Consider the following 130,291-nt stretch of genomic DNA (forward strand, 5'->3'; position numbering starts at 1 on the left):
ATGATGGGAATTAAGTGGCTAAATACCTTTGAGGTCCTGGATTTTTAATTAAATCTTAGGGCTAGGGGGTGGATTTTTCCTTTCTTGCTATCTTTGTTGTTTTAAAGTCACCCTTGGATGAGAAAATATGATGAACTGAATGCTGTTTTCATAGGGTGAGGTTATTTTCTTACAAAGTAAACACAGTGAACAAAAAGGAAATGCCAACCTTAGAAGAGACTGCGTATCAGCTGGGGATGCCTGTCAAACATCTCTGATAAGGTGGTCTCTATTGAAAAGTAGGTGCCTTGCTTTGCTCACTGATGACAGGTCTTGGGGGATTTGGGAACCAGCGCTCCCTTGAAGACCAAAGCAATGTAAGATGTGCTTATGTGACAGACTGCTGCCGTGTCGCTGATCCTTAACCAAGAGATTTGCACTGGAGCAGGCAGGTGCAGTTATTCTCTTCCCTGCGGTGTTTGTGCTATTTTAAAAAAATGATCACTGTGTAATGGGGAGGGGGAGGAGGTGGGGTGGAGAATCATTCTTAGGGCACAGACTAGAGTGAAGGACTTCACATTCTTAAGCACAAGGCAAGAGCTGGGCTCTTTTTTTTTTTTTTTTTTTTTTTTTCTTTTTTCATAGTGTTGTGTTTCTTGCAGGATGCTAGTTTCAACCTATAGATTGTACCAATATCTGTAGTGTAAAGCGTTAACTTGGAAAGAAGGCAATATGAGGCTGATTTTTTTCTTAGCTGAGGACGGAGGGATCCCTGTTCTCAGCACTTCTGGGGTGATAACCAAGCCAGCAGGATTTTACGGAGTTTGGATGCAGAATATTCTCAGAGCAGAAAATACAGGCCCCTTTTTGGTTGCATGTTACTATTTAAATAAACAAGACAATTTAAGCCTTTCACAGACTTTTTTTTCCAGCCAGTTAAGACTAATGAAGTGCAGAAGTGTCTTGCTAAAGATACCCCATAGTGAGGGAAAGGCTTATTAAGTGACAAGGTGGCTTTTGTTGACCTATCTATCAAATACCTACAGCATTAATTTTCTTGTTTGCTGTGTGACCATGTCTTTAGGGCTGGTGAGGGACAGTTTTGTATTTCCTAGTCTCTAATATTGCTGGGTACTTTGAGTACTCTTCATTTTTTCAGTTCTAGCTGTCCTCAGCCTTTTGTTCTTTAAGTAATTGTCTTCTACTTGGTATATGTAGTCTTCAATTAGTCCAATCTGCAATTATAAAGAAGTGGTGTCAGAAGCATGTCCCTTCCCCTCTATAAACATTTTAAAAACTTTTGCAAGTAGTTTATTTCAAAACTAATTGTCATTAGAAAGACAAATACATGAAGGCACTTCTCATACACTTGGCGGGAGTAGTGGTACCTGATTTAATAATTTTTTTTGTCTCTTTCTATTTGGATTCAATTACCTTACTGCTGTGGAATAGATTCTTTCATTGAAAACTGTACACTGAAAACAGGAATTTATCACAACTCTGTCTTTAAATGGCATTGAAAAACAGCCACTTTAAAAGGAAGGGATGATGAGGAAATTAATCTCAGGCAAGTTTTTCTTGATAAGAAAAGAGAACAGAGGCTTCTGGCATTTATATGCCAAAAATCAACACATGGAGAAAAATGAGTATTTCACATTGCTGTGGCAAGAACCATTTTTCTATTAAATCAAAATGAAGTTCTGAATAAATATGTTTTCCCATGAATATAATACACTAGTGAATACAGTAAAAGAATAGATGATCTCCGTGTCCCCCCAAAATAAAAACATAATTATTCTAATAAAGAGTACGTTCAGGTAGACACATCTTCCTTGCAAGGGTGATTTCAAAACAACCAAAAATATGGATTAATAGTACTGTGTAAAGTATTCTGTAAATACCAGGCATTCATAATTCTATGTCTGTCTCTCCTCACACCTTCCCTTTATTCATAACCTTTGTCAGCTTTTGCGATATGCAGCGATTCTGTGAGGTGAAGGTGAGAATCATCTCCCTTCACACTGAGTTATACTCAAGACCCAGACCCTATATAATGCAAGCATCTAAAGAATCAATCTTCCAATTGCATTTTAAGCTGAATTTTTTTTTTTTTTTTTTTTAAAAAAAAAGTCTGAATCTATCATCCTGACATGCATTCAGTGGAGCGTTGCCTCTTTAGGCACAACACAGAACAGCTGACTGTGAATTAATCTGAGTGGGTCTTCCTATTGTATTTATTCATATATTGAGCTGTTACTAAAGTGCTCCCCAGCCCTGAACTTGAAGCTGTGCGTGTGCTCTGGCCGTGGCTTGTGTTGGTGAGGGGTGTGCGTGTGTGAGAGAGCAAAGGAGGAAAGCAGAAAAGTTTATGGGCAGTTACATCTGCCTCCCTGGGGTGCTGAGGGCACAGGGAACACATTTGGGAGAGGGGCTCTGCCTCCTCCTCCTCCCCAGGGGTGACATTTTCAGCAGATTGGCTTCACGTAGCGCTGTGCATGATGCCATGGAAAAGAGTTTTCTACCGTGCTGGTGAACCTTGATGGACACTTGCTCGTGGGCTTAAGCTCCTTTTTGGCCAAGAGATCCATTGCGACAGGAGCACGGGGCGGCTGGGGCTGTCTGAAGACAGCCTCACGGGCTGGCTCTGCTCCGGCGTGCTCACCATATAAACATGCGGAGGATTAGAGACAGGAGTCGTCATGCTAGACTCATTTTTAAGAAGCTGAAATAAAAGCTTAGGAAATCATTGATCTGGCCAAAAGCACATGGGAAGTCTCAGAAAGACTAATCACTTAGTGCTGAGCTCCAGTCCAGGGGCTTAGTCATATTAAAAACAGCCACCAAACCCTCAAGACTCTTCTGCAACAGAGCAAATTAAAATGTCTACATAACTTTTTTTTCTGCAGTTAAAAGTAATCTTTTCTATTTTGGGGGTAGTGCTTGTGTTTGTGTGGGCACAAAGGGTGGTAAGAGGAAGGGAACGGGTCTCAGGTGATGGGTAGGGTGTGGGGTGAGGGAAAAGGGGGCACGAGAAAAGCAAAAATTTTTACAGCAGCTCCTTTAGGACCATCCAGCAGTGCCCACACAGCTGGTGATACCACCAGAAAGCCCTGGTGGAATGACGTTCCTACCTTGAACCATGGCTTGGCTGCTGATGTGTGCTTTTCATATTCATAGAACACCTGTCAGCTCCAGCCCCCAAAATAAGTTCTAATATGGTGTATCAGGGGTGGAAATAATAGTTGCTTACATAATTGCAATGTTACTGACACAGTTGATGAGCTGATGATGTTATTTGCACAGCAGTGATGGCATTCAAACCCTTGCTGACTTACAATTACACTGTATGCTCTGAGCACTAGCATGATTTAAATTACCATACAAACACAATGAAAATACAGTCTCTTGACAAGATAAAGGAGCGGGGGGGGGGAAGGGAATGGCTTTAAAAAATCTCTTTTCAGTGGCTGCAGTGTTCAGTAGTGCTTATTCATGGCTTTTTAGCTTGCACATTTCATTTTAAGAAAGTAAATTGGAAGCATTATGTTCTGCCTTTTTGCCTTGATTTAAAACCTCCCTGTGCCCGCGATTCTGCTGTCTGACGGCAGTGAAGCCACCTTTGGGGCTCTCATTGGGAAATGCAGATTTTTTAAATCAATAGCCTCACTTTTTCTCTGTTTTTTTTTTTTGGTTTGAGTTTTTTGTTTATTTCCACACCCCCCCCCCAACCCCCCCCCCCCCCCCCCCCCCCCCCCCTCCGTGTTTAAATAAGAATCCACGTGGATAGGAATAGGTGGAAGGACATAGTTTGCAGCCAGTCCAAATGTGATCAGTGTTAGAGCAACAGCTGTTGTAGGAAAATGGATTTTGGAAAAGACTTGTGACTTGTTTGCAAGCAGAGCGATAGCTGGCTACAGGCTGATGCTGAGCCTGGATCCCAGGGTTTTATAGCTGAACCCTGCAGCTACTGTGTAGGCTAAAGCAGCCCTGGAGCCCAAGTGACGAGCTCTGCGGGACGTGGCTCACCGCAGAGCATTCACTGCTGGTGTTGCCAGTGATCACACGAGGCTCATTTTGGGCCCGATCCCAACCCTCACAGAGATGAAGAACGTTGGGTCAGACCTTTGCCCTATTTGTACTTGGACTGTGTTTCCCCACCTCTGGCCCCCTGATGCGGGGGGTGTCCGTGTGTGCCGCGGTCTGTGCGCGGGAGCTGCTCAGCGGCATCGCATCCCGTCTGCAGGGGCTGTGCTCAGCGCTCGGCAGCTGAACTTGCTGCTTGACATCCTTAGAGTGCAGTCCTTTAAATACTCTCCTGAACATATGAAACCACGCTACTCCCACCTACCCAGCTATACAGTGTCTTCATGGTCTTTTTCTCAAGTGCCTGGTGACCTGAAAACTTATGAAGATAAATTGGGCTTCAACCTATTTTTAATCCTCCACTGCTATGACATTTTACATTCAAGATATCCTGAGCATTTTCCCCTCCCAGTTACTCCCAGTGGTGCAGTGGCAGCGCTTTTATTTTGGATCAATGTCTAGTGCCTTGGTCCAGCTCAATGCTCCTCGGTGCACAACTGCCCATTTATTCAAGTTCCTTCACTTTCTTCCTCATTAGCTCCTGATTCCAGGCTGCTCCTGACCCTATTTCTTTCACTGGATTTTCCTCCCTCTCTTTAGTCTGGTCCCTGTGATCAGCTGCAGAGAGCAGGAAAAAAAAGGGAATGGACAGAAGGAACATCAAATGGAAAGAGGGAAGAAATAGAAACAAAAGACCCTTTAAGGCAAATTACATGCTTAATCCACAGCACATCCATGTGGTACCTATAGGTGCTTTGGGATCAAGCTAAGCAGAGAAGTGTAGGGGTCTGGGGATAGAAATTTGAAAATGAACTAGGTACTCAGTAGATTTTATTTTGTGCTCTTTGTGTTAATAATGCGTTTATTTTACATTGCCCCAAAATTCTCCTTTGTGCTTCAAATTCTTGCACTGATAATATATTGTGGAATGTATCAATGGTAGAAATTGTTGATTTTGGGAGAGAGAACAAAAGCAAGGGAATTAACACCGAGAAAACATCTGGGCTTCTGCAGGAGTACAGATATATAGTGTTAGCGTTTCAGCTGTCTGCCTTCAGTTTTATACCCAGGAGTTCAGGAATGTACCTGGGGAATCAAAGCAATGGGCTAATGCTGGGTCTGCTTTGCCTAGTGCTTAGGGGAATTATGTCAGGACAGAGAGGCCTCTAGGCTGGTGGCTGAATAAAAACGAGAAACAGGGCAAGAAAAGCAAACTTGCTTGGCCCACCTGAAAGAAATGACACAATTTTTTAAGCCAGAGGAGTGAATGGGAAGGACAAAACCTCCATGTGTGCCTTCGGACCAAGAAACTGCTGGCCTCGATGGCACAACCTTTTCTGAATTCTTGAGACATCAGCACAGAGCTGCAGAACCGACAGGCCATGTCTCAAAAGTATTTCTGTTCTTTTATTCTTGGGGAAAATCAGCTGAACGAGCGGGGTTGTGTCTGCCTTTTCTCGGTGCCGCACATCAAGGCATTTTTATTCTGACATGGAGTGAGAAGGTGAAAATCATAATTAGTGCGCCTGAAGTACCTGGATGGACTGTAAGTCAACTAGTCTGCTCCGAATCCCAGTTCTGACTTTGCTGGGAGAAGAAAATGATCTGTGGTTCGTGCAAATATTGAGGTGATCTGCTCATTTTTAACTGAAATGGTTTTCCATTGTTCTCTAAGGTTGGGCAGAATCTGTAAGTGCTTATGGTTTCAGCTCACTTATCTAATACAGTTTATGTCTGCAATGAAAACACAGAGGGTAGTAGGCAATGCAACAGGATTAGCTGGAGGGATGAACTACAGAAGGTCTAATCAGGTGAGGCAATATGTTTTCCCTTTGGACTAGGATTTGATTCAGACCTACAGCAGTTTTTGGAAATGACATTATATAGATCCACACAAAGATAAGGAACAATACAGGCCTTGTTTGGAGCATATAAAAATATTTCTAATCCTGCCCTTTTGCACATGTTGTCTAGTGATGGATAAAGGGGGGAGACTTGCTGCTGTGAGCATTCAGCCCTGCTCTCTGGATGCCATCCTGACTGATCCACTCGCGGTGTGAAGGGACATGTAAGCAGCACTTTCTGGCTGCAGCTGAATTACAATCACTGCAAGATTTCAGTGTAAGGGACCTCTGGAGGTCATCTACACCAACCTCTTCTTCAAAGCAGGGCTTCGTGGGAAGTTCACATCTCCTTTCCTGAAAAACTTACTGCATTTCTGGTAATGCCCTATCAATATTCTGAACTTGCCCGGATGCATCTGGTTTTGCCCTGAAATACTGCAATGCAAGTATATTTTTTGCTCTTCTTATGCCCTCACCAGGATAAGACATCCCACATATGGTTCCTAATTACATGATATGTGCCAGCTACGTTGAGGGAGCACTGCAATACCATCCATCATTCAGCATGGTTTTGTTCAAGTCCTGATGGGCCACAGGTGACATGAAACTTGTGAGCCTTTGCTGCAGGGAGGCCGTTCCAAGGAACAGATGTCTGTGTTCGATGGCTTACTGACTGTAAGACAAAGGAAGCTGCGTAGATTATCCAAAACCAGGGGAGCTATTCTCGTCACCACCTAACTTGAAAGCACACGTGTCTTTTAAGAGATTGCCATTAGTTTGAATGCAAATGCAAGATATCAGTGATAGTACCTGCTAAAGAGTTTAGAATGAAACGAGAAAGAGACAGGATCCCATCAGGACAGACTCTCATAGGAATATAACTTTATTTAGAAAAAAATTTAGATGGATGAGCAGCAAGCAGACCCTGTAGACTGTAAAATCATAAAAGTATGTCTTGCACGGATGCATGTATATGCATTCTCTATAATGCCTAAAGATCCAAACTTCCTAAATCCCAATACAAATCGGGGGAGTCACTCTCAAATAAGAAACAGGTCCTTTTGAAAATATATGCAGGAGCTATAAATAACATGTAATGGCAAAAAGGATCTTCTGGCACACAGAATCTATTTTTGTTACTTGGGAGCTATTAGTAATAGAAAGCAAATGAGCTGCCTTTAAACATGAAGTACCTCTCAACGTTTTCCTTTGTCTCCCAGAGCTACTTGCTAAAGCATTCTTTGGAGTGAATATAACCAAAGGAACAGTACTTGAAGGGTCTATGAGTAAGTAGGGATGGCTGTATAGAGTGCAGAAGAAAAGCTACTGGTATTTTAATAAAAATTACATCCCAATCTGTACCTTCCATTAGGTCCCTTAGAACAGACATCACTCAGTATCTGGAAAAAAAATTATGATTTTAGTTTGTGTGTTAAGTGAAGCACAAATGTGTTTTGGAAGCCAGTGGGTTTGCACAGTAGCACACGATCTGAACTGCCTCAGGCAGGCCAGAGTCACTTCCCTACATTTGTTTGGCAATGTAAAGCAACTGACTGCACAACTCTTGCCTTGGACCCGCTTCTAGAAATATTCATAGCTTCAGATGCCAATGCCAAAGATAAATATGCTGTCCCTTGTGCTCCATTTCTGTATTTTCATATGCCTTGTTTGTGTACGCTGCCTTTCTTTAAAGGAAGAAGTCTGACAGCCATCTCTGTTGTGTATTTTCATTGTGAAGGGATGAGTTCAGTGAAACGTGGAAAACCAGTGTTTGCCAGTACCTTCTTAGCACTCTAGAAAAGCTCCAATGTTAGAAGCAGATGGAGGAAAGAATGTTTGTTGATGAGGAACTGAATAAAACTAATATTGATGCTGGTAATGAATTATACTTATTAACTACTTTACAACTCGGATGATCCTTTTGTACTTTATAAAGTCTTCTGAAATCACTGTCCAGTGCAGTGTTTACTATGAGCAGTCTTGTTGACTCATGCTATTTTTCACAGCAGTAACAATACCTGGGAGCGAGTGTTTACGGGTCTGGAGACCTTCTCGGGTAGAGGGCAGCAGGTAAGCAGGCTGCTCATTTATAACTGACAGCATGATTAGCAAGGGCTGGGGAAATGTTTATCTAAATCCTTATGTGGGGATTATTAATGCCCGGAATTGCCTGTGATTTAACTGCCAGGCTTCTACAACCAGCTACATTATTCCAATGTTTAGGACATTTACTGCTCAGTTGCTAGATTTGCTGCTATTTAAAATTATTGCAGTGACTTATCACACCCTGTAGCTTGGTGGAATAGACCAAAGCCTTTCTCATCACAAAACACTCCTTCCCAATAGCACTAGCAGTGTTCTGTTGTAGCTGTGATGGCCTAAGCATTACGGGTATAGATTGTATCTGTTATTAGACGAACTGATTTAGCTGGAAAAAAACCATGCTTTTATGTATAGAAACTTTCCTTCTGGTGTGGAACAGCAAACTTGAAACTTCCCACACCTGCTTCAGACTTGAATAAAACCTTGTATGCCCAAAAGCTCACAGTTTCTTAGTAGTCAAGGCCTTTGTTTTTATTTTGCAAATACTGGTCTAGCTGTGATCCAGAGGTATAGCTGTTCGGTGTGTGGTCACTAAATAGCTCAGCTGTATATTCAATACCGATGGCTAGAGAGTGGTTAATGGGCAGAATGCAATTGCTTCTTCCAGTGTAGCTGAGTGCTGTGTAGGCATCTTGCTGGGGCATCTTTTCTTCTCTCATATGCAAGACACAGGACCAGAGAGTCACAAGGGCAGGAATTGATTTTAGGGACCAGTAGTATTGATAACTGCCGAAATCCCATTGTCACCTCTGTCTTATACAAAGAGCTCTGCGATGCTGTCACGCTTTTATTGTCCTTACAGTGGGGCTGAATTTATTAATGGGACTCGTTGATTGCCTATGTTTCTGTTCTGTCACTTCAGATTCAATGGGGCAGATCTCACTTTCTGCTAACATGCTCTCCTAACTTCCTCTGCCTGGTCTGAAAAATTAACTCAGTGTCAGGTTCGAAACCTCTGCCACAGTTACTTCTTGTCCCTCTTGAGGCTGTCACTGATTCTGAGTTAATCCTTTTCTGAACGTCTTAATATGTTTTCTCTAATCTTAGCATGAAGCCAACCTTTGGTCAACTCTAATAAAATTTTTTTGCATCTCTACCTGGTTGCTCTGCTTTTAGTTTCTGTCACTCTCAGTCTACTCGAATCAGTGCCACTAGCATTATTTTGCTTTTGCTTTTGCACTCTTCTGATTCTATTACACATTAGATGTTACACATCAGACTTCCATTCCTGTTCCAGAAAATGCACTTTTCCTATCCTTTCCCATCCTTTGCTTTCCCTTTTCACAATGGGTCCATGAGTTCACGGAACACAAGGCTGCATCACAGCCCCCAGAAGAGAACAAATCAGGGACCAGTTTCCTTCTATTCGTTCGGGAATTGCCAAGTTTGAGTCAAAAGAGCCCACCCAAATGCAACAACTTTTTGAAGCCTGCATGCTCTGAGAACAAGCACAGTTCCTGCTGGCTGTGGCATGGGCTTGAATGACTTTACAAGACGTTACAAAGTCATATACATCAAGTAACTGTCGTAGTAGCCAGCGCAATACTATTCAGCAACACGTCCACTTTCTATCAACATACTATGAATCTCCCTCCTTGCTCCTCTGGCTGACCGAAAGCCTAGCAAGTCTATGGCCCTTTTCCATGGCTTGATTTTCAATTAAGAGATAATGTCAGTGGAAGAGCACAGTTCATCAGATAGTGTTCCCCTGCTGTTGCAGAAGGCAGAGATGTAGTAAGCAAAGGTCAACTGCTGAAAATCTGTGTGCCTGGCTAAAAGATTATATAATAAGTTAGGCTAATTTTACTTCATTTCATATTCACATATATTAGTGCATCTTTTGTTATATACTTATCCTTATGTAAGTTACATCTGTTCTTTTATTCACTCATCCATGTTTGCTCTGCTTTCAGATTTATGAAACAGGCATTCCACTGAGCTCAGCAAATGATGGGCATAATAACTTATCTAAATTGCAAAGTATGTGATGCCCTTGAGGTAAACTCAGATGCGAAGGTTTTATGAAGTGTCTCACATGTGGAAGCATAGGAAAGTGTTTATTTGCCAACTCCCGTCTCTCCTTTGACTGTTCAAATGATGTTGAGGATCCTATGAAACTGCTATGAAAGCCTAGGGGCTAAATGGAGGAGAGAAGTAGAACTACATTATTATCTTCATAGGGGAAGCAGAGCCATACTGGCACATGCACTTATACGGCTCTCTTCTCTTTGGATATCAAAAGTTTTGGGTTGATATGCTCTAAAGGACCTATTTATTTAATGAAATGCCTCTCGCTGTAACAAGATTGTGAGGCTTTATTAATGAGTTTATTCTTATGAGATAGGAAAGTAATTGCTGTTTATTTCTTTATTTTTTCTCTTACAAGACTGCAGAGAAGCAAAGGCCCTATAGAGGAAAGGGGGAGCCTTCCTGCCATTTTATGTATCTGAGATACTCTAAACCCTTCTGCCTGTCTGTAGCTGCTAAGTCCTGCAGTGGCCATGCAGAGATCTGGTTCCTTGAGTTACTCAGGGTCAAGCTTTACCACTAGTCCCAGCATTCATGTTCACGTCAGATGTCACACCGTATATAACTATGTCAGTAAATCAGCTAGTCAATCATGGCCAGACCTGGCTATTATGGTAGTGTCCACATCTGCTTAAGACCCAGTGGCTGGACCGAGTCTTGTGGGACCAAGCTGAGTTATCAGATAAGTTCCCCTCAGTCTCTCTTGGAAGTTTCCTGTTCATTGCTGCTCAGCCTTGTGCACCAGAGGTCACTGCTTAAACCACTGGGCTAAATCAGTCTTTTAAAAATAATAAATTCAAATGTAATTTGAATTAAGAAGAGAATTTACACTTTAAAATCCAGTAAGCAAAAATACATTTCTACCTCTGTTCACTGGTGAAGAATTAAGCCTTTAAAAGAGAGGGTTTGATGCTCTTTCCCATAACGTTTCCTATTATCTACTTTAGGTGGGCTTCCCATTCATAAGGGAGACTTCAGAGAAGTCCATTTTCATGTCATGCTGACTGTGATATTTAAGTACCTTCGCGATTCAACCTATAACACAATTTAGACAGAGCCAGTTACACAAATAATAATTCCTAAACTCTAGTACAGTGCCTTGAATCCTCTGTAAGCCCAGCAGTCTGGCCATCAGCAAGTTCAGTTTGGGAATTTCTGACATCTATAAAAGGAAGGGAGGCAGTAAAAATTTTTTTAGGAATGCCCATGTTCCTGAAGTAGACTGGGACTCAGTTCCTCCGTTAATTGCTTGAAAGACCCAGGTGTGTGTCTGCCCACGTCACTGATACAAAGCTCATATTTTATCCAAGGGACTGCAAGGAAAAGTGGCAGTAAAATCCCGGAGAATAGTGTTTTTGGGAGACTGTCCTGGCTTGTTTTTTCTGCCTCCAAGGTATTCTTCAGGGATATATAAGTGAGTAAAGCCTCTGTAGGAGGATATTTCTTAACCTCCCGAAGCATTCTATGCTGTTTTAGGTCAGCTCTCCTTGGACCTGAAGAGTCCGTAGCCTGGGAATCTCAAGAAAGGCCTCGTCTGTGCAGTGATGTTATTTTCTTCAGCTACTTACGAGGTCATTTTTCATTTCTTTGTATTTAAAGTTTCCAAAACTAATTAGCCCATCTGATAAATTAGTTTGCTTAAAAACATAAATTTGTCAGTGAATTGGATGAGAAACACAGCACCCAAAACACTACACATATATTACTACTTTGTCAGCCATGTAAATTCAGAATTGCCCAGAATAATTTCAAATTAATTCAATAAGCCCTCCACTGTGACAAAAGCAAAAGTGTTTGAGTGTTAGGCTTTGTGCCCTTCTGTGTCAGATTTCAGCCTGAATGAATTTTTTATGGCTGAGTTTAGAATATAAAACTCTGAAAACAGTGGTTTGTAATGGCAATTCTGACAGACCCTTTAACCATTTGGAAAATAGGCACTGCTATAATTCTGCTGCATTAGAGAAAATTTTTGAGTGCTTTCATTAGGTGCAACAGCTGTTTCCATTGCAAAAGCCAAACTTCATTGGTGGTAGCATAGCTGTCAGCTTTCCAGAGTTTTGCGTTTATAGCTGATTGTATAAACTTCTTTATGTTCTTTTTCGCTCTCCAATATATGTAAATTAATTCAATAGCAAAAATACAAATAACTACCTTGTAACTAGATCTGTGTGAAGGTTCTTTGTAGGTTCCTACAATCAGCTTCACATGATGAGTGAACTAAGAAATACTGAACTTTTCAAACTCGTTCTAGCACAAGTGACATGCGGTAATCCTCATCACATCAATTTTTAATCATCAGATTTAATCCTCCTTCTTAGTAATGTGTTAGAGTTCTTTAACCTAGTGTAACATTCTTAATTAGAACTGATTTAAAAAAAAACCACTCCACAAACCAACAGAAAATCCAACCAAAAAAACCCCAATCTCCCTGAGTGTTTTTCTGTCTCCTCTATTTAAAGAGAATTTTTTCCCAAGAACGTGCTGAATATGTTGAAATTAAATTTTGGAAAAAAGTAAAGCATAAAAGAAATATTTGATGATGCTTTTCATTTCTTTTTTTTTCTGATATAATATAGAAAATTATTTTTGTATTATGAAACAAACCATAAGTTCCGTTTGTAACAAGAAGCCTCAAATCAAATAGTTACCTGAGTTGTCAAAAATGAAATGCAAAACTATGTTTAGAATGTAAACAAATTTTGAAGTACCAAATTTTAAAATGTCAGAGAGCAGATTTTCATGGATTCAATAAATTTTATTCCCTAATATTGAATTATGCACAGATTCATGTGGAGTAATATGGGACACCAGTCCATTTTTAAATGTTAACTTGGTTTCCATTAAGATTATACTGAAAGTAAAAGTATCCAGAGAAATATAAAGGATGTGCATACATACATATGAATACAGTGACAGAAAATACTTTGTTTTACTGAATTTACAAAGAAATATTAGCCACTGTCTGTTGAAATATGTGGGAATCTTTTTGGTACCACCAAAAAACTTTTAATAAACCTTTAATATTTAGATATGTGTGTGCTTGGTCTAACTTTCAGCCGTGATCCTTCCTCAGCAGCCTCTGAAAAGTGGTTGTTCAGAATTGTGAAAATTGGGCTCATTATTCAAGCATCTAACCGTCGATTAAAATCCTGACGTTTGGAAAAAATTTGGAAAACTCTCTTTGGTATTTAAGTCTATTGTATGAAAATGTGGAGGATAAGTTCTAGAGACATACAGCTAGTTGTAAATATATCATTGACTCTGCATTCATCTAGTTATCGATGTTTACTATATGTGGCAGGAGATTTGTATGTAATTGTATAAATATATATAATTCATATCATACGTAGAATTTGTGTTGCAAAAGATTTTCATATGATACGTAGGCAGGTGTGAGAGATTTAGAGACTATCCTGGTGCAATGTAAACGCGGTATGAATATTTATCGGTTGTTTTGCCTCACAAGCATTTGAGAGAGATGAAACCCAGTCTGTCTATAATTTTGGGCCTTTCAGTTTTGGTTAATTTCTGAAAACATTCTATACTTGGAAAATTTCATTAAGAGCCACTGATCTGACAGCTAACCAAGGCAATACTCAGACTTTCTCTCAGAGGAAATGCCTTTTGAAATTTTAATTCAAATCAATTTGAAATATGGACTCTGAAAATACCTTGACCCTCCACCCCTGTGACTTCTTTCAGACATCTCTGCCATATTTTCTTATCCTGGTTACACTGACTCAGTGCAGCCAGGGTTTGGGTTTTCAGTATATTCCCTGAGATCTGTCTGTAAACCCTAAATCCCAAAGAGCGACAATTTCGAGTCCTGCCAGTGTAGAAATTCAAGCACTCTGTTCTCCAGCCTGCCACCACAGATGCAACCCAGAGTGAGCGTGTGTCTGCCTGGGATCTGATGGAGCTGTAAGACATAGGGGAAGCCAATGCTTTGAACCATTAGTAGCATTTTCCCTTCCTGGTGATGCGTTGCTATCCTTTTCCTCAGAAGTGGCTGAATGTTGATGGTGTTGAATGCCCAGAGCTGTGATTTGCTCTGGTTTGAAAGACTTTGTAAAAATGTAAGATACTCCTATTATATCCCAGCCTGACCTATTATTCATTACATTGGGTCAGATTCAACTGTACAGAGAAACAATACAAGACACTCTGAATTTCACAAATCCTTTAAGAATTAAATTGACCGGTTGCTGTGCAGAGTCTCCAGAAAGGCATTTACATGTCTTTTACATCTCACATCACCAAAGCCTTATCTGAGCTCCACTAAGGGAGCTAATTTGTTGGACTGAATTTTATTCCCTAACAACACCCCTCCTTCCTCCCTAATTAGCACACTACCCCATATAATAAAGATGGAAGAGAAGTGTAATTACCAGCCAAAAATAAGCTATACAGGGTTGTGTTTTTTTTTAACTGGATAACCAAATGAGAATATTAACATGGGCAAAGATCAACCATAGGAGCTAAAGCAAATAATAAATGTGTATTTATGGCTGAGCAATACCTGAGTTCAAGGCGCCCAGTCAGGTTTCAAATGGCACCTACTTTCTTTTCTACCTTTTGAACAGATATGACTCAGGTGGACATGTACTCCCCAAGGAACAATATACTCTCCTGCCCTTTGCTGCAGGTTTTTACCTTCTGAATTTTATTCCACACACGTCCTTTATCACTACTTCTTCCGTCAAGGGTGTCCATGGCATCTGCCATTAGCGACTGCAGCTGTGGCACCAAGATAAAAATTATCAGTGTGGAATTCACACAGAAATAACTTCTCTAAATACACAGATTAAAACCTAATTAAAAAATCATTTGTACGCTGATGATTTTATTACTCATCTTTCACACAATGAGCACTGCCACCTCATCTTTGCTTCAGCCATTACACTGTATTATTGTGGATATAAAATACTTAACAATGGGAAAAAATCCTCCGGAAAATTTGTATTTAAGCCTATACGTTTTAATGCAGTAAATGTTTATACTTAGTAAAGGAAGACTTGGGCTGTAAAGAATAAAGGCTTCATATTTCATTCTTTAGCTGTCTGGGATATTCTGTGTCGTACATGAATGCTTTTTAGTATTTTCTCCCAAGGCTAATGTATCATAATTTAAGGAAGCATGTAAAACCTCACAAGAGGACAACACTAAAGCTGAGATGCTTTTACTGTAGCTGGCAGTATCTAGCTCATTTTCCCTGCTTTTACTATCCTTTTTCTTTGGCAAACCCTCCCTTCTCCCCATCATTCAGCATAACAGAGCATAAAAATAAGGCTGACAATTTCTAGTGTAAACTATAAAGAGAAGCTGTAGGAAAATACTTGCTAATCAGTCCTTAGTGTTAGAGGGAAGGCTAAAATTCAGGTTACTTGTAGTATTGCCGCACTCCAGTACCCTTCCAGGTTAGTCATAGCATTTCCTCACCCTGTACCCTTCCCAAGCACTTGAAAATATTTCAGTTGCTCTTAATATGGTAACAGAGAGACAAGAGTTGGATCCAGGGTGTCTTCCCATGAGCAGCTTTTAGCATCAGTGTTTAGAAATAAATTGGGAGAAACTTGTATTTAATACCCACGATATTGCTGTGCTCTATTAGGTTTATTCCAAAATGTTTAGTTGGTTAAAGTGAACGCAAACAATAGTTTTTGGTGTCTCTTGCAAATTTGTTACTCACTGCAAGTAACTGGACAGGACAAGGTAAGCATTCATAGAGAAATCGTCTCTTCTTTCTATACCTAGATGGGCAGCAGTGTGAGTACATAAGGTGATGAAACTTAAAACATCAGTGTTTAGGCTCACCTGCACAAGATATAAAAATCCTGCCTTGAGGTTCAAGGAGCAGATCTGTTTTTCCTCATGTTTATTTTTGCATTCAGGTATTTGAAGTTAAAATCCTTTATCTTTGTCCCAACACTGCATAAAGGATGCAGGAATCTTCTTTGGAATCTCTAAATAAATTTGCTATGATTGGTTCCAGCCTGCTTTCTCTGTGCTTGTGCAGCCATTAAATTGAAACTTGGCCCAAACATTTCATGAAGACTTATTTTTTTTTTACATCATATGTCAGTACTGATGAAAAACAAAACTGCAAATTTCTGCTTCTGACTTTAACGTGAAAAGAGTCAAGAACCTGTCAGAAATTTTCCGTCACAATACTTTTATGAGAGATAATCTCCTTCTATGAATCCAGAATAGACAGAGCCCAGAGATTAAGGGTATTAAGGGCAGAATAGGCAATGCACAGATCCTACGTCAAACCAGGCAGAGGAGGAACTGGTCAGGGGAAGGGGAGGATTTCTCCATTGCTTTTCTTGGAGTGATTCTGTCTGAAGGACTAGTCAAACAGCACCCGCTGGGACTGGGACTGGGACGGTGGTCTGTCACCCCTAAGGGGCCACCTGTGACAAAGCAAACAGGCTGGAGGTTTCACTGCTTTGCGTAAAAAGTTAAAACAAGAAACTATTCCAATTAAAATTGCACTGATACTGATACATGACAGTGAAAAGTGCCCAGCAGGTGCTCTGGTTTTAATTTTTATCAACCAAAGTTTTTCATCAGCTCTGTTGGCAGGTAAAATGTGCATGCTACAAGAGTGGGCAGTTGGCAAACCACAGTAATTCTCCCAAAGCTCATCTTTTTTGGAAAATCCCGTCCAAGGAAAAATGCTGCATTTTTAAAAATATCTTGTCCTCATTTGAATTTAAACCGAAATAGTTTTCTTCTTTTTAAACAAGATTACATCTTGATTTATGATGTACAAATACGGTGACATTAAAATCATAAACCTTGGAAAGATTTTCTTCAGGGTTTTTCTCCACTTATGTTAAACTGTTCAGGCTAACTGAAATCTTTATTTTCCTGGGGTCTATGAATAAATACTGATCTAAAAAAGCCTCAGTTAAGGTTCTCTGTGCCATAGATTAGAACTCTATTTATTTAGTCACAGGAAGACATTTACATAGAAGAGTTTATAACTGAAATGCCTTTGGGATCCTTGCTATATCAGTGCAAATTGCACTATTATAAATTCAGTGTGCTTTAAACTTTATACAACTTATACTGTACGTGATAATAAGCATTTGGCATCTTTAGCATTTTCTAACTCACTCAATTTAACTGCCTTGCTTGGTCATAAAGCCTTATCTTAGTTTTACCAATGTAAAGTCAGAATGACCTCAGAGGAATTACTTTAAATTTTTATTAGTACAAGTGAGATTAGAATTTGTCCAGCTCAGTTTTCTTCATGGAAAAAATCAGCTATCTCTTAAAAATGTTGCAGAAAAGTGAGAAGCACATGGAGTCAGTATGGGTGCTGTGATTCTGACCCCATGGACGTGGCGGGGCCCGCCTCTGTAGCATCCACTGAAAGCCACCGAATCATACCTGTACAGCCCAGTCCTGCAAATTTTTCATCCTGCCTGGACCCCAGTGAAATGAGGAGGAGGACAGGGATGCTCAGCAAGCGAGGATCTTTTCCTTGCTCCCTGGATGGTTTGGGTTTGCAGACCCAACGATGGGCTGCAAAGTTTTGTGCTTGATGTGTTTGCAATGTGGTAGGGAAACGGTCCCTACTGGCATAAGAGGAGCCTGTGCCATGTGGGCTGGTGCCACCAGGAAAGGTAAAGCCCATTAATCACTCCCTGGTGAAGTCACTCTGTAAGTTCTTACTTGCAGTCATGTGCCTTAACACTGTGGTGCCTGAAGTTTGCTAAAATATTCTAGCTACAAAGCATCTGAGCCTCCATTTACACGCACAGACTAAAGATATATATTACAGCAGAATGACAGGACAAAGGAAAATAAATGAATGCTGAATTAATACATTTTAATGCTCTGGACAGGGTAGCTGGTAGAGATTTTCTGCCTTTATTGTTTTAAAAAACATTTTTACCTTGGGGTCAGTAAACAAAGCATATGTGTTTCGTTGAAAGATTTACAGCCTGTCACTTAAATCTCCCAGCATAGATCCTTGTTTTGCCCAGTCGTACCCTTATGAGACTGAAGACCTTTGTCCTGGGTGGCCTAGAGCCTCCCCCAAAAGCTTTTCAGGGATATTAGGTTTATGATTACTACATGACAAGATACAGTCAACAGTGTAATAGCCTGTGCCTAACGTGTGATGTACTGAAAATATTGGACCCTGGAGAAAAATCTATCACTGAAGTATCTACCAATAACTCCAGACCCTTTAGTCAGCCTTGAAATGTGGGCCTGATGAAGTTTAATACTAGAAAACTTGCATCAAAAAGAGAATGTCTTTTAATAACACAGTTTCTTTGCAATGTCGTTTTCCCCTTATCTCGAGCCCAGACTTCAAAGTTTGGCAACCACCTCCTGCAGTTGCAGGCCACTGCTTGTCTTCCCTAAAGCAAGCTGCTGTGAAGCTTTCATTCTACAGAGCTTAGGAGCTTTGCAGGACTGCAAACAAATGTCAAGGGACTGGCTCTGGGAAAACCAAGAGCTTTTAGTGAACTGAAGTTGGATCATCAAAATTGGACTGCATTTAAATGCAGGGACTGTGGAGAGACTATTCTTTCTTTTTCTTTTTTTTTTTTTTTTTTTTTTTTTTGGCTAGAATGAAATGCTTAAAATTTTCATGTACGTGAGCTTCCTCCATTCCCCATCAGAAAACCTGACAGCCTCGTGGAAGAATAACCATACGGTACTTTCTGATTGCAGTTTATTGACATACTATCAAGCTATTAATGACTCCTGTCTTGCAACAGCCCTGCTAGCATCACTGCCCTTATTTTACAAAGGGAAAACAAAAGCACAGCAGGCAGACAGGTTTATTCAGGCTTTATTCAGAGATGAGGAGCAAGTTGTAGATGGAGCCAGGAAAGAAAATCTTTTCTCTCTTTTCCCCCCCTCTCCTCAGCTTTAACTAGATTTGGCCTGTTTTGCTGCAGGTGGCTTCTGATGTTAGATATCTTAAAGTAGCATGATCTGAATAATTGCAATCATTTTCCCAGACTGATCTGGGGAGGTTTGGGGGAAAAGAAGATGTTTTAAAAATATGCCTACAGATGAGTCATGCTGGTTCTATAAAAGTCATCCTTGCAGGTGATTAGCACCTCCTCTGACAAGGCACTGCAGTAGGATTTTAAAACTACTTCAGGTCCGCACATTCGAAAAATTACTTCCAGAGCAAATTGCAGTGCAGTGCTCTGCCCCAGCCCTTCCCTCCCTGGCTCCCTGCCTCTAAAGGCCAAAACAAGTATTAGAAATAAATACTTACCAGTTCGGCATCCTGCTGACTGATGTCTTGCAGGTAGGGAATGGTTGCTAGCTCAGCCATCGCTTGATTAATCACTTGGGACTGTTCCTCGACTCTCTGCAAACGGCCGAGTAGGCTGGCGTAATGCAACTTCTCTATCCCACGTGAACACGCGCAGTGATTGTCCTGTTTTCTCAGCAAAAGCGAGTAGGTTAGAAGAGAGTCACAGAAAACACACTTATCCTTTGAGTCCTATGCCTTGAGGCTTATCATATATATTTGTGCTGGTAATACTATAAGCAATATGGCATCCGGCACCTTTAAGATAATGCTGCTGACAATCTTTATAGAGGAAATAAAAAAGACTTTCTTGCCACAATCTCTCTAGTAGTACTAGATAAATAAATCTGTAGTCATAATATATGTGAAGGGGAGACAGCAGATAAACATAAATGCAGTTTTCTCATTTGGAAATGGCTTTTCCATAATCCTCTCTGTTAAGTATTACCTGACGTTTATGGATTGCTTTTAAAGTTTCAGTGAAGAGGTTGAGGAAACTGTGCAGTGTGTCAGCTTAAGGTTTGTTTGCAGACTAGGCAAATCCATAGTTTTCAAATATATAATCCTGAGGGACTAAAACCTGCAGAGGTGGTCTCTGATCCTCCAGGCAGCTAGGCACATGGTAAATTTTAAGCATGTGAATATAGGAACTCAGCCAAGTGCTTGCATAAAATCTCAGCACCTGCTGAAGTGTTTGATGGATGGCAGCCTTACCACCATATTTTCAAAAGTATTCTGATGCCAAAAATGCAAATAAGCACCCTAGTGAGATTTTCAGAAGCAATTTGGCCTAGATTCCTGACAAGATGTAGCCATTGCATATCTGAATGCTCAGCCCATCAGAGTGAAATTTCCATTCATCTAATCAGGGTTTTGAATGTATTTCAGTGTCTGAAATTCCAAGAATTGGCATCAATTTTCAAAACCACTTCCAGTATTTTTAGCAGACTTTTGTTCTGGCAGTTACATATGGTGGCGTGTTGATGCTGCCATTTACGTACACTTTCAGGTAGGTGATTTCAGGTCCAATTATATATTGAACAGGGTGAAGAGAAAGTTTTGAATGACATTGTTTTTTAAATAAATGGTGTCCCATTTTTAAAATTATCTTCTCTTGGCAAAGAATCTTTATCATTTAGTTTAATCTTGATCTTGGTTTCGCAGAAATTTTCACTAGGCAAGCACCTAGTGTTATCAAAATTGCTATCAACGTAGTTCTTGTATCAAGACCAAGAATTTAATAACAATGCTGTTCTTGCTTTCTATACATCTTGCAAGAATAATAACAGAAAAAAGCTTAGTTTTCTTTTAACTCTAGAAAAATATAAATACCCCTTTTAATATAATTGTAAAATAGTATGAAATAAAACATCATGCACTGGAGACCAATGGCAGGAATGAAGCTATAATCTAGGAGCTCCAGATATGAAAGCAAATGAAAAAGAAAGAGCTGAGCCAATGAACTGGTATTTCCATTAGCTGAAGGAGAGAATCAAGCACTGCACAGGGAAAAGGAGCTCTGGTCAGCAGTTCTCTGGAGTATTGCAGATAGCTCCAGTCAGCTGTGTTTGGAGAGGTTAATTTAAACCCAAGCATCATGGAGCAGAGAAGCCAGCATGGTAGGAGATACCTCTTTTGAGAGAAGTGCGGTTTGATTAGTCTATTAATGAAAATGCCAAAAGCTTTTTCTTCTTCTCAATAAACATAATGCAGGGCTAAATTCCAAAGAGAACAAACAACTGAAAAGGGAAGGAGAAAGAAAAGACAATGATAACAGAAGGACCATTGCATATAAATAGGTACAAATAAGACTGAGGTGGCAATTAAGCTTCTTATAATTCAGGCTGAAGGTCTGCAATCTGTTTTGCCTAGAGTAGAAAAGGCAGAAAGCCTAGCTGGTGAAGAAGCGCCGCTGTAGCTCCTTCCCCCGCTATCAAAACCCCAACACACACAAACTCAGCATACTAGTTCTAAGGTGGATTTTACTCAATTTATGAATAGGGTATTAGGTGTCACAAAGGTGTATAATGGCAGGTGATTTGACTTGAGAAGCCAGCAGAGCCCTTCCAGGCCTGTCTTCTCATGAACTTCTGTTGACCCACCTCTAAGAAGGGAGACCAGGACAAGCTTCTTACAAATTACTCTTATCACTTGAAGAGTCCTTTTCTGAGGACCTGACCTAGTATTAGTATGAGACATCATCAGGAAAAAACATTCTATGATCTCTGATATGTGAAACCGTAAGTGTGATGCAGTCTAGTTAGCATGCACTAAGGCAAGGAACAAAATGGAACCTCATCTCTACCTGATCTCCCATGTTCAAAAGCCAGATAGCTGTGTCCCCAAGTAGAGCTGTGTGCATTAAAATACGGAGAAACAATCGGTTAATGAAAGAGAAAGAGGGCTCTTATCAACATGAAGTATTGTCACAACACTTTAGATGCAACAAAAGGTTTTTTCCTGCTATTCTTGAAATCCGCCCAAAACCTTTTTGTGTAAGCACTAAGAAATGGGTATATTGAGTCATCAGCTAAGAAAGCAGGTAAAAATCCTCTCTCATTATCCTGTGTCTGTTGGGGGCTTCTTGAACAATTAAGAAAGTAAAGGCAAAAAGAAAACAATTTTTTCCCTGCTTGACTCTTCGGAAAAATATGAGACCATGCCATGTAGCTATGGGAAACAAATTGGGCATCTGTGCCAACATGCACTCTGTGGACATAGAAATGCTATTTAAGTTTATAGTAGGTTGGAAGTAAATAAATAAATAACCGACAGCAGGGGTTTTTTTGAAGGGATTAGAGGAGGTTGAACATTGTCGGAGGTGGTGTTTCAGTGACAATGAAAAATGCAGAAAGAGAAAGTAAATAACTGCTGCTGGCAGGAGAAAAAATTCCACGGGGAGCTGAACCACATGATGAGAATTACATGAACTAAAGCAGAATTCAAGGGGCTTCTAAGCTGCAGTAAAAAACATAATAAAGTGACCAAGCAATCAGATAAAGATGAAACCAGCTCAGGTTGGTACAGTGAAGGTTAAGTAAAGAGCAAACATAAATGGAGACTTCAGTGATAAAGGGTTGGCTCCTTTAATAGAGAAGAGATACATATTTGAGGAATCAGGTAGCAAAGGAACCAACAAATGCGGTGTATATGGAGTCACAGTGGCATCCCGGTCAGAAATGCAGTAACGTAATGAGACAATAAACTATTAAATTATGACGCTGTTACTTTCTGAATGGGCCTCACCCTTATTGTCTGGTATTCTAAGGAGGAAATTTTAAAGAAAAACGTAAAAACAAGCAATTGATGGACTTTTTCCTGACGACCTAATTCATAATGGGTAGCCTCATCTGAGGTGGGGGACCTTCCAAGATAGAGCCTTCCCCAGAAAACTTTTGCTGCACAAATGCCCTTTAAACTAAAAAAAAAAAAAAAAAAAAAAAAGAACTAGAGGGGTGTTTATCCCCAGAGGTATCTTTAAGACCTTACTCCTAGGAGAGAAATAAGGTCCTGATACCAGAGGATCAGACCTGTGGCATCCTTATTCCTCTGATCTTGGGATGAAAAAGCACTACAAAAAGCAGATCAGCCTGTTCTGGATGGAGCTTACCTGCCATTGCTAAATACCCAGCACTAACAACGAGAGCAAAGATAGGACAGGCTTTCATTGTAAAAAGGAGCTGGAGAGCATGTGAGAGGAGTGAATCATGTGTTCTCTCACATATTGAGAATTTTGGGATGATATCCCCACTTTTTGCTTTTCTCTATAGTCAGGAAAGGAGTCATCCCTTATGCCACTTCTATTTATAAATAAACTTTAATTGCTGTGATAAAGAAAAAGAAAAGAAAAGTGATTGGTCAACCTGGATTTAAAGCAGGATCTGTCATATCCAATACATGTGGCATGTTTAACTATCAGCTTTAAGAGCACCACTTTGCAAAAGTATGCAGTGCCCCCCAGTCGTTCTTTTCTATTGCAAAGTCTTTACCACAATTTTTCAGCTCAAAATCTGAATGAAGTTATGCTTTGTGAGCAGCTCTGTAGTGCATTGCAATAACAAGTGGAAAAAATCCATCATAATGTTTCTTTAATGCCCTTGGTATCCTCCAGAAAATGCGTATGCTGAAATCTGTGTGTAGTAAATGCTTTCTCTCTACTTAAAAAATAGACAACAAAACAGTGAGATCTGTAAATGTACACATCATGTTGTGAATCATATGGTAACTTTTGTTCACCTTTATAATATGAGCAGTCTAATAAACCCCTCTGGCCACTGTTTCTCCTGTTAAGTAGCATCATCTGCCATTGACATGGGAATACATCAGGAAAAAGGCAAATCTGATGTGTACAAAGCAGCAGAAATTACCCCAGTGAAATCACTTGATAGAATAAACACTTGACAGTGCTTGTAATCTGGATGGGAATATGAGTAGTTGAAGGTCTGAGTGATACATATTTTTAAAGCAAATAGAATAGCCTTTGTGTCATGGTATGTATTTCAGAGTAGATGAGATTTATGGCATTTCCCCACCAGCAGCAGATGATGCTGTGTGGGGACCAGACTGCGACATTCTTTCTCAAATGTTTCTTGTTTTACAATATCCAAATGTCCCCTTGATTTAAATTGGACTGGCTGTTCTTTATGAAGAAGTGGGGCCAACAGAAAATGTTCTGCTTTTTTAACCTTTAACTTCACGTCTTACCAACAGTGGTGTGTATAAATCATATAATTAACTCTAAGTTGTGTAGCTGCAAAACTGAGGTGTCAGAACTGACTTATATTAAGTGTTGCTATGCCTTAATAAGCTCTGCTTTAGCACCGAGATGTTTTTGTCAAAAAAAATCTGATTAGGATAAGCATTTTGAATTGTATGTTTGCATCTGCAAATGAAGAAGAGGGCAAAAAAGAACATTTGTTCTATTAAAAAACAAATATATTCTTTTATCTTCTTAAAGTAAATTATAAAGATAGAGTCTGTATCAGCAGTTTGTCTTGTAGAATTTTTTAATTTAGTTTGTGTGCGATGGAAATATGATGGAATCTTATTTCTAGCCTGAAGAAAATTTTGGAATACTTTCAAGGAAGCAAAAGTGGCCAAATCTCTGCCAGGCCCATAAAGAGATTTTAATCACCAGTAGCAAAGCAGTTCTGGCTCTGTGCCTATTTGTATTATCAGGTATAACTGGCTTCGCCATTTGCTCTTTGGGTCAGAGGTTCTGTCTTGCTTGGATCATTCAATGATATGAAAAGTGTAGGGAAAGTGAATATGTTTCTACCGATAAAGGACGTGGAATTGGCAGCTGTTTGTTCTAACTCTGTGATAATTTCTTCTATTTTGGGACTTTCCTCCTGTCCACGAAAGCTCCCATGCTGACTCCCTGGTGGCTGGTTATCAATCTATAGGACCATAGTTCAGACCTGTTCTCCCATTCTTGCTGCTGCTGGAGGTGGCAACGGGGTAGACCTTGCCTGAACCATGAGGATGCTGTGCTGACCTCCTTGAAAAAAAGGCAAGTTTGTTGCTGGCTTCAGTGGTGCTGGGATTTCACTCTGTATTTTTGGGAGCCCTCTTCTTTTTCAGCAAGAATATTTAAATGTATGAGGTGAGGTCTAGAGATGGTAGAAAATATTACTGTGTAGGAACAGTATGAATTCATACAGATAGTGGGGACTGGCTTGAGCAATCCTAACATACCACTCTGCTCTCATCTCTTACATGATGAGCCTGTTTACTTCTTCCTGTACCCTGGATACCAGATACCATGTACCTCTGCTTGAACTGTGTGGCTCTGTTCCTCCAAATTAATTTACAGACTAGGGTAGTTATGGAGAATCCAAAAGATACCCGATTTCAAAGTTTTTCTCTTCCTGATACTCTTTAGAGACTCAATAACTGCAGTAGAGGAATGTCACCTCTAAAAGCTGTATGTTATACCCAAAGAAAGAATTGCAATGTCATAAAAAAAGTTTAAAAATTGGTGTTTTACTGGGGCTTTTAGAAAGACCAGGGTTTTATTCTGCCTCCAGTAGCCAACCCACTGTCTGCTTATACTTCTAGCTTCTTAAATGCTCAGAGTGTAATGCACACAGCAATAACAGATATTTCACTTTCCCAAAGATGCCACTTCTATTAGCCTGCACATCAATAACTTGGGCTTTTGGTCATCCGAAGCCAATAGCACATGGCTTCAGGAAAGAACTGGAAAGAAGCAGCTGTGAGTTTCCTTGGGGATGTCTGCCCTCAGCTTGCTCCATCTGTTTCACACCAGTGCAGATGCTTTATGAGCGCCCATTTTGGCGAAGTGCTAAGCACCTTTACCTCCCACTAAGCATGTGAGTTCAAGCACTCACTGTTGTTTCAGCTGCTGTTTTCTGAGAGTAAAGGAGATATAGCTTCCCCAAATATCTAGCTAATGTTTCTTCCTTGCTAGGGGTTGCTAAGTAGCAGTTTTTGTCAACCTCCTATCTGGTATCAAAACCTAAGAATATAAATCCTGTGATTTGCTAAGACACCCCTGACGAGGAAATGGCTCTGATTCCTTCAACATACAGAAAACTAAAAAACTGCTATCTCTAGGGAAAAAGCGTTAACATTAGCATTTACAATCTGGGGAGGAGAGGCTTCTTCCACTTATTTTCAGGAGAATAATTTAAGAATTGCATTAAAACAGTCTAGTCTACATGCAAATTTGATTTTTGACCTTTTGTGCTAATCAAAAGCCACAGTGCTAAAAAGCTGTGTACATTATTGCAGAAAGTATGGAGCAGAATTAACTAATATACCTTCAATATGGTTGTAACAGATTTGAAGGTTATTTCACATACTTCACTACATGGGGATCGGGATCTAAATCACTAGAAATGCTTCAAGTAGCAATTATTAACTCTTGATGGAGATCCTGGTGATATGTGTCGTATACTATGGGTATTAAATATAGCGAGTAGTTTCGGTGGTTATGCAAAGACGGGATAGAACATAAGAGGCCATAAAGATTTGAGAAAATTGCATGCAAAGTGATTTTAAATGAACTGGGTACACTGTTAAGCGATTAGGTCTACTTTTTAAAAGTAACTAAACCCCATTTGAACTCTGCTCCTAACATTGAGCATTTCTGGACAAAGGAGGAGCATCTGCAGAATGAACTACCTACCAAAAAGCACACATCAATCACACACACCCAGGCTACTGCTGCCATACACACTAGGCACCAGAAAGTGCATTTTATACTCACGGTTAGTTTGGTGCTTCTTATAAAATCCATTACTGGCAGGATCTTTTTCCCAGTGTTGTTCCAGTATGTTTTTGTTTCTTCTTTCGTAAGAGGTCTGAAAGGTGCTTTCCGACCTAGGAAAGGACATCACAAATCCATATACTGTGTTTGTTCATATACATTTTCCATAGAAGATCTAGTAAGATGACAGGTAAACTGAAGGAGGAGAGAGAATGATGGGGAGAGCTGTCTGGACAGTCAGGGCTGCCAGCACAGAGAAATGGGTCCTGAGAAACCCCTTGACCCCCCTCATTTGCCAAGGATCATGGAGGTTAACCCTGAGCTATCCCTGCTGTTAGGCAAGTTGGTGTACCTGAAAAGATTGGCAGTCTTCTAGTTGACAGCCTTTCCAAGATTTTCCCAATACGTTTGTTTCTGAAACCCAGAGTCAGTGAGTACTTCTGGGGAGGCAGAGATGGCCACTCAGCCGTCTGTGGCAAGATGTGAAGTCCATGAGGTTCTGGAATAGATAAATTAAAATAATTTCCACTGTCACGTTTATTTTCAGTTATAAGAGAATTACCTTTTTGAGGAAAAAAATTGAAGTCTAAGGAGGAGTGAAATACAATCCAGAAAACTTGCCAAAACAAAGGTGGCTAAACCAATCCAGCCAGCTATGTCTGGGTTTTGAAATTACAGACTTTGCAACCTTTTGCATCAATACCTTAGATTTTTCTGATGCATAAGATAAACATGTTCTTTCCATTTATGCACTTTTTAATGCTGATCATTCAAAGCATTAATAACTCAACACTTCGGTAATGTAACATCCTGATCTTTTAGCTGCCAAAGAAGCTGTTTTGTTCCCTGAATTAGTGAGGTTTGATTTCCTACAGATTTGTGCTTTTACGATCACCACCACCATAATCCCAGGTTTCCTGCATGTTCTTTCTGATCCACCCAGCTGGCATGTGGCAGCCCGTGCTGTGGCTTGTCCAGAGTTTGTGACTGCTGCTGCCAAAATACTTGTGTATCCGCTGAGCTGGTCTGCCCTGATCATGGTGGGGACAGATGCTCAGAGCAATTGTATAAACCACCTTTGCTTAGGGAACCAGACCAGTTCTTTCTTTCCTCCCCTTCCCCTGCAAAAAATAAACCTAGATTGAATGTCAGTGTCACTTTTCACAAAGTAGTGCTCTGTTTTCAGTGAGCTCTGCTTTTAAGATGCCAGGCTCTGCGATCACAGTGACAAATGGAGAACCCCACTCAGAGCTCTCTGGACTTACCCCTCTATAAATCAAAGCGAGTGGACCTGATATTTCCCTTGCAGCATATTCTGCTTCTGAAGGATTCTCAATTTTTCAACAAATTGCATTGTATACTTGGATTTAAATGTGTATCTGCTTCTTTTCCTTGGCAATACGGAAACTTTGAAATGAGCTCAGTCCTTACAACTCCAGCAGAACTTAGATAAAAATGGACGGATGATTGTTACAGTATAGGAAGGTTATTGAAAATAACATGTTTGTGAGACAACTGGTATTTCACACCCACTGTCAAAATGAGGCTTAGCTCAAGTTTTTAATTTCACCTATGTGAGATACAGACCTGCAGGTTGAATGCTCAGTGGTACCACACCGACAATGAACTAAACTTGTTTCTTGTGAATTTTTTTTTTGGTGGGCAGTATGATTTTAGGTCAGATCTGAATAGATAAGTTGAGTAACAACTACTGCTTCAGTTGACTTCACCTAACACTGTTGTGAGTTATCTCAGCACCAAGTCTAGGAAAAGGAGCTGTCTCACAGGGTTTCCAGGACAGAAAGGAGAGAGGTTGGGAGAGGTCCTGCCTGTGTGAGGCCTCTCACACCACTGCATTCTCAAACCCCTGATACCCATATTGTTTTTTTTCTGGCTATCTACTTCATTTAATGCCTAGAAACTTCCATGATCCCAGAACCTGCACTCACAGAAACTTGTGTAAAATTGAAGCAATTCTTTTAACTGATAGATTTTTGTAAACAAACATATTTGAAGGCAGAACTGGTTCTATGTAATCTGTTTTATAATTGACCAAGGCACTATAGTACAGGGATCTTTTACCCTCCTTTTTTTTTTTTTTTTTTTTCCTTCTTACTTTTCCTTATTGGGGGGAGTAAGAAATAGACTGGTGACACTTTCAGAGTCATTCAGTGATTTATGAACACTAACTGAGTTTTGGTGCAACACTTGCACACTTTTGCTGCTTCTGTGCTCCTGAAAGTCTCACCCTTGCTGTAAATTGAGGGGGTTATGTGAAATATGAATGTATCTTATCCAAAATCAGATTTTGGGAGTTTTATTTTATTCTCCTTTTAATGCTGATACTTTTGCCCGAGGAAATTCTCAACAAAGTCACATCAGCAATTAAACGGTAGACAGGGGTTTTACAGCCTCCATGATAGATAAGTCCTTATTTTCCCTCTTTGAACAACCCCAAAGCTTATGTCAGAAATCCAGTATGTGGGTGGTCTGCAGCTTGCAAAACACAATCTAGTTTTATACTGGTTTCCTAAGCAAAACAAAAATGAACAGAACAAGTTGACTTTTGTTAAATATTTGCATAGTTTTGTGGTAAACACTTGGTTTCCTAATTTCTATTTGTGTTTTTGAAATAGATTTTCTCTTCCTCCTGAAGGACACAGTGGGTCTCCTTTTGGCAGCTTTATTTATCTGCAAGGTGCTGGAGCTCAGCGGTGGTGGGAGGACTAAGATATCATCTCTGACCGGGTGTAACTGGTGGGGAGAGGTCAGCACTTGGGCCTTTTGGACCACCCTGCTGGAAGCAGCAGGGAGGGGTGAGCTACACAGCTAGTTTGTGTGACGAAGATAGAGGCTTTCCAGAATTTGACTTGGGAAATTTAATTTTCCCTTTATGTTTCTCAATCACCAACTCAAAGCCAAGTGCTATCAGGGTCAGCTACGTTCCAAGTCACCAGGTTAATGATAGTAAGAAATGCCTTTTAACCCCTTGCCTCTCTTTTGCTGAAATGTTATGCTCATTCCTCTTGAAATAAGTCTGTGGTCACCAGAATTTAAGCATATGTATTGTGGTTTGAGCTCAGAGGTCAACTGAGCACCATACCACTCACTCAAACCAGGACAATCTGTTCACTCCAGGGATGCTATTTGAGTTCACTCTGCCAAATGGCAATAGGCTCTGCAAAGCCCTTGTCCACTCTGGATGCTACTTTTCTTCAACAGGTTAGAGAAAACCTGGCTATATATTCCCATCCTTGCAGCTGAGATGTTCTCAAAGGTGGTGGTCAGTCCATTAGTGCTTGTAGAAGGGAGGATATTTTTGGAAAGCGAAGGCTCTGCTGCAGGGATGACCATTGGTGACCTATGGAAATTCATGGAGATGGGAATGAACTTGGGTCTTGCCGTCACCACAATACACTGCAAATCCACCTTTGAACAAAAGATTAGTTACAATAATGAAATTCAACAATGGAAACATGGGGCTTCATGGATAAAAAACTCCTTTATAGGGATTTGCAGTGTAAAGTCTGTACTTTGCCTAAGTATGGATTTAATTACCCATATCATGTAAAATCATAGATCAAAGCTCAGAAGTTTATTTTCCACGCCAGAAGTGTAGAAGTGTCTGGAGCTCAAGCTCCAGACTCCTTCAAACTCTTTTTAAGTCAGCCACACACATACAAACAGTACTCATGCTCTTAAGCACTGTAAAATCTGGTGTTACCTGTATATATGTGTTCCACGTAATCAGGGTGCATTTTAGCAAACACGTCCTTTAGCTTGTTTCTTTTGTCAGCCCTGACTTCTGTCACAAATGGTGTGTACATAACTGAAAAAGATACTTCTCTAGTGATGGCTTCTTCAATCATAGCCTAAAAAAGGCAAAGAAATTATACATTTCATGTCAGTTAACAGCTAGCTAAAAAAAAAAAAAATTACTTTCTCAGATTATAGTTTCCCTTTAATAATTGCACAGTCATGCAAAGATAACATATTTTGGTCTTGAATATTAATTAGAGGGGAATTTAAATTATTTCCAGAAAACACTGTCTATCTATACTCAGAAAATCAATTTAATGGAGAAAGAACATTTGTAAACAGTTTTCAGTGCAGTGAGCCTAAATCTTCAATGAGGAGAAAAGCATTAGATAAATTATCTTTTAGATGAAAAGAAAAAGTGATTCCGTGTTCTCTGAAGGTCACATCTTTCATCTGAGGGTTTTATTCAGTCCTTGGGAGCTGGTTAAACAATACTAAGCATTCATATTACCCCTTGGGTTGGCATGAATCAGACACTGTGCCTATACGGAATATTAGTCTTAAAATATTACATTTAAACACCATTTGCATTAAGAGTAAAATTCACTCCTGTGCAGAGGGCAACACAAAGCTTATGAACCTTGTCATCCCTTGAAAATGACTCATATGATGCATTGTGCTGGTCTTATGCAGAGAGGTGGATTTCACACTTGGTGGACCCCAATGAACTGGTTGGTGCTGGAACTGCCAGGAGGAGCTACCAGCCTGGAAAGAGCCTTGCTTGGTACTCTTGTCGGTCAGGGAGGCAGGGAGGTTGAACTGCAGGTCCTCCTGGGTTGGGGTTTGGGTAAGACCATGCTCAGTATTGCTTCAGTTGCATTTGTTGCTAACAAAGATTTTGTCTCCTTGATGTGGGCAGTCCTTTCTGGAAACTGGGGGAACTGCAAGACTTCATTAATGTATCCTGGCAAAAAGTGTAAGCAGGGTTGGTAGCGACAATACTAACACAAAGTTAATAGAGATGGTCAGAAAAGCACGAGAGGAAAGGATATATATTTTTAACAGGGTGTATGAATCTCCCAGATCACCTTATACACTGAAGTGATTCACAGAAGGTATCATTATGGGAACAGCTTGGCATTTTATTAACATGTCCTCACTTCTGTTCTCCAGTCTATCCTCCACCTATGTAAAATTATTCAAGACATAGTGTGCCTCCATGAGTCATTTGTTTAGCTGACGACTGCTCCTACCAACCTAGAATGGAAGGCTGAGAGTGCCAATTAGTTAAGTATCTATGTCCTTTTCTTTAATGGCTTTAGACAACAGGTCCTCTGATATAGTCTTATGTCAGTTTATTTCCATCCTGTTTATTGGTATGGGGTGTGCAGAAATACCATAGAAATGCTATAATTGTTTTGAGCAGATATTGGGATAGGCTGCCATATGTGCACCCTGAGTGCTCTTACACTGGATATTCTGCCTGGATGTTGAGGGTATCACAGGGAATTTGTTTATGTTTTAGATTACTATATTTAGTCAGCCCATTATCCTGAGTTTACTGGAATGGAAGCAGTCTGGACTGGCCAGTATTTAGCCCTGGAAAATTAACAAGCTTCAAATGTGTGTAATAGTATCATGACCACCTGGGGCAGTAATAACTTTCCTCCCCAGTGAGGAGTTCCAGCTTTCCACAGGCCCAGCCATGTTATCCATGGTTAATGCCACTGATCTGGAGGTATCAGACCAGAAAATAGCAAGTGTATCCTCCTGCCAAGAGCTCGGGGGCCCATGAACGGATCTGTGCCTGTTCATCCCTGTGGGAATACTTACCAGTCTGCACTGATTTATAGGAAAGTGATTTTCAGGATTTCATATTTCTATGGACTTTAATTATCATGTCGTTCAGGGCCCTTAGAGGATCAGTAGCAAAACAATGGTACCAATCTAGCTTTCCAAAGTACATTTTTAAAAAAGAAAAGGCCTACATGTTCAAGTTTTACCGAATTTCATGTGTAAGTATAGGCACAGAATTAGGTTAGGCTTATTTTGTGTGAAATGTTGGGCATTCTGCTTATTTTCTTTAGTGTGACAGCCATTTCCTAATCTGGATTAATATGAGCACATGAATGTGTTTTTGGGTGTATCCATTTAGAATACATGGAGTGAGGCAGCAAGATGCAAATGTGAGTGGCTGGACCAGACAAACTCTGTATTCTGTCTGCAAAGTTCACTTTTGGCTTTATCGTCCTCAAAAACAGTTCAAAGTCATGCCTATAATATCCCTGCGTTGCCATGTACTCATGTCTACTCTGCACAGCATGCAAATAGTGACTAGCTCAGAGGGCAATAACGGTAAAATGTCAGCCAACGGGGAAAAGAATAGATCCGTAGTTTCTGGTCAGTACTGATACTGAAGGTATTATTATTACCCAAGAGCATTTTTTTTTTTTTTTTCCCCAAGCTACTGACCCTGGACATAGATGCTATTTGTTTTATTATCCTCTTGGATTTTTATGGGGTAAAGTCTTTAAGGATATAAAACTTCAGCCCATAAAAACTTTGGAGGAGAAAACTTTATACGATGAAATCCGTAAGGATTTCTCTGCTTAAGCCTTTATGCACTGGAGTCCATACCCATGGATGAATATCTGGCAACACGTCCAGGAAACAGGGATGTCTACAGAACATCATCTGTCATGCTGTACACCGTGCAGCTACTTAAGATATAGTCACACTGTGGAGAGGATTGCAAAGGCTCCAATGGACTTTCAGGAGAGTCCTTACAGAGAGTACAGGACAACTGTTCTTTTCCATTTGCATGTGTGTTGGTATCTTGGCATAGGAATGGTCCTTTCTGCAATGTCCTCTCAGATACATCAGGGATGATGTTGCCGTTCTGGCCTTGGAGTGGAAGGAGTGTCAGGCTCTTTCATGAGTATGGAGGTAGCTGGTAAACTGATAAAAATGATAAAGAAAGATGATTTTTTTTTTTTTTTTGTGTATCTTGCAAGTGAGCTTTGCAGCGATAGCTCATCACATGGTGCTACAATCCAGCCTTCAATTTCAGCAGTTAGAAGTAGTGAAGTCCTTGAGATGACCTTAAACTATAAGAAAGAGCTCCTCTAGCAATGTACAATAGCGTAAGGACTATGATTGACATGAGTCCACTGAGTTTGGTGGTTTACCTCAGCAGTGGACAAAATCTATTGCTTCAGCGAAGATCCAAGAACTCACTCAAGAAGAGGCTGCAGAGTAATCTGATGATAGGAAAGATTTCTTTTTGTAGTTACGGGACTGACTCATGCTCTGCTATGTCAGGAGGTTTATATCCCTGTTTTGGAAGTGTGGGGAATCAGAAAAAGTCTGCAGAGAAACCATCTGGAGACAGAGTGTCTCAAAGATTATTTATATTGTCAGCACTTCTATTAAAATACCAATTAATTCCCTCATGAAACACAAGCATTCACAAGGTTTGAGGGAGGTACATTGCTATCATGACAATTAAAAAGCCAAAAGACATTCCTAAACAACAAACTTTGTTTTGATCAAGTGTTTAAACATATATTTGACCCAACACCACACACTCCTCTTCTCTGAGCACCTTGGCTCTGCAATATCCTTGCATTCTACCATATCTAGCAATGTTACATTTCATGGACCTTTTAATAAAACTTAAACTTTAGTCTAAACAATCTTACACTGTCCCTTCAACACCCACTGAAATTCTTTTCAGAGCTCATAAAATGAATAGGAAGGTGCACAAGAAACAAAGCTTTCCCATGCCAACTTTTGATGGCAAATGATATAACTACTTCAATATTTTTATGAAGCTCTTGCCATTTTGGCTGCTTAGAGCAGCCATAGAAGAAGAAAAATGGCACTGTAGCAAAAAATTCTTCATAACAGTGACAGTAGCTTTCCCTGCTACAGTCTCTAACCTTAATCCTCTTTAACTACAGAAAGGTTTAATTTGGAAAATCCAATTATCTTGACATCTAGAATTAGCCAAAAATTTAGATATCTTTCTAGTGCCTTATCTTGCAGCTGCAGTGCACACTCAGCCACTGTCTCATTTACTGTACAGCAGGAATTGATGCTTTTATTGATGATTTTTATTAATGCAATGATATCAGTCAGGCTAAAGCCATTAGCCTCTTCTGTGAACTACTTCCACTCTTAGGCTGGTAGCTAGAATTATGGGTGCACTGTGGTGCAACCTATGTGCTTTTCTCTATATCTTTCCAACCATAAAGAAGTGTCTGGCATCCCTGCAACTAAGTCTGTTGCTGTTGTGATATGAATATCTTCTCACCAGCATGATCTTCTTACATCACTTTTATTTATTTCTTTTTTTTTCCTGAGGGAAAAATAAGTAGACAGAATGCCAGAGCATATCCTTTTCTCAATAAGTTTATGGTATGAATAAATCGTGTATTGTACAATAGATGAGAACTTTCTGCTTATCTGCCATGTAATGCCTCCCCATTAATGTAGGTCACATCAAATAACAGCTTGTTTAGGTTCTTAAGTTATTAACATTTTTAAGTCTCTGTGAGTTATTTTGTATGCAGTATATTTTGAAAGAGGATTTACAGAGTGCCACAGTGATAGATCTGTGTATTCTGCTGACTTCTGAAACACAGACGTTTTGCAGATGGGTTACTTTAGGCTTCAAGATCTGTTTGATACTCTAATATGGATCTCTTTATGTTTTGGGAGAAAAGAAAGCCATGCTTTATATCCTTCCAAAGAGATCACTATTCATTAAAGAATAGTGGAATACATGGAGTATGGAAAAGGCTAGAGGCTGCTCTTGAAATTCCCTGTCCGTGATGCCAGCAGGTGGGAAAGGACTGAGCACAAATGCGCAAATGCAATTCTAGTTCAGGAGAGCTCTTTGCCCACGAGCCCGTCCTCTGCTCTCACAAACTCCTGTGCATGGGGAGCACCGTGGGAGCTCTCCGCTGTTGTGTCCTTTGCTTCCAACTGAGGACCTTACCCTTTCGTCCCAGCACAGGGGTAAATGTGAAGGATTTCAGGGTTTCTTTGCTATGGTGGAGCAACTCTGAGACCGGTGAAACAGGGCGTACATTTGTTTCGCAAGGCTGATCCAGAGCACTGACCAGAGCCCTCCTTACTGCTCAGATTATGGTTTGTTGCCATTGGCATCTACTGTATGTGTTTGTATCAGGCGGGAGCTGTCACTCCAAGCATGCCTGCGAAGGTGGCTCCTGGCCTGGGCCACTTACCCCTGCCTCAGCTTGGGCCTCACGACACCCAGGGGATGCTGCAGTGTGAGCAGAACTGGTCCAGCATCCTGACCTGGGCTCCCTCGGGCAGTCGGCGTGACCGCGGTGCCGCGCCAGCCGGCTCTTGGCCGCCCAGCGACCTGCGGTGCCGACTTGCTTCCTCGGTGTGGTAGCAGAGGCAGACAGAAATCTGCAACAGGGGAGTGGGGTAGTGCACGCAGATGTCAAAGAACTGCCCCCGTGAATGGGCCAATTATCTTCTACAGGAAGGTATTGGACAAACCCACAGTTTTTAACTGGTTTTGAGAATATCTCCCCTTTCTTAAAGATAAGAGAGTTTTCCTGGTGAGACATACCCTAATTCCAATAAGGCAATTCACTGTGATTGCTCTGAGCAGCAGAACTGCCCTTCCAGCTCTGGGAGAAGCCTTTTGCCATCACAAGCCCTCTGCAGGTGTTGGGTCAGCCCGGTGCAGCTCCTGCTATGTCAGGAATGGGTCACAGTTTAAACAGCAGGGTTTTTTTTTGGTGGAAGCAGATTATAAACTGTGCTCAGCTGATCCGCTTTGGTACCCTGGGCTCAGAGAGACTTCTTAACTCAGATAGGCAGAGTTAAAGGTTGAGCACCGCTGAGTGCTTTAGGTGAATGTAGTCAGAACCCACTGGTCAGCACCTGGATGTTGCATCCACCTGGTGATACAAGCAAATGCTTGAGAGACAGGGAGTGACCCTGGCTAGGAAATACTCATGGGAGAAATGTGGGATACTTGCTGTAGGGGGTTTTCAGGGCTTTTAGCCCAAAAAGAAGGGGGAAAAAAAAAAAAATAGAAAGGAGACTAAAATGCAGAAACTAACTGAAGGAGATGCCAGTCCTTCCTAGCACCGAGCTCACCATCTTTTGGGAACTTGACTTAAATGTGAAGAGATGAATCAACCAGGCAGAGATGGTGACTGATGCGGTTAGCCTGTAAAATGGACAGCAGTGTTCAAAGGGGCAGCAAAAAATCATGCCTGAGTCATTGCAATAGCAAACCACTTTATGTGGCTGAATGGCTGCTAATTTAGTAGAAGACAAGTTGACTGTATATAGAGATGTGTCTGAAATGTGAGATTGTCTCTTTTTGTGTGATGTCCTCTGTAGTTCTTCCAGAGCAGATGTGCAGATGGAAAGCCACATAACCAGTAATGATCCTGGGAACAGCACAAACTCCTGCCTGTAGCTTCATCTCCCTGAAGAAAGGAGATGGTATACAAAGAAAGGGAAGGTGATAATGAATGTGTAACTTCTTAAGGACTTTTGCAACTCGAGGGAACAATAAGGGCCTGAGAACAGCACAAAATGGCTGGTTTTCTATGCTGATTTATCAGGTTTCTTTTGTAAATCTTAAAGCTTTGCTTTGAGACCCAGTAAAAGCCAGAATGAATTGAAAATTCTACTTGTGAAATATGCACATTACATTTGAGCTGCCCTGTAGGGTTTTTTTAATGGTCTGAAGCTTTGCTGGCCAGGTTGTTCCTGTTGAACATCTTTGAGACATGATTTATGGGCCTCTGTTAACAGTTAAAACCCTAATTGGGTCGGTATTTTGCTTCATATTGGGATTTCAACAGCTACCAACTAAAGCAAGGTATGTGTTGCCTGTTACATTCAGCTGGTATTAAATGAATCCATCTTGCCTGAAATTAGAGACAATTAATCCATTTGTTTTAATAATTGTGACATTTAAACTAATAATTTATCTTAGCATGTAAAAAAAAGTATGATTCAAGCAACAGTTATTCTACCATGAATGATCTGGTACCAGAAAAACAGAAGTAGGTAGAAGATATGTGGAGGTAGATATTATTAAAGAAGAAAGAATACAAGAAAAATGTTAAATTCCTTGGTTTTGTAGATGTAGAATTGTTTCTGGAATGGAAATATCAGCAATAACAACAGCAATAAAAAGCTCCCAAATCAGTATCAGCATGATAGAAACCCTCTGTTATGTTATTTTATTTGCTTTCTCAATCCAGTTTTAAATTACTCCATATTTTTACTAGTGTACCTGAGAGCAGAATGAAGCTGACTTTTTGCAGCTGACAGTTATGTCTTACAAATAGTGTGTTCCAAAGCCAGACTGGTCTGAAGCCCTAAAATGGCATACATAGGAAGAGGCCCATTTTTCTCTGAAAAAAATGTTAATAATTTTAATTTTAACAAGCTACTTCAGTCATGATGCAATAAGAATATAGAAAACTCACGAACTGGTCAGAAGCTGCAATGAGATCATCTGGATACCAGACCAGTGTCTTAAGAATGAACCGATCTTCCTGCTTATGGGCCAGAAGCTTTTTATTCTTCTAATGTGCAGGATGAGGAAAATCATCACATCCCATTTTTCCACCATAAAATGAAAAGCTCAGTGCCTCCGGGCAAGTGTTGTCCTTCAAAATGGCCATAGGTACAGAAGAGGGACGAATGACTATTAGTTTTTATGAAGGGGGATAAGAGAAATATTATCTCTTTTCTGACATGAGAAATTTAAAAATGAATTCTTAAAGCAGCAACAAGCTCCACAGACCTCTAAGACAATATAGACTTGCACATATTAGGAACTTACTTCTGCCTGCACACACAATAGTCATTGACCTCAATGGGATTTTCCCCCAGATTTGATTAAAGAAGGGACTTTTCTGCAGTGTAGTGTGGCACAGTGTGATCTGCTGAAACAGCCTCAAGAATTAATGAGAAATACATTTTCTCAGTGATGTGGTGGCCAGGCTGCCCAGAGAGGCTGCCTGTCAGCTCCTATCACTCATTCCATTAGGACGATTGCAAAATATCCCTGCTGTTGCCAGCTTGGAAACGTCATGCTGCATGGCAGGACACGGGTCAAGCATGAGCATGCAGGACTGCTGATGGGCCCCATCACCAGCTGACACTGCGGAAGAGGTTTGGGCTACCAAGAGCTTTTTCCTTTTAACTTTCTTGCCTTCGATCGTCACCTCACAAGGTGTGAGATAAAGCTGAGCTCTAAAGGAGTTGACAGCGTTCATCGCTGCACCGTAGGTGTTCAGCCACCTCGCTGGGCTGGGTTATCATTTGCTTTATTGTGTGATGTGTGTATTGCTCGGTGCTTGCAACAGCCCAGATTTTTGAAATGGAAGCACCTGATGTTCATAACAGCAACAAGAGAGCAAAACAAATGTCTGAATACCCAAACCTCCATGTCAGCCAATGCATGTGCTACTGGAAGCTTTCTCTGTGATGCTGAGTTTAGCTGAGAGAAATATTCTCAGAAACACAAGTTTGTGAGCTCCGTGTGCGGCAGTCATAGAGCCAGTATTTTCAGTGTGCTAAGAGCAGGTCTGTGATGGCTGCAATCTTGTCCAAAACACTGGGGTTGAACTGCAACTAAAGCTAAAAGCCCAGTTTACTCCAATGCAAATTAAAGGTCTCCATTTGAGCTGTAGCAAATACACATTGGCTACGTGTCAGTAAGGCTTTTGGTACAGACGGTTATGGAAGCATAGAAATATGAACCTACAAGCTTTGAAATGCCTTCCTGAGGTTCTGTTAGTTTCTGCAACATATGTCATATGCGTTGCTGGTGCAATGGCAGGTAGTGTTAAGACTTTGTCTAGATGGGATGGACTTTGGATATAAGTGCATAACAGAGGCTCGAGCCAAACCTTTAGCATAAACTAGGCCACATGGTTTTCACAATGGAATAATAAAAGCCATTAAATTTGTAGTGTGCTAATGAGTTAAGCCTGAGATGTTTATAAATTAGGCAACAAAGGCACTTTATACTAAGATATCTGTTCCAGATACTGGTGAAATCAGGCTGTGACTATCAAGATATTTGCAAAGTTCACGTTCGACAACGTTAGGCATTTTTGACATTGTAGTATGGGTGTTTTTATTTGTGGAATGAAACATCTAGGTTGTATTGCACAGTTTTTAGCCAGTGGAAATATTTACAAAGGTGTGAATAAAACTGGACAGTTTGGAGAGGGACTCTTTCTATGGGATGGAATATCTCAAGTCTATTGTTTATTTTGCTATTACCAGCTGAGAAATTGAATTGCTGACAATAAATGTTAGGTTGCTTACCTGACTATAGTAAGTTTAAACTTTGTCTTGCTGCTACCATTCTGAAGATATCTACCATAATACATTTAATAACTTTCACATTATTATTTATTGTTATGAACTCTATTTAACTTGCTTATTTTTAGTCTAACAGTCAATACACAAATCATCCGGTGCATATTCTGTAGTAGGTTAAGAAAAAAAGCCCATCCATTTGATTATATGTTAACTTGGAATGTGTATTTTCAATCCATGGAATAAAATATTTGAACAGAGAAAACAGCTCAACTTACCGAATAATATTATCCATTGCAAATTACTTTTTCACCTCTCATCAGCATTATACCTTTATCTCAGAGTGGAATGGAAGGCAGGTATTAATATTCAAAACCAACACAGGGCATTAGGTATTACATATCACTGTATAGAAGATCCAGAAATAGATGATTTACTTTAAAGGGGATAATCAAAGAAAGCTAATCAAAAAGCTAATCAAAAAGAATATTTAAAGTTGCCTTGATCATGATCCATAGGTACATATACAGGGAGATGATAAGTAGTACTAAAAGATCTTTAAGCTTTCAGATAATAATATAATGCATAATATAAATTGCTGGAAGTTTGGACTGGATGAGTAAAATCCCAGTTTGTAAGCTAGAGAACAAACGGGGGACAATCATGCCACAAATCACCTATTAGATGACTTATGGTAAATATTCTATTATTAAACTGTTTAAATGGAGATGGGGTAACTTTCTCAAAATCAGTCTTTGCTTTCCTCTTTTGGCATCAATGCAGGAAAGTAAGGGTGCAATTCTGTGGTGTTTTTATGCAGGAAGTCAGATAATTAATCAATATGAGCCCATCTGGCCTTAAAAATCTGACAGTACAAACCTTGCAGTGTGCCTAAGAGGAGGCACACCATCACATGGAACAGATTACTGCTGAAGAAGAATATGTAAAAGTTAATAATGAGGAGGGATGTGATTTGAGAATGTTTTAAGAAGAATTTTGAAGAAAGAGGGCTCCTGGCAGTTGATGTGAGGGACAGAAGTTCAAAGGAAAGTATAAAACCAAAATCAGAAGGAAACCAAAGGAGATACAAGATAAAGACTGCTCTGAGCATGAGGAATAGATCAGGAGAGGAAAACAGTGATTTAGAAGTAGGATAAATAATAAAGATCTTTGCAGATGTGAATTAAGGGCTTGAATTTTTTGCAGCTGACACCAGCTGAAGGATTTGAGTGGTCTGTACGATGTTTTTAAGCCATGAAAGAAGCAGAAGAGAGGCTGTGAGGAGGAAAAGCCTCTTCCAGCAGTTAAAAGAATCATGAAAAGAAGAAACAAAAGTAGTCAGTGACACACCAGAAGATTATATCATGACCCACTGATCAAAGCAGAGAGTGACGTATCTAATCTAAAAATCTCCCTTCACAGAAGTAAAAACCAAACCATCCAGTTCACCACCTATTCTCTTCCCCCTCTGAAAATTTTGCTCACGGTTGTGAGCCAACGTGAGCAAGTTCAGGGGCAGAGGAGTAGTTAGCAAGAAAAGCGTGCATCAATAGCTGTTGCTTTGGTTACAAAGGCACATGAGCATGTATAGTCGTGACAAGTTATTTTCAGCTTTACACCGTGAAATAGAGAGAATATTAATAAAAAAAGATTATGGTACCTCTGCTTGGTCTCTCTGTGGTGGAAAGTCCCAGTGCAGTGTCACATGCTACTTCATCTTGCATAATTGCTGCTGTGTGCTCTAATGACATTGAAGTCACCCTTGATGCTGAGTGCACAGAACTCATCAGCTCGGGAAGGAAAAGGTTGTTACTGGTGCTAGGGATATATCTTCATGAAGAGTGTTTCTTAAGTGATAGCTATTAACTTGAGTGGGAGCAGCACCGGGCACCCAGCTGCCTCTACTGCGTGTGTGTCAGCATATAGATACCGCTGAATCCTTAGCCTAGCCCACGCTAAGGCATATGCACAAAAGACACAAAATTGCAGAGCAGTCTCTGTCTCCCAGTGAAAATCAAGCATGGTGGGGGATCAAACAAATGGTTAGATCTCTACTGACATTTCAGAGCTTCTGCAGACAAAGATGACATCAAGTCAGGTTCAGGAGAAAGGCAGAGGAGGAGTGGGAATGGAAGACAAACAGCATGGTGGTGCCTCTTGGTACTGTGGGGGCCCATGTGTGAACTCTCCATCAGGAACAGAAATGAGCTGTGAGCTCTGGAGTGATGCAGAGATGAACGAGACCTACCACTGTCAAAATTCTCTAGCCCTTACTATCTAGAAGATGATGGTAATGGCTGGAAGTGATTCAGTAGCCCCATTTCTGCTCCAGTTCATTCTCACCTTAGCCCATCCACGGCTTCTGGTTTAGACTCTACAAGGAGGCACTGTGATGAATCTTGTCCTTCGTGCCACTTTTTCAGCCCCATTACATAGCAAGACAGTCAGAACCCCTGGGGGAGAGGACGGCTATGACAGCTCCTCCTTTAAAGGCTTATTCTTTGAAGCTTCATGTCCATGACATCAAGAAGGGAAGTCAAAGGATACCAGTGTTAAGAGGCAAAAAAAGACATTCCATTCGAAGAAATGACCCCTTCATAAAACCTGTTTGTGAACTCAAGATTTTAAACGAGTCTGACCCACTGGGGGAAAAAAATCAAACTCTTCTGTACAGAAGAAATTCTCTGCTGAAAAGCATATAAGAAAGTTCACAGGCACTGCAAACACTAACCCAGTGGGTAATTCTCTGAATGAGATGCACTTTGCACTCACAGCAGTACTGAAATTCAGCAGCTCCCAGGACTGAGATTTATTCCATTTTACCAATAAGAATGCAACTAATAATAGTTTTTAAAAGTAAGAATCTACCGTGTGAGTGAAGATAAAAGACTGGATTCTGATCTTTATTACTCTGGCTTATGTCGCACATGTTTTGCACCACTTCACATAAAGTACAGATGTCACAGATGTTGTCACAGAATAAAACCAAAATAAATGGGATCAGAATCAGACTTTGAAATTTTATCGCAAGGGACATATATTGTTCCTAGCATAATTAAATTTCTTGCATGGACAAGGAGGACCTGAGGGCCAGGCCCACTCTGGGAGGCAGAAGGGTCTTCCACTGCCTGAGGCCCAAACACTGCACTCCCTTTGAAATGCACTTTGGAAACCAGGGGGGTGAAGGCTGGGACACCACTGGCAGAGATAAGCTCCTGCAGCAGTAAGCCTCTCCCAGCAAAGAATCTAGCATCCATTCACCTCCAGTTTTGTGTGAGAGCTCTACTCAGAGCAGAAGGAGGTATCCTTAAATTTGCGCTGATGTGGCTGAACAGCCATCTCAAATAAGTATCACTCAAGAGATGAGTCTCACTGAAGTCAATGGTCTACTCACCACATAAGTAATCTTTGCAGACTGGGGTCTTACCCAGCCATGCTTCACAGAGCTCTTTAGGTTCTTCTGAGACCATTCGTTACAGTGATTTTTTCCTCCTCTTCCGGTTGAAGAGTTTGGAAAGGTGTCAGAGGACTAGTATCATGCAAATTGCAAAAGGAAAGTGTCACTAAGGCAGGAAGACTTCACAAAAAATAGCTTAGGGGACTATACAGTATCCAGAATTAAATTTTATAGCAGTCCATAAAATTGAAGTATGAGCCAAGGGTTAACAACCTTGAATTTTGCCCTTAAAATTAGTCCAAGAAAATCTACTTCATTATAAATACAGTAGCACTATATAGTGTCCTGTTGATTGATATGCCCAAGAGCTACCTTTGTCGGCAGTCTTTTAAGCAGTAATCCTTCATTTTGGTCTTAATAGTGAGATAGGCACCTCCTTCCTCATTGGGCTGTCAATTTTTACCTGCCAATACAGTTTGATGAGCTTGCTTGTATGCTGCTCAGTGCCTCCTGTCAGCCAGTATATATAGTCAGCAATCATGGCGCTCCTGATGACAAAAGCAGAAAAAAAGAGTGCACAGGGAGAGAAGGATGTATATAGCAATATTTAAAGGAGATAGTGTTAAAAAAGTGTAACATGAGATTTGTAACAAAAGATTAGACATAACTCTCAGTCTTTGTGCAACTTTAAGACAAGCATTAGTAAACATCTTTTAGCTAGCTAAACTATCTGCAAGCAAACAACCATACGTCTTCTTTTAATAGCTTTTCCATATTTTACTCTGAGCAAATATTTAATGACTGCTATACAGTATTTTAATCTGTTTTTTTCTTTTTTTTGCTTTAAAGTATTTGTGGGTGAGATCTTATATGTAAGTACACTTCTTCTAGGACAGCGTCAACATGTAGCTTGGCAGTCTGAGAATATCACTTGTCTATGGCAAGCTCAGACATAGTTCACCTTTGATTAAACTATATCTTTAAAAAAAACCAAAACCAAACTAAAAGTAATCTGCTATCTTGCTACCTAATTGAGTATGCTTTAGTACTCCCACTGTCTGTGACAATCATTGCATTACTTTTTCTAGACTGAAGGATATTAAAAAAATATTGTGAAATGGATATTAATGCAGAGTCTTAGCAGACTTTAGAAAATCAGTTTGCTTTTATGGCTGCCTCTCCACACTGCTCTCCATTTCCTTTCCTCTAGAGATTCCAAATCCAATTAAATGTGACTAGATGTAATTCCAAATTGTCACTTTAGTCAATTAAACATATAATAATCTTGTGTACCTAATTACTAGCACCAAAAGTTTATTTGTTGATGTAGTGCTATCAATGTGTACTTCTGCATGTTCCCCTTATCATTGCCTATATATTAATTGTGCTTTGACATTACTGTAAATTGAATTTGAAATTTCCCCCTAGTTAGAAGTGTCTCACAAACAGTAATCCCAATCCTGTTGTAATACCCTTTCAGAATGCACTTTCCAAGACTGTATTATGTTCTTAATGAGATACAACCAAAAATACATGGAATTAACAATAAACATTTCAAAGCAGGCCCAGTATCAGGGGGTAACATATTGTTACAAACAGGAACTAAATCTTCCCTTAGATGTTCTCAAACAGCTCCCATTAATTTCACTGTGAGAAAAGCAATTCAGTAGGATCCGTGGATTTTTTTGTAAGGACTGGATTTAGCCATAAGCTTTATCCAATGCTCATTCAAATCATTGGCAAAAATCCTCTTGACTGCACTAGAACAAAGAGCAGTTTCCAGCACAGGATGAACAAAGGATGAAATCCTCATTGTCTTAAAAATCATTGGCAAAATTCTCATTGACTCCAAATGGTGCCAGGATTTAATCCCAGGAATGACATATGGATCCCGCGGATGAAGCCAGGAAGGTGAGCAAAGCATCCAGCTTTGCCTTCTTGGCCTGGTGATGGTTTTGAGGAAAGACCTTCAGCGTGTCCTGAGGCGAAAAAGGGAAATAGCCATGTGATACAAAATTGAGGGAAGACTTTGAATGAATCTGTCACGTTATTCTGTACCTTTGGTCTACTGGAGGTGGTCTACAACACTTCCAGCTCCTGTGGCAATAGCTAGTCCCTAGCAGTGTATGTGAGTGGTGGTGACCTCATCAGAAAGAAGGGACTTTCAATGTAAATTTAGAGCAATTCTCAAGCAGCAAAGCCTGTCTTTTTTTGGAGTCAAAGGACATTTACAAGTGGACATTTACAATTTGGGTTCCCACAGATGTATCGTATAGATGCATCGCCTCCCAGTTGCTGTCATTTCAAAGATTAAAACTGGCAAATCCTAAACCCCAGGCGTCACCCTGCCGCTGCGGGAGCACTGCCGCGGGTCGAACGCAGTCGGTCGATACAGAGACCCCCGCAGCGTGCTTTGCCATCCCCACGTCAGGCCGCGGGCTGGCGAAGCGAGGATCCATCCCACCGGCAGCACAACACGACACCCAGCTTGTGACCTCCTACTCCCTGTGGACTCCCACTCCAACGTTTTCTTCTCCCAACATGGCACTGCTTTCGAAGGTGGAGGTGTGCACAGAGCCCTGGAGAAATCTGGAATCAGTTCTCAGAAAGTTGCTTCATCTTCATCTGTTTCTCAGCATCAGCTGTAAAATGCAGATGATCGTATTTGACTGATTTACTTATTTGATATGTGGGTCCTCCTGGTGTAATCTTTGCTAATTCTTCACAGCATGCTCAGCACAATGTTGCTCTGATCATGGCAGAGGTCTCCAGGCATTGCTGCACTCCAGACAAATGTCTTTCTTCTTTATTCTTCCTTAATTTGTTCTTATTTAAATAATCAGAAGCCTACCTGCATTTCCAGCATTTGTGTTTAGTTTTTCAACATCTGCTTTTAGCTCTGATAGATTTCTCCTGTACTGCTGTGCATTACATAAGGAATGGTGAGACACATACACAAAACCCCTCCGAGCCTTTTGAGTGTCTCCATCCCAATCTTACTCAGTTCCTCAGCTATCAGGGAGCACACACAGGTCAGGACCGATGCTTGTTACTGTGACCTCCGGGCTTCCTAGGGACTTAAAAAATTCCACTTTGAAAAGAAGCAGAAGCATTAAGGCTCTATGTGTATGGCCTGTGTCCAGCTCCAGATGTGCCCAAGTCAGAGAGTTTTCTTTGAAGGCCTTCAAGGCTCAGTTCACAGAACCAAAGTGACACGTGCAGTAGGGAACTATGAACTTCCAGATGCAGGGACACAGGTGAAATTACACTGTCTAAATATGGTCACAGGGATGGGCACTGTAAAATATTTAGGGACCTAAACACTCAGAAACCAAAGGGCTGGTTGAGATATTTAGGCAGGTTAAAAGCCTGGCTCCTGTTGAAATACCTGAAGGCATAAAGCACTGAGCTGGGTTGCTAATTGTCAGTGAGCACCTATCCATGTGGCCCATAGAAATCCAGGTAACAAAGACTTTCAGTAAGAGACTGATGAGCCCATGAGATACTCTGAAATCAGATTTAAGTGAAATACTATTTAAGGAAATACTATTTATGAAATAATTACTTAAGATCCTCAGCCAGTGACCCAGCTCATTAACATCTTTTTCTCCCTTCTTCATCAGAGTGAAAGGCTATCGCATGCACATATCATAAGACACCATACTCGTTTTTGTTTCTTTTTTGATGGTTTCATGTCTAACATCATTTCAGCAAAGCTGACCAACCTTCCTTCAGTGTTACAGCTATCTGAAGGTTTTCTTCTTTACTTGGAGGGCCTTTATTTATTTTAAAATATACTCATTTGCAATAATTCTTTACACTGTACAATGCAGTGCTTCCATTTCCTGCAGTGTACTAATGAAGAAGAGAGAAATTTGCTTTCCTCAAACTGAGAGAGTGTCAAACTGTCTGACTCTGAAGCTTCCCTCCTTATGTCCAATTAAATTGTCCAGGGAACAGGTAAAGAATTTAGCTGAAATAGTCACTCATACAGATAACTCCGCAATTCAGATTATTGTTGCTATTTCTGTTTGTATGTATACATTAATCTCTTCTTTTTTGGGTTACCTCAGTATGACTTAGGCTTTAAACTATACTAAATACATGCTGTGTCTATTTTAAAAAAAGTTTTAGAATTAGCTACAGAACCAGCTGTAACTTTTTCTACTAGCACATTGAAAACATTGGTACAATCTGAAGACCGATAAAATACTAAATACAGATCAACAGGGGAATCTGTGTTGACTAAACTAGCCATCCACTGTGAATTATAGTCAATTTTATACGTAAAATTATAGGTGGAATGAGGCATACAAAAGTCTAGAACATACTGTAGGACTGCATTTTTCTTAAAGGTTTGTGGGGATAATATATATCTTGAGAATGAAGCTGAATTGCTTCACTGTTCACTGGAACTCCATAGATAAAAAGAAGATGCATGGTGAGTAAGTAGTGATAGGTGGGATTAATTCCTCTCTCCAACAGGGATTTGGGAAGAGCAGAAGGCAGAAGTCCTTGAAAGAAGAAATTTCCTGATACATTAACTGGCATTCCCAGAAACAGAATGAGGAACCACTCCCTGCCTTGTTGCAATATCAGTACTGTATATTGAATGAGATATGTAATGTTATCAGTTGGGATCAGCTGTTACATCATGTGGAGATTTTGGACAAGTAAAGTTGGCCAGCAGCAGACCTCGCTCTGATTTGTACCTCCAGAGTGACTACATAAGGGTTCAACTTTGAACCCTCCTGAGCACAAGGAACGTAAGGTACAAAAGAATGTGAAAATAGCTCCCATTTAGACCATGTAATGCATTTTTCTGGATGAAATGCCACCTTTTTTTGTTTTACAGTTTTTAAAGATAGTGGGATTAAAGTCTAATGGTAAAGAACAAAGACACGTCCATTCTCTTCCTACTTCTGACACTGATCTTCACTGATACTCAGAAATATTTGCCTTATATTGACAGAATCACCCACCAGTTTTGAGTTACTTATTTGAAAAACTTAAAATATGCCTGAGTGTCAGGTGCACAGCCCACCAAAGAGCTCTGTTTGAAGTGACAACTGAAGTAGTTTTGACAATACACTGTCAGAAACACTTTAGGGGATGTTGGAGAAACTTGTGACACTTCCTTCCTGCAAAACATGGGGCTTTATATTCAAATGATTTTTTCCTAGTTGCTAGTTTGGGCCAGTGTGAACTTCCATAACATGACCAAACCCATCTGGGTTAATGCAGTAAGCCTGGATCCAAAGATGTCTTGCAATATCTGCTCAATCTGGCCACTTGGTGGTGCAGAATAATAAGATATATTTCTATACGTGCAAGCATAGAGCACACCACAGCTCCTAAATTGTCTCCCTCAGCCCATCTCCAGAAACACATAGGACTTGTAATAAAAGTCAAAGGTAGCTTTTGCTGCATGACAGCTGCTGACACTAACAGCCAGTCTACAGCCAAATCCTTCGCAGCAGCCATGCAGGTCTGTGACAAGAAAATGGATGGTACAGGTATAAGAAATAGGCAGAGTTTTCTGGAACGCACCAAAGTGTTACATCGCCAAAAAAGACAAGAAACTAGCATTGTTGTTAAATACTTGTGTGTTCATTTACCACTCTACATACTGGAAAAAATATGAGGGCAGGACTCAAGGTCAGCTCCTTAAGCCTTGACTGCTCCCCTTGAGCTACACAGAAAGGCAAGGAGCCCTGAAAGGGAGAGAAGGATTTCTCTGCAGATCGCAGAGCCTTAGGAATAATCACAGGCTATGCACATTAGAGTATTTTTCTCTTTTTCTATGCTATTCAGCCCCAATTGCTGCTAAGATCAGGAGGCTGATAAGTGGCAGACAATTACCTTTGCTCCCTACTTCAAGTGATCTCACCTGGATCTGCAGTAAGTGGTACTAATAGAAGGCCTCAGCCACAGCCATGTGATCTTAGTCCTATGCAGATCTATGGTTTGGAAAGGGTAAGTAGATCTCTATTCTTTTTTAGTTTAAGGGGAACTTTAATATTGCTATTTAGATCAACTCTGATGCAGACACCTGGGTATTTGATATATCTAACACAATAGTGCTGAGTCTGAGATACAAGATACAAAATAAACTACTGCTCTCTTCTGGATGACCTTTCTTATTTTCTTCTGAGATTAGAAAAGGAAAGCGATGTTTATAAGTGGAATAAGTAGGAGGTAGTCATTTTAATGCAATTATCCTATTTGGAAAGTGAACAAAATAATAACAGTTAATTTTTAAACATCTCCATATATCCTAAATAAATGTCAACTCATTATTTTGATGTTATGGAGACACCTGGAAAGAATTAGCTGATGAGACATAAACAGAACTCCAGAATATTGAGTAGGAATGAAAATACTAATGTCAGGATTTACCTGTGTGTAGCCTAGCTGCCAAATAGGGCAAAAAGGTACGTTATTTATGCCTAACACCTTAATGTTGCTAATTCCTGCAGAGGACTGGCTAAAACTTCCTTTCAGACATTTCACTAGTGAATCTTAAACGCACTAGGAAGCTGCTATAAAACTGTCCTGCCAAACCCTTCCAGGTTGGTGATGGCGTAGGCTTGCTATCTTTGCTGAAGTTTATGGGTCATTAGCCCATTGATAGAAAGTAGAAATAAGTTTCATGTAAGGAAAATGGCACCTGTACTTAGGATACATTTATTATATATATTATTACCTGTCCCATGGTTGCATGCAGGTAACAACTTTCCGCAGTGTACTGAGATCGCTATGAGCTGATAACAAATGTTTCTCATTTAATGGCAACTGCCATGTTAGGGCACAGAAAGTGCTTTACAAACGTGAGCCGAGCAATGCACGGGGAAATGACAAGTCTCTTCAAATGACAGGGAACGTTCAAGAAAGCAGGTCGCTAAGCCCTGCAAGATCTTGGACTCTCTGTGACCTGGTGGGAAAGAAGCAGGAGTCAAAAATGGATGTGCTGTACAAATCCCAGGAGGTGTGGGAGATCCCAGGGCCTGTGTTGGGGAAGGGATGGGACAGTTGGGGTGAACTGCTCCTGCCGGAGAGGCAAGAAAACTTTGAGGTCGGTGGTCTGTGCTTGTTCCAGACTGCCGCGGATGCTTGCTCTGATCTTTTGTGCCTCTTCGTACCTCCTGCTCCTTGGGTTAGGGACATACACACCTTGTACTGCCAGAGTTCGGATTTATTTCTGGCAGGGGGTGTGGGCAAGCGGGTGTTGAAGGCTGCCTCTCGCCTCCGGTGTGACCCTGTCTGAGCGAGCTGTTGTTTGACACTTGGACAAGCTCAAGTGATAAAGAATAATGTGTGTGGCACAGAAAGAACGGCCGGTAATTTTAGACACAGACTAACATCATATGTTGGTGTCAAATTAAATAATAGGCTGTGCGGGCTTTCCTTTGGGCTCTGACTGATCCCAGCACTTGTCAGAGCTGCTTTCCTGGGTCCGATTTACGACGGGCTCGCCGCTTTCACGGGGTTACTCTGGGGAGGATGGGGGGGGGTGTGTGTGTGTGTCACAAAACCCCCAGAAGCTCTCAGATGCCTTCGTGGGTGTGGTGTGTGTGTGTGTGTGTGGGAAAAAAACAGATCCAGCTTCTTTCCTGTTCCAGGGCAATGTGACCCCGCCGGAGCAGCCCCGACCGCCTCAGCCCCCCCCCCCTCCCCGCTGCCGCCATCGCGAAGCCGCCCTGGGGCTCAGCGGTCACGCGTGGGGCAGCCCTGGGCTCTGACCCCCCCGACAGTCCCCAAAATAACGGCTTAAAAATCGCCCTCCGTGGCTGCGAAAGCTCCCCCCGTGTTGGCGAACCGTGGGGCCCCAGAGGCGCTCTCAGCATTGACGGGTGGGGGGGGTCTGTCGCTATGACAACCAATTCCCCCCCCCCCCCCCCCCCCAGCCCCTTTTTCTAGAATTGGATTTTTTTTTGTTGCTTATTTCGTTTTAGGAAAACTGCAACAATTAGGATAGAAAGAATATACCCTTCCCTCTATTAATTTCCCGAGAGAAACCCCAGGCAGGATGCAAAGGCGGGTAGCACAGATGCAGGTGTGCGCAAGAGGCAGCGAGGTGGTGGCTCCTCGAGCTGGTATCCCCAACTCCAGTTATTTATATAGCTTTCCTTAGTACAACTGTATGCTTTGTAAAGTAAAACTGGACATACACACACACACATGTGTGTGTGTATATATATATATTTAACCCAAATTATTCACCCAGCTCTCTCACACTACTTTTTCAAGTCTGACTAAAAGGGGACACAGACCTGAACTCTTACAGAGGGTTGAGGTTTATTACTTGCAGACCTAGTTTGATTTTTAACTGATGGGATTATCTAGATTATTATTCTTTTTTTAAATAGGAATGTCAAAAAGCTGAGTCAGCCATACCACAGCTATTAAGATCCCAAAACTTCCTCCTTAAGGATTGCTTACCCCTACTCTGTGCAGTCAGATGAATATGAGTTGTTTGTTCTGGCAGAGGGACAGACAGTCTGTTTTCCCCTACATGTATACAACTAATTTCAAGTCACCAGTGTTCTAGCTGGTGATAAAAGAGCTATCTTAAGCTTTTCACAGAACACAGTGACACTGTTAAATCAGCACAGCATTTTGATTAGCAGAAAGATGAGAGCTATACAGCTTAATGAGGAAAACAGTCAAAATCCCTTCTGTACTTAAAACTCCAGTTTCAAAGCAAATAGGTGGCCATATTTTTTGGTAAATTACAGATTTCCACCTTACTACTGATTCAAGACTATACTTGGCAATAGCCTACACTGTTTGAGTAAAGAAGAAAAACTGTTTTCGTGCTTTATTGCTCATTTGGTTAGACCTTCTCCAGTGGATGCGTAACAGGCAGCTGTGGGGTCACAGCCCATGGCCTTGGTGACTTGATGGACGCAAGGGCTCCAATAACTTTTCATTCAGGAGCTCTGAGGCTTACCCTTGGATCCATGTTTTCTTTCTAGCACTCTTGTCCTTGAAAGCAGGAGCCGGTGGTTCATCTGCTCTGTCCTTACCTCTGAGATTCTTCTGCGGTTTACGCATCCCCTTGTACATACATGTATGTCTCTTATCTCATCCTTCCCTAAGGTAGCACTCCTTATATTGCCAGGAAGGTTGAGTTCTCCTTTACCTTCTCCAAGAGCATTTTCTCAGTTTTGGGACAGAAGTGAGCCTAGGACCCTTTCCTGAACTTTCCATTCTGGTTATTGAGTGATCTTTTGATCAGCTGTAACCATGTGTCCTTTGTCAGGGTGTTTCCAGTAACTGCTATTGGAGGCTGATCCTAAGCTTAAATGCCTTCAAATGCCTTAAACTTCCTGGTAACTTCCAGACTAAATTTATATATAATGCATTTATGCCCATTTGTTCAAAGGCCAAAATGGTCTTTCAAGCGAAATAGGTTTTCCCCCTTCTGAGGTTTAAATCTTTACTGTGTTTGTCAAGAGCAGTCTTCTAACATCAGAGATACCAATAGAAGAGAAATATATTTACTAGCTGACATCTTAGTGAAAGTGGTTGCAGCACTTTGGAATTCATCATTTGCAGATGCTGTGACCCCACAGTGGTGTTTCTAGGATTGCTTTACAAAGCCAAATGGCCTCAGGCTGCACTCTGCATGATGGCATCCTATCACAGCGCTGTCCTGAAGGAACCGGTATGCAGCTGACAAAATCCTTAAGTGATGCAGATATGGGCGTATCAGACTCCTTATGTTAATTCAGACGTCCTTGCGTTTAGAAGGCTTCATGTGCTTATTCTCCTGATGCTGGGCTGTGCTAATCAAAATTACACACAGAGGAACTTGAGAGATGCTTAAATTACAGTTGACCCCCTTCTAACCTATGACTTTCTCTGAACTGAAAATTTTGGCCTGGTATGCCCTCAGAGACAAAATCTCAGGGGATCTCAGCTTGATAGGTAAGCTGAGTTAAATGTGATTCTCCATGCTGCTTGTGCCAAGCAGAACTGTTCACAGCCAGCCACGTCTGTTCACATACCCATACAGTGTTCTGGGTGTATTTAATGGACTATGCAATAACTTAAAAATCACATGAGGGGGTGGGAAGGTAAGGGATACTTAAAAGCAGAAAAAGGAATAGAGTGACCTGGTTCACATGCAAAAAGCAAGCAGAAAGAAATGATGGCTTATGCTAACAAAAATCAAGTTTGTATTTCCAGAAACTGTAACTGTATCTGTATGCCGTGGTCTGTCTGTGATGAGCAGAGTACATTCTGCACCATTAGTGGGGTTCGACTAAGACCAGTGACTCCGGTGAGATGACAGAAGTAGTGCTAAGCTTAGTTTAACACAGTCTGCAGAAGCAGCTCTGCACAGTTGCTATAACACTATGTTAAACTAGGCTAAACTCTGAATACTGCTATAGTTACTGCTTTTGGAACCACTCTGGATTCAGTCTGTCAGAATGTTCCTCTCCTTTACAAAATACATAATCTCATTTAAAATCATCTAGTTTCCTGAAAGCTAGTCAATGAGGGGGGGAAAAAGGCCGACAGAGTTGCCTCTTGCCTGCTGATGTAGTAAATTTACTGATTGCTTATCTGCAGTAACACCAATCACAATTTTTTTAGTTTATTTTTTAAATCATATCTATGCACGCCTTCTTAGTTCATACTGTCTTCTCAAATATGGGCATTTATATGTACTGCTTCTTAGGAAAGATCAGTTTCTGAAAGTGTATTTTTTTTTTTACTTTTTATTATTTTAAAAAAGCTTCAACCTGACTTCAAGGGGAAATCCCTCCCTCCTTGCCCCCCACCCCCCTCCTCCCCCCAAGCACCCAAAACAATTCTCCTTGTATCATTTCACCTGTTGGCATACCAGTGAATTTTGGGGTTTGAAAGTTCATGGGCAGGATTCCCCACCTGTCACATAGCAACATACTTTCCTAACACAACTCTAAAATGTCTGGTTAATCAGTGGACCTCAACTGTTAATGATTCAGTAGATGACAATTTTTCTCTGCATTAACACCCCAACAAGATTTTAGGAAAAAGAGACTGTTATCACTGAGATATAAAAGAAGAGCTGGGAGATATCACAACACTTCATTGTTTTTCAACAAAATGTTTCACTTTCTTAGTTTGAAACTGCTTTGGTTAAAAAGTGAACTGTGGTGGGGTTGTTTTTTGTTTGGTTTTGGGTTGTTTATTTTTTTAAAAAAGGGTAGGTGTGTTTAGTCATGTGAAATATTCCAGGTTTATCTGAAATCATATTTCTAAAGAAATTTGGAAAACCCGTTTCCTTGCCTTGGGGAACTGGTTTCTGCTCCCTGTCCTGATGTGTGAAAGCTAGTGGAGATTACTTAGACATAATTTCAACATGTGTCCTGCAGAAAGAAAAGTGTTCATTCTGGAGTTTTTGGCTGAAGTCCAGCACAGAAAATTGAAGTTCATCTTCCCAAATCCCCTCTGCAACTCTGCTTGGGTAAAGTCTTCTTCCACTCCCTGTACGAACTATTTTGCTGCTATTTTAATAGCTTCAGAGCTCTTCCACTAGCATCCATCTTAAATGATGAGCAAAGTGACCCTTTCGGTCTCTTGCCTAATTCGCACTGACTGTTCTGCCATTAGTTAGCTAATGATTTGTGAAATATTTTGTGATATACCTTGTGGTCTTCAACTGAGCAGTACTCCAAGAGTCTAATGTTAGTAGTAATGGTGATACATACGAAGTCACCATTGCATTTCTTCAAGCATTTCTTTCATTTAAGCGTGTTAAGTGGTTAAAAGCTTCTCCTGGATGTTGAAACTTTTAGTTTTTGGCAGTGCTAATGCAAGCATACAAGCAGAGCTTCCTCTTGCAGGCTTCCTCCTGCCAGCAGTTCCCGTTCACACCAGCAATCTCATCAGCTGCACACAGGCTAAATTTTGCAGCATACCACAGTGTACCCTGAGATCTTGATTTCCTCCCCGCCACTCAGAGCACACCTGAGCTTCTGCCCAGGGTTAGAGGGAAACCAGGGAGTGGAAGATGCTTGTGTGCATGTAGCTTTTGCCCCAGTGTAGCCCTGGGATGTGATCAGGGCTTACCCCTGTGACCCAGAACAAGTAAATGCTCCTACATGCATTAACATAACTGCAACTAGGGACGTAATTGGGATTATTCATGTTATGCCAACTGGGAGGATTGGAGCTCGGCTGCATGTGAGATCATATACACAAAGCCAGCTCAAAGCTCCCACTGATTTTGGAAAAGCCTGGATGTAAGATGATATCCTTACTACTGAGAGCTGGAATGAAAGAGATGTAGAGAAAGCATTAGAAATCCACGTGCACCGGAATACCTTGCAGCTTCGGAGTATCTCTCTAAGCACCTAAACACAGCAGCTTGGCGCAGGTGATTCCGGAAATAGGCTGGGTTCAGAATAATGCTCCTTTAAAAGATAAGAGAGATAAGCAAGTTTAAATTTCTAGTTCTTAAATCATTAAAAGCTGGTAGTAATGAAACTGTGACTAAGACACATATTGTATATATGTATTCTATACAACTCAACACCGTATATCTCAAATGTAATATGACCTATCACTTTCTCTCTTGACAGATGTGATATAACCTTGATAAAGATTTGAATAATGCTTGTTCATATATCATAAATGCAGTTCCGTTAGGGTTTTGTGTATTTTTCAAGAAAGAAGTTCCTGTGGCAATATTCTATATTGCCTTTAGCTTGTAGGTAACATAAGCAGAATTGGTACAGTACAGCTTCTTGTTAACCACCTAGCTCCAAAAATATGAGTGGCAGTTGTCTGACCCACCTACCTGGAAAAATTGTGCATCTAGAATGTATTTTAAAGTTAACTTGGAAGATTTTTAAATGCTTTCTGTACAAGTGATAGGTGCTATGTGGGTGGACCTTGGCATGTTTCTTAGACCCTAAACTACTGCAATTCCAGGTGTAACAAATTACAGGCTTTTAGTCAATATCAGAAAAAGATGAAAGGGTAAAAATAGCATGAACTGAGCAATTAGACTGGCAGGCAGGGTAGCCTTCTGATGTGAGCAGGGGAAGGGCAAGAGTGACAGCTCCGTCTACATTTAGTTAGTTCCACTTGTGAGATCTCCAAGAAGTGACTGGCTTCTCTGGTCAGCACTTCTCCCCATGCTTGGAGAAAAGGTACATAGAGCATGTTCTATGATCCGAAGATTAATATTTGTCATTACATACCTGTTTTGTAGAGTAATTAATAGTAGTTTACTGCATCAACAAAGAGATTAACACTGCATTGTGTTACAAAGAAAACTTGCAAACTGGATTTTGTTTCCTCATTGAAAATTTTGAATATCATGTTAGCATTAAAAACTACTTCTCTTGTACTTTCAGTCTACTAATAACCATGGAACTAATACTCTTCTTCATAACCAAATCATTTATTAAAGTTTATTAATTGTCTTGAAACAGTGACATAAATATATAAGTAAATGCATTCAGCTATAAATTCACATTTATGGAAACACCCAGTACATTTTAGAAGACCAATAACTGTCTTTTCTGTATGTATTCAGCACTCATGGGCTGTATGTCTGTGGCCTTCAGAAGGAGTTTTCAAAATAAATTAAAACCTAAAATTATCTCCAAGATGCTGTAGGCTGGTGAATCAAATTAACTCTTCAGGCAGGCACTCAGGCACTTTCTCCAAGGCACACAGAAGGTGGCCTAAAGCTCTGAACGGTTACATCTATGTTTGCAAGTAATTAGATATATAAGGAGTGAATCAGTAAATCAGAGAGGCTAATGTTGAGGCCCCTACATCTATATTGTAGGGAGCTGGGCTTTTATTCCAGGCTTGATTTAGTCTGTTGCCTTAAACAAAGTGTCCCTGTGCATGTTGCTCAAAGCTTTCTTGAAGGTCAGCCGTTGATTTGGATCCCTGTTCCTTCATTATGTGCTACTTGTATTTTGTGCACAGCTCATGCAGAACGTGCGGTTAGTTTTCTCTGAAATTATTAGTTTGTGAGTGCCAAAATTGCTCTGTGAATAATCTAGTGTGCAGAAAACGGAGAAAATTGGGTAAAGTGCATCACAATCCTACTAATGTGCCAAACCCAAATGCCTTAGGTAGATGTAACCAGTGACATTTTCAGTTCTGGCACAGTAAAGCTTTACTCTCTATGAGAAGAGCTGCTCTGCTCTGGAGGTGCAGCTCTGCTGAAGACCATCCTAAGGTGTAGGGACTAGGAAGCATCAGAATTATGCTTTCCCAGTCCAACATTTGAAAAAGTGCTCAGAGAACTGTATTGAGAGAAAGCTTTTCTCTGAAGGAGCTACCCCTCTGGGAAGAAGGTGTGCAAGAAAAAGCAGTGACAAATGATATCACGAAACTTAAGGCATTACAGGAGAAAGTGCAGACCTCAGTGACTGGGGGCATATCTAAATACTGAATTAAAATACAATGTACAAAACAGCATGGGATGTTAAAAATTAGTTGCTCTTAATGAATCACTCTTATTAGTAATGAAAAGATACTGCCAACAGCAAACACTGCAGTTCTTGGGCAAACGTGGTTCAGATTTGAAGTTTAGACAATACTGATGGTCACCAAAATTTAATTTAACGGAAACAAAATCATCAAAACATCAAATACTATTGGCATTTAATGATTTGGCCAAAACAGTAATACTTTACATAGATGACAAGTGGTACTTCTGCAAGCTATTTTAAAGGACATTATTGCTGCTGTAACCTGTAGTCAACAGCTGATAATAGTGACATTGATTTTTTTCTTTTTTTTTTATCCTCCCCCCACCCCCAAGCTATTGGTTCTACCACAGCCAAGCAATAGCACTATGAGGGGAAAAAATTAAAAAATCAATAATTCCCTGGTAGTTAGCAACACATTTTTTGTAAGTCTTTGAGCAGGATGTGCTGTGATAGGCTTGTAATAAATATAGAAGTGTGGCAGATTTTCATAGAATTAGATATCAGCTTTCCATTTTCCATCTTGATTTTTTACTAGTCTCAAAAAGATCAACTGCTTCTCTCGATCTATAAATTCTATACTGAAAAATATTATAGCACACCCTAAAAGCCTGAGCAAACATCAGAAAGCTACCTTTGACTCCTGGCAGTTTGATTTGATGTTGCTAGGATCTCTGTAGCCTATACACTAGAAATAATTTCTGCTGTATTACTACTCTATCCCAAAGTAGCCCTTTGCTGTACGGATGCAGCTCCAGTTTAGTAGCCTTTGTGCAGAGCAGTGCTAATTTAATGCCAGGTGTGTGCTAAAACTGTGCAGAGCTACCCCTTTGGCTTTTAAATCTGACTCTAATGTGTTTCAGGTGATTTTGGTGAGAAGGGGAAAAAAAAACATGAATGAAAGTAGAAAGCAAAGGAATCATACAAACAAAGGTTAAGAGGAAAACCCTAATTCCAGGAAGTTCTACTTCAAATAGGAGCAGATGGGGGACCCATCTGGCCAGGCAGAAATGTGCCAGGCTGTGCATACTGAGAACAAGTCCATGCTCCAAGATCCACCTCCAGCCATGAGCAGTCTTGATAGTAGGCTGGTTAATCCAGTAATTAATTAAGAGAGATGTATTTCAATAGGGAGTCTTGAAAGAGGAATTAGGAAGGGAAGAAGGTGGTGGACACACCGGCTGCAACACGGCTGGGACACTCTCTGTATGTGGGGATTTGTGCCATGAGCAGAAGCATCAGTCCTGTGGTCTTTCTTCTCATGTGCCTCTCATGGGAGCTTCAGATAGAAAAAGTAGTTTCGACAGGAAATGTCTGAAAATGGATAGCTCTTATTTTGCACAGAGGAAACTTCTAATCCGCAAAACTGCAAATAAAGTCACTACATCTGAAGATTAAAACTTGTGTTCTTGCCAGGTTTTGCCCTCATCTGTCAAATGACTAGGCTAAAGTAAACTTGAAATAGATTTTCATTTATTTTTCATCTTCACTGTAATCCAAAGACTGCCCTGTTAAAAGCCTTTCGTAAATCATTTGGTCAGTTTTTCTCAACAAAACAGTCCTTAAGTAATGCCGTATATCAGCCTCTTTTTTGACATTTTCATTTTTTCATCTTGACATCTTCTCTTAAAAATAATACAGTCTTTTTCCTATTATCTTTTCTCAAACTGTGAGGAGGGGGGGAAGAAGGCTTTAACTCTCTCCCCATCATAGCAGTTGGAGTATGCAAATCAAAGATGCACATGTTAGTCTGTGGGTTTCTCTCCAAGTTTTTCTTTCAATCTTACTGCCTGGTGTTAAGAAAACAGGTGTGGCAAGAAACTCAGATTGCTACATCAAAACTGACTGCTAGAAATCACATTGCCTATTCTCCAAGGTGCATGTTCTCCATCAAATTTCTTCCTGAATGCAACAGGGATTTAACTCTAATCTGACTGACATGAAAAAGGGCCTTTGCTACTATCCACCATATCATTTGTGTTTGGCCTTTGTGGGCCAAGAAAAACTCAATGAGATAGTTCTATAGATGAAACAAATGAAAAAATACACTTCACCACTAAAGCAGATAAACTATTTTTTTTTTTTTTACTAGTACTGTGAGTAAAAGCTAGCTTGTTCGTAGAGGTGCATGCAGTTATTTCTTTAATTAGTGTGGCAGAAGCTTTTTCTTTTTCATAGTTGTCCATGTGTTCCTGTGATACAGTGTGTTCTTATCTACAAATATATTTTAATAGTCAATTATAATTGACTGTTAGAGTGGAATTAGGTGACTTATCAGAAGTAAAACTTCAGTGCTAAAGCAATACATGCCTCTGCAGAGGGATGTAAAGCTAGCACAGGTCAGTGTGGCAGGGTGCTGTGCTGCACGTCCACATGTTGCTGGTACTGGCTGTACAAATGTAGTCGGCGAGGCTTTCGTCACCACAACATTAAATGCAATGTCAGTGCAAGTAATGTGTCAGCTAGTATTCAGCAGTTGTATTCAGTTGTTGTAGACTAGTACGACGTTTCATCTCCAGTGAATACTGTCAATCAGTATAGCTGATGATCCAGCCCCAATATACTTACAGATGAACCTGACAAATCCTGTACAATTATACTGAACCTCAACTTTCTTATTTTTCCTTGTTTCATCTATATGGCAAGTAGCTTATTATCTGTGGTGTAGTACTTGTTTTACAACTGAGTCTGCCACGCTCCATTCTGTGATCCCAAGGGCTGCTTTAAGAGTTCGCCTCTATTGGAGACAGTCAAATTCCTGGAGCTCAAATTCCTGAACCCTGTGGTAGCCAGGCATCGACCTAATCATATTTTCCTGCAATTTGCATGTTCTGCTATGTAATGACTTTATTTGAGGACCTCAGGGTGGTATGTTTGCTTGCAGCCAACTTTATATTCTAAACTGCTTCTCCTCCCAGTGCTGTTGTAGGGAACTAAGAGGGATGTGTCTTGGATACACAAAAGCTTGTGGGCTTCCTTGCTCTTTGTGAGAGTTTACCAAAGCTGACATTCTGAAGAGGGAAAAACCACCTCCTTCTTGCAACAAGCTGGTGGAAATATTTGGTAGGCCTGTGAAAGCAGGCATGCAGAAGCACTTTCTCCCAGAGGACAAGAGCGTGGTGGTTTCAGTACTAGTGGGCATTAATAATTAAACGGAGAGGGAGAGTGTCTGTGGTGAAGGGACATGTGAGGGAGGTAGGGCCTTTCTCCTGAGCTTGGTTTCAGTCTCCCGGTGGCTGGACAGGTTCAGACCCGTCGGTCCATGGGGAGTTTTCTTTCTATTGCCACCAAACACCTGGCTGTGACTGTGCCCACCTTGCACTGTACTTGGGGACCCTTTTTCCCCTGCATACGTGCTCTGACCTCTGAAGGAAGCAGCACCTTTCCCTCCCTGCCCTGGCCACTTTTTAAAGAAGTGATATGCAAAATTAGATAACATCTGTGTTACAGAGAAAATAAGCTGGATGATGAAGAGGCCAGGACCACTTGGTAAGTGTAGCTACAAGAGCATCCATACCACATACTGCTTATCAAGGCAAATCCAGCAGAGTCCAGAACGGGTTTCTTTGGTAATCTGATAAATCATTAGGAATCCCTTCTAACGTAGTTGTCATCACTGAACCAAGCAAACAGCTGCAAATGAAGACAGAAAAGCTTCTAGTAAACAGGTGGATCAAGGAACAGGACCAAATCCACTTACACTGAAGGAGGACATCTGATGTCTTAGTGCAGTTGGATTTTTTTATACAACCAATCAGAAATAAATGCAGTTATGGCATCTATGGGTGAGGACCTTCAATACACAGAAGAAACCATCTCATGAAGTTTTCATATCTAAACAGACAGGAAGGGAGGAAGTGTGTGTTCCCAAAAAAGGTTTCACACAACGCCTTTTCTCTGTCAGTAAAGTGAAATATAACTGCTATGCTAAAAGATTTTGCAGCAGCAATTTGCTTTGAATTGCAAGCATAAGATAAATGTGCTGTACAGGTCTCAATTCCTCAGCTGTGAAGGTGGTAAAAAGGAGAATGTTCCCTGGTCTAGAACAAAGATATTTAGAAAGATCTTGTTTCAAAGCTCCCAAAACATCTTAACACAAGTAGAGATAGTCTACATTCCCTGTCTTGTTTGCATAATGTACTGCACACTCACTTTCCAGCTGTACAAGTACCACTTTCTTGACCACCAGATTTTCTGATGTAGTTTAGATCTGCTGCCATTTATCTTGACTCTTGTAAAACAGTTCAATGTTGTTTGACTTTTCCTTCTACAAGGAGCTGTATTTCTTCCAAGGCATTTTTTTTTCCAACTATGCCTTTCCTTTATAGGATCCCACCACATGTTTTGTAGATAAATGTTTTTGCAGTATAGCATCATCAAAGTCAAGGGGAATATAGCCTTTGACCTTGATGAAGGATCTCTCAGCCCATAAAATAGGAATTATGTCACTGATATACCAGCCTGAAAATAACATATGATTCAGAGTTAGGAATCAGAATCCAGAGAAAGCGCTTCTCTTAATAAAAAATTGAAGTTCGTAGAAATATTTGAGATGCTGCACAAGAAGGAATTATTTTTTTTAAGAGTACTTCTGGTTTATATTATCCAGAGCATCTCAGTGGAATAGCTTTGTATTAATAATATCTCATCTATTATGTATATTGCAATATGCCTAACACAATTGCTGAAGTAATTAGATGCTGCTAATTCTTTTTCTTTTTCTTCCCTCTTCTGAGGAGGTAAAGAGATTAGGAGACTACTTCAGAGCAAAGTATACATTACACTACAGAATTCCCACAGATTAGCAGCATCAGCATTATGTTTCTTGTTTTTCTACTTCTACCTAAAAATCTATGCTCTTCTTGAGCTCTTCTATTCTGCCTCCATTTTAATGCCCACTGACTGCACTGTATCATAGCATCGTTGCATTATTTATTTTTGATTATTTAGTATTTCACTAGAATTCAAATTTTCAACTTACTTTAACATAGTCTTATTTTAAAGATGCAAAATAAGGAAGCTAGAGAACGAAGTAGTAGATGAATATTGAAAGGTCTGAATTAATCTGGATTAAAGAGTCCAGATTTATCCTGTCTATGATACACTGACCAAGACTTGAGATGCCTTTTTTTCTGACAGATATTGCATAAGTCTTGATCATTAATAATCATTTTAAACCTTTTGTAAGTGTGTGAAAAGCTACTGGGGAAAAATGCAGAGGATTTAGAATGAAATCTGTGAAGCTTCAGCTGTTTTATATTTTTTCCCCAATGTGCTTCCATAAGAGATTCCCTCTGCTTTAAGTCATCACTAAAGCAATTGTGTACTACTTAACAGAGGTGCTATTTTCTACTTCATGTGTCTCCCTATGAATTGTGCAAGAGGCATTAGAGAGCCCTGCCTTCCACCAAACACATAAAAAGGCATAGCAGAAAAAGCTTTACTGATTTATTACATTCTCTATGCATTGCCTTTCTGGGAGGGAGGGAGGGAGAGAATTGGCAGCGGGTCATGCTGCGGAGCAGAGCCTGCAAGGACACAGGAAAATCTTTGCTAACCCCCAAAGATTTTGAATAGCTCCGTACAGCAGTCCTCATTATCATGAGCACATTTTTCAGGCATTACTTAGAGATAACATCAAAGAAACACGCTCCAATGTTGGATTCCTTTTCCTCCTCTTGGCTCTTGCATCCATAAATTCCAGACCGAGGGAGGGAGTTCGGGCAGCAAAGCCCAGGGATGCTCTGGGAGGAGGCAGGACACAAACATCCTTCCAGAGGGCACTTCCCAAGGCATCTCCCACCACCAGCCGTGGACCAGCTTCCCATGGACTGACGACAATCCCACGGGGAAGAGGTGTGACTTTCCAACTACAGTGGGCAACCTCATTCCCCTGCTGAGGAGCTTATTCCAGAGGAGTCCTATGGCACCAGCAGCCATACTACGGCTGGGCAGGGAGTGATCAAAAGCAGGCAGAAATGGAACAAAATACTTTCTGTCACTTGCTGCTGGGTAAGTGACATCAACCTCCTCCACATTTTCTAGTGCTGGATTCATGCATGGGATCTCTACAAAGAGCAGTCTATGTTGAGGCAACTGGATCAAGCCACGTGTCTGTCATTGTTCAAACCTTGTGTGCCACGATGACCATGGCAGCTGAGAAAGTGTAAGTGCAGTGGCAAAAAGCATATTTCTAATAGAAAGGCAATGTGTTGCTTTCCCATGTGCAAACATCAAGTCACATGGCATCAATGCAGATTTATTTTAGCTTGCTTGGAGGAAAAAAGCAAAATAAACAAAGGAACGGTAAGGGGGTATAGAGTCTTACTGAGAAAGTCGTGTACATCATGTTTTGAAGGATCCTCCATCTTCAGTTGTCACGGACCTCACCATTGTTCTCTCCAATTTCAAACAATATTGAATCTTAACAGTTGCTGAGCTGTGTATGTGATGCATCATGGGTTGTTTTTCCACATGTGACTGCAGCTTTATGGATTTCTCTGTTGGGCCTGGCCCTCTGAAGAGCAGGCATAATTGGGGGACTGCTCTGCTCAAATGGTATGCTCTGCTTCAAGATTATTTTCATTTGGGGCAAAAAATCAACTGCTGACATTGTTAGGATGAGCAACATAAGGCCTAAGTACTAATCTGAGGTTTCTTAGTCAGTTCTTGACTTCTCAGACCTTCACTGTTTTGCCATCTGCTGTAATTGAAAATTGCCTCTGCAACCAAAGGGAAAATCTAATTTCTCAGCAAGCCATATGGGGTTATTAAGATCATTAAACCCTGGTATGCCATAATGCCTGGGCCAAAAGGACCACAGGGCATGTAAATATTGTGTGATTCATTTTATAGCTTCAGATTGCAAGTTAGGAATTATTTTGATGGCTATCTTATGATGAAAAGTGGTGGTCAAGTAGGTTACTGCAGATGTTGCTTGGTGAGGTCAATCCATAGTACGTTTGTTCAGAGCTGTGACAGACGAGAAGTGGATTTAATAGTGTTTGATCGTAAAGGGTAAATCTTTTGTATCAGCCTGACAAATGATCAGAACCCAGCCAGTGTCCTCGATTGTGCCGGTGGTGCTAAAGGCAGCCTTAAATTTTGATATTAAGAAACCAGAGAATACAATTTCCACTTTTCAGGAGGACCCAGACTTAGCTTCTCGTACAGGATCTGAAGCTGATGATATAAATGGTACTCCCTTTCCCTTCTTGAGAATGGGGAAAGCTATTCCTCTGCAGATGCCTGTTCTTGAAAACTTTAAAACTGAGCTGCTGGTATTTTTCTCTATATTCTCCATTTCTCTAGTTGTGATATTTTGTAAGATTTCTTCCTAGCAAACCCCACTTCTTTATATTTGATACAACTATGTGTGAGAATATTAAGGCTGATTTTTGGCTAATAAGACTTCAGAAATGAATGCAGGAGCTGTGAAATTTACATAAAATTAAAGAAAGAATAGTTCAGTAAATGCAAATAAATGCAGAAATGAATATTTTAATTTAGATTCATGATTAATGCCAAAGGATTACCAGCAAACCATTGCAATGTGGTAGTGACATAAAAACTCAATAGGAATAAAAATTCTATATGCACTAGATAACTGATGGCAGTAAGCTATTTTTAGTAGGAGAGCTCAGAGTAATTTATTTGTTCTTTTTGAAAAATATAGCTATTGATTATATTTCACGTTTTGTCTTTGTGTTAATTATGCCTTAGAATATTATTTACTGGTATAATATTGTATCCATCCCTGCATTTTAAAATGTGACAACTGTGGTCAATGGACTTATTCCCATTCTGCAAGTTATTAAATTAATTATATTGAAAATAGACATTACTGATTACCACTTTTCTTTGTGTTATGTAACTAAAGGAGTTAAGAACAAATAGTTATAATTAGATGTAAGAAAGCAAACAGTAATTTTTCCCTCCTTCAGCTTTTCAGTGATCTCAATCTGACTGCATGTATCTTCTCTGTAGATCATGGGTTTCTGTAGGTCGAGGTTTCTGCTTTAAGACAATTGAAGCCAAAGCATGCCTGAAGAGGCTTTATTTTCTGCAGCATTGCAGTCAATACATTGTACTATGTTTCAATCAAGATAATTTAAAGGAGGTAAAGAAAAGTATTTACTGTTCTAGTTATATTTATACTGTCCAAATAGCTTTCTTATTTTAGTGTTCCTGGATAACACAGTTAGAATAAGAGAGTGATAGTTACCATTTTTCCAAAAATTGGGGATCCGGTCAAAGTTTGTGGGTGTGTTTTTTTTTGTTGTTGTTTTTTTTTTTTTTTTTTTTTTTTTTCTCTCTAACATCATCATTGAGAAGCCATGAAAAAATGTGGTTGGCTTTTAGTTTGCATGAGGAGTGTATATATATATATATATTTTGTTGTTGTTGTTGTTGTTGCTGTTTGGTTGTTTGGGTTTTGTTAACAGGAATCTCACAGTCCTTCCCACTTCCTACACTCTGGGTCACCTAACAGAATAATCCACCTGAGGCAATACAGGTTGTGTCCCTGCTGGATGTGCCCTGGGAAAGCCCCTAATGTTCTCCAACCACTCATGGGCATTCGGGTTGCCACCTCAGAATGGTACTTGGAACGAGTCTTAAGGATGAACCCCACAATGTGTATAGGCTCCAAGTAGGAACAGCTTTACAGAAAAAAGTGCCTAGGAAAGGGGTGGGGGTGGGAGACAAGGACCTCATCATTAAATCAGGAATCTCTTCCCATGACTTTTGTGTATAGCTAAATGAACCTGCTGCCATGATGGCATCACATTTCTATACCAACACATTATTCTTCTCCTGTGCATTAGGCGTATGCATGTGTCTCCTCTTGCAGCGTAACTACTCTTTTGAAGTTATATTCATTTGAGAAGTTTGTGTGAAAAAATCCTCACCCTGCACTAATTGCGGTGTCCATCTTAATACATCTCATACAAGGGAAAAAACGGAGACCTTGATGATGAAGTATTGCTGGCAGAATATGCATGTACTTAACAGAAATTATCGTTATGCCTGAATGCTAATTAAAGGCAGCACAAACCCAGCAAAATCCTAACTCATCTGAAACTAATGGGAATTTCATCTCCACCCTGTGTAAGTTTTGTTTCTGACTTCTTTATGCATTGCTGGTGGTGCTGGTCTTTGATGTGGATCACAAGTGAGCCCATGAGGAATTATGTAATGAAAATATTTTGAAGCCAACCCTGACATAATCTGGCTTGAAAAAGATCAAGAGCTCATAATATCATTACTGTCATATAAGGCTGAACATGTTTATATTTGTCTAGCTTCAGTCTTATGAGTGCCCTGAACTGTGTATGTGACTCACCTGCAATGTCCTTACCTACTGCATTATCAAAGCTATTGTCACCTAGTGTCTCAAATTTTGAGAATTAGTCCAATCTAAACATCAGTGCCATGTGTAAATTGTTGTATTGATTCCTCTTTTCTTATTAGACTGATTCTTCCTGCACAGGATTTATTCATAATATTTTTAAAATTTGTTATTTCAGCCTTAGAAGTGTATCTAATCAATATTTATTTTTACCTGTGTGAATGATTCAGAGCATCATCAGGCTTCTTCAGTTTTAAGTAGCAAGTTACAAGCTTTGTCTCAATAAAACTGGCGATACTGGAGATATCTTCCGGAGATGACTGAAGGGGATAGTCTATAGCAACACCTTTACTACAGATCTGTACAAGAAACAAAAACGTTACTTACTAATGTTATAATACACCTTTTGTTAGGGAGAAATGCTTTTTGTAACTCATAAATGGATAAAACTGACTTTTAACTAAAATATAGCTCGACTTTAGTTAAAGTTAGCATTCCAGAAATCAGTACAAATACATGTGAACATAATATAAAGTGCAGTGTCATCTTCCTGGAAGGGACAGTCAAGAGAGCAGGTAATAAGCTAAAAACTAAAAAGCACTGTTAGTAAAGAAACTATATTTTTCCTCATTTTAAAAAATAAAGCTTCAACTTCAGGCTCCCAAAATCTGTGGCTGTCTTCAGATGGAGGTTGAAGGAGGAGTCTCAGACAGCTATTTACTTATTTCAGTAAGCCAGTGGTGAGCTCTGCCTTAGGCTCTGCTGCTTTTGTCCCACGGGTAGGAAGGAGAGTGATACGAGGCAAGGAAACCAGAAATTCTCCCCCTCATTTAGTGAGTGGACTTGTCCCTCCAGAAAACTGCTATAGAAATTAAAAAGGGGAGATCAACCGTCTTTCCTGTATTCCTGAGCTGTATAGAACTTAGCAGACAAACATCATATTTTCTGTTTAAAATGATACTCTTTTCCTGATAGGTAAATTGCGTGCTGTTCATCACAGCCAGTCACTTTCTCATTAAATAATGTCCTCTATGATAATGTGCATCATTAGCATTAGATAACCCACGTTTTAATGTTTCAGAGAGTCTTCAGCACTGGAAAAGCTGCAACACTGGGCAGGACCACCTTTGGTCCTCGTATCTTTGTTTTATTAATCTACAGGCAACCTGATTTTGTAATGCCAGAGAGTAGTAAAAATTAGCTTTTAGTTATTAAGAAAATTCAACTGTAAGCAAGTAGATTAAGTCTAGAGCCTTGTCTTTAAGGACAATAACCATATAGTGCTACTAATGAAAATGCAATTGAACGTCCTTTGCTTGGATAAACATCCCTAACAGGATTGTTTAGTGTGCAGTGAATACATCTAAGTGACTTCACTGTGAATCAGATTTAAAAGTAGATTTCTAATAAAGATTAACAAATGAATATTCATCTATGCTGCATGCTTAAACTCTTGGATCACACTGAGACTAGTGCTGAGGATCCTTATGGCACTGATATGCACCTGCAACCTAATGTGGATGAACACAGACTCTGTTTTAAATGGAGTATAACCAAGGAACTCTCCCTTGAGTCCAGTTTTGCCAGTCACTAAAGCTTTAAAAAGGAAGAAGGAGGATCTGGCCTGTTTGTCTACCTCCTCATCACTAATGAGCTTAGTTATAATAACTGTTTTCTTGTGACTACATTGTTAAAATTCAGTGGTTGATCTTTAGGATGTACAATGTCAACTCAGCAGTTTGAGATCTCTTTAGAAGATTAAATCTGTCAAGAAAAAAAAGCTCTTCTATATATGCATTTTTCTTCCTGTGTGCGATTCCTAAAAGCAAAGATTATAGACCACATCCACACTCAACACCTACAAAGCTAACCCTATCTTTAAGATTTCTGTGCATTGGTTAGAGATCAGCTCAATTCTTCACAGGCAACAAGGGTTGTTCAAGGAAGTGTCCCCCTAGTTCAGGTGTGATAAATATTTTTTCTTTCACATTCCTTCTCTGCTGAGCGAAGTTACACAGTGTATATAATAATACTCATACATTTAAGATTTTCTATCATCTTGTTATCAGTAGAAGTTATAAATCAGAGAATTCATCACTTTTAACTTTGCTCATGTTACCATATATATCTGCTGAAGTGTCTCTATGGGTGAGACATGCTATATGTATCTAAAAGACCCAGAGAATTATGTTCACATCAGTGAACATAAAAGTATCATCAAGTTTTTCTGTAATAACACTTTTCAGCTGAATTTGCCATACTGTGACCTCTGTTAAATTTATGGGAATGAGAGATTTGAGGGTACTCCCTGGACTTTCAAGTTCTTGAATGATTGTGAGAATAAAAGAATCACTTAGGGATCCCTTCAGTATAAAGTGCCTCAATTCAAAGTTTCCTCGAGTCTTACTGCTGATATGAAGAGTTATGTTTAGACCTGTGTAACCCCTCAGTTATCTTTGACAAAAACCAAGATGTGAGTCTCTGTAAACCACATCTGAACAGATAAGGATTCAGAAAATATGTTTAAATACAGTGAAGATTGGGTTCTGCCAGGTCTCCTCTACTCTCAGTGTAAGGGTTCAAAGAAATGAATAATAGTTCAATCTTTAATCTCACAAAATCAGAACAAAATTTTAAATGGTTTTCCTGTGTTTGTGACCATACAGGTTTTATACTTTTTAGGTTCCAAACTCTCTCTACTGATATTGGTGTAGCATTTCTGCAGTGGATCAATGCATTTGAGATAGACCTTTCCACGCTAATTCCATGCAAACAACAGCAACATGCATCAAAGGTAGGATTCACAGAAATGTCTCCTTCTGTACTAAGCAGAGGGGTTATGAATAGATGAAATATCCTTAGTGTCTGGTACTAGTGAGGTGCACAATTAAATGTACTCACTGGTATAAGGGGCTTTTTTGGTAGCAACATAGACCCCACTGGAAAAAGCTTCTGTTGGGTGAAGCTCCTCCATGCAGCCTGAAAAGCACATCATCTGTTTTCCAAGCTCTGATGGAGATCACACCTTTTGTGTGTGGTTCCTCACCCTTTACTGTATTTTGCTGGCCTATCCAATCAAAGGATTTGGCTATGCGTCAGGAGAAGGACAGTTTCCTTATGCTGTCCTGTCCGCCACTGAATACTCAGTCTGAGCATTTTTGGGGGTTGAGGCAAAGACAGCGCCAGAAAGCACCTGAGAAAGCTCATTTGGGGAAGTTCCCAGGGGAGGAGGTAGGCAGGAAGGAGACAGTGAGCTGGGATTCTGCAGCATACATGGGGATGTGGAGAAGAGTTGTAGAAAGACTCACATCTGAGTTTCAAAGGGGAAGAGAAAAAGGAAAATTTCCTAGGGATCCAAAGGAGCCTCTGTAGCTACAGACTGTTGTAACTTTGGGAAACCCTGCTGGACTGAGAGCAAAGGAAAAAAAAAAGGCTATGCTATGCACAGGCATAATGAGCAGGGAGGAGATTTGTTTGCAATTTTCTTGTTTCACCCAGCAGGCCAAGTTTTCTTTATCTTGCTGTAGTCTGCAGTCCGATAACACTACCTTTGAAGATCAAAAGGGCTGTTGGTGTTTTTGGAGTGCTTTAAGTAAAAGGTAAAAGCAGCTCCATCTCACTCCTCTGAATACCTTAAAGTCTTGTCACAAGGATGTTCAAACATAGATGTGGGCTTGGAGAGACAGTTACATTTTGTACCATTGAGGGTTTCTTTTCCCAGAGCTTTGTTACAGAATTTTGTTTTAATTCCAAATTGGGAAATGTTGGGGTACATCTTAATTTGAGCTTTTGGTCTGCAGAAATCTTGCCAATATCTTAAAAGGTTACAGAGACTATGAAATTGAAGCAAACAAACATTTGAAGCTTTACAGTCAATCTGGGGTTAAAAAAACCTGTAATGTATCATTGTATGTCCTTTACCATAGCTAGCAAATTTATCAGTGTTTTTTACTTTCAGACTTAGTCTACCTGAGAGTATCCCTGTCAGTAGACAGGAATATTTTTCCAAAAATAATATTTAATTTAAAAAATCCTGTCAAATAATATTTATATTTTCATTGGGGCCTTTGTTACAACTGGAGGCCATTGTGCAAGTTTTGTGTGCACGCATCCTTTAGAAGTATCCTGGATTATCGCAAAGAGTTACCAAATATATAAATGAAATATAAGGAATGGAAGTGTTACCTGCAATTTTTGTATTAGTGGTGAACTGACACTAATTATATTATACTTTAAAGGAGGTTTCTCTTGCAATGTTTAGGACCTTATAAATATATTGCTGAAACCTTAGTCATATAAATGCTTGTGATAAAGTACTTTGCCAAAGGTCACAGAACAAGTCTGTGACACTGTGAACTTAGCATAGATCTTGTTGTGGTATTAAGGTTTAATTTTGGCAGTAGCAAGCAAGGACATTTTATGAGTAATGACCTCCCAGGTATCAGCTAATAAGAGAGAGGAAAAGATCCCCCCAAGCCCACTATGGCTTTGGTAAAAGACCAGTGGAAATACTGATCATTAAGGTGGCTTCCTAGTTAGCATATGTGTAATTTGGAAGAATAAAAATAAACCTCTAGTGATCTGTACGTTGACACATTGGAACTGTTTTCCAACAGTGGAAACAAGGTGAAAGGATCAGATGTAAGAAACTGGCAATGGCAACAGTTTACTATCACTGCTATAGGTTTGGTGTATGCTATACTCAGGAATATGGTTTGCTTTAAAGAAAAAGATGCCCAGTAGATATCCATCTATGTGTGTGGATATAGATAGATACGTATTTGATAGCAAATTTAGCTTGGGAAAATTAGTAAGTTTGGTCAAATGGTGTGTGGCAATGAGATTCTTTGGCAACTTCTATGAGATCACTCATGCTTTTGTCTGCCGGACTGAAAGGGTTGAGTTAGTCTGAATACAACAATAACCTGCTAGCCTTACTGGAGCTGATTGCTTTACTTTTTCTTTTATTTTTTTTTCTCCCTTTTTTTTCTTTTTTTTTTTCTTCCTCCTTTGTTACCAGAGAAATCTTTAATCATTCCTCTCCATTTTAAAGATAACTTTGTGGTTTTCCCTGGAGTGATTTTTAGTGTGGCTAATCAGAGAGACCAACCTGAAAAGGCAAGAAATATTTAATTAGTGCCTTTTCTTCTGACTAGCCAGCAGTCCTAGCCAGATGCCTTCACTTTGGAGCCATCCAAGTAATCAGCCTGGTAACGTCACTGCATTGCACATCAGGCACCTGGCAAGTTGAACACTAACGGCATCCCAGAAAATGTCTGCTGAGGAAGGCTACTTCTGAAAATAACTTTCAAAACCTGATAGCAAGCCTCACATAGGGCTCAAAACAAACTGCTTTTTGTATGTTGCAGTGTAGTCCAATCTTTGCAACTATTAGGCACTATCAAAAATACCGCAGGAAAACAGCATAACAAAGAAACCAGTTAATGGTGGTTTTGTCTCAGTGGGGAGAAAAAAAAAAGTCAGTTCGGAGAATAAAAAGAGAGGATTTTCTCTCAATGATATGATTTCATGCAGCATAACTTTCCAGCTTCTATTCAAAGTCATACTGACATCTTGGTATGCAATTTCAGTCAGCAGAGCAGGAATTGTATGTAAAACCCCAGTCTTTATTGTTAATGAGATTTGTGTAAATAACTTGCTAGAAAACATATTGAAAATATATAATTCACTACTAAATATGAATACAGATGTCGGGTAAGAAGAACTAAATTTACTAGGCTCCTTGCAATGTGCTCTGCAATGGGTAATTCAAATAATATGTACGTATGATATTTTTGTCATATTAGCTGCTCTGTGCAGAGTTAGCACTGGATTCTGTAATAGTAATGTGTGTGCAGGACACATTTGCTATCTTGGGCATATTATTGGTTACGCAGTACTGGCTGAGAGCCAAATATACCTTGGATATACAAAGTTATGAGAAATGATCTCTGTTTTATTCAGAAAACCACTGTTTTCGAGAAAAGCATGGATCTGGTCAGTATTGACTTTACCAGATGAACTTAGCAGGCTGCTTGCCATCACCCAGGATTCTGGTGGGATGGGATTCAGCCTGCTCTCCCCATATGTCCATCTGGTTTCTCTTAAGCCCTGTCAATATCTAGGCTTAAATTTCTTGTTTGGCTACAAACAGCCTTTTTGTAGGAAACAGAGGTACATGTAAGGGATTTGGTGATCAGGTGGGGCAGAATGTTAGAGAAGTTAAAACCTAAATTTTATGCTCCCCAAAGGCTGACAGGTTTTGCATATCTGTCACTGTTTTGGCCTTTTTTGGAGACAAGACCTCTCTACAACAATGACATTTCAAGTGCCCACCAAATTCAGAGGATATAGCGTTTTAGTTTGTGCTCATTTCTAGGTGGATGCTGCTTTGTAAAAATAAAACTTGACGTGAATCTTTCCCTCCCACAGAAGCTAACGATGTTCTCTGCAGCACTCCTAAGCCTAAGTCATTCCTGTTTATTGGCCCAACTTCAGATAAAGGCTTTACCACCCCCCAGTGCAAACTTAGGGGTCTTTCTCATATTGTAAATAATTTGCTTTGGAAGCATTAAGACAGGAACAAAGGTTTTAGAAAAATATCATCTGTTTGACTTCAACTTAATCTGTGTGCTGCACTATAAATCTGTGCCTCTCATTGCCAATCCCTATTTTATGGAGTGTTCCTGTTATCAGTACTGCCAGGGTGAGAGGAGTAGTCACAGAAGTGAAAAAAAACCCCAACACCAAAGCTCTCTAATGAAACATATATTGTGGAATCAATATACTACAATAGTTTCCGAGGAAATTTATATTCTGTACAACATACTGAAATCTTTATAGATTGCCTTTGTAATACAAAATTTGTCAGTCCTCCACTGTGAGACCATCCAAGATCAAACCAAACTGAGGATGGTGTAAATATTCCATGTGAAAACCAAACAATCAGACAAAAGTCAAAACTGATACCAGTACCTCCTCTTGATAGGATTGTAGTTGAAAATAGCTATTGGACTTTGAAGCAGGAGCATCAGTCTGTTGATAGTTTTCACAGGAGGAACTGGCCAAAATGAATGTTTTTTTGAGACAACTGTCAGCTGGTGTGATGTGACTATATTGTAGCAAGATTTTGAGAGCTGTCATGATTGCTTGGAAAAAGTAATATAATTTCAGGCCAACTAATTTAATCCCTTTGATGCCAAGAGATTTGCTAGTGCTATGTCCAAACACCAGAGATATCTCACCAGCACTTTTATTAAGGCAAACTATGTGAAGGGTTCACTCCATTTTGATGGACAGGATTATTAGGGAAAAGCAATAATTTGCTGAAGTCTTATTTTCATTTTCTGGATATGACATTAAAGTTAGCTGCAAGGCCAGCTCTCCCCTCTCTCCCCACCTCAGGATGGTGTGGATTTGGTAAAGTCCACCAAGAATCCTTTCAACAATATTGTCAGCATTAGAAACACAGCACATATCCATGCCTCAGGAATAAACAGAAATGAAGTTCTTCCCTAAAGTAACCTAACCAGAATTCATTCTCCCCTACTTTTTATTGTTTGGTTCACCTCTGTAAAGCTTTTCAGCATTTATATTCATTTTACACTGTCAAAAGCTGAACAGGAGTAAGATAACAAATGGTTCTGGTAGCAGCTGTCACCACCTACTGTCTGTGTATGCCTGTGTGAATCTCTAAATGGAAATAAAGTACTTTAATAACACATTTTCTCTAAACTGTCTTCATGGATAAAGTTACTCTCAAATCAGTCCATGAACACTTTCCAATTCAGTGCCCACTTCAGCCCGCATCTCTCTCTCCTCTGCAGAGTCTATGTTGGTATGCAGCAGTGTGATTTAAAGATATTTTGGGTAGAAAAAACAGAATACCTTCTGTGACCGCTGCTTGCCCGAAGTAGCTGCTTTTGGTGTTTGAACCTTCTCCTAAGTTGCCTAATTTTTTTGCCATAAATTAAGCTGATTGTCCATTGCATTTCTGTGCTGTGCTGGCTCTAGCCTGGAAGCGTCCAGAGCCACAAATTAAACACGAATTGCTCTGCCCTCCCTGTTCCTCTGTGATAGCTTCCAGGAGCAGATGGCAGCTGGGAGGATAGATACCTCCAATTTCTTAGGGCCCTGAACATAAAAGAAACTCCACTTTGAGATGGGCTCTAAGGCACTGCTTTACACTGAGAGAGGTGAGATAGCACCGTACCTTTGGGTATCCCAATCTCTACAATACATGTGGGGAGCTGTGGGGTTCAGGCACCTAAAGACTTTTAGCTGCCCAGCATTCGGAGAATCCCTTTGTGGATACAGCCAGCAGTGACATGCCCTAAGCTGTGCATGATGTTGACTGTTGAGCAGAAGTCTGAGCCCATGTCTTTCAAGATGGGCTGGTGCCTCCTCCGAGGCCATCTTAATTTTTTTTTTTTTTTCTTCCCTCTTGCGTTGCCCACTGAGGAATCTACGACCCTGTCTCCATTTCTCAGTGATTGTAAAACATGAGGTTTGCACGTGTTTAGGTCAATGAGGCTTTTGATTGTAAGTGACAAGTGATGGGTGACTATTATATTTAATCAAGTATACTGCTTAACATTTACAAAGTATGGAGAAAATATTTGGTGGTTTTGAGCACCTGTCACCTCCAGGTAAATAATTTAATAGTATGTGAGGGAGCCAATTAGAGTTAATTAGAAATTGACTGATGTGCTTTGGCACCAAAATGATTAGAAAATATGGCCTTGTCCTTTCTGGAATAAGGATTTTGCTCTTGTACACACACAAGTGAGAAAATATATTGTTTTATGGTCAACACATAGTATTCCTTTGAGGAAAAAAGTACTTTATAAGTCAGATATGTAACAGCCGTTCAGGCAAGAAGAACAGGAGCACAAATCCTTATAGACAAATACCCGTGCAGTTCCTCAGCTTTATTTCATGGTGATGGGCATGCTGGAAATGTCTAGAAGATTAATAGATTCAAATTCAGTGATCAAAAAATGAGAGCATGTCCAAATGGATCATTATAACAGATTCCCACTCTATCCCACAAGCCAGATTTGAGCCATCTGTAAGCTTCACATTCCTGGTCTAAAAACTTCTGCAGCCATAAAAGACAATAAGTATCTGTAGGAAAAAATAATAATAGAAAAAAAAATTAAAAAATCAGCTTCTTGGCTTTGCAGCCTAAAAATATAGTGATGGGACTATAGGGACAGAAAAACTGCTGATTATCAGGGCTTTTTTTTTTTTTTTTTTTTAAAAGCAAGTTAAATGAGTAGACCATATTTATGAAGCTATGTTGTTATTAGCGGTTAAAAGAATATTTCTAGAAAGTAAAGTCAGCATCTCACACTGAGGCTTTGGGGGATCAGTGACTGTCATCGTTGTTGTTCTCTGTCCAAGACCTAGTGTACTTCCAGGAAGTTTCTAGAGGACCTGTGCTGATGATAAGGATAGATAATTTATGAGTCTGATTTTTAGCTCTGGAAAATTGGTTCTAAAAATAAATATTTAGCCTTTCACATGTCCTGCCTTGAGGGCTTTCATGGTGTTAAACCGTGTCCAGTCCTTGCACAGCTCTTCTTGGTGAGAGGAGCTAGGGAAAACTCTATCGAGTACCACTTTCTATCCCTTTCATTCCAGTGGATGGTCAGGAATTCCAGTCTCCATGCTCCATAAAGCAAGGGATTACACATTGTTTTACATTGATGGCTTCTTGGACCTAAAGATCCACCTTCAAAAAGAGACAATGCTTGGGAGGAAGGGTGGGCCGAAATGTGGCTGTGCCCTAGTCTTCCTGGAGCAGCTAGCACCAATCCAATGGTCACAACAGGCAGCACATCCAACGATCCTAATCCTACGGTGGTCCCAGGACTGCCCTTGAAGTAATGCCTCTAAGAAAGTCACCTGTGCTTTTCTAGTGTGTTTGGCCGGTGGATGGACTACTTAAGATGAGCCTCTTTTCACATAGGTATTTATATAGGAAATGCTGGGTTTTTTTGCTTCTCATATTATGAAATTGATGGAAGGCTTGGTTGAACCATGCTGTCTAACTCTATAGTGGTATGTAATTATGTCCACAAGGCACCAGTGCCGCAGTCACTTTCAAAATATTTACTTTTTGGGGGTATCGTCATCTGGAAGAGAGCACGTGGTCTTGACAAAACCTTCTCTGCAAGCAGTGAATCACAAGGCAATGAGCCACAGGGAAGGCTAATCTGAAAACTCAAGGTGTGCAAAAAAGAAGGCGCTAATGTTTATCTCCCTGCCATAGGAACGGTGCCCGTAATAGCCATCTGTGGAAAATGGAGATATTCCAGCTTGTGGAAGGCAACACAACAGCACTCTGGTGAATTAATCACATGCTGTTGGAGGCCTTCACCTCACACGCGGGATGCATTTCATGTCTCTGAGATATTCTATGCCGAAAGCTGTGTTCTGAGATACTGTGGGCTTCTTTCTGTGCACAGCAGTCATGAACCTTTCTCATTTATTTTTTAATCACAGGGGAGGATTATTTTCAGAACAACAGGGCCTGAAATTTGAATGTGTGCAGGTTTTAAACGAGCTGATGTTTCTGAAGTCTTTTATGCTCTCTGATATTAGGAGATTAGTTTGAGACAAGATCTTTCAATCCTCATAAAGGTTTAATGTTATTTTGTAGCTAAGCTGTTAATAATTGGCTACGGATTTTATAGATATACGTACATGGTTTCCACTGAGGTTTTAATCTAAAGAGTGATTTCTCATACCCTTCAGATCCCAGTCCAGATGTTCAAGTCCTATTTCCCTACATTCCAACAGATGGATGCCAAAAATATAGGGAAATTTACAGTGTTTCTTGGTGTAGTATATATAATATAATGTATTATTGAGCTAGGAGGTAGAAGAGCAAAGACTATTGCCCCAATTTCTTCAGCTATTTTCCACACTAGCAACAGAAAGTACTTAATTCTTAAGCTCTAATGGTGAAAGTTCTCCAAGGGAGCATTATTTTTCCTCTCCCAGGCCAGCTATAATGCAGCTAACTAACATTAAGTCCCTCCTGATTAATTTAATGGTAGCTAAATAGTGCAGTAATAGTGAGAAGCCACCAATTCTTCTCCAAATAACACTGCCTTCCTGATGTCTGTGGTAATCAGCAGCATGCTGTCCAACATAAAAAAATCTCTAAATTAAAAAAGCTTTTCAATTTTCCTTTCTGACTAATAATTTTCTGGGTTTTTCCCCGCCCCCCCCAAATCCAGTAATTTCAGTGTTAGACTTTCAGAACTGCCTATTATATGCATATCTGAAAAACAATATGAACTAAAGAATGGTAATAGGACATGAATGTATAGACAGATCTAGAAAAGACATTTTGGCTTAAAGAAGAGCCAAGAAATGTATGATATTTGCAATATGTAAGATAACACTAACTGTAGTGATACTATTAATACTATGTGCATGCTTTTGTGGATCAGGGTGTCCAACTCAAAATGTTGTAATATCAGACTGAATCTTTAATTTCCTTAAATCTGAAAAATGTCTGTAAATATTTTGCACCAGAAACCATAATTTTGAATTTCCTGGCCTTTGAGCTTGTTATATATCATGTGTCTCTTCACCCACATGAAATGCAGAGGAATTTTTGTTTATTTCTTTAAAAAATGATAAGCAAAACAACCACAGTTCTAATATTAGCAGTTTAAGTTTTCAGGTTCTCTCTGCACCATCTCCAATTTGTCTATATCTGAACAAACTGAAAAATTAGAGATGATGCAAAGAAAAGCAACAAAAATGGTACAGAGGTTTAGAAAACATGACCTGGGAGGAAATACTGAGAGGACTGAATTTATTTAATTTAGAGAAGGTGGAAAAAAGATATGCTAAGAGGTTGCAAGTACAAAGACAGTAGGCTGGCTAATTGCTCTTCATGTCAAATAAGGATACAAAAAACCTGTTATGGGCTATTTTGTGTCATGGAATATGTGGAAAAACTTTCTATCAACAAGCTGATATAGATGAGAAGTCCCTCTTACTGGAGATTTTTATAAATGGAGTACAGAAGTGTCTTTCAGGGCTATTCTGTTTTTTGCTTCTGAGGAGAGCTGGATTAAGAGACTGCTGAGAAGACCCACCCCTACAGTTCTGTGATTTCCCAATCACTCTGTCCGCAGTCCAAGGAAGACATTATTTAATCTCTACATATTCTTTCACCAGGATGTCTATTAGCTAGCCTTTCTATTTCCTCTTAGGAGCAGAAAAATACTCCTTTTCTCTGAAGTGACAAGTGTTTTTGTTCCTGTCAAAGCTCATTTCTGAATGTGTGTTGGGGAAAAAAAAAAGCCTAAAAAGGATGACGCTTTCTAATTTTACTCACTCTCTGCTATAATATTTATTGTTTTAAAATAAAATGCCTTTGGTATTGTAGAAAAAATAGGAAGAGGATATTTGCTTGTCAGCCACAAACCACTTATGTTTTACAAATGCTTTTGAATTAAGTTTTGCAGTACAGCACTGAAACAAGTATAGTTGCACCCTTTTTCAGGATGTCAAGTGCATAGCTGAAGTGATTGGGGTCAGCGTGGAGATAAAATATTAGAGAGAGTCCGGAGAGTCCAGCTTGCAAGTCCTCTATTCTAATCACCAACCATATTCCTGTAAAATATAAAGTGTATTTTTTTTTTTTTTTTTTTTTTTTTAGATTTGAGAAGCAGACACTGGCCTTTAAAATCCTTACAGCTACTAAGAGTGGGTTTTTTTGTATCACGTATGATGGAAAAAGTCAAGCCCTCATCTGCACAGTAAATGTTAGCAGCTGGGTTAATTGTGAGGATATAGGGCATCTTTCAAGCTTTATAAGACAGCTATGCTCTTGGAGATACTGTGTTCAAAATGCTCTGATGCTACCTCTTTGAAAGCAGCCTTTGGCTGTACAGTGCTACTATTTAACAGGTTTAACATTACTAAAAATTGAGAGACTGATGCTATTATTAAATTTCATTCTGCACACAAGCAAACAGTTTATCATAGTCTGTTCCCAGCAATTGTAATCCAATTTTTGTTATCTTACATTGTTTTAAAAAGAGAAAGATACTGTACATCAATCTGATAAAAATATTTAAATAACTGGTGCTTTTTTGTGATTATGTCAGTTTTATAGCAGAATTATGGAAACACGACAGGGTAACTAAAATCTGATTACGTCTAAGTCCTTGCCCATTATATGATTATTATGAACCATGACTTCTACTGGCACAATATGAATTACATGGTCATAATACAAGGGATTTCCAATATAATTAACTGAGATTAGCAGCACTAGAGAAATCTGGGAATAATGATACAACTTTGAACAATCAGTTTTACTGTAAATGCTGCTAGCTCTGGCTTCCAGGAAACAGGAGGCTGGTGGATGTAACCGTGACCTACCTGCTGGGGTTTCCTACGCCTCCTTTCTCTTGCCTCCCTCCCTCCCCCTGAAATTAATTGCAACCTTGCCAGAGTGTTAGGAACTCCCTCGTTTACTCTTTTCTTCTCATATTATACTGATAAAACTCAAGGCTGGCTAAGATTTTCAAAAATGTCAAAGGTCTTCAGATACCTCCTTTTGGGGAGGCTCAGCCTGAAACAGGAGAGGGCTCTGCTTTTGAAAAACCAGAAATAACTACTTATTGAAGAACAGATCTGTTTAAGACAGCTCAAGTTTGAGCACTTAAAGGCAGAAAGTCATGAAAATCACAGATTAGTTTCAAAGATCATAGCCAAGGTCATATTTCTTTAGTATCTCAGGCAGGCAAGAAGTCTTTCTTTCCACAAAAAGCCAGGATGGACTCTTAGCTGCTGAAGAGAAATCCATATGTGTCCAGAGGGGTTTGCTTACTACTGGACCTGCCCTTTCTCATGCAGAAAGAAAAGGATTTCTACACAGATCCAGTGGCCATCTTCTGGCTTTAGAGAAAAAAGGGAAATAGTGTGAATGATGGAAATGCTGTAGGGGAAAAAAGAGACTAAACTAGACTTTTTGTTTAATCAAAGGTTTAAACATTCCACCCAGTAGTTCATGGACAGCTGGAGTACAGTGGGAACTCCCCTGATTATTGAGATATCATTTGTCCCTAATAGAGCTGCAATTAAAAAGGAGCATTTTTTTTCACTCTGTGGGACTTAAATTTCCTCCATACATAAATACAGTTGAAGACAGAGAAAAAATACAAAATCACCTGAGATTTTTTGATTCAGTCCAGTGCCCCCTTCCTCCTATGATTTATTTATAGCTCTTAATTTTCAGATTTCACATGAAATTGCATCTCAGGATTTTTATTAAACTATACACACCCCAGGTTTGTGCTCCTTGTTCACTTTGATATTATTACACCCAGTCAGTACAATGACAACCTTTCATTTATTTTGCTATGGTGATCGTACTTCTTTAACCCCATACCTCCAGTGCCATAGAGAACTGCTCCGCTGCTGCTGCGTGGTTGTTCTGCCTGTAGTAAGTCCTGGCTTTCTGGAGGGTCATCTGAAGCTGTTTGTTAATTTGGGGCAAAGTGCTGCCATTAGGTACACTCGGAGCATCTGCTTTTTCAGAACCATCACACTCTGATGGTGTGCTTGTAGACACCATGGGCTCAGCAAACTCGAAGGAGATGTCCTCCTCATCTGTGTAGACCAACTCCATTTCTACGTCCATTAGACTTTGCAGAGGTATATGAGACAGAGATGTCGGGTTTAACTGATTGTTAGTCTCTAACACTGTTTCTTCTTTTTTTGCAGATAGTTCTTCATTGTTTTCTGATTTCTGTTTACAGCTTGCTCTGTCTGCATCATTACTTTGTTTGTCCTTCTTTTTCTTTGCCGTTTTTATTCTCCCCATTGTATTTTCTGCTGCTCTATCCCTAAGGTGGTTTTTGACCACTTGCAGTGCTTCTGGAATATCATTCAATTTGTTTGCTGCTACATTTGACTCCTTACTACGACGCATTTTCTGAGAGGTTCTATTCCTGCCATCCATGCTTATGAGATTTTTTTGGAAGTCAGTGTTGCTTTCTGATGCTTTAACTTGAGCAAAGAAAGAATCCTAGGAGAAAATATAGAAAAGTTAAGAATACTTAAATGTTGCAAAGCCAAAATAAAGCAAAGTCTCCACTAGACATATTGTAGGCAGTATTATGGGAGAAACAGTCTTCAATAGTTAGTACACATAATATCAGGACTCGTTGCAATTACTTTCTCTTTCCTGTGTAAAAGTTTAAGGCCCCTTAAATATTTCTGATAGCTCTTGATAATGGAAGTTTGTTTATGTAAAGTAATGTCACTGTACCAGTTTGTTATATCTGCAACAAGAAGGTAAAATCCGGCTTTTATTCAAAACAACCAAAACCCTGTGACTGATTGACTCACATTGTATGTTGTTATGGGGTGCAAAAAAATCACTGTGGCCTGATTTTTGAGAGCTGGTTAGCACAGTGGCTGAGGTCAGAGAGGGGTGTTCAAAAATCAGGCAGAGTGGATGTGTTCCAGAAGGGCACGAGCTCCAAGTGGGGTTCCAGCTTCAGCTGCGTTTGAGCAAAGTTCAGATCTGGATTTGCGTTTCAAAGCCATTTCTTATTGAACTGTCTAGAAAAGACACTGGAGTGTTGCTGCTAAGAAGCAACTCTCCCCTAGTAGTTAACAGCCTAATTCTCAGTTCAGGGAACTGGCAGTGGATTCAAATGGGTACAAGGTGCAGAGTCAAGTTCATAAAGCTCTTCTCAACACCAGTTCCTGTACAATAGGAAAGGTGACTTGATCTGCATTGTAGACTCATAATTGTGCTCAGATTCAAAGGAAATTTTCATCTGCCTCTGCTGACTGCAGAGTGAAAAGGTAGAAGGCACAGGTAATTCTCTTCTCAGTTTTTCCATCAATTATGGAAAGTTTAATTGTAAACAGCTTTAATGATCATCTTTCAGAATGGTTTGTTAAGCATAAGTGCTCGGCCTTTAACCTTTTGTTATTGTTCAACAGACCTCCATACGTTTAGCACCAGTTTAATGTACTTAACTACAGGAACAGATTGTAGAAAGAAAAGGCCCATAATAAATGCATTTCTGTTCAGCCAGAAACAGATTTTAAACAATAAGCAACTTGTTGAGTTTAGTGAGGGCCCTACAGTATGTACGACTGCACTGTTAAAAGCTGCCGGAATGTGTCCTGGATGCTGTGGGACAGTGAAACTTTACTGCTTATGGCAATGGGCAGAAATTCATAGAAAGGGGTATAGGGAAGAGGTGAAAGCATTTAGGCCATATGAGAAGTTAATACTGACTTTTAGTGTAAATAGGGTTTCAAATCTTTGTCATGTATTTCTCCCCTTGCCTGGATAAACCAGATTGCATCCAGGACTATCACCAGCCATAAAGAAGGGAACTTCTTGATTTTGACATTTGTTCACAATCTCCAGGCTGAAAACTTTACTGTAGCAGAACTGCCTGTGGAGAAACTCATTCCTCTTTCCACGACTGCAAGAGAAGGAGTGAGAGGTGAGGGGATAATTGTGTGATTTAAGGTAATTTCAGCAGACTTTTTTCAGCAATGTGCTGAGCAATCACAACTCCTACTGAGTTCAGTGAGGATGGAAAATGACTGGCCCTTCCCAGATAGTGCTCTACACTTGTCAGAATAGAGCTCAAAGGAATCATATTTATAGCAAGCTATTTTGAATGGCAGCAGTAAAGCAGCTGGAAAAGGCTAATGTACTTGCATCTGGCAGCAATTTTACCTGTTTGTAAGACATTCAATCCCTTTTTAAAACAAACCATAGCATAGCCTAAAGATTGGAAGCTGCATTTTTCAGTGCTGGCTTCAGCACTAGGTAATTTAGGAAATTATGATTTATCTTCACTGTGCAGTAGAGCAGAGATACTCCAGCCAGCCCCAGCATCAGCTGAGAGGATGAGCCTGATGATCTTGGTGCCATGTCATGCCAACATAACTGTCACATATGGAACCAGTGATGGAGTTCTATGTGGCCCTGCAGTATATGGCTATACCATGTTCTGGAGGGGAAACATAGGATTTTCACGGCCTCTTGGCTGGGCTGTTCACTGAAGGTCCAATAGAACTCTAAAAAATGAGATTTAAGTGTCTACATCAGGAACAAATTTGCAGGAATTTTCATCTGAGTGGCCATATTGAACTGAGAAGCCCTCAAGGAAAGTGAGTGGACTCTTCTCCTCACCAGAAAGCTAACAAAGACAAAGCTATATATGATGGGGGTTTGATATCAGTGTGATTGGGAAATTGGCTGAACCAAACTGTTTGTCATGAGGCTGTCTTAAGAATTCTAAAATAATTTACTTTGGAATAAAAAAAAACAAAACAAAACAAAACAACAAAGCACAAACTGTGAAATACAGGCCAATAATTCTTTAATCACTTACAGACATTTCTCTGGTGGACCAGTACCTGAAATGACCTTTGCTGTATCAAGCGGATTTATACTGCTCCTATTGTATTTTTAGGTATTCAAGCTGATTAACATGACTTTGGGTTGTTCAATGGAGGCACGTTATAACTCAGGCAGGCTCACTTTAATCACTGCCTCAATAAAAAAAACACTTCCAGAGAAAAAGCTTTTAGAAAATCATTATCTTTGTCAGTTAAGTATTTTTCTGAGACTTTGGTTAAAATGTCTGTTTTTTATTTTGGAAGCGTTTATCATAAAATGCTTCTAATGAATCACTATACAGGGGAATATAGATAGACAATTTAGTGCTATAGTCTGAAGGAAACTAAATTTCTGAGCTCTCAGGAATGATCTTCTTGATCAGTCATAAGCAAGTTCAGCTTTCTGAGTATTTGAGGGTTGATCTTCAGTAAGATATGTCTGTCCATGGCACTACCAGCTACTCCAGCTAAGTATTTTGCTGTATCTATCAGTAAGGAAACCACATCTCTTCAACTGGTTAGGCTTACATGAAAAAAAAACCATAAATGCAAAAGGAACATAAGATCATTTATCTTTTAAAATCTTCTGGGTTTGTCTGTTGATTTCCCAATATATCTAAGAAAGCCTTCTTGGGGAGAGTGGTCTGCCTACTAGATAATGTAAACTTCCTTATGTTCATAATCTTATGAACCCTATTACTTATGCTTTTTGTTCTGTGTCTAGTTTGATTCTGCTTTCAACACCTTCTCCTATTATCTCACATCAGATTAGAGAAGAACCTGCTGATAAATCACACTGGCACTTCAGCTGGCACCTCATTGTTAAATTCTTTGCCAGTTCTTTGATGAGCCCTTTTTTCTTCAGAATTTAAACTTCGATTTCAACCAAAAAAGCTTTTGCCCTTACAGTTATGAAGTAAAACCTTTCTAAACACCAAAGACTGCAGTGTTATCTTCCTGAATCTGCATATAGCAAGGCCAAACCACTGTTGCACGTTCAGCACTGATTTAAGTGGAGGGACAGGAGAGAGAAATTTCTTCTAGTAGTTCTCAGAGGGGATTAAGCCGCCTGGAAACTGGACCATTAGGTTGCTGTTGCCAGCTCTTTGGGGCATGAATTCTGTGGGGCTACACTTCACAAAAAGATAAACATTTCAGTAAAATCTTTCAGCAGACAGCACAAGTTTCTGTTTCTGAGGGTCACGGTTGATTTTTATGGCAGAGGCTGTAGAGGCACAAGCAAATTCAAGGAGATATTTCAGCCCAGAGAGATCTCTGAACAATAAATTACAGAGTCCTGGTGACTGAACGGCAGAGCACAGCTTCAGATAAGGAGCAAATAGTGATCCAGCTTACTGACTCCCCTGTGTTGGCCTGGTAGATCATAGTTTTGCATGGTTTGGAGGTCTAGGGGAATGGTACGGCAGCTAGGAAGCAGAAAGGGGACTCCACGGTTACGTTTCTTACTCTGAAGCAGATTCCTTATATTGCCCATTTGACAGAAGTCCAAGCAGACCCATGTTCTGACATTGGACATGCCCCATAAATGCCTTGCTAAAACTCAGAGACAAATTAAGTATCAGATCTAGAGACAGCAATAGTTCTCCCTCCCTCCCCCCCGCCCTGATCAGAACTGGCAGAGATTTCTGTTGTCACTGTTTTGTTTTATTTTCACTTCCTCTGCAGCATAAGGTACAAGCTGCCTCATTCAGGATGGTCTGGCTGTACCTCATCTGCTGTCCCAGAAGCTCTAGTCATTAGTGGTCCATCTGTATTTTGTGCTCTCTGCTGTGAATGCTCAATGCTGCATGGCTTCTAGAGGATAGCATCACAACATTTTTCAGCCAGAGCATGACTGTATCTGCAACACACGTGCGTTTGGTGCAAAGGTGCCCCATCTGTCTTTCCGTGAGCTCACTTGTGTACCGGTAACCATATAGTTGTGTTAGCCTGATACCTCACCCAAGCTAACTCACCCTGCTTGAAGATACATATAATGACAACTGCCATATTAATATACTACTTAGACAGTGATGGAACTTTTCCAGAAAGTTATGGAAACTGAACTCTTTCATCTATAATAGTCTTTCTCTCCCAGAAGGCCATTTGAAATCACAGGGCAGTCATCTGCTACAGTTCATTTCAGTGCAAATGTTTCAACAGGCAAAACTGCATCCAAAACTATGGAGCAAGTATAAGAAAATTATACCACTGGTACTTGTACAAGTGTTATCCCACTTCTTCAATGTCCTCTAGTAGAGACAGAGAAATATAGTACTATAACAAAACACATCCAAAGCCCCACAACAGAAAGGTCATTAGCTGCCCTCCTCTATAATAATTTTACTTATATTGAATTCCAGATATCCTGATCCATCTCTAAGGTGAGGATGTTCCAGTTTTATCACTTAAAAATGAAGCAAGATTTATCTGTATTAGATTTACAGACAGGCTTTCTGAATGAGCATGTGCACTGACAACAGCTATGCTGAGATCTGAACTGGAGATTTTTCCAGTCCATCTTTCAGCAGGATGACTTTTTAAGCACTTCCTTTACTGCTGAATACCACAAAGGCTCAGACAATCTATTGATGACGAAGGTCAGCACCTTCTTAGCAGCCCATAAAGTGAGTCTCTCACAATCAGGTTTCAGACTTTTTAAGATTCTAGCCATTTCTTTAGGCAATGAAGCAACCTAGTTCTTTTATCTTGCTATTTTTATTGTTTGAAAGCCTGAGTCACATCTGATCTTTTATATTTTTAGTTTTCTTTTGGGAAAAAAACCCCAAACCCTTAATGTATCTTTTTTTGTTCAGTACTCTTATTTCTTTGTGATAGACATAAGTAATGGCTCATTCAGTGAAAATTCAGAACTCCTTACATTTTTCTTGCTGTGATAAGGGCACACTTGCCATTATTACAGATGCATTGTCCACATTTCTGCAGTAAAGGTTTTGTCAGCACTTCCACTCTAAACACTATTTTCACTTACTACATTTAACTTGTTTATAAAAATAATAATAATAAATTGGGCTCTGGGCTGAAATTTGGCAAGGGTAATTGTAGATTTTTTGTAGTAGTTTTCAGGGATTTAACCATATTATCCTAATTGCTCTTTGAGGCTGAAACTCACATATTAATTGTTTATGTGGTGCTGAGTACAACAAAGCACTAATCTCATTAGGCTATAGACATAAAAGAAATATTAAACTGTATTAATTATTACTGTTCACAGCTATCAGATAGCTAGTTCACTAGGCACTCATGTAAAGACAGTAAGCTTAGGCTTACTGTTGTTCAAAGTAATGCAACTCCAATTCTTTCTATTACTCACAGTATTTTATGGAAGTTAACTAAAGTTGAAGGTAAATATGACAGAAACACATGTAAGAAGCAAATCCTGGTTAAAATACTTCACGTGTCTTTAAGGATAATGTGCAATATGAAATAGGAAATCCAATTAAAATAATCAAGAGACGTTTTCACAAGATATGTTAATAACGTGGTTGTCATTCCCTTCTTGAACAATGCTTAAATGCAGGAAAGAAAGGATGGCATGAAGATCCCTGTCATGTGTTCAAGAACCCAGGAGTCTTCTGCAAAATAGTTGGATGTTGATTGGACAAAACCCATAAAATAGATAAATCCCTATTCCAGCCAACTTTGGATAGTCTTGAATAGTAATGGGATCTGCTTCCTCTCCCTCCTGAATCTTTTCCCTTCTTCACTCTGTTTTGTCTGTCTTATCATTCCTGCTTGCCTTTCCTGAAGTAAGGATATAGACAGTCGTGGTCCTGTAGAGCTACTTCAAGTGATTTAAGAGGCTGCTTCTCCCAGCTAGTCAATAGTACCCTTCTCTTCTACTGCTGCAGCTCCTAGTGTGTTTCTGTGCAAATTAAAACAGCTTAGGGTAAACAGATTCACAGAAGTACCTGGGATGTGAGCTTATACATTTCATTAGGCACTGAAGCAGGATGGAAATATATACCATGAGCTAGGAGTGCCCAATATGTCAGCCATGGGAGAGGGGAGAAAGACAAGAGGATAGGCAGACCTGGGAAATTGCTGCTCTTTCTGTCTCCTCCAGCAAAAGCCCATCATATGTATTTATTTGGTTTGTTGACTTAGCCAAGACTGAATGCTTTGGCACACGGTTGCCAATCTATAACCAGCATTACGGCAATTTTTTAAGCTTTAAGGCAGCATCTTAAGAGGTTATAGTACTCACTGAAGTGGGTGAGCCAGTCTCACAAGACAGCTAAAACAAAGCTCTTAATATTTTCCATTTCTTTGGGGCTTTTTTCCTTCCATGTATTCTTTAAAGTATTATTTTAAAACTTTATATTACTGAGTATCACAGCATATCTCAGGACAGTGAGGCAAAGTAAATAGAGAAAAGAAGCATCAGTGATCACAACCTGGAAGAAAGAAAAGGAAGATTCAGTAAACAGTGAGGGCTCAGGATATGTTTTTGGTAGCTAGTGTGACTAAGGAAAAATGAAGAGAGAGAAATTGAGGATGTTTTCTGCATATGTTTTTTAGGCACTCACTGTGTAACTGTCTTCCTTACACTCCCTCCTAGTGAAATACTTCCTCTAGAAGTGTGGGAGAAAAATACTGAGAGACAAAAGGGACAGCAGGGAAAGCATTTCAGCTCTGTGTAATGATGTCATCCTATTAGCACAAAGCCCCACATTGTCAATTAGGAAAAAAAGGTCAACACTGTGTCTGACGGGGATGTGAAGCCTGGCCAGCCTTCCTCGATCGGATTCAGCAGCTCAGCACTGCGGGAGCAGAACAGTTCATTTTCATAGCTAAAGGGCCACTGAGAGGAAAGAGGGAGAGAAAACGGAAATTTTAAAATGGTAAAGGTTTCTACAGCAGGCTCCTGAAAAGTGGAGTTGTGAGAACAAATAATTCCTCTATGTGAGGAACAAGGATGTATATGTGTGCCTAAGGTATAAACAGACCAGTGAGTTTAGGGTAATCCTTAAATAAAAAAGAATGCAAAGATTGGTCCTACAACTGAGACGTTGTGCTGAAAAAGCTTGAGTTGTTTTTTTTTTTTTTTTTTTTTTTTTTTTTTGGTACTGCAATATTTCCTAATTCTGTTGGGAAGACAAGAAAGCAATTTTTGAAGAGATTACAAAGCAAACGTCCAAGTGTCCTACTTGCTCTCATTCTGAAGGAGATGAAGAACTATTGATTTTCTGAAAAGATTGCTTTGAAATGGTGGGAGCTGAGTACTTGTAAAGAACGAGTGCAGAGGGGCAAAGTTTGGTTTAGGAGGGTTGCCGCAGACTGTGCTGTGGGCTTGATTAGATCTGCCAACATGCTATTAAGAGGTCTGTATCTCAGAACTGCTCTGGGCAGCCCTGCCTCCAGGATGAGGCAGGAATTCAATGAGAGCTCACAGTACAGAGCGCGCTCTCTTTCACTTCACAAAATAATCACATTGCTATGGGACGAGGCCCTAGGAAAGCCCAAACTTAAAGGAGACGTTAGCAGACCTATGACGATTTCCATTACCTATTGTGCAATATACAAAACATAAGATCCATCAGGTCCACAGCAAAGAAGGTGCCTGACACCTTGCAGGGCACTTAGATCAAACGCACAGCAAGAGATGTGGCTGAGGAAAGGGATCCCTTTCTTGCTCTAGCTATACCATACAAGCAGGTTACCATGACTAAACCCAATCCTAGCTGCTGGTCACCACTTCAGGATGGGTGTCCCTTTACAGTCCCCTCAGTTCTGCTCACTACCTCCTGTTAATGGAAAAGAGATGTGTTAGATGAGAACTACCATTTTAGATGTTGGTGTTTCTGTTCACCAAATGCAGCACTCCACTGGTACTTCTTGTGATGTTTTATAAGGTAAAAAGTTAGGTGCAACATCCAAGCTCCTAGCTAGGACCACCCCATTTGAACAAAGATAACTTTGGTAACAATCATTCCTCTTGGTTACACTATGTAACTAGAATGATGTTGGGGTGTACAGAAACTTGGTAAATTGGTGCTAAATCTTTGTAAGTCACTAATTTTATTGGACACTCAGTAAAAAATCTAATATATTTCTTTGTATTCCTAATTCTTTGCTCTAGTAATAACACAAAAAACCTCCCCAAATCAGTCAACCAAAAGGAGCAACAGGGAGAAAAGGAAGACATGAGAATGGGAAGAAGAAAAGTCAGCAAATAGGTCTCTGAGAAACTAAAAAAAGGTTTAAGAAGGCCATTATATCAAGATGCAAAGTGAATTTTAGTGGATTGAGGGGCTATCTTCCTTCTGAATGTCATTCCATATTGCTCCATTTCCCTGCAGGGGGAATTTCCCTAGATAGATGTCATTAACTGGAATTCCTTTTTCTCATCTTTTACTGTTGTGGTTTTTATTTCTTTGGTGATGTTGTTCTTTATGACTGTAGTATCTGATTTCTAATGTAAGAGCAATAAATGGAAGAAAAAGTGTAAAAACAGTAGAGTACAATGCAGGGTGAGGGAACAAGGGAGCAGACAGAAGGTGCTGGCATTTTTCTCCTGCTCTTCTTGTAAAAAGGATGCTCTTGAAGCAGGGTCCATGAGACCACAGCCTAAATGAGAAATGGGAAATCTTAAGACCTACTCCAGATCTTCCACTGGTATAAATTAACACTGATCTGTCCCAACAATTTTAGCAAGTCTAGTAAGATGGAAGCTGATGAACATTTTGACAACAAATAGGTTCCTATGATCAGAAATTCATCTCTGCAAAGAAGACCATGCGAAAAAGATGCCTCTATACTTCAGCAAACAAAATTCAGTTCTCTTTTGCCAAGTTAGCTACCGAATTTCTATGACCCCAGCAGTACAATTTGTCTTGAAGCTTCTTCTCAAGTGACCCTTAAAGGCAATATTGAAATTCTTCTGCTTGGGTTATGGAGGCTAATAAAGAGTCTCATAACTGGTGGGAGGGCACTGAAGCATTCATGCATATGAAATATTGTGCACATCTATAACCTGAGATTTTTCTGGTGCCATGAAAATAAATTCAGGACTACTGGTACTTAATTCTCTCAAACTCAGAGCTGCTTCTACACTCAGGTATCCCTGCAGTGAGTGATGGTTAAACAGGATGTTATAAAAAACTCCAAACAAGGTGGAGAGGTTTGTTTCCAAACCAATAAGGCTTTTTATTTACCTTCAACAAGGTGTCTTAACAATTGCTGTTCACTGAAGTTAAGGGCTAACCTGAAACCTGGAGCTGGTTTTATTGAGGGGATTATATATACAGCAGTGATGACAATAGGGTGCATAGAGGAAAAAAGAGGGAGAAACTTCTGGTGGCAATAAAACCTGTTTAAATAGCCAAAGCATCATCATCAGGGACTAATCTGGCTTGGAGTCTGCTTGATTAAAAATAAGAGACAATAATTTTCTTATGGGTCCATAATTCAATTGAATAACTTGGTTTGTTATCTAATACTACTTTGTCATACATAATGATCTGTATGTTGAAAGCCCTGTTCAGGCATAAACTAATTAATTTTCATGGCAGGACCAGTCCTGTGAAGTGCCGTGCTTCTATAATGTAAGAGAAATTGAGGAAGCACAATAACTCACAGGGTGAGGCTGAATTTCCCATTAGATATGTAATTAAATATTATGAGTCCCACTGGGACGCAGAGACGTTAAGCAGAGATATTAAATGAGTTAGCGATAGCTGTGTATCGGTCCCTCTTTGGCTCCTGATTTGGAGCAGAAGGGTGGCAGCTATCATTGACCTATCCTCTAGACTCCTCTTTTTCATACCATCACTACAGTTGCCTTATATTAATGGTATACCTCCAAGGGATTTCATCTTAGAGACAGTATTTCTACAGTAATGCTAGAGAGAATGAGGCAAAATTCAGGGGTCAGAATATGCAATAAAGCATTTGGATAGTTGATCTATCCACCTCCTTATTTCATTAGCTGCTTTAGCAAATACTGAAGTTACGCTTATTCCATTTCTCACAGTGTGGAATAATGAACTTTAAATATTCCTAAGCAAAAAATGCCTGGGAGGAATGAAAAAAGAGAAAGGTGGTAATATAAAAAACTTATGTGACACCAGGTGAAGCACATATCAGTAATTTGGGGATTATATTAATTAAAAAGATATTTTAGTACTTTCCAAAGTCATCATTACAAACCTAGAAAATTTGGAGTTAGGGTTTCTGAAGGTTTTTTAACCTGTGTATTACAATTATGCATTTCACCCTAATTGCTCTGTAATTTGACATTCAGCGGTTTAATAGTGGAAGCTGAAGCAAATCCACTAACAACTGAGAGCTAAAGCATGCACAGATGAGAGCTCCTGACAGGTAGAGCTTCAATTCAGTAACTTTGTACAGGCAATAGAGCTATAACATAAAAGTTAGCAGGAAAGAAAAGGTTGTGAAAAGGACTGGCTGAAATAGTTTAGATTAACATTCAAGGCAGTTCTTTTGCTTTGACAGCTCTTAGTTTCTTAGTATGGCTTCTGGTTTTAATTTCTTCTTTTAGCTTGGTGTCTTCATTTTCCAGTGAAGAAATTGCCTTTTGTGCAATTATTTTAATCTCTGTGAACGTTTATTACCTCTGCTGCATTATTTTTGTCAATATGAATTTTAACCTTGAAGTACTACAAGAACAGTAGGGAAATTTTTCTTCCTTCCCTTGATGAATAGAAAGGTACATGGCACAGGTTCTATAGGTACAAATTTCCCATTCAAGATGTGCAAGCAAACCTGGTCTTTGACATGCTTATACACAATGACATGAATCTGTAAGAGCAGTGACAGCCAAGGGAAATCCAGTGGCTGTTGTGAGCCACTGAAAAAGCATCAAAAAAATCTGATTCAGTGGTTGACTCTAACATGTTTTTGTTCATTTTATAAAATGTGTGGTTGATTCTCGCCTTTATTTCCTATAAACCACACTGGGACCGGAGCCAATGCTGTCACAGACTAATGCTGATTCTGTAGCCCTTGCTTTTGTAACCTCTAAGTCATACTACACTAATGTTTTATTTTATGACCTTCCTGAGAAAATTCTGCAAAGCTCCAATGGATGCAAGATATCGCAACCTGAATATTAACTTGTAATAAGGTGACTGAACACGTTACATCAGTTGAAAGAGAACTGTATCTGTTCCTTTTATTGAGTCGATTTTTCCAGGAGAATTATGAAATGTTTGGTATGGTTACACCTGGGATGTAAACATCACGTTATTAACTTTGCCATTAGTACGGATCTTGCAAGCTGTTCTCTTAGCTCTGAAATTTAGATTTAAAGAGGAGCAGGGGTTTACAATTCCTTTTCTGTCCTGAATACAGGTCACTTTTGGCCAGTAACCCGATCTGTTGGATTAACAGGCTATTGTACATATAGATTTGGGAGATGAATGATGATGCTTTGCTTCTTTGGATCATTTATTATTGTAAATATCCCTGGGAATTATTTTTCTCAAGGTTTCACATGGTGGCTGTGAAAGACTAAAAGATGCTACTCATTCACGTTGATTTTAAATCACATTTAAAGATTCGTTTCAAAATTATTTAAAATTGCTTTAACCTGTCCATGAAAGAACCAACAAGAACAAAGATGTCAGTTATCCTTCCCAGATTTGAGGGTTAGGAAATGGGGTGAGCATGGTAGAAAATCCCTTTGGGATCACCAAAATCTGGGTTTACCCAGGGCCCAGTACTCTGCTGCTGCAACTCATTCCTGTCACTCTTTGTATGTCGTGAAAAGAGAAGCATGCGGGTGGGTGATGGACTCGCACTTTCCTCCAAAACTGCCTGCAAGCCACATGATGGACAAATATTTCAGGGCAGCAGCCCGCAAATTCATCAACTCCTGCGCAGGGACATAAATGTCTTTTTAAATACCAGAAGCAAAAAGATGCTCTTGTATACCTGTATACCTAACTGTGAAGTATCCTTCCTCCTTTTTGATGCTGTTTTTTTCTTGACGGTTACCGTCTTAATATTGACCAACCCTGAACTGTTCACTTTGGAAAAAAAACCAGCACTTGCTGCTGTCAAGAGTGACTCTGGTTTGCAGAATACAGTAAATTCCAGATTTTTCATTTGTGAGGCTAAGTAAAGCCATTAAAGCTTTAACCCTCAGTTATTCACAGCAAGGCATCATTTCAGAAGATGCTGGAATGAAGCTAATAAATAAGTAAGGGAAAAAACTCCCCGCAACAGAAAGCTAAAGGCAGGGACTATGAGCAGGGCTTGCTTTGCATCCTGGCTTCTATGAATTCTTGCTGCAGCTGCTCTTGCAGCTGCATTATTTTCAACATCAATCTGAGCAATGCTATGTAATAGCCTTGTTACAGAGGGACTAAAGAGCTAACAGACTCCTAAAATCTTCAGACTTTTTATAAAATTTACATTCTGAAATACCATATTTAAGCTATTTTTCAATGTTTGAATTTAAATGGGCACAATTAGAGTTGATTTTTATTTTGTTTTTCAACTGGTAGTTATTACATTGAGCAAGTATTCCTTGCGGTCATGGTCCTGCAAACACACACATGCAGCATCTTAATTTTATAGGAGTGAGTAGTCTCACAGAGTCACATAACATTAGACATGCAAACAAGCAGTTACAGAGCTAGGGCTTATATTTGTAATGAAGAAATATGGAATGCAGCAAAACATTTTACATTGAATTCCTGAATATTCTTTCAAAACAACAGTGATACATGGAGTTTCTTCACTGTTGGCCTTATTTACCATTTCCATCAGGTGGCCAAAACCCTAATGACTTTGTTAGAGCAAAGATAAACCAATGCAAAACACTTTAAAAGACTCATTTTTACATGTGTCCAGAGGTTGCCCATAAAATCTGTCAGTGGTCACATTTGAATACTTTTACCACAGTATTTCATCTATATTTCCTAAATGGTTTTGCAAGCTTTGGTATGAATATCCTGGTAATACCACCAGTTTGCACAGATATAACTAATGACCTTTTAAGGAGTAGGCACCATAAAGTGAATGTATCTAACAGAATAGTTCATTTATTGATTCTAATGTAATGCATTAGAGTATTCCTGAAAACAGTACAAGTACAAAATCAACAGTATGGCCACCCTGAAATACAACCGACCTTGTCTTATTCAGCAGGCTGCTTACAAGTCATCTTCTAGAAGGTATGCAGTTTGATGACAGTCTCAATGTTATTTTAAAATATTTTCTCTAGCCCTAATGGCTGCAGGAAAAAACTTGAAAATATAACTCAAGTATCATGTAAAGGCTTAGGAAATAAAAGGAAAGAAGTCAAAGAATATCTTTGTAAAAATCCAACCAACCAACCAAGCAAACAAAAAAACCCCAAAAAACCAAAAAACAACCAAACGATTTTATCTAGTTAGATGTTCCTGGTTGCCTGCCTGAGGATGTTTAATGTTTAAGGTTAGTAATATTGAATGACAGAGGGAGGCTTTTATTGGTTACATACTGTAATAAGAGCAATTTTTTTTTCATTCTAATTATACTTTCCATGCATCTTTCTGGTAAGTGTGGGCAGATCATGTGATTCCTGTGCTGCGTGGAGCTAATAAGACTTCACTTCTTTTCAGTGATGCATGGATCAACTTACTAATATTTGTGAAACACAAAGGAATTAGAATGATGTACATCCTATAAATAAATAAATGTATCCCCATTCATTAGCCAGGAAAGCTCTGTTTTGTTTCAAGAAGTGATTACTGAAAATGCTTTACCATGTATTTTATCATCAAACAAGATGACATTAAGTGGCAATATGTTAAAATTAGTTGCCTTCCATTCTTTTAACTTTACTGGAAAAAAGTTACGTTTTCTTTTCAGATTGTATTTCCCCAAGTATAAAACAGATGCATTTGGATAAATAGATTTGGAACGTATTATTAAATTAAATGAAGAAAAGGAAACATAATGAAATAAAATCCAAAAAAAAATATCCTTTTCACAGTCTTGGAGTGGAAATTTAATGTTCCTTCTCTACTTTATCCTGGTATGAGGATGACAGGTATTCTATCATCTTCCAAAGTACCATCTGAGATGCCACTTCTGATTTGAACAAGAATGAGTGTCCATTCATGGAGAACCAATTTCAAAATCCAGTTAAATGTATTAAATCTATTTCTACATTGAGCACATTGTTTGTACTTAGTACATTTATTACTATTATTACAATAAAATTAAATGGTGCCATGTGAGATAAGTTTCCTATTATATTTCTACATATTCATTGTAAAAGACATTTTTAAATAGACTAAGTGGAGGAAGGAAGTATCCTTTGTGATAAAATGGCGATATGGAAATGAGGTACAGAGAAATTAGTCCTGCTCCGAGATGTACAGGAGACCCATGGCAGATCAGCTTCTCACTTTCAGGGTTCCTGCAGTTGCCCTCTCTAAGTCCCATTTAAAGATGGTGCTGAGCCAGCTCAGCACAACTGGATCGCCTCGGGGGCTGTGGGGACCACCCGTTGGGTTGGTGCTGGGGCAGGGAAGCACCAGCTCCGTGCAAGCCCCGGAGCTCGCTGGAGCACGCGAGGGGAGTGCATGGCTGTCCCTGATGCAGTCGGTCCTAAATGCTTTACGGCATGCCCCAGCTTAGTAATTCACCTCCTTGTGAATACTTTCAGCCCAGTATTTTAAAAATGGAAGAAACTGATCCTGATGGAAGATGTCTTACTTGTACATAACACCAGAAGGGAAATCTATATCCCCACCACCCTCCTTCTACCATTTGCACCTCAGACCACTGAGTGTAATCAGAGGTTTCTTCCCACCTTGGACCACTGGAGGAGGTATACTCATGCTTATCAGGACCTGAGCTCCACTGATGTATGTGATTAAAAAAAAAAAAAAAAAGTTCTAAAATAGGTTTAGAAAAGGGTTTTAAGTAAGGTTCTTATTAATTTATCAAGAGACTAAATTACTGAACATACTTAAATCAGAGAAATTTGTTAACCATACTTTCTAAAGTAATTTTTCAAACGCATTTTAAAAATGCAGTAAAATATCAAGTCCCTGCTGCTTCTCACCCAGAAATAAACCTTGTAACTGCAGGCCTCAAAACAGAGCTTATAAGGAAGACACACTGGAGTTAACGTTTACAACTTGGAACACTACAAGGGTTCAACAAGCATTTCAGAATAGAGTAGAAAATGGCCTAAGCTTTATAGACAACAGTCCCATCCCAGTGCCAAGTTATCTGCTTAGATGCCAAGGACTAAAGAATCACAAGATCAGAGAAAGACAAGTGAGTAAGACAAAGCAAAATCAGCATAATTAATCAAGTAACTAAGATACAAAATCTCAGAACAAAACAAATGTGCCATATTGCTAAAAAAATATTGTTTTTCAGATAAATGAATAAATTTACTTTCAAGACAGGATTTTTTTTTTTTTTTTTCAGTATCTTCAGTCCTATTTCTTCTTCTGCACGTTTGCTTCTCCAGCTGCAGCTTAGATATGGCATCTAAATTTCCCTACTTTAGCTATACAGTTGAGGTGAAACTTAGACGAATGCATCATTGCATCCTATCCACACTTACTGATCTGCTGGCTCAAAAGTGCAGAGCAGAGCAAAACAATTATAGGGAAAAGTGCAGCAGAGATAAAGCAACAAAAGGGGGAAAGAAATAAAATGGAAATGCCTAGGGATTCAGTAAGAGGGGAGAGGCATTGAAGATCTGAGGAGGGAATAGAAAAATAAGGCAAGATGATAGGCGTGTGAAACATGTAGTTGGATGATGAGTAGAACTAATGAAACTGAGTTTCTTGGTCCTTTGTAGCTGGGCTCTCTGGTGTCTAAGAGTGTGCAAGCGCTGATCGAAGCTTTCCCTACAGTTGGAGTGTTCAGTGTCTCTCCCTCATGTGAATTTGCCTAGTGTCTATTTAGGGGGTTGTTGAGGATGCAGTAATTTGAAGATAGGATTCAGGGAGATCAGGATAAACAATAATTAAGCCTTTTCCCTAAAAAAAAAAAAAAAAAAAAATGCTGTAGTCAGAATGAAATGAGTGAAATGAGACTAGAAGGAAATGTAAAGTGGAAACAAAATTGAAATAAAAAAGGAGTGGGCCCTTCTTTACATAAATCTTCAAGGCTGATTTTTTTTTTTTAAACTTAAATGACTAACGAGAGAGGAAAAATCCTCTGGATGGAGAGAGACTTGAGAGCAGTTGCGATGAGTGCCTAAAAAGATCTATATTGCCAGACAAGATCCCTGAGTGGAGATGGCTGAAATGTAAAGAGGTTGATTTTAGGTGACAGAAAGAAACAAGGGATTTTGGGTAGGTGGGAGAGGAGGTGATTGGAAGAAACCCATTGTAGTCTCTGGAAATTGCTGAGGCTGGACTGTAAATTTGGGTGAGGTGAAGAAAATGAAAAGCTGCTCCCTTGTTAGTGTGTCCTGTCCCCCCCCCCACACACAACTAAGCGTGAAGGTAATAGTGGAGATGTGGGTTTCCTCTGTGCTTTCCTCTGCGCTGGCCAGGAGCCCTCTGTTCCCTCACAGGATTTTCCTCACCGCAAGCACCAAAGCTAGAGCCAGCTCAGGAAAAGCAAACTGTTAATACCCTGTTATTCCTCAAAGGGAAACATTCCACATGTGATAACCCAGGCCCCCCCTAGACCCTTTCTGCGTGGCATAGAGGCAGGCAGCTTTCTCACTCACCAGCTGGGTCTCTGTTGGCTGTTGGCAGTTGTGGTGCCAGGCGGAATGTGTTGGGCTACGAAAGACAACATTCCAGGTGTCCTTGGAGATCCCACCACCTGGTGTCCTGCACCTCCCCATGGCCCAGCCACCTGCTGTCCTTGGCATACCTGCATTCCTGGTGTTCCCCACATCCTTACCACCTGACGTCCCCAGCGTCTCTGTGTCCCCACCAACCTGTGCCCCCACTCCACCCCCATCACCTGGTGTCCCCCTACATCCCTGTCACTCCCCCCATTGCCACCACCTGGTGTCCCCAGCATCTCCACATGCCCACCACCCCTCATCCCCAGCCACCACGCTGACGGCCACCACCCCTCCACCGGCATGGTGAGCCCCCAGGCTCGGCCATGACTCAATGGCTATAAAAAAAGGTGGCAAATCTGTGCTGTAAATGAGTCCCCCCAAGGCTAAGTGGCAAGTCCAGCCCACCCAATTTGCATTATTTATGATGGGTGATGACTCCGTATGGGTAACAAGTTTGAAGCTTGTTATAAACTTGGTTGAGGTTGCTACTCTAAACTTCCTAGTTGGCAATTAATAACTGATAAATTTTTTTAGAACATTTTAACAATGTGCATCTTTGTATAACAAAAATGTGAAACAAAAAAAGAAGCAAGAATTACAAAAGGTGAAGTAATCAGCAGACTTATTATAGACACTGTCAGGTTGCTCATGTCCCCTGATTTAAGTTAAAAATATAATAAAAAAAAGGTATTAGTGCAGATGGATTGCTCATAAGATGTATTCAAAGTTGCTAGTCCAAACAGCATAATTTTTAAGGCTAAGCATTCCCTATACAGCAATGTTTGAACCGAATGCTTTTTATGGATGCGATTAGTTCGTATAGTTGTGTGATTATGCACATGGGATCTGATTCACAGGATTGCTTCTTTCTTCCTTGACAAAGGATAGATGTAAGAAAAGCCTAAAAAGGTTTGTGCTGGTTAAAAATATTCATGAAAAGTAAAACTTCAGGTTTAGAAAAGCCACATAAGGAGAAAAAATGGAGTTTCTAGATCTGTTGAAATTTCTACTGTGCGAAGAGTTGTAGTGTTTAAGGCCCATAAAATAGATTAAGAGTCTGGTGACATACAAGAGTGGATTTTTTCTCTGCTCTCTGTTTGGCTATATATCAATAGGTCTTCTAGGCGGAAGAAAAGTCTTGCTGACTACATCAAAGATTCCTTACTAGGAAGAGACCTTAAAAAATAAAAAGCAGACCTGCTTGAAAGATGTTCATCAGGTATTTTTTACTGGAGATTTTGTTTCTTCCCTAAAAATATGTACTCCTGCAAAATTTTTTTTTTTTTCTTTTCCTGAAAAATAACCAAGAAAATAAATTAGTTCTGTTTGATTAAAATTTGACTTGTCTGAGAAACAGGCTGCAATGACCTCTGTAAGACATAGCTGAAGCAAGGAGTGCAAATTAAATACAAGGACACGAAGTGTTGAGACCAGACCTTTCATTGAAACAAAATTATCAAGTCAAAATGCTTTTCTTTTCACCTTCAAAATAGCTTGTCTTAAATACTTCCATGAAGACTTGCAGGTAGCCAAAGGCAGGCGGGGAGGCCTTTGGAGAGTGACCGGGACAAACGGTGAGGCATTGACTTCCATCATGGGCAAGCTTTGGATGGGAACTGTCACGGCCCTTGGTGAGGGGACTCATATTGCTGCTACATCTCTCTGAGAGCAGTAGAGAAAATAAGCATTGGTATCACATACTCTTTCAGATCTTTTCTTGTCAAAAGCTGGGCTACCACATTATTTATTGAAAGCATGTCTTCTATAGTTCTGGGATGACGACATGGCTCTTCCACCTTTGAAGAAATGCGATGCAACATTCATGTGTTCAAAGGTAAATGTGCATATGGCTATTGTTCATTTTGTGAGGTTCCAGAGATAAATCCTAAAAGACCAGAAGAGAAGTCAGTGCTTTGGGAACTGGAGAGGAGATGTACTGGACAGGAAGAGTCACAGATGTTTCCTACCAATCTGTTTGTTCGCTTTTCATGTGTAACTTGTAATTTCCCATTGCTAACTGGGTTGACTTTTGCTAGGCGATTTCCATGCAGGTACTTGTTAGCTAGAGATCATACATTAACGGCTGTTTATGTTTGGACTCGGAACTATCTGAAAAGCTGCTGTAAGAGGCCTAGTGTTAGGATATTTATTGGAGGTAAATCCCCTCTCTTATCAAGATTAACGAACATGAACAGAAGCTCATACTCGAGACACCACAGAGTTATGAGCTACTGTTAAATCCTTAGCGGAGGCAGTTACCTCTTTGGTAGCTGTGCCCTTCATAAAGCACAGTCTCTTACATTATTGGTAGATTTGCATGTTCCCATATCCAATAACTCTGAGTAAGTGGCATATTTAGAGCATCTATCATACTATAAAGAACAGGTTTCTGCCATGCTGTGGTGATGGAGAACATTTTGTGACACCCTGGAATTGAATCCCCCTATTCTGAACATACTCTCTGGCTTTGGATACCCCCATGCTTACTTCCTGCAAAACACATTAATTTTGGAAGTCTGTTTGTTTTAATGCCTTCAACTGCTTACGTCATTCCTGAGAAAGGATGAAGCTGTGATATGTTGGCACATGAGTCCAAAAATCAGGATAATGCAGGACTGAGGCGGAAATGAGGAGTATCACTAACCCTCAGGCCGATGCAGAAGAAGGAGAAGCCCAAGGAAAAGTAGTAACTTCTGTTTCTGCAACTGTTTAAAAAAATAATGATGAAAAAAGGCCAACAGAATTTTGGAGGAATTTAGTCCTTAATGCAGCTGGGCTTCTGCTCCTCCCCTCCCTGCTATTTTTAAACAAATTAATTTTAATATTACCTAGACATTAATGTTTTAGATTGGGTACTACTCATGCTCTGTAACTGCTTTTCATAAATGTTTTAATGGGTCCAGGCCCAATTCCACTGAGGTCAATTAGACCATTCCAAATAAATCCTTCCTTCCCCTCCTCACATTAGTATGCAGCTTGTAAAAGGGCTGACATTGGTCTGTGCTTTTATCTTAAAATAATCCAAAAGACGATTTTCCTATGGGGAGAACTATCACTGTATAATTTGTGGGTGGTTCTTAAAGGGATGTTACTCAGGTGAAAACACTTGTCTTTAATTTAGGGTCCAATTTTCAGACATGCTGAACACAATTCTACCTGAAGTTAAATATAGGCTTTGGTGGTCAATACCTCTGAAAACCAGAACCATAATTTATAACTTATCTCATTTTGTCTCAGGCTTGTATTGTCCAGAATAGGTTTAAAGTAGTGTGGAAGTGCATTTCAATGTGTTCTTTCTGCAAATATTGCAGCAAAATAAAGTGGTATATTATGATAAAATATGTTCTTTTTTATTTATGTCTTAACTTCAGGCCTGTGAGTATCTGACTTTAATGAAATTCATTTTTAAATGGACCTCAAACTTTAAATAACTAAAAGCTTCTTTCTTCACAAGAATAATATAGTAGGTCTTTGGTCTGATATGCCATAAAAATATGGAGGATGAGCTGTAAAATACCTAAGGATATATTGATTTTTCTGTTTGTTCGTATTACGGATGGCTAACTAGATAAATACTACTATGGTTTGGTGCAGAAACCTGAGTTCAAATTTCTGTCATACCTCTGAACTTGCAGTATGGTCTGGGGTGAATAGTTTACTGAATAAAGCCCTAAGACATTGTGCTATGCGTGCCTAAGTCTCTGAACCCCAGAGGTCTAGCTTTAATCAGAACAACTTTGAGAATATTCCTTTAATGCTCTTTAAGTACAATTTTTATAAGTACTTTTTGGCATACCTTAAATGCAGAGTTTAACACTTGTCTAGGATGTTTTAAGAAATCGGAAATTATTTCTGTTATTTGAAACCAAGCTTGAAACTGTGCTGAAAACACAGCTCTTGTAGAGACTATTCTGCTGAATTAATTACAATACAATCAAGCTGTGGCATGTGGGACAAGAAACATCTGGTGATAACCTTGGCTGATCTTACTGTAGATTGCATTCTGAGTCTGAATAGTTTTCTGGACGTATTGATATAGCCATTATTCCCTTTTTCAATTTAGGTACTTGTGATGGCTTTGGCCATCTTGACAAAAAAAAATCCCACACATAGGTCAAGGACTCTGGAACCATTAGCTTTCAGTAAGAAATTACTTGTGGACTCATTATATGTTTATTGTCTAAGGCTCCTTGTAATAGGAAATCTGCTTTGTACATTAGCAATGTAGATCATTAGCTTTGTATATTCCAACTCAAACTATTAGAAACACATCTTCCTTCAAGAAGAGAACTTGAAACAATTCAACAAAAGAAATAATAAATCAAGCTGTGCTATTCTTTTTGTTGTTTTCTAGTTATATTATCTTTGTATGCATATATGTACTGAGGAAATTTAATGGCTAAATAGCTTCAAGATAATTCTAGCTTTTTAAAAGCAAATAGAAAATCATCACTCTGTGAAGCTGAACCAAGCATACAGCACCGGGAAAAAATCCACATATGCCCAATACATAGCTATATTGCCTTTTTTTATTGTCAGCTGCCCTGTGCATAAACAAAATGCCACCCCTGCAATTTGGTAGTGTTCTCTATCCACTCTGATGAGGAGTAAAGATGAGCAAAGATGCAGGGCAAATGAAATCCCAGATGCTTTAGATGTTTATGTCTTCTGAGTGCCAAAATACTTCTGGTGCTTTAAATTTTATAAACACATAGCACTCAGACTTTCTCTCTATCTGAAAATTGAAAACAGAGTAATCATGCACATAAATATATTAAATCCTATTGAACTTTCTAATAAACTAAAAAGTCTTGACACTTGCTGGAAGCAATATTTTCAACTGATACAGCCTCTTGGACAGTAAGGGACAGCTTCATCATGCTGGTCTTTTTTCCTGCAACTGCACCCTTGCGTCCACTTCTCCTGAAGCACGAAACCATCCTGACTTGGGCCGATTCCAGCTGCAGCATCGAGAGGCACTTTACAAAGGAGGAATTCTGTAAAATGGGTCCATTTGGCACATACCCCTGCTCCCTCTACTTCCTCGTGCATGGCAGGTTTACAACACTGTGAAGTTATCCCATAGAAGTAGGAGCCCGGCTTCAGCCTCCCCATGACGGCTTCCTCCCAGCGCTCTGCTGCACGAGCCAGTGCAGAATGGATTCACTGCGCGTGTGGTTTTACAGCTTACCTGCTGCACTTCTCTTTCTTCCCTGGCACAAAATCCAGCAGCTGGGGTTCTGCAGAGGCACCAATTCGACTAGAATAGGTTCTGAAAGACGATAACAAATATTACTACCTGTTTGCAATAGGTGGCACACATAACATTCTTTGTGCTTTCTACAGGCAATTGGAAGAGGAGTGATCTTGGCTTTGTATAGGAAATCTATACAAATATTGTCTGTTCTGCCAAAGAATTCTTTCTTCTTAGATCTTCAAGTTTTAAATTTCTGTATACCCAGATTTATGACACTCTGCCACAGTATTTATTGTAAATTGTAAGAGTTTTGCTTAGTTGCAGGTAGTTACAGGTTTTTAACAATCTGTAGAATTTGATCACTGAAGCACAGTTTAAATAAGGAAAAAAGACTATAAAATCCTTTTGACCTTCACAGTATCCACAAATATAGCAAACTTGTTTTACATTAGATTTCAGAGATACCCAGGGCATATATGTTTTAAATTATGCAGTCAGGCCAGGAGAAAAAGGGGTTTCCTTGCATATCAGATGCATCCAGAAATGTATTAAGTATCTCCTGAACCTATAAAGAAATATTTCTATTCTACTTAATAAATGTGGGCATGGTTCTCTTACTCTCACTGATGTAATTCATTGACTACTACAGAACTACAGCTGCATCATGTCTTTGAAAATGATAAAGCCAGCACTTCTGTTGATCACAGTATGTACCCTAGAAACACGAGGGAGATTTTACTTAAAAGTCTCATGCCGGCTGCATTAAATCTTGGTGCAAAACTGGAAGTTAACATTTTAAGAAATGTGTATTATAAATAGTTTATGAAGAACTTTTTTTTTTTTTTTTTTTTCTGTTTAGGCTACTGGTATTCAACACTTCATATGATTTGTGAGATTCAACATAAAATTCACAAACATGGTGTTAATTTTTCCCTGGGGATTTTATGTATTTATGTATATGCAGCCTGCTTTCTTTAGCTGTGTTTGAAAGCTATTTCACAGTACAATGAGATCCTAATTTTTACAGCCAATCAAAGCTGTCCCTTCCATGCAATCAACTGTTTGCTTATATAGCAGAAAAAAGCAACGCCCTATGAAAAATTAAGTTGTATTTATTTTTTAATATAGTACTCAGAATATTAGGTACATGAATCACATAAACCAGAATTTAATTAAATTATCAGTTCCCACAGCAAGTTCTGCATCCTCTACAAATACTTCTGAAATTGTATTAAACATATCCCTGCTTATGAATTCCCCAAACTAAAGCTTTTGATGTTGCTTGCTAAATTCTTAGCAGAAACTGTAAAAATCCAAATACTAACAGGGCAACTGAAACCACCCTGTTGCTTAAACAACAGTATTTTTCAGTGATAAATTCTGACTCTCAAAGTCATGCTCCTATTTGACTACCAACAGGTATTTGCAAACATGGCAGGCTTTTCTTCTCTCACTGGGCTCGTGTCTGGCACAAAAATGTGCAGCAACAGGGAACAAACTAATCAAACCCTCATCCAGATTTTTATACGCATTTTTCAGCCTGCATTTTTTCCCCTAGGCCACTGGAATTCAGTGTTAAAAAGGTGAGTTTGGCAACTGAAGAGCTTGTTCTCCAACCTCATTGATCACAGCTGGACGTGTAACAGGTATCTCACCCAGCACCTCATCCATGCTGCTGCCTCCCAAAGGAGATACAGACCATCTCCTGGCCTGCAGCTCTGAACTAGTAGACACTGTGTCCACTTGGACTTTCCTTCTGGAGCCCACCCACCATCCAGGATAACTTAATGCATTCAAACACAGCTACCCATCTGGTACTACCTTAACACTGATTTTTAAGTCTAAATGGAAAGGAAATATGCCCAGTGAAGCAACCGTTCTCTTGTTTTCCTCTTGGTATACCTCACATCTAAGTACAACAGTTTTCCTATCTGCTTTAGGTCTACTGTTAAGGTTTGGAATTTGCTTCCCTTTGCAGTGTGTGCCAATGTCAGGAGAGGACAGCTGCAGGAGAAAATAAGAAATTCTTCATGTGTTTCAAATTCTTGAAGCTGTTCCCTTTGCATACAGATAAAATTTCTGTACAGAAAGTGCATTCCAGTTGTAGATATAACCTGAAGATAAAACCTGGTGAGTAACAGCAGGAAATATCTCTCAGATGGACATTTAACTGCTGGTCATGCCTGTACAATAAATGATGCTGAGACTCAGTATCCCATGGACACACTTAAAAGAGACTTCATTTATAAAAATAGTTGCCTTACAAAATAGAGCATATACGTGTACTTGTCTTGTTGACCCAAAATTACATAAATATTTGGAGTGCTCTTCCCCCTTTTCATTCATCTTAATATAGCAAAAATTAAGCTGCTTGTTAAGGAACTACCTACCTTGATATGGCATTTGCATGTATCGAGGAAATACGTACCTGCACACGCAGGTTATAAGCAGCTCACAAACACTGTGGGAGATAAAGTGATAAAGGCAAGACCCTGAAGCCCAAGATGATTAAGGCTGTGTTTGAGTTCTCATAAATGATACTGGCATACTGAATTACTCATGTTTAGCCAAAACATAGAAACCGATGATAGTTCTGCAAGTAATGGTAGTTTGATTGTTCATGATCACTCACGAACATTTGAAGATACCTTCAAAGAGCCTTATCTTGCTGCAAAGATAGTTTGGATTGTAATTCAAGGGCTGCCCCAAATAACGTTCTGTCTGCTGGCACAACTTTGAATATGAGTATGTTACTGCTGTTAATTTGATTTGACTGGTTTCTCAGAGGTTGTGAACTAAAGCTGAACTTACTATTACTCATCAGTGGCTAACACTAGCACTTTACAACAAATAGACTAGCTCCATTTGAGTACCTTTCAGGGATTTCCTTTGTGTATTCAGAAAGGACAGGCAAATTATTTCAAAATTAAATGTGTAGAATGACCCAGTTTATTGCAGCTTAAATAACTGTGGAATACATCTTTGAGAAATCCCAGATCCATAGAAAAATACATTACCTTCAAGGGTGTAATAATGCTGAAGGGCTGGCTATTTTTCCTAAGCTAGGCTAATTTAAGAGAAGTGAGTGCAGCTCACTTGTGTTCTCTCTGTAGTATAACATAGCCTCATCTGCCCACGGTCACACAAAAAGTCTGTGATGGGGCATGAAAGTAAATCTGTAGCTTAGTCCCTCTGTAGCATCCTAACCACTGAAAAAGATAAGCCAGTAAACAAATAGAGAAAGCAACTAGAAAAAAAAAGAACTTCTTCCCTAGTTATCACCTTACTTGATATTTTTATGTCTTTTATATTTTGAAGTCCTTGTGAAAATTTTTCCTTGTAGCATAGTTATCTTCAACACAAAATAATCTGATATGACACTTATCTGCAATTTTAGAAGGCTTCATGGACCACATTCATATCTAGCAATTGTTAGAATGATGACTTTATCAGGTGCCAACATGTCATGGTTTAATCTGGCAGGCAGCTAAACACCACACAGCCACTTGCTCGCTCCCTCCCTGTGGGATAGGGAAAAGAATTGGAAAAAAAGTAAAACTTGTGGGTTAAGATGAAGATGGTTTGATAGAACAGAAAAGGAAGGGTAAATAATAATAATTACAAAAGAATATACAAAACAAGTGATGCACAATGCAGATGCTCACCACCTGCTGACCGATGCCCAGCCAGTCCCCAAGCAGCAGTTGGCCAGGGTGGCCAACTGCCCCCAGTTTATATACTGAGCATAATGTCATATGGTCTGGGGTATCCCTTTGGCCAGTTCGGGTCAGCTGTCCTGGCCCTGTCCTCTCCCCATTTCTTGTGCCCTCCATCCCCTCACTGGCAGGGCTTAATGTGAGAGCTGAAAAGTCCTTGACTCAGTGTAAGCACTGCTCTGCAACAACTAAAACTTCAGTGTGCTATCAATATTATTCTCCTCCTAAATCTGAACCACAGCACTATACCAGCTACTAGGAAGAAAATTAACTCTATCCCAGCCAAAACCAGGACACAATATTTTTTTCATTCAATATGCAACAGCAAGTAATCTTAGCTCAAAGAGTTTTTAAAAATATTTGCCATAGAAGTTAATGCCTGAAATACTTGAAATAAAGTTCAGTATAATTAATATAGTAAAAGTCTCAGTCACCAAAAGGAAATTGCAGAATGTGGGTGTCATGCTGCTACCTGTTGCCTAGCAATGTTGCATACGTGTGGCACAAGATTGATAGATATCACCCACTCAGATCGCTGGATTCAGACCTTCACCACCGAGTTGTCAGTTGGAAAAACTGCCAAGAATCAGAGAGATAACAGATGGGAAGAGAAGCATCCCAGAGTAAGTTCATCTCAGTGTCCAGCACCATACTTCCCAAAAGATCAGAGATGTTAAATTTTATTGCCTGTTTTTCCAAAGGTCTGTGTAAATATATACATGTATATAAATACATGTATAAAACTTGTTTCCTAGATGGGTATATCTGGGTCGTGCAAGTTGAGGTAATGATATCCTGAAATTAAAATGGCAATTCAGTTTCATAATTTTTAGTGACTCACACTGCATTACCTTTAAGTAGGTTGAACAGAAAATTCTCTGATATTATAGATAATTATAATGTTATTATAGCATTCCTGATAGCAAATGCTAAAGTTAAGATGCAACATAGCGTTTTAAGCAACTCATACCTTCTCAAAATATACTTTTTGCTAAAATTTTCCATGATCCACTTGGCTTCAAAGTCAGCTTTTTCTGAGAAATCTTTCTATGGAATTAGTTCTGCCATTTTTGAACTGAGTCAAGGAGCCTCCATATGTTCTATTTTAAAATCTGGACTTGCATAATTCCAAAAAATGACTAAAGCTAGAAGCCTCAGACCTGACAGGTTTTATAATTCTCATTAGAGGAGGAAAATAATCTTGGTTTGAAGAAAATTAATTAAGTGTTTAAAAATAATGTCATCCAAAACAATTTCCTGCACCAGGACAGTCTGAAGATGTTTTTTTCAGGCCAAAATGGTTTTTAGCTACTGTTATATAAGAAGGCGTGCTCTTTACTGTTTAAAGTTGTTACATTTGAGGAAAGCATTATTTGTTTACCCCTATCCATTAATAAGGGTTCATTAAAATAATACAAAGCACCAGAAAATTCTAATTATAAAAAGACCAAACAATCAATCCAATAGAGCATGAACTGAACAGCCATCTGTTGAACAGTCCCATTTGCAAAGAATTCAACATCCATCTTAGTCGTAGAAAACAGAGGAACTAACAACACAAAAGCCAAGGAAGGCTCAGTAAATAATAATAAGACAAGTAAAATAAATGGGAATTTCATTTGATCCTAATGCCCATGAAAGGTTCTGATTGATTTGTTTGGGAACAGAACAGCGGACCATTGATGGATGCTGAAGAGAATGAGGGTACCAGCCCAGACTAGCAAAATTCACTGGATAATATGGAGAGGGATGTGATGCCATGCAGCACACAGGGCTCCTGGCACCAGCAAGCTCCTCTGGAGCCTGCAGTATTAGAGCTGCACAAGCTCCAGCACTAAGCCTGGGCTTGGTGCCTCCAAGTGTCCTCCAAACGGCTGCACAAATATCCACTCTGCAGCTCATTTTAAGGTGGAAGCGCTTCCTAATGACCCATTCAGGAAAGGGCTTTTTGTGTTCACAAGGAGTATCCTAATTACATTCTGGTTTTGCTGATGTTCGGTGTTGTTCAAAACACTTAGATAAGATTTTCAGAAGTATCAAATGACGTAGAAACTACAAGTATCAGTAAGCACTCTGCAGCTTCCCAGCCAGTTCCCGAGCCACCCACACAGCAGTTGCTGCTCACTACAGCCAACTCCCACACTGAGTTTGGGACTTGGGGTCTCTTACATAGAGCCTAAGACCCAAGAAAGGCAGGTGCATGACAAGCTATTTAGAGCTAATTAACAGAAAATGCTAAAAGGAAAGGTGTTGGGGGTTTCCTTCTTTCCCTAAGGTCAGGAACCTGAGGCAGCTGGGGTGGTGAACTGGCAGCTCTCTTCATGAGGATCAGAACTTCAACTCTGCTGTTGTAGGTAGGTACCTGCTCTGTGGTTTTGACAGAAATTAATAGATATCCTTTTATTTTCTTTTAAAATATAGCAGAGGGCACAGCCGTAGTGTTATTCCTTTTTATGTAATCTTCTAGAGGTAGAGGGGCTGAAAAATAAAACATTTCAGTTGTTTGCATGGGTCCTGAGCAGTTCAAAATTGTACCTTTGAGCATGTGCTTTAGACTACAAGGGAAAATGAGGAGAGTCTGTCCTCTGATGAGTTGCATAAGCTTTGCGGTAAGGAGTGAAAACTCATGGTCTTGCAATCGAGAGCACATAAAAGAGTTAGGAAGTCAGAAAGGAAGAGGAGTCATTGTATTTCCCACCCTATTTTTAGCTAATGCTGGTGTAATGCACAATATTTTCAATAGTCTTGAGAGTGGTTTTAGAAACAGTAAAACGCAGAAATACAAAATGATGAGAAAGAGGGCTTGGGGCTCTAATGAGAGAATTTTGCTGACTTTTCTGCATGGTTTATTGACCTCAACATGACATCCATCTTTTTTTTATCATTAATATGCATCTTCTTGGCAGCTGGTGATACAAAAAGATGGCATTTTGCCATGTGACAAAGGCAAAAGTATTTTTATTAATTTCTTACTAAGGGAGCAAGGCAGGAAGCCCAGTTGTCTTCCCACAGCAGTGTGGGCATCCTGAGAAAGACGTGAGCTGGGAGGCTCTGGAAGAGTGAGTGCCATTACTCTTAATCTTGTCGGTCTTCTAGTATTACTAGGCTGAATTCCATTTTGGCATTTATATTCCACTCAAATGTTGTGATGACATTTACTTTGAAAAGAACCGAAGTAAGGTAATGGACCAGTTCAATCTTGCTTAAGCCTATTTAAAGATACACACCTTTCCATCTTGAGGAATGTAACATTCTAGCTCTGTTCTGAATATAAGGAAGTCTTTTCTCAACTAAGAGGGTGGAAGGGTGCCAATAGCAGCGCTATTATTTGGCAGGCAGGAGGTAACCTTACAGTAAACAGCTGTCAACTTCACAGTCTAGCTGAATTTTAATGGCTCAAAGACTAAAGAGAGTTACGATTTTGTCTGAACCCTTGGGGTCTGGGCTGAATTACTCAGGGCTACATTTAAGCTATCACGTTAGGGTCATATGACTTGTCCATATAAATTCCTCAAACGTGCCGTTAAAATGTCAGTTCTTAACTTAGCTAGAACTATAAACCACTTCAGCACAGTTTAAATCTCTGATCTAGTATAAAGCAATCAAACTTGAATAAAATGAATATTGTGTGGCTGGAGGCACTGTCACTTTTAACCACGTGCAGGTGTATGTCATAGCTCCACATCATTTTGGGTTGGTCTTGTTCTGCATGCAATGGAGAGTGAAGATTAGCCCAGGTAAAACAATAGCATTATTTACTAGGAAATTTAGAGAATTTGGCCTTCTAACTTAACTTCAGTGTGTCAATGCCAATCCCTTTCCTCTTACTTGGGTGTCCATCAAAATACAAAAAGGATTCTCAGACACTCAAAACATGGACAACTAATTAAAAAAAGTCCCTACATTTTAAGACAAATAATTGTTGGGTGTATTAGCAGTCTCAGAATAATGATAGGGACTGGAAAGTAGAAAGGACTGTAACATTTAAGTTAGGCCAGTGGCAAGTACATGTGTAAATCACAACTTGGAAAAGAAAAAAAAACAAGCCAAAACCAACAACAAAACATACCCACCATTTGGAGATGACAGTGCTGAAGCAGTGATTTATAACCATTTCTTATGTATATAAAAAACAACATTTAAATCTGTACTGTAGTTCTGCAGTAAGGCAAGTACCTTTGGTTGCTGCTAGGCACATGCATTTAACTATCTGTCAGTGACAGCAGACAATTAAAGCAATAATTTAATCATGGATTCTGGAGCAAAGAGTGCTAGGATCAGTATTGATACCTTAATGAAGGATCAAGCTGTGGTAATGGGTCCTGGTGGTAATGTGCAGTATGATGAGCTAGGGTTTTAATTTGAGGAAAGTTATAGGGATGCAAAACTGCGAGTCAGTAAAAAACTATAAATTGCAGGTGACTAGCTATGTGTAGTTTCAGAATCAGGAATATTTGCTTGCACCTGGTATGCCTCATATATATACACCTGCATAATACTGGTATTTTTCTTAGATTTGAGTAAGTCTATGCATTTTCTAACAGTGCGGCTGTATACCAAAGCACTGTCGGTTACAGAAGGTGAGGGCAAACGTACTCTGCTATACTTATGTTTTAAGCTGTAATCTTTATATTATTCTGTTACTCCTACTCCATAGGAGTCAGAAATCCTGCAGCACTTCTCAAAAAAAAATTATACTGCAGTGCTGATGAGTGTATCTTCAAAATGGACGTTGTTTGGAAGACAAACTTGTGCCCTGCAGAGAAGATAAAATGTAGATTTATTGAAGCAAACAACAACAAAAAGCTATATATTGGATTTTGAGTCTTTTTTTATATTTTAGGGTCTATAAAATCAGCCTTCTTGCCCTTTATATTGCAAGTCAAGCAGGAACAATCGTTGAAAGTTTTCTTGATCACCCATCTTTTATGTCCCCTGTAATCAAGCATATACCAAATTCAAGAGTGATTTGAAGAGAAATACCATATTTCTTTACTAAAAACAAAGCAGAGAGATAATATTGCTCCTAATGCCTTATCAATAACAGTTTTCTTTTGATATCAATGGAAGTTCATTTTCTTGATACTTCACCAAAGGCATGGAGGCACTTTCAGTACATTCAAGTTTATTTCCAAAGACTTGTGCCTCTTCACTTAGGACTGGATTTATTGCCTCTGCAAAAATGCAGGTAAAACAGGCTTTATGCTGAAGAAAAAGGCAAAGCAGGAGGATTGGATTGGCCATGGAAAGAATACAGAGCAACTCCTCCATACCCACTTCTCAGTCCCTTGGCTGAAAGCAGAAGCTATTATGGCTGTGTTCCCATATATTAAAGTATATCACTGCTGCTTTTAACAAATTACTTACACTTCATGTGTCCTTGTTGCTTTCTCAGCTGGATCCAAATTCCCCACTGTGCTGCCCTGTGTGGGGCCATGATGCACCTCAGTGTTGTGTGGAGTTTGTTGTGTTAAACTGGATGTAATAAATCGGAGTCAATGCACAACATTGAACTGTCAGGCATTAGTTGTAAGTTCAAATATTGAAAGCTTAGCTTACTTATTGCCATGGAAATCACTATTAAAAATATTTTTAGCTTATACTAAAGGTACAGAAAAGAAGAAAAAACCAAAAGGCATTTGAAGTGTGAAGTACAAAGACTTTAATTTTTAAAAACAATCCATGTTACTTCAGTAAGGGGACCTTTTATAAGGGAACCCTGGGTTTGATAATCTTGGATGATTAAACTTGATATTAAGTGTCTTCTCGGGGATAAAAAAAAAAAAAGGTAAGTACAGAGAGGCTGGTGCTGCTGCTGTTCATAGTCTGATCTTGTTTTTATGAAACAACTGATCATGGCCTGAGCATCATGCAATATCTCTGCCTTGGATAACTTTTGGCCCCTTGCCACCTCCTCCTCCTCTCTCTAAAATACAGAAGTTAGCAATAGATACTTTAACTCACCACAGTGCTCCGGGGTTTCATTAGCAATTCTTTATAGAGAACTCTGATAATATGTCAATGTTTTTGTTATTAGGCATTGCACTTTCTCATGCAAAGTTTATAAAAGAAAGATAACCTCTCCCCGCAAGTATTATGTAACAATTTATTTCAAAATGTAAAAATAATTAAAAAAAAATATTCCTGCATTCCTTGTTACAATGTCTGTGAAAGATAGTCTAAGAGGCACGATAAAGAAGAACTCTCTTATTAAGGATGTCATAGGGGATAGTGAATAGATGCAGGTAAATACTATTTCAAATGTCTTTTCACTAAAGCCCAATGAACCTCTACCACACTCTGTTGCTTTCGGTAGAATGTGATCTTCATGCACACACTTGCAAAAACAGCTTCCTTGATTTCCTAGTAGAGTAATGTAAGTCAAGAATTTGCATTGTAGTTACTATTTCTCCAGATGTTGGAGTGTGAAGCTTGAGAAATAAATGGTTTAAGTTTGTATTACTCAGACTGTGGCCAGAATTCAGAATGCATAGTGTTCCTATATTGTCTGGCATGAACACAGTGAGAATTGATGGATGCCAGCATAAGCTGTAAAGAAGGCATTGATGATAGAAGCAGATCAACAGGGACATTTGCACCAATGCAATTCTCTGCTCTTGTGTGGAGACACACAAAATAGTGGCAGGTGCAGCCTCAGCCAAATGGAATTGTTAGTAGCGTGGCAGCCAGGAATACACCTCAGTTTGCTCAACAACAAAAAGTGTTTAAATTATAATAAAAAAAAGTAGCACTCAAAAGATGATCCAAAATACTGCATTACTATTCAAATAATAAACTACAATGCTGAAATGTTTAATTATAAAATGCATAATAAAACTTTTGTGTTATTTTGTATTTAAGGACAACCTGGGGAATACAGAGTTCTGAGACACAAAATCAAACATATCGAGGGCTTTTGCAGTCCAATTTGAGGCAAAATGACAGTGCTTATTGTTGCTGTCTGCATTGTGAAGAAGTAAGTCTGTTGATCAGGAGACACCAGTCCCTGCCAAAAAATATTAGAGCACTTTGTTATATAGAAGTATCAGAACTAGTCAGATGGTTGTGACTAGATCATTTCTCTTTGCATTCAGGTCTGGGCTAACTGGAAAAAAATGTAGATGGAGTCAAAATATCCTGGCTGAGAAGAACAATTTTACTTGCTACTTAGATTAATCACAATATGTTTAGGCTAAGCAGCTTGACCGTGACTCAAGTGTGTGGGAGGATTTCTTAGAATCACGTAAGATTAGTATGTGGTTCTTTCATTTCAGCTAGCACTTTCTTCATGCTGGAACACACAGCAACAGTATAATGCTTTTAATTAAAAAAAGTCTCTGACTGCTATAGTTCAGTGTTTAGAAAGAGTGGGAAAAAAAAAAAACAAACCCAAAGGATTTCTCACATACTCAGTATTTGTTCATTAGCTTTTGATTCTCACATCATGCAGTGAGAACCCCCAAAAAACTCAACATAAGCCATTTTGTGGTAAATGTAGAATGCAGCATATCCTGCTTTAAATACCCTAAACTAAACTGGAACCATTTTTGATGTTTATATTGAGACTAGGAAGGCAAAAGGTGTCTTGGCTAAATGGTTCCCTCTTAGCCCTCTGTGTTGGAGATCTATCTATAAAGATTCTCTATAAGGTGATTTTTGGACAAAAGAATGAATTGAGTTAATAATCTGAACAGTGAGATAGAGTAGTTTACAGTCATAGCTAGTGTGAAAGCCCTGTTGTTTCTTTAACTAAGGTATTGACTGAAGTTGGACTGCTATAAATCTTCCTGCAAGAAATCTGTATGTATACAAGCTTGAAAAATTAGGTCTACCCTGTTGTGATTGAGACAGAAAAAGAACTGACTCTCAGAACTTCACTGGTCTGTAAAATAACTAAAACATTTGCCAGGAAGGAGAAACACAGTGTGATTTGATACACATTTTTAAAAAGAATATTGAAGTTATACTTCCATTTAATTGAGACATTAATCCTAGAAAATTGGCTTCTACATGTAACCTGAAACCTATATCACATTCTTCTACTTGTTTTCTGATATCACCAATTGAAAACATATCACAGCAAATGAATCTGTTTTCTTGTCCAAAATATGAGCAATTTCAAGAGAAAACATTGAGCTGAAGAGAAATCTGAAGGAAAAAATTAAAACCAGTAACCGCAACAGATAAATAAAATGACTGCCTCTGACAAACTGGGAACCTGGGTACTGTGTTTGACAAGACTATAGAAACTATAATTTGGCTCACAAACCTCTCAAGAAGTAGTAAAAACCGTTACGTGTTTTCTTGATGAGAAGCTGGGCATGTTGTTGACCTCCTCATTCTATGATGTTTGTTCTTCTGTGGATATTCAGAGCGTACAGCATGCCCACTGAAATCCCTTGTTCTGATTGCTGAAGTGTTATATAGCTCTTTCCTTGTTCAACTGAAGCTACGCAGAAACCAAAGCGTAGATCTCAACCATGCAGTCATAAAGGGTCTTGGAAACATTCAGACAATGAAATGTCCACTGCACATATCGAATGCAGTGGTGAAAAGGGGTTAGTCATCCTTCTGCTAATACCCCACGGGCTATCTGCAAGTGGCCATTATGAACTACCTGTCATTCAGGCAGTAGTTAATTCACTAACTAGTAGGATAGTCACCAGGCCATGCTCTTGGACTAGCAGGTTCCATTTAATGGCTGCATGCATAGAAGTAGAATTCTTGGATAGGTTTCTAATTGAAATGTAAATCTTTATAGAAGGTATACTGTTACAAGCACAAGCTTTTCTCATAAAACCAGGTTCAGAGGACATAGACGTTGACAAGCTGTCATTGCAATAACGGAATTTTAGGGCTGAGAGTTAGAGATTTAGGTGCTCTAGGCAGAGTTTTAGTTTGCAAACTGTAAGGATGTTGCCAGTTAGCAACGCTCAGCAATTGCACCCTGTGGTTGATCAGGCTGGCAGGAGTGCCAGCTAAGGAAGGAAAGTTTGGTGATGCTGGAAACAAAATTGGCTCTTCCATTGCTCTATAATGAATTGCATTATTTTGCTTGGAACATGATTTACCTTTGATCCACCCAGTTGCTCATGATCTTGGCCCAAATCGCATCTCATCTCTTTGGCTCCCATGACTTTGTTTCTCCATTATAATTTCTCATAGGCACAGGATGGGTTTCCTTCCTGATCGTTTAATGCTAAATACTGAAAGGTATTCAGGCACCTAAATTTTGAGAGATTAAATATGCTTACAATTCTGGCACTTAGTTTTTCAAGCTTTTTTTAAACTGGGAAAATTCCTTACTTTTGGTAAAATCTGTTAGGTCTGCATTTCAGGTGGAAACACCTGCTTTGATTTTATTGTTAGATGAGGTCTTTTAATCCATATTCAAGTATATGTGCATTTAGTTAATTTGCATGTTGTGAACTGCCCTAGGGTTTCAGGACCAAATATTTAGTTGATATACAACTGGGAAAATGTCTGTATATTTCAAAGAAGCCATGTCAATTTATATTAGCAGAACTTTTGGTGTTTAATTTTTTTCATGATGAAATATCTGATCTGAATCCAAAGGTTCATAAATCACATCCCCAGGTGGGGGCAGGGCATCCAAAGACATTTGAATTATCCTTTCCTGTCTCTATCTTTATATGCAGAAGTATTTCACTAAACATTTCTCTAAATGTGCATGGAAAAACTGAGCAGCACATAGAATCTATAGTGGAAAGACAGTTGTGTATTTTCATGCAGAATTGATGACTAGTTATGGTAGGCAGAATTACCAACTCTAGAGAACACAGATGTTAACTGGCATAATGCCCTCTTGATGCAAATAAATACATTAGAAGCTATAAAAGATTTTAAAACAGGAGAGCTCATCTTGGCAGGAGATATATTTGCTGGATTTGTGCTATTCATTTTGTTTTATAGAATTGCTGTGGAATTGGAATAGACTATTTGAGGAGCTTCTAAATGCACCAGTGGAATGAGACTTTAAATTCATTTTATTTCCGATGTTTTTAAAGGGAAAAAGAATGCTTAATTTGTTCATAGACACTTCACCTCCCTTGATACCCAAAGGGTCTGAGCTACATGCCTGGTAAACTAAGCAATGACATTATCACAAAGTGATGAAAGGCTGGACAACTGTTCAAACATGCAGGGTTGTTACTGTGTCTGGAGCACTACAGAGGGGAACTTTCCCTTTCCACTCAGAAGCTGTGGCATTTGCGTTTTTCTTCCATCATTAATATTCTTTATGATCCAAATCTCACTGTTATCCCCACCAAGTTTTCACCACCTGCCACTCTCCTCAAACCCTTCATTTTATTCCCATGTGATTCTTTGAATTTCTTCCAAGTAAAACCTGACAGAATATAATGTGACCTGTCTCCTCCCTTTCTCCTCCTACAGCTCTGCTCCTGTTGCCTGTCACAAAAGTACAGGAGGTTTTTGTGAATCCATCTTTACCTCCCTTTATAATCAGAAGGACATAGGCATCTATTTAAGGCAACAGATTTTAAGGTCAAAAACCTGTTGATATACCCTGGGAAGTGCTGCCAGGATAGTTTAAGGCAATGCATACCCCGTTTGCACAGAATTTTTGTTATGCATCCTTTTTATTAAGGCAGAGGAAGGGACCCACACCTCAACAGCTCACTTCGGTACCAGGATATTAGTGCAAGCCCACCTAGAGAAAAACTGAAGAGTGCTGGAGGTGGACACTGGTCTTATTTGTTACAGTATTTCCTATCTTTGAGTCCTGCCATTACTTTGTGATGCTTATTAGTACAAGAGTAGAGTGAAGGGCAGGAGGGAAACATGAGCCTTAGTTTTTTTCCTGCTCTCCTAGGTGGCTGTCACATTCCATAGCAGCTGCTTTTATATCTTGCAGTCATTTTTTTTTTTTTTCCAAGACATGTCCCTTTTAACTTCCTGATCTCATTTTTCACGCATTTTGAAGCATTTTACCACCTCCCTTTGTCCCTCCTGTTTTCCCTGATGTCAAGATAGCTTTCTTGTTCCATGCTGTTGTTTTATGAAGCCTTTGTCTCCTTATACTCATCTCTCTCCTCTACATGCTACTGTGAGCTCCCTTTACTAGTATCTGCATTTCTGCGTCACATCAATCTCACAATCTGACAGATGCAGCCTCTAAAATAACCTGTGCATGATGCATACAACCCGAAAATAAACATTTATTTCAGCGTTAGGTGCGTCATACCTGCAAATAACCTCGTTTATCTAGACACGTTTATTTTAATGCTTATTGTATAAATACCAGTATCTCAGCATACTCTACAATACCATCTGCCACTTGCTCTTGTATTATGCATAATTTAATATAGCCCTATGTTACTCCAATTTTTTATGTTGCCAAGTTCATACATAGCCGCATACTTTGACAAGGATACAAATGTGTTATAAAGATTACAGATAACATTGCACTAAGGTTTAAAGTGGTGCTTTTGGGCTAGAGAATGTTAATTCAGCCAAGGTACCTGACACTAGCAGTTGCACAATGTGGACTGGTGCTGTATTTTTTTCCATATTTGTTATGAATCTTCTCAATAACTTAAATAACCAAGGGTAACGTGACAGAATTGTATGATAAGAAATAAAAGTATATCCCACCTGCTCACTGATTGGAGTTTTCAGTTTTCCCCAAGCTAGAGAAAACTCAATTCATGTATTCAGGTGAATTAACCTCCAACTTGCTAGAATGCTTCTGTGGATCATTATAATTGACAGGACACTGAAATGGCTATATTTGAACAGATTGTTATTGTCTTTCTTCTTGAAGAAGCCAGTATTAGCAGTGAGGAGATGCTACAAATCCTGCAGTCAGCTGTCATGTAACCAGCATTAGTTTCTCCTGATTCCATGGGTTACTTTAACTTTCAGAGTGTGAGATTACTCTTACCTTTGTTTCACATTCCAAGACATGCTTGGGTATTTCCTTGATCTCCAGATTGTTTATAAAATAATTACTCTATAATTACACTTTGAAAAAAATCAAAATTTGCAACAGTTAAAACTTGGTGCCTGTTTTGAACAAAACGTTCAGTATCACAAGTCTAGCCTCTAATCGTGAGTTGTTTCGATTGCTGCATGCCCTCCCGCCGGGACATCACCCCACTTTGCGAAGTTCCCAAAGACAATTGTTAGAGGCTGGGAATGTGGTGTCACATAGTCCCTGAGGACTAAAAATAAACTAAATTAAATCAGTTCCTGCTGACTTGAACAACTCTAACTTCTTTAAATACCCTTTTACTGCTCCATGGGTTCTGGCCTCCTGGTCCAAGGCCACAGCTAAAATCCAACCGAGCTTCACCGGTGACAGGGCTGCTGTAAGCTGCAGCAGAGCTCTGAGCCCTCCTGACAAATGCCACCCCCTCGAGCTCACCAGCTGGCTCTTTGTAAAACGGGTGATTGGGCTTTTCAGAAATACTTATGCAAAGCCACCCTCCATCAATTCTGAAACAATTTGTGCTTGATCGCTGGTACTTTTTCATATTTAGGATAAAACAGTTCTCATTACCCCCATTTTGCAATCACAAATCCATTTTTGGTCAAAGTGATTTTAGAGGAATTTGAGAACATTAGTTCTAATAATAATGAAAAAAAGCATAAATCTTATTGTTAAAGCAGTGGCCAGGAGCTACTTCTCTTGCTGATATAGAAAGGACTGATTGGATGCAAAAACCCCCTATATTCTGTGGAACTAGGGAATAAGTCTTCAGTATTCCTACGCTCATTGACCTCAGTAAGGCTTGCACTTTTCAAGACTCTGTTAGTAGGTATGAGTCTAAAAAATACTTCAGTAAATTCAGTGCCAGATAAGCAGTAGGCAGGTTTGGCTCATTTCAGAGCCCTGATCTTATTAAAGAGAAGCTGTATATATTGAGCAGATTTTTCAGACCAGAGCATGAAAACTCTGGATAATAAGGTGCTCGATTGTGAATTAGTTGGCTCTGCTGTTGCTGTCTTAATGTATTTTCCTTTATCATGTTCCAGACCCCTCTGTTGCTGTTCAGACTCCACCTCAGATCTATGGTGAATTTATGTATAACTTAGAGAGTGTCCAGAAAGAAAAGGTACTATCAATACATAATATTGAATTATGGTGCATCTAAGGTGACTGGGCTGCTGTGTTTAGCACAGCAGTTCAACAGGGATATTTCTTGAGGAACCCGATTTACCCTTAAGATATTGAACAGTAATAATTATAGTTCAAATGGAACAATATTAGTATAAATGTAGATAGAGCAAAATAGCCTAATGGTGGCTACCATAGATGCTGAACTTGCCTGTCCCTCTCTGCATATATGTGTGCTTTTTGGACATGCATAGTTTTTCAAATGAAGAAATAAAACATCCTGTTTTTATAAACTTAGCTACAAGTTAGCATATTTTAAGACTCTAAATTACTCTGTGTACTGTTAATGAAAGCTGTTTAAGTAAAACTGCACAGAGCATTGTATCTATAATGAAGTATCAGAAATTACACATAAAAGTAAAAAGAACTGCAAGCTAATTTTCCTTATTGTTTTATCCTCTCTGTTTTATTTCTGAATTTTGCGCTTGAAATTAAATTGAGTCTACTCCCAAAAGGCAAAATACAAAGATCATACGCGCAAGGGTCATTAATGGACTGTGCTGGGTTGTCTTTTTGTGGGTCTGTATTTTACATGTCCGTTTCACATTAATTACTGAGTTCTTGTATCACCTATTCATGATCATTGCACTTATCAAAATATAGAAAAAGAGAAAATTAAAACAAGATTTCCAGCTTAGTTGTGTTTTTTGACAATGTGCCTTGCATATACCCTCTCTTCTTTCAAGGGGCTGTCATTTAAGTAGAAGGCACATGAATTTACAATCTGATTTTATGTTAAATAACTAAGGCATGGGAAGTGGGCTTAAGGCATTCAGCACCGTGTTCCTCCTGGTCTTTTAGGTGCCAGAGGATGGTGTGACCGGTATACATTGCAGGGGTCATACCAACAAGTTTTGCAGAATCAAAAGCAGGCTGTGTCTGAATTTTTCCAATAATCATGAGTATTTACAAATCTCAAAAATTGGCATTTAGTTTGGTTTTGATAACTGGCCTAATTGGAGGTTACAGTCTGCTTCCTACAGGGGAATGAATCTCATTTTACTTAAAATAGAAAGAATTTTGTTGTTCTCCCGCTGTTTTTGATAGGGTGCTTGACTACTCTATAACCCTTGTGGGAAAATATTTTGCTTAAGTTCTATTTTTATCTTCTGTTTGTTTATTTTTAATTACTACTTCAGTACCCTGGGATTTACCATCGATCTTCATCTGCCTACACAATTATCCTTAGCTTGCTGAAGGGTTTGTTTATTTTTTAAGTTATATGTGCTCTTTTAACACTTTGTGTGTGTGTGTGTGCCTAATTACTTGTAACAGAAGGATTCTGTTTTACTTGGAGGAAAGGTGGATTAATATTACTGGTGTTACGAGGGTGTAATACAAAGGGAAGATGTTGTCTGAACACTGTGGCTGGCTCGGGGTGATGGGTGATCATCTTTATAACAGCATCTCGGGGGGAATATGCACCATGGAATGAGGTGTTTCTGCCCCAGGGTTACCTAGGGAACACTGTATCATGAAATGTGGGAGGTTAATGTCTTTAAGAATGTTTTAAATGCACTGAAGTTCTTTGCAAAGCAACTCCCACTAGCTTGAGAAATATCTCTTAAATTTATGAAAAATTAATCTGCGGCTTTACTGGAAGAGACAGTTTCTACTTCTCATAGTACTGGAGGGTCTGCAGTAGGTTTTGCAGTATCACTTAATAATTAATTCCACCATTTTACGTTCATAAAGCCTGATCTTTGAGCAGGTCAGTGTAATTCAACTGATAAAACCTAAGGTTCTGTCCTAAACTTTATTTTTCTCCATCTCTGAAGAAATTACTTTTCCTGTACAAGAAAACATTTTCTGTCCCAGCTAAAACAATATTGGCAGCAAAACTCCAAACTTTTCTTCACCTCTGAATGTGCTTGGATATCTGTTTAAAAATTTCTGATATATTTCTTCCTAACTTTTAAATACATATTGTACAAATTTGGCTGATGTTGAAAAGGGACAAAGTGTGAATTGGAGAGTGTGCTATTTGGACTGCACAGGGAGGCACCTGCGCTCAGGTGGAGCTCCCTGATGGCCAGTGCCATTCTCCTTGAATTTGTGTCTGCCCCAAGTATTTGCCAGAAGAAACTTCTGGCTGCTAATGTCAGCTTTTGGACATTATACAGTAATAAACAGTAACTTTTGGTTTGTGATTAGTCTGAAAGCTAGTCTGAATGTCTCACATTCATTTGCTCTCCAAAATTATGGGTCTGAACAATTTTGAAGAAAAGGTCTGAAAAGGAGGTTGATCATTGAATCATCCTGTAAAATTCAAGAGAACTATAATTATAAGCAGTAGAGAAAATCTATAGAAAGGAGATAATTTCCCATTAAATTCAATGGGGCAGTTGTCAGCTTATATAAATTGGTGAATTTACTGACTTCAGCGTAGCCTGCTTAAACAGTATGAGGATTCAGCCCTTCCAGGTTTTGAAGAGAGTTCTGTAGAATGCATTTTATGTCTATTGCTTTCATTTTCATTCAGCTGGATATGACTAATTATTACTGTTCCTTCTGTGAGAACGGACCAAACAGCTCTTGTCAGAGCCTTCTGCTGAAATGATTCAAGAGAATGATGAGTAGTGACAGATCCTGCAGCTTATCAGTGAAGACCAAGGAAATTTGTTGTTATAAGTGGTACCTATGCATGCTGGAAAGCTCAAGTCACTGTTAGGCTAACCCTGAACTTGGTTCTCCTCCCTTGCTGTATTATATATTGCCACAGAGTTACAGTCTCACTGCAGGCTGTAAAAGGTCAGCATGCTGTGCAATTAATCTTATTACATGCACATTTCAGAATATGCCACATTGCATCATTTTAACCATCATACAAACAATTACTGTAGTTCAGGTAGAGTTCACTTTGAAAGTTTCCATTGGCCTTAAGTTTTACAAGGGAAGCAGTGGCATAAACCCCTTTATTTTCCCTAGCCTATGAAGTCTGAAACAACTGTGGCTTACCCAGTAAATCCATTTTCCCCTCATTCTCTGCAATTCTTGAATTTCCTTTTGTTCCCTTGATTGAGTGAAAACATTCATTGGGACAAGCACATGCACTTCCCCTAATTATATCAAGTTTGAATTGATGAAGCTGGTGGCTAGTGTAACACTTTCACAGAGTTTGTAGGGAAATTTTTTCAAGAAAAGCCAACAACTAACCATGCAACTCATTCAGATTTTCATCCTAAACTAGGAAAAAAAAGTTGGCAGTTTAACTGTCTCCCTTAATTCCCTTCTCCCTTATATTATTTGGTGTAAGATGCTTTCTGCCCCATGCATGTAGTACTTCAGACTGTGCTGAAGGGGTGCACAGCATTTAAAAGCCATTTACTCTGCCACAGCATGAGCTTCTATGCTAGAGAGACCGTTTGTATGCTCGTCTCCTGGAGCAAGCACTGGGAGGTATGGCTGTAGGAAATAGGGTGATTGGGGCTTGCTCAGGCTGGTCCTTTAACAGTGCTGGTAGTTGAAGGACAGCTTCAAACTAAGGCTGATGTAATCTCCACTGAACAATGCAGCAGTGACCTTAAGTACCACATCAGCATTTCTGAATGATGAATATTTGCTTGAATTTTCTAGGTTTTTCTCTCCCTTTTTGGCCCCTACTTAGAAATATATACGTTCCCTTCAACTTGAGAGGAACTGAAGTTCTCTTTCAATTAGACCTATTTCACAGATGGAAAAACCGAAGATGGAGAACCTGATGCTACAAGGTGACTGCTACAGTCATGTTATAGCTGACTTTGCATTTGCAGAGGCACCATAAAGCAGATTTCACGCTGCTGCCACCTTAGTGAATGGCCCATGATAGATAACACCTCACATACGGGGCACTTGGGTTGAAGTACAGGATGAATGGTGCCGGGCGTGCGCCACAGATGCTGAGATGCGTGACCGTGGCAGCCTGTAGTAACAGGGCTGTTGGATTCCCATTTGTTGCAAGACGTGCAGAGGACAGGTTCTGAATTGTTCTTTTCAGGCCCCGTGCTGTGTTAATGGTGGTGAACAGCTGAACTCATGTGTTGCTGTTGTAATTCCTTCTTCAGCAGTATTTCCCCATCCCTTTACCACTATACTATATATATATATTACCATTTTATAGGTGTCATTCCTTCCATTAAATATCATACTTAAGAATGAGAAACTGAGATGAATAGAAAAGGTTTGTTTCCCCTCTGTGGGAGGCAGAGTGCCCTTCCCTTTCCCCCACAACACAAATCCTCCAACTCCAGCTGTTAAACTGCAATCCAGAGCACTAACATTTGGATTTGGAAGCATTTCACACACACAGATGGGCCTCCACAAGGTGCAAAGCAGTGAAGAATGCTGTAAATTGTTGAGCCAGGTTAAATTTTAGAAATTAAAAGGGGAAGAAAAAGAACTATAACCAAGGGAAGTGAAGGAAGAGGCTCCAGATGTTGGTCGGATGGGATCTGACTGTGTTCCAACGCTTCTTCAAGACAAGTGGGGAAAAGTCAAGTCTTCAGGAAATGCTTTTGGGGAGCGCTGGAGGTGATGAGTTGGGGACAGGGTGTTTTGGAGGCACTTCTCACCCACAAAAATTTTCTGTCGAGGGGAGCTGAAGGCCCATCCCACCAAATCTCCTTCATGCATGCATGGCACTGATGCGACAGCTGGATGCTGGCTTGCCTCCCAGCCTCTGAAAGGGGAAAGCAGGAAGGTACAGGGGGAAAGGAGGGATGCTGCCAGGGCCTGTACCCCATGCTGGGCTTTGTGGGGCCATGACTGGCAGGATGAGCGTAACTCCTCTCCCTGTTGATGGGGTGTGGACCAGCACCCCTTGCATGGGGTCTTCATGTGAGGACTGAAGAGGTTCCAGCCTGCCCTTGAAATAGAGCGAGCTGAGGGCTCCGAGTCACCTCTTGTTTTTTCCACAGCTCTACGTCTCAAATGAAGGTGTGAAGTAATTGGCAGTCTGTCCCTCACATCTCATTTTAATACTGCAGTAATTCCATTTTAGAAAAGCTGTGTACTTTTATTGTCCTAAGGGATCTCAAACAAGCTTTTAATTTTCTGCAAAACCTTTACAGATCACCTCTAAGGTCAGGGTCAAAGCTAATTTTTGTGGAGTGCCTGAGGCACAGCTCACGGAGAAGGATGTGGAAGGGGTCTGGAATGGTCTTGGAGGCTTCAGGGGGTCTTCCTCATATCCTAGTGCTTGAGCGTGGTGCACAGCACAGACCATGGTGGAAAGCACAGTTCTATTCAAACAGCAAGTTTAGAAACTCTTAATACACGGTTGTAATGAAGCAATATTGTAAGAAAAAGAAGGAACAATGGGCTATGTAAAGGACCTAGTTTTCTTCTCAAGCTAGGAAAACTTAGTGGACTTTCTTCCCTCCATTCCTCCTCCTGGTGTTGTGCCTGTGTCTTGAGTATTGGCAGATTGTGCAAGTGTTGGAGATTGCCCCAACTCTGGGCTTAGTGTATGGTCTGCCTTGGTGGGAGCCATATTACAGTCCTGCAGTGGGAGTTATGCCTTATGGAGGGAGCCTGCACCCCAGCATCCAGCTTCCGAGTCAATCTGTTGCGTGATCTGGTGGAGTCTGGGGAGGTGAGAAATGTAAATAGGAAATGAATTGTGAAGCTACCAGAGATATGTGAGGTTGGGATAAGATGACAAAACCACCACTATCACCTCTACCTCCTCCCCTCCCTCCCTTCCATTCCCTCCTCCAAAAATCCATCAACAACCAAAACCACAAAAAAACAACAAATTCTGGAAGAAAATTCCAAAACGATGTTGTTTTGTGATGTATGGAGAGGGGAGCGGGAGGAGGAGGAGGTTTTAGAAACTTAAGTACTATGACTCGGACAACAGAAGAAGCAAGAGTTATGTAGAGCAGAAGAGTTTAAGTTGGAAAATTGCTATTGAATTAAGAGGAAGAAAAATTTAGGCTGCATCTCATGAGAAAATAGACTAATTGTGAAATTCTTTACTACACTTAGATCTGGGCCCCCTGGGAAATAATGGAAAAGACTGGTTCTCAGCATGTAGAAACCCCTAGACAAAGCAACAGTGCTTTAGGAACAGGTTAGGCATAACTGTAATATAGTTCAGCAGCAGCAACCCCATTCCTGCACCGACAGGGAAGAACTAACTAATTTATCAGTAATAAGTTTTTGTGTATCTCTACTTCCATATGCCTAGGACACTAAGACTGCTGATGAAGGCTTTTGGTTACAGAGGGGATTTTACAAAGTGGGAATTTATCTAATAGGAACAGGCCTAAAACTAACGGTTCATTTTGCATAGACTGCCCAGCAGCCAGCAGATAGTAATAGCTATTTGCCTCCACTCTCAGCTTAGACTAGCTTTCAACTACTAAATTAAAGGCAAAATAAAATCTAAGGTGTTTCCTTAAACTGTTTGGTTCCCCTGGGAAGGATTTGCAAATGCACTTGTATTCATCATTTAGAAGCTTTCCTGTTGGTGACAAATATCTATTTTCTTGAGACACCTCATCGAAAAAGTGGCTTAGTGTTTTTCATCACCCACTGTAGCCTGTTTTCAAAGCAAAAGATGGTATGCAGTTTGAAAATATTTGTTCACGGTATTGTTTGGCAAACTCCAAAATGCATCTAAGGTTTAAAATAATAAAAAACTCATCATGAGCATGATATGCAATTTCACAATTCAAAATGATATTTCAGACTCCCCTGCCCATCATGAATATGTCACTTGTATATAGCTACTGCCATTTCTATATCCATTTATTTGCAGTAAATGACACAGCTCAGATCTTTGCTTGGTGGCTGCCTATACCTTTCACTTTAGGTAAATATGGTTAGCTTTACCTTCAGTGTTAGTTGAAGCACTTTACACCCTCAAAAGATCCAGGGGAGGACTGTTTCTCCAAGCTCACTGTGTTTGACATTGGCTTTCAGTGTCGTTTGAGCTGGAACTTTTCTTAATGCTCTTTATCTTGGTTTTCCATCAGTGACATTTCAAAGTTGTTGCATGAGCTCAAGCTGATCTTACTGCAGCTAAAGGGAATATTCCATTTTCTCCTCCATCTTCATTCCTCCATCTTTGCTCTCTGGGTTTATCTGCACAGCTGGTGTCAGCTGTAGCTTTTATCTCTACCTATCCTTGTGTCAGTTCAACTTACTAAGCCAAAAAAGAAATAAAAAAAAAAAAAAAGAAACCACTTACAAAAAGATGGATAATTTTCTACTGGGTTTGTGTGCAGAATCAAGAAGACCAAATAATGGCAGAGCCAGTGCTGGGCAAGGCCTGGGCTGAGCAGAGTGAGCCTGGAGGGAAGGTGGGGAACATGAACTTCTTCCTCTTTCAGCAACAGAGAGCAAGGAGTTATTACCTTGTCTCAGTCACTCCGGCTCACCCTCCTGGGATAAACATGCTTTTTTGCCTGACAGGGCTGCTCTGAAGATAAATTGGTACATGTTCAGGATGTATTCAGTCAGTGATTAGGGAGACAGTAGTGCCCAAACCAAAGATCTGTTTTACTTGTTTTTAATTACTAAATACACTTTCTATCAGATTAAGGATTTTAATACTAATTTTCATGTCCTGGTATTACATTTGTCAGTTGCACTATTGAAAATGGAGGTGTATACCTGAAGCAAATGGCTAAATGAGAAATATAAAATTCTGATCCTTATTTTTTTTATCAAGAAATGGTTTATACACAAACGGAGAAGTATTAAAGTAAGTGCATAGAAAGTTACCATAGGAAACTTATCACTGAATTAACATATACATATTATATTCACATAAATAAGTGAAATCATGATATTTAGTTTTGTTAAGGAGTTTTTTCTGTCTTGCTCAGAGTACAGACAGGACAGAATATTTTCTGCTTCAGTAGCCAAATGGAAGAAAAGTACTGACTCATTTTTATTATGTACTGTATTTTAGTGCATTGCCTACTATGTATTGTCTAATTTATGTCCATTTCACATCATCACAGTTACGCCTGTAATATAATAAAAAGTATATGTAAATTTCCTAGTACTTTATCTTAAATATATTCTCATTCATTTAAGCAACAACAAAATAAAGTTATAACAATGTGTAAGATATGAGAAGTGTTTAAAAGTTTGTTCTTTCTGGCTAGGATTTCTTACTTGTTTATTTTCCATAGGGAAATGGCAGGAAGAGTAGGAAAAAGAGACTGAGAAATGGCATGCTGCCCATTCTTTTAAGATTATTAATCAGTTTGAAGAATTTGAACTGGCAAAGTTGACTGAAGCACTCTTGTGAATATTTAGCTCAAATGATATGCAACAAAAATGTATTCATAATTTTAGATCATTAAATAACACCATCCCCCTAATTTAAATATCTCTGTAGGTCATACCTGCATTCCAAGAGTGTGCTCAATGAAGGAGGGCTGGCATGATTAAGTTTGATTAGAAAAACAAAGCGAAATTTCTATGTGCTTGATCCAAAGGAATCTTTCAGCTCGTTTCTTTACTTCTGTATGTTACCTGTTATTAGGACTGAATCAAACTTGGTTTCTGAAAGCTTAGCAAATTTGGGTCTCCAGTAGCATTAACAAAATAAGGAACAAGCTGGTGAGACGGTATGTTTTCCTCTTGAAAACCTCTCCGATATGGCCTTGAAAAATTGTGGGGTATTCCCTCATTTTTGTGGGGTTTAGTGAAGCTTCAGTTCAGTACCCCACATATTTGTAAACATAACTTGGTGCATCTTTGACTGCAGGACTCCAGTGTTTTCGTGCCTTACTGGTTGTGGCCTGAGAAGCTATTCCATTGAAAACCCTGGTGCTGCAGAGGCATAAGGAAGAGCATAAAAATTATAAACTCTGTAATAGTACACAAACAGGGCAAACTAGAATTCCTTTGTAGGGCTGACACTCAAAAGAACCATGCTGTATATGTGACACATATACAACATGCCTGACACGGCCGATATATAAAGCAGCAATAAACAGTTTTCAACACTGGTGTTTCTACAGTCTTCTAAAAAAAGAGACTCCTGTTTCAAAATACTTTACTGATACAGAGCAAATATTTAGAAGAAAACTTAGTGGGGAAATTCTAAATTTGTTTTCTAATTGTATTGTACACAAGTGTTGTCCATGGAGTAAATGAGCTTGCCTTAAAATACTTCTAATTTACTTCTCATGCAGTCAGGGTTTTGCATGTAAAGATAAACTAAGACTACTCCTTATGGTA

The 130,291-nt window shown here is 39.6% G+C and overlaps 1 protein-coding gene across 1 annotated transcript; it reads right to left on the reverse strand.

Moving 5' to 3' along the window:
• Positions 1-1,092: 1,092 nt before the first annotated feature.
• On the reverse strand, positions 1,093-99,335 carry SPATA16 (spermatogenesis associated 16). The gene is given in 12 exon segments (XM_032981914.2): positions 1,093-1,214; positions 14,691-14,774; positions 19,291-19,455; positions 26,564-26,676; positions 26,916-27,062; positions 30,288-30,435; positions 43,528-43,612; positions 55,385-55,474; positions 67,080-67,225; positions 81,295-81,933; positions 98,968-99,047; positions 99,050-99,335. Coding segments are annotated over 12 exon segments (2,100 nt in total). The 3' UTR covers positions 1,093-1,097.
• Positions 99,336-130,291: the final 30,956 nt, after the last annotated feature.

Source organism: Tyto alba, unplaced genomic scaffold, assembly GCF_018691265.1.
Source record: "Tyto alba isolate M040663 unplaced genomic scaffold, T.alba_DEE_v4.0 Super-Scaffold_10, whole genome shotgun sequence".
Classification (NCBI taxonomy): domain Eukaryota; kingdom Metazoa; phylum Chordata; class Aves; order Strigiformes; family Tytonidae; genus Tyto; species Tyto alba.